This window comes from Elephas maximus, chromosome 2 (genome assembly GCF_024166365.1).
Source record: "Elephas maximus indicus isolate mEleMax1 chromosome 2, mEleMax1 primary haplotype, whole genome shotgun sequence".
NCBI classification, from domain to species: domain Eukaryota; kingdom Metazoa; phylum Chordata; class Mammalia; order Proboscidea; family Elephantidae; genus Elephas; species Elephas maximus.
Window position 1 is genome coordinate 213815202 of NC_064820.1, and position 118953 is coordinate 213934154.

Consider the following 118953-nt stretch of genomic DNA (forward strand, 5'->3'; position numbering starts at 1 on the left):
TCACCTGTTTTCTTTCCTGGTCCCCATCCAGAACAGCTGCTCTTTCTCCGTCCCTGCAGGGTGCCTAGGTATTTCCCCACCGAGGTTCTGGGCCCTTCCAGGGACAGTACTGTACATTCAATACTTGTGAATTAGAAGGGTCCTGGCTTCACCACAAGCTCGTTTTCCAGAGGAAGACACTCCTGTTACACGTCTTTTTTCATTTTCTGTTTTTTTCTTCATTAAGGACAACGTATCAAGAAAGCCCATGGAGGACACAGCCACTCTGAGGAAACTTCCTACTAAGTGGGCTCAAAATAATGTTTTCTCAGAAACAGATTCTACAGCAAAGCCCATCTTCCCCTGGCCAGTTCTGCAACATTTTCATTCAGCAACCTCAGGGAGGGCAGCTGCCCTGCAGCCCATCCACGGGGCCTCTGAGATGGTTCAGCAAATACTTGTCACTCATCTTGAAAGGAACCTCCAGGGTGACTTCATCAACTGTCAACTGTATCAGAAAATGCTCATAGTGTCAGAAGGTGCAGAAAGGAAGAAAGACAAATGCTGCCAAGAGTCACAAATGAGAGTAGCTGCTGATGCTTCTCCAGCTTATTTCACAGGACTATTGAGGGTCCCAAGGACACACGCTGGAAGGGAGGCCTTGTTTCCGAAACCCTTCTTTTCATGTGGCAATGGGTGAAGGATGACAAGCTGCTACTGACAAAAGCCCCGCCAAAAGGAGCTGTTGGTGTCATATTTACTAAGCACATTTGTGACGGTCTAAAGTTCCTATTTCCAGAAACAGGTTCTCAAAGAGCAAGGACGTTTTCAAAATAAACGGCTCTATTATGAACTGGTTTCGAAAACCTGGGGGTGGGACACCCTTTTCTCTGCACCGTTTCCTCAAAAGTGAAATGTGGAGGGCCAGGAGGGGAGCTGAACTTCCACAGTCCTGCCAGCACCGACACCCTGACAGTGGGCACGGCTAGGAGGCAGCTTCCAGAAGCACAGCCATGGCTCCCACGCCTCTCTCTTCAATGGCTAATCTTCATTCTGTGCTTAAATCAACTGCCATTTTGCTCCAGTCTAGCATAGACAGGCAGAAAGTAAAGGCTTACTGTTTTCTTTTTTAAAGAAACTCAATCTTTTCTTTGTGAGAAAGTCTTATACTGCTGCCACAACATGCTCTTGGTGAGAACATGCTGGCATTAATTCCTGGGGCCCCAGTGTGCTACAGAAGCTTAGTCTGATAGACTTTGAGGTAGAAAAAACACAGGCAATACTTAGACCTGTGACACTGACAAGCGTCACAGCGCCTGGCCTTCGTGACTCCACTCTGGCATCTAATCCTCCCAGAGGATGTTTCGAGAATGGCTGTACTGCTGGACAAGGTACAGAGAACAAAGCCAAGCCAAGAAACAGATGTCCAGCTCATGTTCCAGCTCAGTGACCTACTGCCCTACAGACCTCCCTTCTGGCATTTCAACCCCCCTCTCCTACCTCAAATTACTACGCGTCACTTAAGGCACAACAGAAATTAATAAATAAATAAACAACAAAATTACTATGCATCATGAACTTTCAGGGTCTTTGACAGACAGTCAAGACAGGAAATATTACATCCTAAGAGATAATGGTCTACTGTAACCCCCAAAAGCTGCAGAAAACTTAGCAAGCCAATGCGTATTTCTACATCCACAGCGTGTTAATTTCATTTTTTAGTTATAAAACTGCCAAAACACCGAGTTAGAAAGCACACATGCACACACAACAAAGTTTTATTCCTTCTTTTGTTCCAGAAAATAAATATGATCACATTATTTCATACACCTGCCTATAAAAAACATTTCTAAAAATGTCATTTATTGGATTCAACAGTACAGTCTTTCTGACTTTTCAATTGCAGGTACCATACAGTAGACCACTCTATTTTATTAATATTAAGCACTTGAGCTCAAGCAACTTTGGAAAAAGGCTGTTTGTGAGCTTAAGCTAAGTGTTATCTTTTAAATAGCTAAACAAAAACAACTAGCTCTTAAGAGGAGAATAAAGTTTTTCTTTTATAAAAATTGCCCCAAAAAAACTCACAAACACCCAAACCCACATAAAAAGTTAAGTCTATCTTCATTAGAATTAACAAGAAGAAAGGGTATTGGGGGGAAAACAAAATGGCTCCTGTGAAATATGCAAAGCCAAGCATAATCCATTGCAGTCCATGGTCTGGTTTGTGCGGTTCCAGTTTGGCCCTTGGGGGTTATAAAAAAAAGAGAAGCCGTTCAGTCATCCAGGCCTATATTTCTGAAAAGGTAGGACATGGATTCTCCGTTGTGAATCCGACGGATGGCTTCTGAAAGGATCATGCTGATATCCACAGTCTTAATTTTGGGGCACTGGAGTTTCTGGATTTCATGTGGAATTGTGTTGGTAACCACCACCTATGGATGAAGAGAAAGAAAACAAAGAATATCAAAAAGACCGCACTTCTTTATGTGATCTGATGTACTACTTGATGGGAGGATACTGGGTCTACTGTACCTTCAACAGTGTTTTCAAGTCAGTGTGAATGCTGCCTGCACTTGTTAGATAAGATCTGATAATTTCATACCCACTAGGATGGCCATGGTAAAAAAGAGAGATAATAACAAGTGTTGATGAGAACATGGAGAAACCAGAATGCTCAGACACTGCTGGTGAAAATGTAAGATGGTGTAACCATGTTGGAAAAGAGCCTAGTTAGTTCCTTAAATGGTTAAACACAGAGTTACCCCCTGACCTAGCATTCTATTCCTAGGTATATACCTGAGACAAATGAAAAAAATATGTCCACACAAATCCTTGTACAAGAAGGCTCATAGCAGCATGATTTGTAACAGCCAGTGGGTTGAGACAACCTAGATATCCTCCAATTGATGAATGAACAAAATGTGGTTTATCCATACAGAGTATTATTCAGGCATAAAAAGAAATGAAACACTGATACATGCTACAACACAGATGAATCTCAAAAATATTATGCCACGTCCTCAACTTTATATGGAATGGCAAGAGGCCCCGATACCTAAAGCAATGTTGAAAGAACAAAGTAGGAGGACTCACATTTCCTGATTTCTAAAACATACTTACACAGCTACAGTAATCAAAACAGGCTGATACTGACATAACAACAGATGGACACACAGACCAACAGAACAGAATTGAGTCCAGAAATAAACCCACACATTTATGGTCAAGTGAGTTTTAAAAGGGTGCTAAGTCCATTTCATGGGCAGAGTCTCTTTAATAAACGGTGCTAGGGAAAATGGATTTTCACATGCAGAAAAATGACACAGGATATATGCCTCACACCATACACAAAAAACAAATTCAAAGTGGATTAAGGACCTAAATGTGAAAACTAAAGCCATAAAATCCTTAGAAGGCAGGAGCAACACTGTCAGGCCTAGCTTTTAACAGTGGATTATCTCATATAATAACAAAAGCACAAACAGCAAAAGACAAATGGGATCTCATAAAAATTAAAAACTTTTGGTCACCAAAACACTTTCCAAAAAAAAAAAAAAAAACAAAACACCCACTTGATTGCTCCTACTGGCTGGGTAGTATTCTGTTGTATGTATATACCACATTTTGTTTATCCATTCATCTGTTGATGGGCATTTAGGTTGTTTCCACCTTTTGGTTATTTTGATTAGTGCTGCAGTGAGCACTGGCATACAAGTCTCTTTTTGAGTCTGCTTTCAAGTGTTTTGGCTATCCACCTAGGAGTGGAATTGCTGGGTCATATGGTAGTTCTGTTTTTGGTTTTTTGAGAAACCACCAGTTTTCCACAGTGGTTGTACCATTTTGCATTCCCACCAGCAATGTGTAAGGGTTCCAGTTTTTCCACATCTTCCCCAACATTTGTTATTTTGTTTTTTTCAGTCTTTGCCATCCTACGCATTGCCATCAAGTCAATTCTGACTCACGGCAGCCCTAGAAGACAAAGTAGAACTGCCCCATAGAGTTTCCAAGGGGAGCCGATGTTTTTGGTTAGCATCCGTAGCACTTAACCACTACGCCACCCAGGTTTCCTTGCCATCCCACTGGGAGTAAGATGATACTGCATTGTGGTTTAATCTGTGTCTCTCTGATGGCTAATGGCTGTTTTGGTTTAATAGCTAATGATGCTGAGCATCTTTTCATGTGTTTGGTGGCCATTCTTATGCCCTCTTTGGTGAAATGTCTGTTTAGGTTCTTTGCCCATTTTATGATTGGGTTGTCTTTTTGTGCTTAAGTTATCAAAGTTTTATATTTATTTTGGTTATTAGAGTCTTATCGGACTTGTTGTTAGGTGCCTTCGAGTCTGTTCTGATTCATAGCGACCCTGTGTACAACAGAACAAAACATTGCCTGGTCCTGCACCATTTTCACAATCATTGTTATGCCTGAGCCGGGTGTTGCAGCCACTGTGTCAATCCATCTCATTGTGGGTCTTCCTCTTTTTCGCTAACCCTCTACTTTACAAAGCATAATGTCCTTTTCCAGGGATTGATCCCTTCTGATAACATGTCCAAAATATGTGAGACGGAGTCTCACCATCCTTGCTTCTAAGGAGCATTCTGGCTGTACTTCTTCCAAGACAGATTTTAGTTCTTCTGGCAGTATGTGGTATATTCAACATTCTTTGCCAGCATCATAACTCAGAGGCGTCAATTCTTCTTCGGTCTTTCTTACTTATTCTCCAGCTTTCACATGCACATGAGTCAACTGAAAACACCATGGGTTGGGTCAGGCACAGTATGGTTTCCGAAGGAAGATATATTCCCAGTTGCTAGCTTGTCATTTCAGTTTTTTTGTAAAGTCTTTTGATGTACAAAAGTTTTCAGTTTTTATGAGGTCCCATTTATTTATTCTGTCTTTTACTGTTTGTGCTTTTGTTATTATATTAGGTAACCCACTGTTAAAAGCTAGGCCTGACAGCTTTACCCCGCTTTTTCTTCTAAGAATTTTATGGTTTTAGTTTTCACATTTAGGTCCTTAATCCACTTTGAATTTGTTTTTGTGTATGGTGTGAGGCATGGTTCCTGTGTCATTTTTCTGCATGTGGAAACTGAATTTTCCCACCACCATTTATTGAAGAGATTCTTCTTCCTCTATCCAATGGACTTAGCACCCTTGCCAAAAATCAGTTGACCACACATGTGTGGGTTTATTTCTGGACTCTCAATTTTATTCCATTGGTCTATGTGTCTATTGTTATAACAGTATCAGGCTGTTCTGATTATTGTAGCTGTATATATGTTTTAAAATCAGCTAAGTGTGAGTCTGAGAAATGAAGTCTTGATACATGTTACGATATGGATGAAGGTGGAAGACATTATGCTGAGTGAAGTAAGTCAATCACAAAAGGACAAATATTGTATGACCTCACTTACATAAAAAGATAAAAAAAAGGCAACTCCACAGAGAACAAAGTTTTTCAGTTTATTAGGTTACCTGGGATAGGAAGGATGGGGGAAAGGGAGGGTTAACGGTGATGAAAATATCACATTAACTAAGGGTAAGGTTGCACAGCCGATTATTCTAATTGCTGTCAGTAAGTTGTACACATGTAAAAAGTTGAACTGGCAAGTTGTACAATAGAAATATATACAACAACGACACACACAAAAAGAGTAACTGCTGAGGCTGCTTACGTACAACCAAACACCATCTGGGATTTGGTTTCTTGGTTTGGAGGTTTAGGATCATGGTTTCATGGGATATCCCAGTTAACTAGCCTAATACCATGTTTAGTGCTTCTGTTCTACCTCCTAGTTCACTGCATGGTGCCTTGGTTCTTAAAAGCTTGCAAACAGTCATTCAAGACACAGCAATTGGTCTCTTTTCACCAGGAACAACAGAGGAAGGACAGTCAGAAATAGCAGGAGGATATGGAATGTGTGGTTAACTGCCTCTATGAACAACTGCCTCCTTTGTGATGAGACCAGAAGAACTGGATGGTGCCGGTTACTGAACATTTTGATCCAAGATTCTATGGAAGAATCCCGATCAAATACAGAAAAATGCAGAACAGAATTTCAAATTCTCATGGACTCCAGACTTCCTGGAGCCATGAAGGCTGGATAAATACCTGAAACTACTGCCCTGAGATGATTCTTAAATCTTAAACCAAAAATATCCCCTGAAGTCTTTTTAAAACCAAACAAAAATTTAGCTTAACTAGTAGAAAAATGTCTGCCTTGAGCACTATGCTCTTTCAAGAACTGTCTCTATGGAATCAAATTGACAACAGCAGCTCAAAACATTAGATAGGAACCTTAGGGGACAGTGAAGCTATGGTAATGGAGGAGGAACAACTTGGAAAAGGAGCGTGAACATGGTTGTACAACTTGAAGAACGTAATCAATGTCACTAAATGGTACACGCAGAAACTGTGGAATCGGTGTATGTTTTGCTGTGTATATTCTCAACAACAAAGTAAATAACATTAAAAAAATTACACTAAGTCAAAGTCACAAAAGAGCACATATTGTATGATTCCATTTATATGAAATATAGAAAATAGGCAAATCTCTAGAGACAGAAAGTAGATTAGTGGTTGCCAAGGGCTGGGCAGATTGAAGAGAAATGGGGAATGACTGCTATGTAAGCAGTGCCCCCTGGAGTGCACAACTGGTGGTCCTGGTGTGGGCCAGTTTTTCTCACTATATTAAGCACTGCCATTGGGGAATGAATTTTCCAAATTTATTTTAACCACTTTTTTTTTTCCTTCTAATAACAGTTTTATTGAGGCATCACTCACATGCCATACAATTCATCCACTTGAAGTACACAATTCAGTGGTTTTTAACACATTCTCCGAGTTGTGCAACCATGTCCCTAATCAATCTCAGAACGCTTTCTTCACTCCAAAAAGGAAACCTCATACCAGTCACACCCCATTCTCCACTTCCCCAAGCTCCTGGCAACCACTGATCTACTTTCTGCCTCCAGAGATTTGCCTATTCCGGACATTTCATTTAACCACTTTTAATAAAGATAAAACCCTTCGATTTCGTGAATTCTTCATTTGTCAGCCCAAGCTCTACATAGTGGCATCCTGCTTTGACAGATGAGGAGATTAGCATCTCTCCCCCTCCTCCCTCCTCATTTGTTGGTTCTGCCGTTACTTCTACATTGGTTATAATTTTATAATCTGTTATATAACTATGCTTTGGTCTTTTTTTTTTTTTTTTGGTCTATATGTTTATACGAAAATCTTAGCTTCCTAAAACACAGTGACTATACTAATAATCATGGCTTAGCCATTCGCTACTCACCCAAGTAACCATTATGAATACGATAAACCCCTTATAAGAGTACAAAGGTATCCACACCGACTGCCTCTACACTGAAGAGCCTCTGGCTGCTACACTCAGTTTCTATTATGTCTGTTTCTTCTGCTGTTTGTGCCTCTGCTCCAAGCCCCACTTTGCTCGATGAGGACATGCTGCTAGCTGTCACTTCTACCTCCTCCCAGTCTGCTCTTCCTCATCTGTCCTCACAAAGCAGACAGTATGCCCATAAGAACTCTGTCTGGTGATGGGTGGACTGGCTGAGGCGGGACCCTCTTGTGCCTGAGGTTTTCCCACTTCATTTGATATGTGAATTCTGAGACCCTGATCTTGCCTCCTTCAGAGTTTCTAACTTCATCTTGCTTCCTAGTCATGTTTGGTCTAGGTGAGTAAGGAGGCCATCCAACTCTGTCCTTGTTTGTGCTCAAGTGTCTTTAGCCCATCAAAAATGATAAACTAAGGGCCAGAACCACGGAGATCTAACCTAGTGTTAAAAAATAAACATGTGGGACTTGGAAAAGCAAAAGGAATTGGACTAATTTAAGATCCAGTACCCCATGGGGTCTTAAAAGCTTGCACGTGGCCATCTAAGACACAACTATTGGTCTCTAATTGTCAGGAGCAGAAGAGAAGGAAGGAAACCAAAGGCTCAAAGAAGAAACTAGTCTACATGAACCATGGCCTCATCTACTCTGATACCAGAAGAACTAGATGGTGCTCAGCTACCACTACTGACCATTATAATCAGGGCCACAATAGACGCACCCTGATAGAACGGGAGAAAATTGTAAAACAGAACATCAAACTCCAAAAAAAAAAAACAAAAAACACAGGTGTACTAGACTGGTTGAGATGGAGGAATCCCCAAGACCACTGCCCCGAGATACTCTTGAAATCTTGAACCAAAACTAACCCAAGGTCATCTTGTAGCTAAATGACAAATTGGCTAAAAAAATAATGATTATCATCCATAAGTACTCCTTTAAAAAAAATCACCTATATAAGACCAAAATGATCAACAATTACTTTAAAACAAAAATAATAATGTAAGGGGACAGGGAAACTAATGGAAACAGAACAAACAGAACAAAAACGAGAATGTTCATGCACTGTAAAGAATGTAACCAATGTCACTGAACAACTTGTGTAGTAATTGCTGAATGAGAACCTAAACAACTTCTATCTAAACCTTTGCTGAAAACACAATACTGTTTAAAAAAAAAAAAAGATTGAATACCCAGGAATATACAGGGGACCAGTTATACCAGTTGCTTGCTGTTGAGTCAACTCCAAGTCATGGCAACCCCATGTATGTCAGAGCGAACTGTGCTATACTAGGGTTTTCAACAGTTAACTTTCTGGAAGTAGACTGCCAGGTCTTTCTTCCAAGGTGCCTCTGGATAGACTTGAACCACCAGCCAAACTTCTGGTTAGCAACTGAGTGCTTAACCGTTTGACAGCCACCTCTATTTCTTTTTTTCTTTTTAAGTAATATTTTATTGTGTTTTTGGTTAAGGTTTACACAGCAGCTTAGGTTTCCATTCAACAAATTCTACATAAACAGTTCAGTGACATTGATTACACTCTCCACAATGCGTGAACATTCTCAATATTTCCATTCTGGCTGTTCCGTTTCCCTTCATCTAGTTTTCCTGCCCCCTTATATTCTTATCTTTATTTTAAAGAAATGGTTGATTGTTTTGGTCTCACACAGATGATTTTTTAAAGTAGCACAGTACCCACAGGTGATAGTCATTATTTTGTGAGCCAGTCTGTTATTTAGCTATAAGGTGACCTCAGGGGTGAGTTTCAGTTCAAGGTTTAAAGAGTATTGCCAAAAAATCAATAGGATTCCTCTATACTAACCAAGAGAGCTCCAAAAACGAAATCAGGAAAATAATACCATTTACAATAGCCCCCAAAAGATAAACCTTGGGAATAAACCTAACTAGGGATATAAAAGACTTATTCAAAGAAAACTATAAAACACTACTGCAAGAAATCAAAACAGACCTGCATAAATGGAAAAACATACCATGCTCATGAATAGGAAGACTTAACATTGTGAAAATGATAATACTACCCAAAGTGATTTACAGACAGAATGCAATCCTGATCCAAATTCCAGTAACATTCCTTAATGAGATGGAGAAATTAATCATCAACTTTATATGGAAAGAAAAGAGGCCTAGGATAAGTAATGCATTCCTGAAAAAAAACAAAGTAGGAGGCCTCACACTCCCCTATCTCAGAATCTGTTATACAGCCATGGTAGTCAAAACAGCCTGCTACTGGTACAGCGATAGGTACATAGGGGAAACTAATTTGCTCTGTAAACTTTTACCTAAAAATAAATGAAAAAAACCCAAATCCGTTGCCATCGAGTCAGTTCCAACTCATAGGTACCCTGTACGTAGAACTACTCCATAGGGTTTCCAAGAAGCAGCTGTGGGCATTCGATCTGCCGACCTTTTGGTCAGCAGCTGTAGCTCTTAACCACTGCACCATCGGGGCTCCTAAACAATAATGCTCAAAAAATAAAGAGTACTGCAGGGCAATATAGTCTCGGGGAGTCCTCCACTCTCAACTGGTACAGTAAGTCTCGTTTTGTTTTTTGGGTTTTTTTTTTCCTTAGGAATTTGAGGTTCTGTTCCACGTTTTTCTCCCATTCAATCAGGGTCCATCTATGGTGGCCCTGGTCAGAACGGTCAGTAGTGGTACCCAGCACCACCTAGTTCTTCTGGTCTCAGAACAGAGCCACCATTATTTCTTAAGAAAAAAAAAAAATTTTTTTTAAGAGATACTAAAAATGTAATTAATTCCATAAAAATCCCATGACACCCAGCTGGTGTCTGAAACAAGCTGGCTAGACAAAGCAGGGCAAGTTAAAGCTGCATTTGCTTTAAACTGCCTCTCTGGCCTGGCCTCAATTCTGCCACAACAGGGAACTGGAGGCAACACCATCCCCATCACCTTCCTCTCCACAGACACCACAGGCATCTGCAGGATCGAAAGAGCTGGGCTCGGTCATGAGCAAACTGAGATTTGAACCAAATGCTCACCTTAGTAACTATCTGATCTCAAGATGCTCCTTAATCTTTCTGAGCTACCATTTGCTCATTTCTACAAAAGGGGTGATAGCCTCAACCTTCTGGGGCTTGGAGATAAACGTTGTGACAACGTATGCAAAGCGTGTGGAAGAGTGCCCAGCATGGAGCAAGGGTTCATCTATGACAGTTACCATGATCATTAACTGTGGCCATGGGCAAAAGAACAAGGCTTAGACTCCAGCATTACTGGCACAAATCAGAAAATAACAAATGGTGGGGAGACTGGGACTCTTATGCACTGCTGGTGGGAATGCAAAATGGTATAACCATTCTGGAAAATGATATGGCACCTCCTCAGAAAAGCTAGAAATAGAAATACCATATGATCCAGCAATCCCACTCCTAGGAGCATATCCTAAAGATATAAGGGCCATCACACGAATAGACATATGCACACCCATGTTCACTGCGGCATTGTTTATAATAGCAAAAAGACGGAAACAACGTAGGTGCCCATCAACAGATGAATAGATGAACTATGGTACATACACACAACAGAGTACTATGCAATGAAAGAACAATGAATCTGCAAAGCATCTCACAACATGGATGAATCTGGAGGGTATCACGCTGAGTGAAATAAGTTAATCACAAAAGGACAAATATTGTATGAGACCACTACTACAAAAACTCAGGAAAAGGTTTACACACAAAAAGAGACAATCTTTGATGGTTACCAGGGAGGGGATAGAAAAACGCTAAAGAGACAATAGATAAGTGGTAACTCTGGTGAAGAGTAAGACAGTACACAATACTTTGGAAGCCAGCACAACTTTTTCCAGGCAAGGTCGTGGAAGCTCCAGAGACATATCAAACTCCCTGAGAGACTGAATTACTGGGCTGAGAGCTGTGAGGAACCATTGTCTCAGGGAACATCCAGCTCAACTGACATAACACAGTTTACAAAGAAAATGTTCTACATTCTACTTTGGTGAGTGGTGTCTGGGGTCTTCAAAGCTTGTAAACGGCCCTCTAAGATACCCCACTGTTTTCACCACATCGGGAGCAAGGGAGAATGAAGAAAACCAAAGACACAAGGGAAAGGTTAGGTCAAAGGACTAATGGACCACATCTACCACAGCCGCCACCAAACTGAGTCCAGCACTACATGGTGCCCAGCTATTACCACTGAGTGCTCTGACAGTGATCACAATAGAGGGTCCTGGACAGAAGTGGAGAAAAATGTAGAACAAAATTCTAACTCACAAAAAAAGACCAGACTTACTGGCCTGACTGGAGAAATCCTGAGAGTATGGCCCCCAGACATCCTTTTAGCTCAGTAATGAAGTCACTCCTGAGGTTCACCCTTCAGCCAAAGATTAGACAGGCCCATAAAACAAAATGAAACTAAAGGGACACATGAGCCCGGGGGCAAGGACTATAAGGCAGGAAAGGACAAGAAAGCTGATAATAGGGAACCTGAGATCAAGAAAGGAGAGTAATGACATGTTGTGGGGTTGGTAACCAATGTCACAAAACAATATGTGTACTGTTTAACGAGAAACTAGTTTGTTCTGTAAACCTCCATCTAAAGTACAATATTTCTTTAAAAAATTCAAAACAAAAAAAACAAGGCTTAGGTTCAATGACACGCAAACATAACCCACATTTCGAAGCCAATTTGTAACTCCCCAGGTGCCCGCTCTCCTCCCTGCCCTCTCAAAGTACGGATCAGACCTCTGGAGCACCAGGGCAGCACGTGCCACTCAAAGGCTGGTACCTCATCGATGGCGGATTCTTCAATTAGCCGTGGAGCATCTGAAGATAACAGGCCATGGGTCGCCATCACGAAGATCTTATACGCCCCTCTTTCCTTCAGGGTCTCCGCTGCAGCCAAAAAGCTGTCAACGTCATCGATGATGTCATCCTGTCAAGTTACAGACTGAGCAAAAGGCATGGGAATACTTCTGCCAAGATGGGTGCAGACCACCAGGGAAAAGAAAGGGTCTGACTAATGACACTGTGACAAACTTGCTGTGTAAAAGGGTCTGTTTAGCCTGGACAGATGGTACGTTCACATGTTCCTGTCACTGTGCTATTTTCTGTGAATCTGATTACTCTAAAATAAAGTCTTTTTTAAAAATACAGTTTTAATAGAAAGGAAAAAGAAGTGTTACTGAATCCATAGCATCTTTTTGTTACCACATGTTTTGTTAGTTAAGGAATAAACTAAGTGGTACAGCTGTTATCCTACAGGGTGATATGGCATATTTCCTGACTTGAAAGAAGTTGAAGCACAAACACCGGGTGCTGGAAGGCTGGCCAACTGGTGTGCCCACTTGGAAACAATTTGGTACTACCATGTGTACCTTCAGACTCAATTCTACTGCTAGGTCCCTAGAACCTCTTAGTATATGCACCAAAAAGTAGATACGAGAAGGTGCAAAGCAGTATTATTTGGAAAGAGCAAAAGATTACGCTCAGTGCCTGCAGAATTGATAAATAAGCTGTGTAACAGTCATACCACGGAACAGCAGACAGAAGTAACAGGAAAAACTTGCAACTATGTGCCATATCGCATATAATCTCAACAACAATGTGGGATAAAAAAGACACAAAGGGCATAAATACTTCATTTCTATAAACAACAAAACAAAACATAGTGTTTAAGGATACACGTATGCGAGGTATAAAGGCAAGTAAGAGCAGGAATGAACAACGCTCAGGTTAGTGACAGCCTGGGGGCTGAGGGGAGAACAAAGACAAACAGAAAGCCTAGATGAGGCAATGTTCTGATTCTTAAGTTGGGTGGTGGGTATCCAGGTGTCCATTATACTATTATTCTTTAAACTATACAGGCATTAAATATACTCTTTTCATGCACTGGTTCTGTAAAGTGTGAAAGGATGTGCATTTTATACAGTTATCATCAATTTTATATCTGCTTTTAATACCAAAAAAAAACTTCCCATGTTATTACTAATAACATTAACGGCATGATATTTTCTACCCTTTTTTTTTTTAAACTAATGATATTTTTCAAGCTTTGGGCTAAAGTAAACACTTAGCACAATGCATCAACTTAACTGAGAGTCAGCTGGCCATACAGTATCCACAGGCCTCTTTATGTGCACACAGGTAACCAACAAATCAACAGGATATTAATAGCAAATACTAAAAGCAGTAATGATAATAGGTTAACATACCACAATGATGGCGATCCTTCCTCCGACATCCCCAACAACTGTGATTGGAGGCTTTTCTTTAGGAATCAGCACTGGTCAGAAAAAAACAAACACAAGGTTTCTACACTAAAAAGTAAAGCAAACCCTTTAAAAAGTCAATGTCATTGAAGAAAGAAAAAGTGGAAAGAGTGTTCTAGATCAAGGCTTCTCAACCTTAGCACAGCTGGTATTTTAGGCCAGATCAATAGTTCTTTGTTTTGGGGCTGTCCTGTGCATTGTAGGATGTTCAGCATCATCTCTACCCACTAGATGCCAACAGCACCCCCTACAGTTGTGACAATCAAAAATGTCTCCAGATACTGCAGAATGTCCACAGGAGGCAAAATACTGACCCCCAACTGAGAACCACTGTTCTAGATTAAAAAGGAGCCCTGGCGGTACAGTGGTTAAGCATTTGTCTGCTAGCTTGAGCCCAGCAGCCACTCTGAGGGAGAAAGATGTGGCAGTCTGCTTCCGTAAAGACTTTCAGCCTTGGAAATACTATAGGGCAGTTCTACTCTGTCTTATAGGGTCACTATGAATCAGAAATGACTCAGCAGCAGTGGGTTTGGTTTTTTTGGTTTGTTTGTTTGGTTCTAGATAAAAAGAAACTAAAGACACATAGCAATCAAATGTGAACCTAGGTAGGATCCTGGCAGGGAAGCGGGGACAAAAAAGGTAAAACAAAACAAGATAAACACCAGAATTGAACTAATTTTTACATTTTCAACACTCCTGTCCCCTGGCACTTGTTCCCAACGCTGGTGAAAGAGTATGTTATCGGTACAGCCCTTTAGGAAATCAAGGTGACAACATGAAGAGCCTTACAGATAGTCATACTTTTTGCCCCATTAATCTCACTTCTAGAAAACTTATAAAGAAAAAAACCAAAGTACAGAAAAAGTCTTCTACTCAAATACATTTGTTACCCCATTTCTGTTATATTGGCAAAGGGCAGAAGACAACATAAATACCCCAAGTCGGGCGACGGCTGGGCAGTTTGAGCCACATCCAGAGATGGGATGTTAGACTGCCAAAAAATTCTGCAACAGAATTTTTTTAATGACTTGGGAAAAGATATGTAATGTAGTTGGGAGACACACTAAGATTCACATTACGTATTTAGCAGTGACCACGGCTCTGACAAAATAAGATGGAAGGAATGGAAGGACGCCCAGCAAAACACACATGTGGTGCGTCCTTAAGTCATGATACGTCATTTTCCTGTTAGGCGTTACTTATGTTTTAAATAACTGTGTAATGTGTTTCTATTCTGGAAAAGTTCAGTTTTCCTTTTTAGTTGGCGATTTTTTTCTTCTATAAGAAACCAGAGGCTACAAAATAGTTTTAAAATCTAAAATCAAAATCTCTATATTTAAAATGTTGTAGGAATGCTTTCTTTTCCCTTCATATACCTATTTGTTATTAACTGAAACAAGTATTATACACAGGGTGCCAAACCATCGAAGGTGCAAAAAAGGTTCAATGTTTAGGATCTGTGAAATTAAATCTATAGTATACTGCAAAAAACATCCTCTAGTGATCACTACAGGAGTCTTCCTTGCAATCTATCCCAACACCATACAGGGAGGGCTAGACTTCTGAAAACACCCTTCACTAATTTTTCCCAACTTGAAGTCGCTGACAATTGCATTCATAACCCGGGTACATGTACTGGTAATTTAAAATTCTACCCAGTCGGCTCCTGGCAGAGTGTATTACACACCTTATCCCCATCTCTTCCTTCTAAGAACCTCCAGATCCTTCTGGCCATACTATGGACCACCACGTTACCAATGACCACCTCCTTAGCCACGGCTACCCCAACTATAAGACCTCCTCTGAATTTCTCCTCTATTTCTAAGCGAGCCAACTCCTAGGCAAAGCCAAGAACCCAAACAAAGACAGTATTTTTCTTAATTGAAATGATGTTACTAATGCTTGAAAGAAGTTTCTGAAAAACAAAAATTCATGCATAATTCTTCCACCCCACCATAACTATTTTCACTCTTCATATTCCCTCCTGGTCCTTGCACAGACAAAGACAGGTATACAATTTTGTATCTCATGCCTTATTCATATACATTCCATAGGTGTTCTCATTTCCAGACAGTTAAAATTATTTTAAAGGGCTGCATAATTAACTGTACTGATATAACATTTTACCAATCCTTACCCTCTGGTAAAACATACAGACTTTTCCGAAAATTTTCATTAGAAACAACACTACAGTAACTGTGCATAAAAAGCTTTTTGCTTATGTTCAGCTGTCCTTTAGAATGTATTACTGAATGAATGAATGAGTGAGTGAGTGGGTGAGTGAAAGAGTGAGAGAAAGACAACCGATGGTCTCCGGAGTGCCGTCACTGGGTCACAACCGTCTGGGCATGTCATCACTCCTGCCATGACTGAACACACTGCTGCCGGCAGGCTGCACCACTCCCAGGCCATCCAAGCAGCACTCACTACACCAGCTAGGAAAGGTGCCATCAGTTCGGGCCAGTTAGAAAACACAACAAGAGGAGTTCACACTTGAGAAGAAAAATAAAACGAAGCCAGCCATAGACCCAATGAGGAGAGCAGCGCAGATAATGTGAAACCCAGTGGTGCACTCACGGGGGATCTCCAGGCTGGGGTGGATGGCAGCAGCGTTCCTGACCATGGGCGGGGAGTGCCTCCCATCTACCAGGTCGGACTCAGCATCCTGCGCTTCCCCGTGAATCACAGCGATCCCCAGGCGCAGGCGCTCCGCAAAAGACTGTGCCCTAGGGAAAATATCACACACAAGTTCCAAATCACTTAGCACTTGTTTCCTGCTAATCCTGGCAGAAGGAAACAGTAAGAGGGCACAAGCAAAACAGTTTCCCAAAGGAAGAGTGGAAAGGGAGACTCTGTGAACACAGGACTAGGTGTGGAGACCCCGCCCCAGACACAACCCCCAGCCACACATGCCCTGGTCTGTGGTCAACCAGCTGAGTGAGCTTGGATATGTCAGGTAGCCTCCCCTCAACCTCACTTTCTCGCCTGTAATTGCTAATTCTACCTACTAACAGAATAATGAGGAGAGCCAACCACATGAAGCAAAGCACATTAAATGGCCATCAAAGTATTAAACATCAATTTTTTAACAGCTTTGTTGAGGTGTAACAGATATACAATGCACTATACATTTAAAGTGTACAATTTTCTAAGTTTTGACTATGCATACACTGCAAAACCACGAGCACAGGCCTGTGCCCCTTGTGATCCCTCCCTCCAGCACCAGGCAATCACTGATCTGCTTCCTATCACTTTAGCTTCACCTCTTCTAGAATTTCACAGAAATGGACTCATACAGCATATGGTCCTTTTGTCTAGCTTCCTTCACTCAGTACAGTGTTTCTGAGATTGAGCCATATTATAATGCGCATTAATAGTTCATGCCTTTCCATTGCTGAGGAATATTCCATTTACTGATCTATCATAGTTTGTTTATCTGTTCACTTGATGAACTTGTGGATTGTTTACAGTTTCTGGCTATTACAAATAAAGCTGCTATGAACATTCATGTATTAAGTCTTTGTGTGAACACATGCCTTCCTGTCTCTAGGAATGGAATGGCTGGATCACATGGTAGGTGTATATTTAACTTTTTAAGAAACTGTCAAAAACTATTTTCTAAAGTGGTTGTACCATTCTACATTCCCAGCAGCCGTGTATAAGAGTTTCAGTTCCTCCACATCTTCACACCACTTGGTATGTTTCCTTCCTTATTAGTGAGTTTTGGGATTTTTAAAAATATATATATTCTGAATACAAGTTCTTTATCAGATACACACTTTACGAATATTCTCTCCCAATCTGTGCCTTTTCTTTTTATTCTCTTGTGTCTTCTGAAGAACAATTTTTAACTTTAAGTCTAATTCATCAATTTTTTTCTCTTATGGATTGTGCTTTTGGTGTTGTATTTAAGAAGTCTTTGCCTGCCCCAAGTGTTTAGAGCTACATATTTCTCCCCAAATATTGTTCTCTCAGCATACCACAAATGTTTGCTAACTCACAAAAATTTTCTCTGACACCCAGCTGTGCACTCCCTACCTCAGCACAGTTGAGTTTCTGTGTGTGACAATTACACTACAGGTTAAAACACACGCTAAAGCCGAACTGCTATTTAATTTACAAAGAAAGGCAAAATGCATCTGCTGGGTATTTTCAGAATGAGGAAAAAAAAAAAACCAAAACTGCAAGTAAACAACTAAATCCACAATGACTGCAAATGGAAACATTCTGTCTTTGAAGCAAGCCTGTGGCTCAGTACAAGCAAAGCCCAGCCGCCCACCTGCCAGAACACTGCAGCAGAGCCCGCTCCCCTCTCCGTTCCCCAGCCATAGTCACTGACAATTTTACGGCCTGTGTCTACCCATGGAGCTGAAGGAGCCTCAAAGGTCTCCTGAGCCAGCACATCTCAAACATCCCTTCAAAGCACCCTCCAAGGAAGCAGAAGGTGAGGACCCCCTCCCGCCCTGGGCCTTGTGCTTGGTCTGAAGCTGACTGCACACTGGTCACAGGTGAACACTGTGCAACTCTCATGTTCTCCCTTAAAATTTTATGCAAAATTTGTACTCACTTCCATAATATATCCATGTTTGTTTTAATAGTAAAGTGTGTTATTTACTAATTAGTAAACATCTTCTAAAAAAAAGAAACGAAAAATCTTCCCAATAAAACCAAGACTCCAGAAAGATTTCTCATGTTGATCCCATGGCTTCAGCCCGCAGGGGTATGTGGACCCTAGTCCAGGGAGTCTGGGTCTAAGCTCAATTCCCTAAGCTCAAAGATAGGTCACTAGGTCTAGAAAAGTGAACCAACTGTCATCACACCAACTCCAGCTCATGGTGATCCCACGTGTGTCAGAGCAGAACTGTCATGGCGTCTTCAATGACTGATTTTTCAGAAGTAGATTCCAAGGCCTTTCTTCTAAGGCACCTCTGGGGGAACTCAAACCTCCAAACTTTTGGTTAGCAGCCAAGCACATTAACCATCTGTACCACCCAGGGGCTAGAAAAGTGAAAGTCCCACGTAAAGTTAAAATTACCGTGGTGGCTATTTGCACATAGATGTTTCTATCACAGAGAGTTGGTAATTATTGAAGCTGAGATATGAACTCCTAAGAGTCCATTTTATTATTCTCTACTTTTGGGTTGGTTTGAAAATTTCCGTTAAACATGTTTTCACAGTAACAAAATGCTTCATAAATAATAACTGAGAGATCCAGTGGCCCACATCAGTTCCATCTGAAGTCTCCCAGGCTCAGCCATCCCAAACTGCTCCATCACCCCCAGTGCCCCAGCTCCGTCCTCCTCTGGAAGATACCAGACTCATGACAGACTGGAATCCCCCTTCCCACATTGCACGTTTTCAGTAACTACTTCTCAAAGTTGTCTTCTGCTCGCCATACCCAATGCCACTGCCTTGCTTTAAGCCCCGTGACCTCCACCTGGACTATTCTGACAGTCTCACCTCTAATCTCAAACCTCTCCATCTGTCCTCCAAACTGACAAGAGAGTGAGCAAGTTCAGATCCAATCGTGTCTCTTCCATGCTTGAAACGGCCTCCCGTATGGGATAAAACACAGTCCTGCAGCCTGGCAACAAAGGCCCCAGTGATGGGCCCCTGCCCACACCTACAACCCATCCCTAGCCTCTGTGAAGCACAAAGCCCCGCTGAGCTGCGCTGGCCCTTGGCTCCATGTCTTCTCTCTGGTGTCCCTGTGGGAATGCCTACTCACCTTTTAGAACCCAGCTCAGCATCTACTCCTCCGTGAAGCCTTCCTTACCAGCTCCTCTCCTCACCGGTTAGTCCTTCTCTCTTCACTGCTTATACACATTTCAGGCAGGGTCTCCTCACTGCTTGTACACCCCTCAGCAGGGTCTCACTGTTTATACATGCCTCAACAGGGCCTCCTCACTGTGTATACATGCCTCAGCAGGGCCTCCCCACTGCCTACACAGGCCTCAGGCATGGTCTTTTTACTGCTTTTACACACCTCAGCAGGGCCTCCTCACTGATTGTACGTGCCTCAACAGGGCCTCCTCGCTGCTTGTACAGGCCTCAGGCAGGGTCTCCTCATTGCTTGTACATGCCTTAGCAGGGCCTCTTCACTTCTTGTACATACCTCAGCAGGGTCTCCTCACTGCTTGTACACACCTCAACAGACCCTCCTCACTGTTTATACACGCCTCAGCAGGGCCTCCTCACTGCTTGTACAGGTCTCACCAGGGCTTCCTCACTGCCTGTACAGGCCTCAGGCAGGGCCTCCTCACTGCCTGTACACGTCTCAGGCAGGGCCTCCTCACTGCCTGTACACGTCTCAGGCAGGGCCTCCTCACTGCCTGTACACGCCTCAGGCAGGGCTTCCTCACTGCCTGTACACGCCTCAGGCAGGGCATCCTCACTGCTTGTACACAGCTCAGGCAGGGCGTCCTCACTGTTTGTACATGCCTCGGGCAGGGACCTGGACACTCTGCACATGTCTTGCCCCAGACTAGCTTCTGAGGCTGAAACTGAGTCTTACCCTTTCATCTATCTTCAGCACCTAACACAGAGCAAATGTTAAAGTGCTTAAGATCCAATGTGCTCTCACAATTCTTTGTTTCTGAATACCAAAAATCTCAAACAAGTTCCTAACTGACAGGTCACAAGAAGAGCTAAAAACAAGGGCTCTGGTCATCAACTACAGAGTAAACTGAGTCCTATCTGCACTATCTGTACTAAACATAGCCAAGGCATTTTATTGACATATTAAGGGCAGGACACTCAGAACACTAAAGATTACAGCCCTGGACACCCTAAGGGGCAGTTCTACTCTGTCCCGTAGGGTCACGGTAAGTCAGGACCAACTCGATGGCAACAGGTCAGGGTCAGAGAAAGAAGTGCCGGTGGATGGCTGGTGTCAGAACTCAGCTGGGCAGCTGAAAGTGGGTATCTGTTATATCCTCCTGGTTGGGAAGAAAATAGTGGGATTCTGAGATTTTCCCACGACACAGCTGGCATGTGAAGACCGATTTATTCTCCTCCTCACAACTTCCTAAGAGGTCTGTATGGCATAATCTGATACAAAAAGGTGTATCTCTCTGTGTGTGTACCTGTATTTAGGGAAAAGAAGAAAAATCATACCCAGAATATTTGAACGAAAATTGCTAAATATCCCAAGATTTAAGATGTAGTATTGCCATACTTTAAATTCATCCTTAAAAAAAATTCAAAACCATTTTTTAAAAATTCTTAGAGAAAGAATTTTCAGGCAAATCAAATCCAACAACAGAGTCTTCACTAGCTTCTGTCCCATTCTAACTTAACTGATTAAAAAAAAGTTTTTTTTTTTTTTTTTAGATACAGACTAATTCCTCCTTCAAATTTGTGATTGGCTTTGCAACAAGATTTTTATCAAAAGAAATGACGTCTTTTCTACCTTTTAAGGAAGTCTTTTCCATCTGTAATACATATAGGTTTGCCAATTCCTAGAATAAGGCCATTTCAGAACCTGTACAAAAACACTTTCAAGATAAATAAAATCAGTACCTACACAGGTGTTAATTTCTGGATACTTAATATTAACTTAATCATGTAACTTGAATTTCCACCTTATTCCAAAAAAAATTAAGATCGCTCCTGTATGTTACATCATTTTATATATTACTAGTCACCAAGGGATTCCAAATCAATTCAATCTTGCTCCTGATTGTACAATGATAAGGGTTAATTTACATCATGAGTCAAAAGGAACAAGATACAGGATCTCAACTACTACTGCCTAAGCACAACTGAAAACTACGTCTTTTGACTCCCAGTTTAGCAATCTTTCTGCACCCCAGGCTGTCTTTTAAATTAACTACAAGAGTTTTCTAAGGTTAGCTGACAAATGAAAAACTCTGAGGAAGCTAGAAATGGTCAGATCAAAACTGACATATCACTAAGCCAGAAAGTGCCATCTCATGCTCTACCCAGAGATGAACATGCAAATCAGAAAATCAGAATAAAAGAAAATCACCAACAGATAGTAGGAAGAGGCAAATAGCCACAGAATTCTTGCTCACCATATCTTAAAAGCTAAGACCAAAATCTCGAGTTTTAACTTTGTAATTAAATTTTTTACCTCATCTCTATAAAATGAAGCCTCTTATAGGAATCATCAGCATCCATGTCCACCCTAAAACACCCATGGTCTACTTGGAGGGGTCCCTGGGTGGTGTAAATGGTTAATGTGCTCAGCTGCAAACTGAAAGGCTGGTGGTTTGAGTCCATCTAGAAGCACCTCAGAAGAAAGGGCTGGCAATCTACTTTTGAAAAATCAGCCACTGAAAATCTATGGAACACAGTTCTACTCTAACATATATGAAGTTGACTCCGTGGCAATGGATTTTTTTTTTTTTTTAGCCTATACGGACTCAACTACAGACACTGTGAAAAAAGAAGCTGAACCCTTCATTCCGATCTATCTAACTCACCTACTAGGCAAATAGCATACTCTGACAGTTTGCAATCACATCTGCCTGGGTCACCACTGCATCCCCAATGGCTGGCACATATCTGCCACGAAGCAGCACTCAAATACTTATTGACTGAAGAATGAGTCAACGGGCAAAGGCAACACCCAGACCCCATAATCACTGGTGTGGAAAACATTCTACAAAGTAATTAGTTGTACCACTGTCTTCGAGTAAACAACATATATAGCTAAATCACACTGGACAAGTTTCTTCATCTCCTTGGGTCTGTTTCTTTAAGAGAAAGCAAATGCTGACCTCTTAGGTTGAGAAGATCAACTATGAAAATGAAGGGAAACCTCTGACACTAAATATTAGCTTCCTAAGGGCATCTTCCTCGGCCTCATCATGCCTAGGACGACAGGTCTTCCTCAATAAATAACTGAACGAATGAATGAAAAACATCACTGTAGACTAACAAATGCCAAAGAAACTGAGCAAAAGACTACCACAATGATAAAAACTATCAATCATCCATCCATCTCGTGAACACGTGGTATTAGATGTAAACCAAGACTCTAGAAGTTACCAGAAGTCTATCCAGATGGGAAAGTCAAAAGAAAATTCACCCTATTCTTCTGGTATTTAGTGGGGAAAAGTTATCCAAATACATTGCTGCCACTTATGCTTCAGGTATGATGGAGCAAAAGTTCTTATACATAAAACAAACAGAAGAAGGCTCTGAAAGGTAGAGTGTGAAGAACAGGAAAAAAAAATGAATAGAGACATAGGACATATGGGACATCCACAAGCATATCAACATACACATCATAGTAGTTCCAGAAGGAAAAAAGAGAAGGAAGCAGAAAAATATTTGAAGAAATAATGGTTTAAACCATCTCAAATTTGATGAAGACATAAAATCTAAACATCCAAGAAGCTCAATGAACTCCAAACATTATAAACTCAAAAGAGATCTACACTGATCATAAAAAGACCAGACTTAATGGTCTGACTGAGACTAGAAGGACCCCGGCGGTCATAGTCCCCAAACCTTCTGTTGGCCCAGGACAGGAACCATTCCCGAAGCCAACTCGTCAGACATGAATTGGACTGGACAATGGGTTGGAGAGGGATGTTGGTGAGGAGTGAGCTTCTTGGATCAGGTGGACACTTGAGACTATGTTGGCGTCTCCTGCCTGGAGGGGAGATGAGAGGGTAGAGGGGATTAGAAGCTGACGAAATGGACACGAAAAGAGAGAGTGGAGGGAGGGAGCGGGCTGTCTCATTACGGGGAGAGTAACTGGGAGAGTGTAGCAAGGTGTATATGGGTTTTTGTGTGAGAGACTGACTTGATTTGTAAACTTTCACTTAAAGCACAATAAAAATTATAAAATTTAAAAAAAGATATCTACACTGAGATACTTTGTAATCAAACTGTTGGAAGGTAAGGACAAAGAGAAAATCTTGAAAGCAGTAAGAGAAAAGTGATCTGTCATGCACAAGGGATCTTCAATAAGATCAAGTGTGTAGGGAACACAGCTTCTGTTAAGGGTGGTGGAAAAATCTGAGAATGGTTAACAGTGATGGTTGAACAATACAATGAACATATTTAACACATCACTGAACTTTACAGGTGAAGACTATTGAAATGGGAGACTTTTTTTTTTTTAACATTTTACTGTGTTTTTGGTGAAAGTTTCACAGGAAACTAGGTTATCATTTATTTTTTTATAAATATTATTTAGTGACATTGGTTACATTTTTTACAATGTATCAGCATTATTGTTATTTCCATTTTGGTTGTTCTGTTTCCATTAATCTAGCTTTCCCATCCTCCCCGGCCTTCTCATCTTTGGTCTAGGGTAAATGTTAACTATTTAGTTTCATCTAGATGATTATTTTGAGGAGCACAGTACTCATGGGTGATATTATTTATTTTATAAGCCAATCTGTCACTTGGCTGAAAGGTGACCTCTGGGAGTAGTTTGAGTTCCCAGTTTAAAAAGTATTTTGGGGTGATAGTCCTGGGGGTTCACCTAGTCTCCACCAGTCTAGTAAGTCTGGCCTTTTTTATGGAATTTGAGTTTTGTTCTACATTTTTCTCCCATTCAATCCAGGACCATCTATTGAGTTCCTGGTGAGAATGGTCAGTAGTGATAGCCAGACATCATCTAGTTCTTCTGGTCTCAAAGTAGGTGATGTTGCTGTTCATTGGGACTATTGGTTCTGTAGACTAGTTTCTTCTTTGAGCCTTTGGTTTCCTTCTTTCTCTCTAGCTCCAAACGAGTAGAGACCAACAGCTATATCTTAGACAATTGTTCTCAAGCTTTTAAGACCCCAGACACTACTCACCAAAGTAGCACATAGAACACTATCTTCATGGACTATATCTTATGCCAATTGACTGAGTTGCCCCATGAGACTATGGTCTCATGCCCTCAAATCCAGTCGATCAATCCCATGAGGTGTTTGGTTGTATCTAGAAAGTATCCATAACCATGAAATGGCAAATGTTTTGTAACCTGTATATTTACCACAATAAAAAAGAGACCAGGGTGGGGGGGATTAAGTGTGATTTCTTATCAGAAACCATGGAGGTCGGAGGACAATGGGACAATATAGTCAAAGTACTGGAAAAAAAAAAAAAAGAAATGACAACCAAGAATTCTATACCCAGCAAAACTATCATTCAAAAAATTAAGGAGAAATTAAGATATTTCCAGGTAAATAAAAACTGAGAATTTTTCACTAACAGATCAGCCCTACGAGAAATACCAAAAGGAGTCCTTTAGGCAGAAATGAAAGATACTAGACAGTAACTCAAATCCACAAGAGATAAAGAGCAATAGTAAGACAACTACTCAAGTAAATATGAAATCCCATATTACTGTGCTTCAGTTTATAACTCTTTTTGTTTCCTGTATGATTTACAAGAAAAATGCATAAAATAACAATTATAATCTATGTTAACAGGCATGCAATGTGTAAAGATGTAACCTGTGATAGTAAGAACATAAAAAGGAGGGACGAGCTGGATAGGATCAGAGTTAATGTATGCTACTGCAGCTAAATTAGTGTCAGCTCAAATTCCAAAAACCCATTGCCATCAAGTCGATTCTGACTCATAGAGACCCTATACACAGTTTCCAAGGCTGTAACTTTTCACAGAAGTAGACTGCCACATCTTTCTCCTGAGGGGCAGATGGTGGGTTTGTGTTGCCTACATTTTGGGTTAACAGCTAAACACTAAACCACTGTGCCACCAGGGTTCCTAATCAATTCAAATTTGGTTTAAATTTAGGATGTTAACTGTAATCCCCATGGTAATCACTAAGAAAATAACTACAAAATATACAGAAAGGAAAATGAAGAGGAAGCACTAGGAAAAAATCAAACACAAAAAAAGAAGGCAGTACTGTAGAAACTGAGGAACAAAAAAAGATATAAGACATACAGAAATAAATAACAAGACGGAAAAAGTTATCAATAATCACATTAAATGTAAATGATTAAAATTCATCAATAAGAGACTGGCAGACTGGATTAAAAGAAAGATATGATCCAAGTATATGCTGCTTACAAGACACTCACAAGACCCTAAGACAAAAAAAAAAAAAGTGAAGGGATAGAAAAAGATATTCCATGCAAATAGTAACCAAAAAAAGACCTAGCATCTATATTAATGTCAGACAAAATAGATTTTAAGTTAAAAATTATCAAAGCAGACAAGCAAGGATATTACATGGTGATAAAAGGTTCAATGTCTCAAGAAAAAAAAAAATTATAAACACACATGCACCAAAACAACAGAGTTCCAAAATAATATGAAGCAAACATTGATAGAGTTGAAGAGAAAAATAATAATTCTCTAATAATAGGTGTTGACTTCAACACCTCACTTTCAAATAGATAGAACATTTTGACAGAAAACCAATAAAGAAAAAGAAGACTTAAACAATGTTATAAAACTAGACCTAAGACCTAACACAACTGTTGATAGGATGGTCTGCCACCACCTCAGTGTCTCCCAACCAAGCTGCCTAGGCAGAGGCCTTGGGACCGGAACATTCTCTGATAAGAGAGACTGGGAATTGGGTATCTCTCTCTCAGTTACTTCTCCATATCAGGGAAGCCTCCCTCCCTATTCTAGGTACACAGCAACTTTCTCTGTCCTCCACAGGCACTGCATGGTACCTGGCCAATCCAACTTCTAAGTCTATTCACAGTGGGGACGAAATGGGGTTTCTCTCACTTGGAGCACAAGAGGGGTGCAAGCATAACACCTGCCCTGCACGGGCCACGGGAGGCGACTTGCTGGCCATGGGAGACCGGCGCCCACAACTAAAGCTGAGCTTGTTCTGTCTCTTCTCTATGTGAGTGAATCATTGTTCCATGCATTGCTGGTGTGTGACTTGTGTCTTCTGTTGGTGATCCTGAACACTGGCATAACAAGAACACTGCAGATGACACGTTTTTTTCAAGCGCACATGGAACGGTCTCTAGGACAGACCATATGTTAGGTCATAAAACAACTATCAAAAAATTTTAGGATTGGAATCATACAAAATATCTTCTCTGACCACAATCAAATGAAATTGGAAATCAGTAACAGTAGGAAAACTGGCCACCACTTGTCTGTCAGTTTGTCATACTGTGGTGGCTTGTGAGTTGCTCTGATGCTAGAACTATGCCACTGGTATTTCAAATACCAGCAAGGTCACCCATGGTGGACAGGTTTCAGCAGAACTTTCAGACTAAGACAGACTAGGAAAAAAAATATGGTGATGTACTTTCAAAAAAAAAATTAGCTAGTGAAAAACCTATGGGTAGTAGTGGAACACTGTTTGATATACTACTGGAAAATGCGCCCCTCACAACCTTTCTTGCCAAAAGTGAAGAGGACCTGAAACACTGATGAAGATCAAAGACTACAGCTGTCAGGTATGGATTATAATTCAATATGAAAAAACAAAAATCCTCACAACTGGGCCAGTGAGCAACATCATAATAAATGGAAAAAATGAAGTTGTCAAAGATTTCATTCTACTTGGATCCATGATCAACACCCATGGAAGCAGCAGTCAAGAAATCAAATGATGCACTTCAGTGGGCAAATCAGCAACAAAAGACCTCTTTAAATAAAGTGTTAAAACACAAAGATGTCACTTTAAAGACTAAGGTGCGCCTGACCCAAGCCATGGTATTTTCAATCACCTCATATGCATGTGAAAGCTGGACAATGAATATGGAAGACTGAAGAAGAGTTGATGCATTCGAATTATGGTGTTGGCAAAGAATATTGAATATACCATGGACTGCCAGGACAATGTACAAATCTGTCTTGGAAGAAGTACAGTCAGAATGCTCCTTAGAAGTGAGGACGGTGAGACTTCATCTCACTTTGGACATGTTATCAGGTGACAGCAGTCCCTGGAGAAGGACACCCTCAATGAGACAGACTGACACAGTGGCTACAACAATAAGCTCAAACACAGCAACGACTGCGAGGATAGCACAGGACCTGACCATGTTTCATCCTGTTGTACAAAGGGTCGCTCGCTATGAGTTGGAACTGACTTGATGGCACCTAACAACAACAGGAAAACTGGAAAATTCAAATACGTGGAAATTAAACAACACACTCTTAAACAAGCAACGAATCAAAGAAGAAATCACAAGGGAAATTAGAAAACACACTAAGACAAATGAAAAGGAAAACGCAACATATGAAAACTTATGGGATGCAGCAAAAGCAGTGCTCAAAGGTAAACGTATAGCTGTAAACTATCTTCGGACCTTAACTAGAAAAGAGCAAATGCAGTCCAAAGATAGAAGGAAGGAAATAATAAAGCTTAGAGAAGAGATAAACAAAATAGAGAACAGGAAAACAACAGAGAAAATCAATGATACCAAAAATTGGTTCTTTGAAAACATCACCAAAATTGATTGACATGTCTTTAGCTAGAATTACCAAGACAAAAAGAGAGAAGACATAAATAACCAATCAGAAATGAAAATGGGGATGTGACTACCGACCTAAAAAAAAAAGGATAACCAAACTCGTTACCATCAAGTCAACTGCAACTCATAGCAACCCCACGTGTTATAGCAGAATTGCTCTACAGGGTTTCTATGGCTGTAATCTTTACAGAAGTAGATCGCTACCCTTTTCTTCTGTGGTGCCCTGGCTGGGTTCAAATTACCAACCTTTACGCTAGTAGTCGAGCACAAACCATTTGTGTCACCCACGGACTTTCTACCAACCTTACAGAAATTAAAATGATTATAAGAGAATACTACGAACAATTACCCACAAACTACATAATCTAGATGAAATGGCCACAACAGACAGATCCTGACAGGTGGGAGAAAAACGTGGAACAGAACTCAAATTCTACTCCTAGGTAAAAAAAAGTAGAAACACACAAATTACCAAAACTGACTCAAGAGGAAACAGAAAATCCAAACAGATCTAAAATAAGTAAAGAAATTGAATCAGCAATCAAAAATCTCCCAACAAAGAAGTCAAGGACCAAATGGTGTCATTGGCAAATTCTGCCAAATACTTAAAATTCAATACTACTCCTACTCAAACTTTTCTTTAAAAAAAAAAAAAAAGAAGAAGAAGAGGAGGGAGCACTTTTTAACATATTTCGTGAGGCCAGCATTACCCTGGTGCCAAAGCCAGACAAAGATACTACAAGAGAAGAAAACTACAGGCCAGTATCTCCTATATAAACATAAAAATCCTTGCAATAAAATAAACTAAAAATCCTTGTAATAAAATGCTTGCAAAATGAATCCAACAGCACATAAAAAGGATTATACACCATGATCAACTGTCATTTATCCCAGAAAAGCAACAGTAGTTCAACGTAAGAAAATCAATGTAATACATCCTATTAATAGACAACAGGAAAAAAAAACACCAAGAACGTCTCAACAGACTCAAAAAAGCACGTGACAAAACTCAACACCTTTTCATGATAAAAACACTTAGCAAACTAGGAGTAGAAATAAACTTTCTCAACATGATAAAGAGCATTAACCAAAAACCCACAGCTAACATCGTATTCAATGGTGAAAGACTGAAAGCTTCACTCCAACATCAGGAACAAGACAAGGACACTCACTTTCTTCTCTGTTATTTGACACTGGAACAGAACTTCTAGCCAAAGCAATTAGCCAAGAAAAGTACATAAAAGGCATACAAACTGGAAAGAAAGAAGTAAAACTATTTCTATTCACATATGACATGATCCTATATACAACTAGAGGAAAAAAAAAAAAAACAAAAACACAGAATCCACAAGAACGCAACTAGAGCTAGTGGCAGGTACAAGATCAACACACAAAAATCAGTTGTGTTACATCGGCAATGAAGGATCTGAGAAGGGAATTAAAACATAAAAAAAAAATTCCATTTACAATAACATCTAAAAGAATAAAATATCTAGGAATAAATCTAACCAGGCAGCTGAAAGACTTACAGACTGAACTAAAAACACCGCTGAAAAAAAGTAAAGAAGATTTAAATACAAGGAAAGACATCCCATGTTCACGAATTAGAATATTTAATATTGTTGTGATACAATGCAAAACAATCTACAGCTTGAACACAATCCCTATCAAAATTCCAACAGCCGTCTTGGAAGAAGTGGAAAAGCTGATCCTCAAATTCATACAGAACTGCAAGGAGCCCAGAACAGCTAAAACAACTGTAACGGTTTGGTGGTAGCATAAAGATAGATGTATAGACCAATGGAATAGAATTGCGGGTTCAGCAATAAGCCTATAAGTACATGAAAAGATGCTCAAGGTCATTAGTCATCAAGGAAATGCAAATCAAATCCTCAAGTTAGATACCTCTTCATACCCACTAGGGCGGCTATTATCAGAAAAACAGAAACTAACAAGGGTAGGGGAGAATGTGGAGAAACTGGAACCCTCATCCACTGCTTATCCAAATGTAAAACTGGTGTCGCTGCTTCAATTTGACAGTTCTTTAAAAAGTTAAGCACAGGATTACGGTATGACCCAGCGATTCCACTCCTAGAAACATACTAAGGCTAACAGCCTACATGAGCCACCACCGCCTCACCTACCTGGAGACCAGCGGAACTAGACGTGCCTGGCTACTGCTACCAACGATTCTGATCAGGGTGCCACAACAGATAGACCCCGACAGCAGAACGGGAGAAAAACACAGAGCAGAACCCAAGTTCTTAAAAGTTCTCTCCCTGAGATTACTGCCCTGAGATACTCTTTAAACCTTGAACTGCAACTATCCTGAAGTCACCTTTTAATGAAATAACAGATTGGTACACAAAATAAAGGTTATTACTGTGAGTACAGTGCTTCATTAAAACACCATCTATATGAGCAACTAATGTCACATAACAATGTATGTATAAATTTTTGTATGAGAAATTAACTTGAGCTGTAAACTTTCACCTCAAGTACAATAAAAAAAAAAAAAAAAAAAAGGTCAGCAGATCAAATGCCTCCCTCAGAAGAAAAGCCTGGCAACCTCCTTCAGAAAATCAGCTATTGTGGGGGGGAAAAAAAAAACACCATCTATATGAGATCAAAAAGTTAACAATTAAGCTAAAGCAAAGATGAGAAAATAAGAGGACAAGGAAACTGTAGTACTAGAAACAGAACAATAAAAACGGAATTAAAGAAAATGCTGACACATTATGAAAAACTTAACTATAGTGAAACCTGTGAAAGCCAGAACTCTACAGGACTGCCTTGTTTTTCCAGGTCTTGCAAGTTTTCCACCTTTGACACGGTGCAGTCTTACCACTTTTCTATCACTAGGTTTACTGGAAAATATTTGTGTTTTCCTTCTCTGACAGGTTCCTGTCTTACACAGGTTCCAGCTTCTGCAGGTTTTACCGTAATGTCAATGAACAATTTGTGCAGAAACTGTCAGATGCGAACCTAAATTACTGTGTAAACTTTCACCAAAAACACAATAAAACATTATACACAAAAAAAAAAACCTGATACACGCTATGACACGGATGAACCTTAAAAACATTATGCTGAATGAAGTAAGTCAGACACAAAAGAGCAAATACTGTATGACTCCACTTACATGAACTATCTAGAATAGATAAATGACCAAAGACCAAAGTTTATTCATGGTTAGCGGGGGCGCTGGGGCGCGGGGGGTCGGGGGGGCCGGGGGCGGCCGGGGGGGGGCCGGGGGCCGGGGGCCGGGGGCTGGGGCTGGGAGTGGAGGGGGAATACTGCTTAAGGGGCACTTAGTTTCCCATAAGGGTGATGAGAAAATCTGGAAGTGGAGAGTGGCAACTGCTGTACAACATGGTGACTGTAATTAATGTCACTGAATTATACACATAAAAATGGTTGTAATGGCAAATGTTTTGTTATACATATTTTACCACAATAAAATTAAAAAAAAAAAAAAAAAAAAGATCTAACTCCTACATCACTTTACTTCCAACAACAGGAAAATTTAAACACTCTATCCCTTTGCCTGAAGGACTGAGAAACAAACCTTTCAAAAACTGCTGGTGAGAATGAAAGTACTACAGCCTTTCCAGAAAGAGATCAGGCAGTATCTATTAAAATTAAAAACATTTCTACTCTTTGATCCAGCAATCACACTGTGGGTAACGTATCCCACAGAAATAAAGACACATCAAGAGACATACATACACGTAGCGTTGTTTACAGTGCAAAACCTGGCACAGAACAGATGCCCATCAGGGGAGAAACGGCTGAATAATTCACACAACCCCACTGTACACTCCTCTGTAGCCATTAAAAATTCACAAACTAGGGTCATACCAACTGAAATGGGGGTCGGGGGGCTGCTACAAGGTACTACTGGGTGAGAAAAGCAAGACTCAGAAAACTATTTATAGTATGCTATTTTTGTAAAATAATGGCCAAACACCCTACATGTGTGTATACAAATATATATTTGTATATGGCTGCATAAGCATGCAGTAAATAGGGCAGACCCAGATAAATAAGTCATCATTGAAGAAGAACAAAGTAGGACTCGCACTACCTGACCTTGGAACCTACTCTACACCTATGGTAGTCAAAACAGCTAGGTACTGGTACAATGACAGACACACTGACCAATGGGAACAGAACTAAGAATGCAGATGTAAATCCATCCACCTACTGTCACCTGATTTTTGACAAAGCTCCAAAGTCCATTAAATGCGGAAAAGGCAGTTTTTTTAGATAGTGCTGGCAAAACTGGATGTCCATCTGCAAAAAAAATGAAACAGGACCCATACCTCACACCATACATAAAAACGAATTCAAAATGAATTAAAGACCTAAATATAAACCCCAAAACTATAAGAATCATGGAAGGAAAAATAGGGTCAATGCCAGGAGTCCTAAATATGATATAAAATAGGATACAAACCCTTACTAACAATACACAAAAACACCAGAAGATAAACTAGATAACTGAGATCTTCTAAAGACTAAACGCTTATGCTCAGAAAAAAGACTTCACCAAAAGAGTAAAAAGAGAACCTACAGACTGGGAAAAAAATTTTGGCTGTGAGATATCTCACAAAGGTCTAATCTCTAAAATCTACAGGAAAATCTAACACCTGTACAACTAAAAGACAATAATCCAATTAAAAAATGGGCAAAGGATATGAAAAGATAATTTACCAAAGAAGACATTCAGGTTGCTAACAGACACATGAGGAAACGACCGCAATTGCTAGCCATCAGAGAAATACAAATCAAAACTACAGTGAGATACCGTCTCTCCCCAATGTTACTGACAGGAAGCAAGAAAAGAGAAAATTACAGATGTTGTAGAGGCCACAGGGAGATTGGGAGTCTTATGCACTGTTGGTGGGAATGCAAAATGGTACAACCATTCTAGAAAATGATATGGTACTTCCTTAAAAAGCCAGAAACAGAAATACCATATGATCTAGCAATCCCACTCCTAGGAATATATCCTAGAGAAATAAGAGCCGTCACATGAATAATATGCACACCCATGTTCACTGCAGCATTGTTCACAATAGCAAACAGATGGTAACAACCTAAGTGCCCATCAACAGAAGAATGGATAAACTACGGTATATACGCACAATGGAATACCACGCAACGATGAAGAGTAATAACGACTCTCCGAAACATCTCACAACATGGAAGAATCTGGAGGTCATCATGCTGAGTGAAATAAGTCAATCACAAAAGGACAAATACTGTATGAAACCACTCTTATAAAAACTCATGAAAACGTTTACACACAGAAAGAAACAATCTTTGATGGTTACAAGGGAGGGGAGTAGATGAAGTCAATAGTCTTTTACCTGTTATCAAAAAACCCTTGGTTTCCACCCCATCTGGAGCAAGGGAGAATGAAGAAAACCAAAGACACAAGGGAAAGATTAGTCCAAAGGACTAATGGACCATAATTACCACAGCCTCCACCAGACTGAGCCCAGCACAACTAGATAGTACAGCTACCACCACCAACTGCTCTGATAGGGATCACAATAAAGGGTCCTGGACAGAGTGGGAGAAAAATGCAGAACAAAACTCAAACTCACACAAAAAAAGACCAGACTTATTGGTCTGACAGAGACTGGAGAAACCTTAAGAGTATGACCCCCAGATTCCCTTTTAACGCAGTACTGAAGTCACTCCTGAAGTTGACCCTTCAGCCAAGATTAGACAGGTCCATAAAACAAAATGAGACTAAATGGGCACATCAGCCCACAGGCAAGGACAGAAAGGCAGGAGGGGACAGAAAACTGAATGAACGAGAATGGGGAACCCAAGGTCAAGAAGATGAGACTGCTGACACACCGCGGGGTTGGCAATCAAAGTCACAAAACAATAGTGTATTAACTGTTTAACGAGAAACTAATTTGCTCTGTAAACTTTCACCTAAAACACAATGAGAAAAAAAAAAGGAAAGTAAGAAAACAAGGCAGAGATCATAACAGGTCATTAACACGTATGACAGAAACAGGGAAGGAAGGGAGAACATGAGCAGAGAGACAGAGGCAGAAACAAAAAATGCTGCACTAAAAGGAATGTATATCACATATACATATGTATAAATTACTCAAGTATGCAGAAATTAATACTCCACTAAATTAAAATTAGTTCAGCCTTTGAACAAAGTTTTGAAAAGCTGTTTGAAATGTTCAATATTCCAAAATGAGCCAAGGTCTACTAAAGCAAGATCAAACTGACCGTGTGGAACCCCAGATGCTGAGCTTCTGGAGGCGCGTGGCCAGCTGGGCCACACTGTGAGGCTTACTCAGGGAATGCACATTGGGGCTTTTATCACAAATGTCAACCTATTTTATTTAGTAAACTAACTTCTTTTTAGTGTACAATGTAAAGCTAGTTTTTTGTAGTGATTTTGAAATCAATGGCTTACTGTGCTCTGTTCTCAGCCTGTGGGCCCAATATAGGGGTGCCATTTGTTTTTCTTCATTATACAGGACTCAGCGGTGATCCAGTCAGCAAAGGGCTTCACTCATTTTCATTTTTAAAGGGACTTTTTAGGAAAAAGCCTTTATTCTTACATTTGATTTTGTTCTTTCCCGCTCCAGTATAATGGCTTCTCCACAAAACATTGGAATATGAAATCCTCTCAGCCAAAATGCAATTTAAAGTATTATATTACTGACTAACCAGTTACACCAGGATACACACAACTAGCTCTACAGACTCTCTCAAGGCTGCCCAATACAGGCCTTAGGGTGCTTTGGTTTTGTTTCACACATAAAAATGTTTAACACATGCAAAAAAGCATCCTCTTAGCTAAATACTATTCTGTTAATAAATTACTGAGATCTCTGAACAAGAGGCAGTAAACAAGTACAAAGTATATTCACTGGTATTTTAAATGCCAGATTTGAAGACCAACAATAAGGGTCCCCAACCTAAGAGTGAGGAAAGCACTAAACCAGTATTTCCTTACCTGGGATTCCCCAGGCCTACATGGTTTTGAGCAAGAAAAATGGCCAGCAATCATAGGCTGGAATTGAAAAAGAAAAGAAGAAAAAGCAGAAAATAAATCATTACTTAATATACGGAGTTGGTGGAACAAGTCTTTTAAAATATGCAGTCCATGAAAGAAAACTAAAAGGATACCGAGGAAACATCTAGAAGGCCTGGTACTCAGCCAGGGATCCGATTCTTGGATGCAGACCCAAGGAGAGGTCATGAGCTCCTACCTACCTCTTGGCTGAGGCTGGAGACTTGGCCACAATCACTGCATTCCTGTAATCCGGGATCTGTAGCAAACAAGAGGTCAGAGGTTACTGCCACGGCGCTAAGAGGCTCTTCCCACCAATGCCTGGCATGCAATAAAAACGAATACCTCAACAGACTAAAAAATGTCATCCAGTTACTTGCATGTTTTCCAAAATGTCCTCAGGAAGAGAAAAAGTTCAAAGTATATTTCTCTTTTGGAAAATGTAGAAACTTGTACCTAAGAAAAAATATTACTAAGGTGTGAGCCTCACAGACTTCTTTTAAGAAAAAAGTCGGCCTAATTGGTGATTAGCTTATATCTATATACCAGTACATACTGACAATGTGGCATAAAGAAGTTTCTAGAAGTCAACAGGAAGTCTCAAAAATCCCAATTACATATAATTTTCAGAGAGCCGGGATGATATCCACCCAACAACCAGAAACCAAGTTCACTGCCAAATTCCAAATTAATACGGTCCAAACAAATGACTATTTAACGCATCTCAGTCACAACATGAAGAAATCTACTTGTTAAAGGACAATAAGTCCAGAGCTTATTTCATAAAGATATTAAAAGCCCTTAACAAAACAACTAAAATATCAGCTAGCTTTGGAGTCTTTTATTGTTGAAACTTTGATATAATCTGTGCTGGTTATGACTGTAATCAAAGATATATACAGTACTGACTTCTGACTTCTGAGAGCTTAGGAGAGAGAACTAATTTGTAGCTGAGCAGTGGGTGGTTGTTTTCAATTCCTTCTTGTCAATATTTTGAAATTATGTTCTTGAAATTTAACCATTTCATTAAAATCATACTGTTTCATTCAAATAAATTCCCACTGCTTTTTCTTCTTAAAAGTACGCCAGATTGACTTTGTCACATAGAGTCACTAGGAGTCGGAAGTGACTCGACGGCACACAATAACAACAATATTCAGGGAATAAGGTAGCAAAATATATTTTCATTTGCACACTTTCATTATTTTTGCTGGAAGTCTTTCTAAACTGGTTTACATACTTTGAAAAATCAATACACCTGAAGAGAAGCACCAAACCCAGCAAGAGAAGAAACAACATCCAAGGAAACAAGAGTCAGTAAGACAAATAAAAGGAGACTTTAAAAGACAGAACTCTTTAATAGAAACAAGCCTATCACATCTTAGGGGTTAAAACAGGACATCATGTACATAAAGAACATGTTGTTACAAAAAAGAGTGAAGAAGGAATCTAAGAGGTGGTACCTACTGTGGTCCAAATAAGAAACTCAAGGCTGGTGGGATATCAGAATGGACACAACTTAAGAACAAATCTGGGAGATCAAGTCAAAGATTCTTCCCAGAATGCAACATATAAGAATTCAAAACTCGAAATTTTTTTTTAATTTAAAAAGTTAAATAATAGAGAGACTAAATCCAAAATATCTAAAATCTAACAGTTCCCAAAGAAAAGAATGAAAGGAACAGAAGGGGAAAATGACAGAAAAAAATTTCCCAGAGAATGAAGAGGACCCCGTGAGAATATAGTTGAACAGAAAAAGGATCCACCCAGACATATCAGGCGAAGTTCCAGAACCACAAGCAAGAAGATAAAGCTCTATTTTAGGTTAGCAAAATTTTGCTCCCCCAAAAAAGCAAAAAAAAAAAAAAAAACACATGAAAAGATGTTCAATTTCACTAGAAATCAGGAAATTGAAAATTCAAATGATGTACTATTGTTTTATCCATTAAATTGGCAAAAAAAAATTAATGTTGATAATAATATTAAGTATTAGTAAGGACATGGGGGTAGACGTACTACCACGTGTACTGCTAGTGGCAGCATAAATTAATACAATCCCTTCAGAAAGCAATTTCGCATTATCTATTAAAATATTTTCAGTTTTTTTTATTAAAATATTAAAAATGCAGATACTCTTCATCAAGCAATTCTACTTCCTAGCCTGTATCTCAGAAAAAGGCTCGCACAAGTTCTTAGAAAGGCAAGTACAAAGATTTTCAACATGGCATACTTCAACAGAAATTACAACCTAATGTCCAATCAAGACAGAAATCACCGAGGAGCCATACATCTGATAAGGGTTTAATAATATCCAGATTATATAAAGAACTCCTGCAAAATTAACAACAAAAAGACAATTCAATCAAAAAATACGCAAAGGACCTGAAGAGACTTTCACCAAAAAAAAAAAAACACAAATGGTCAACAAGCCCACAAAAAGATGCTTGATGTGTCACTGGTCATTAGGGAGATGCAGTCAAAGTCACAGTGATGTGTCACTTCATCCTCACTAAGATGGCTACGCTTTAAAAAGAAAAAGAAGGAACACAGGTGTTGTCAATGATGTGAAGAAACTGGAATCCTCATCCACTGTGGGGGGACTGTAAAATGGTGCAGCCACTGTGGAAAACAGTTCGAGATTTCTCAAAAAGTTACACATAGAATCAGCATATGATTCAGGAATTCTACTCCTAGGATGTATCCAAAAGAATTGAAAGCAGGACTTCAAACCAATTCGTTCCTGCTCAAATCCCTGCTGCGAATCTGTATTTCTAACAAGTTCCCTGCTGAGAATTTGCATTTCTAACAAGTTTCCAGGAAGTTACACATAAAAATCACCAGGGGATCTTATTAAAATGTACATTCTGACTCAGCATATCTGGTGGCAGAAATGCAAATTCTTGGCAGGGGTTCAAACCCGACTGAACCGGATAGTGGTGATAGTTGCATAACATATGGACGTATTACTATCACTGAAGTGTACACGTAAAAAAGGCTGAAGTGGTAGATGTTTTTTATATACATATTTTTCTAACCACAATAAAAAAAAATTAAATATGTCTGCTTATCAAGACTCCCAAAAGAAAGCTAAAAGACAAGTTGCAGATACCGGAGAAATTAATACCAACAAATTTGAATAAAGAATTTTAAAAAGAATGCCTACAAACCAGTAAGAAACACAAAAACAAAACCACTGAAGACTAGACAAAAGGCATAAACCACCTATTCACAGAAGAGTTAACACACATGAAGAGATGTTCAACTTCACTAGTCATCAGAGATACATTCATCAAGACCACAATGAAAAACCCTTTTATAGCCATTTAGCCGGCAGGAATGTAAAAAATCTGACAACAAAAGTCTGAGGCATATATGGACCCACAGGTCACAGGTTTCTGATATACTGCTGGTAAGAATGTAAATTGGTGTACATGTATGGGAAAAATAAAACCATACAACTTAGCACGTCCAGTCAAGTAAATAACCAAGATATACTTGTGTATGTACCACAGGAGACACAGGCCAGAGTGTCCACGGAAGCACGATTACACAGAAATAACCCATGTGGGGAAGGATGAAAACTGTGACATGTCTCAGCACTCAGTGGATGAACTGTGATGTACAACAGTACAGACGAATCTTAGTAATGTCACAGCAAGTGAAAAATAGGTTACACACAGTCTGATTCTTTTTTATAAAGTTAAAAATAAAAATTATACGTACGTATATATGTAATTCTGAATACCATATACAGATGAGATCAAACTACATGAAAAGAAACAGGGAAAGATGACAACTTTCAGGATGCTGGTTCTGTCAGGTGGGGAGAGGCGGGGGGGTGGGAGAGAAAGGACCACGTGATAGATGGAAGTCACGATGAGGTTTCTGGCTTTCTTGTTGTTGGCTCATGGTGCTAACTACTATAAATGGGTAAATACAGAGACAGGGTGGCTAGATGGATAGATAAAAGAAAGTCAGGACCACACAGGACCAATAACGAGAAGGAGTATTTGTCATAAGCGAAGGATCATGACTAATCCAATTCTAGGCACCTGAGGTCCAAAATAAGAAAAAGCAATTTTAAAAACTTAGCATAATAATAAATTGCAGATTAAGAATTTAAAAATACACTGAATTACGATTATAAAGTACAACAGTACTTCGAGCAGAAAACATCAAGTTTTAAGCCTTTAGGGACAGTCCAAGGAAACAGAAAGGCACCTTTCAACTTTAGACAGGTTGTTAAAATAAAAAAGTTTTGAGCTACCTCACCTCTTCTTGAATGTACTGTAACAAGAAGGGAGATGCTCTTAAATTATCAACAGGAATATTGAAGAACCCCTGAATTTCCTTCTGGTGTAAATCCATAGTAATGAGATGAGTCAGACCTTTGAAAATAAAGTAGACACAAGTATATAGTTTAATAACCACTGTACTGGATGAAGTTTAAAAAAAAGTGCAGTACCACATAAAATAAAATACTAAACACAATAAATTACTATGAAAGGATTACTCTTTCGTCAAAAAAATTCAGCACCCTTTTTTCTCAGATTTTTTAGTACTATGACAAAATGCATGATTTTCATATCAATTTAAAATCTTGAAGTATCAAAGACAACGGTAATGAAGAAACGCCTCTGATAATTCTGGTAGACCTGATCGCATCTTCTTAATAAGCCACGGCAAGGCCCACTCCTAAGATATTAAGACAAACTGACGGCACAGGGTTTTTTTTTTTTAGGACACTGGCCTAGAAAGTGGAAAAAATGCAAAGCCTCACCCCCACTGCCTCTTTAGAGGACATTTGAAATGATCACCAGAAAAGTTCAATACGAAAAATTTTAAAAGGCAAAACCTGTCCAAAAGAGCAGGAAAGTGAGCCTGGTGGCCCAGGAGCAAGTCAAAAAGACATAGGCAAAGCCTTTCCAAAAGCCTTGGCGAGCCACCTTACTCCCTTAAGCCAGTTACCTGCCACAGTTTGCAATGTGGGCGTACTTTCTCGGTTGCCACGGTTTGGGCTTTTCAAACTTTGTTTTTGCTTTCTCTGGCATACTGCATTAAGAAAATTTATTCTACAGTGTCTGTGTTAAAATGCAATGATACAGGGCCTTTTTATTCTTTTAGCCTTCTTTGCTCTGTCCAACTATTGATATATGCCTTCTTTAATCACACAAATGCACAAAAATACACCCATGCACACACAAGCACGCATGCTAACAACTAAGAAGGCTATTCAGAAACAAGGGGAAAATGCATAACACAAAATAACACACATGGTTTACGAAATACGCCTATTTGTCCTGGGTAAAAAAAAAAAAAAATTTTTTTTTTTTTTAACCTGAGGGAAAGCTAAAATAAAAAGTTGCTGTGTTAGCGTGGTAGGGTTCATGATGACGTCTTCTCCTTTCAAAATGACTTTAACATGATCATAACTAATCACTTAAATATAAGTTTTTTAAATAAAAAATTTAAGAGAGAAATAAGACATTCTCATTTTCTTTGTGTTTTGGGGAACTGGGGACAGGAGAGATTTCTCTGCACTGTTTCCTCATTACATGCTGTGTTTAAAAGCTGCATCAGTATTTTTACTCTGCTCAGCATTTTAATTAAGACAATGCTTTAACGTTTCTAAAATAAAACTCCCAGGCCCCCAAATACTTTTCAAATATCTGCCACTCCTACCAGCTTTGCACATCATCGAAGCCAACAACTTGGAGACAATGGAGCCTCTCTTTCTCATCTTGCACTGCTTGCTGTAAGGGAAGTAGGGAATCACGCCGGTGATGCTTTTGGCACAAGAGGTCTTACAGGCATACACCATGATCAGGAGCTCCATGATGGTGGTATTCACATCCCTGGAACCCAAGACACAGAAAAACCCATCAATGAATATAAGTCAATTGGTAAAATTTCACTGCTACAATGAAGTGTCAGCCATGTGCTACACCTGCCTCTACTAAGACTTAAGCCTCAAGGGACCAAGAAGAAACCAATAAATTCCTCTCTTCTCAGGCCTCCACCAACTCCTCCCCACCTTCCCTCTCAGCTGGTGACTCTACGTCCTAAAAGTGACCAGTCAGACATCTTCCACAGGCTCCCTGTGCATTGCACCCTACAACTCTGCCCACCCTCACTTATCACTCAGAGATAAACAGTGTACTAGTGCCCACTCCTCCTGACTCCTGGAAAACACTGCTCCAGCAAGTCTCCCTCCCTTGCCTCCATCACTCCAGTGGGTCACACCCACCAGCCTATAAACATTGTTAGTTCTTGAATTATAAAACAAGTCATGACCACACGGTCTACCCTGTTCCTTTGAAGCCTTTGTATCACTATGCAAGAGAGTTGTCCACACTCCAGTTCATCTGCTCTCACTCTCTCCCAAACACATTCCAACGAAACCGTTGCCCCCACTACTCCACCAACGCTGTTATCAAGGTCATCAATGCCCTCCACGTGGCTAAATCCAACGGTCAATTCTCAGTCCTCCTTTAGCAGCATTTGACACATCTGATTTCCCATCCTTCATACGCTCTATTCCCTTCAAGGCCTCCACTCTGTTCTCCTCCTGCCTTACCTGGTGCTCCTTCCGTTTGTTTTACTGGTTCTCTCCTCCCCGACCTCCTAATGTTGGAATGCCCCAAAACTCTTTCAGTTGTCTTCTTCTCCTTCTATCTCCCTTCACCCAATTTCAGAGCTTTACATCTATGCTGGCAATTCTCAAATTGCTATCTCCAGCCCAAGCTTCTCTTCTGCACTCCAGTCTGACAAATTCAACTTCTACTGGACATGTCTAATAAAAAACCAAACCCAGTGCCATGGAGTCGATTCCAACTCATAGCGACCCTATAGGACAGAGTAGAACTGCGCTGTACAGTTTCCAAGGAGCGCCTGGCAGATTCGAACTGCCGACCCTTTGGTTAGCAGCCGTGGCACTTAACCACTATGCCACCAGGGTTTCCTGAATGTCTAATAGACATTTCAAAATTTAACATACCCAAAAATAACCTCTTGCTCTTTCCCCCACCAAAACCCCACTTCACCATAAGACCTTTGTTATCACAGTTGATAGCAACACCATTCTTCTAGTTTACTCTGAAAAAAAATCTTAGAGCCATCCTTGCCTCCTCTCTCATCTAGGAAGTTTGCACGTCTCACCACTACACAAGGACCACCTTGGTCTGAAGCACTCTCACTTTTCAGCTAGATGGCTGTCACAGCCTCCTAACACAGCTCTTCTTGCTCCTCCAGGAGTTCCTCTCCTGCCTGTTCTCCACACAGCACCCAGCTTGACCTTCTTAAAGGGGAAGTCAGAACGTGTGCTCTCTGCTCAAAACCCTGAACCAGTCTTCCACTTTGCCCACAACAAATCCAAAGGCCTTACAGTGGCTCACAAGGTCCTTCACAATCTGGCCCCCCATCTACACTGCTCTCACCTCCTAGAAGTGCCTGCTTGTTTACACAGCTGAGAGGCCTAATAGTATGGCTGAGACCAACTGAGAAAGTTGTCCTACTTGAAAGCTGTCCCGCACTGAAGTAGGCAGAGCTCGAGAGAGCCTTCCAAACCTTGAATATGTGCTTCCTGATCCTGAGTTGTTCCTGGTACTTCCAAGTTGATCCTAATCCCGAACTGTAGCCTGTTACTTCCCTAGTGAACCACAGAGCTGTGAGTATGGTCTGTGAGTTCTGTGTGGACACTGCAACAAATTATTAAGCTCAGCAGAGAAGTAGAGTGTGCCATGCAGGGGAATAGCTGGTGTCAGAAATGGTGGAAAAGTTGGAGAGTCGAGGTATGTCTGACAGACCACCTCACAGGAACCAGCTTCGTGCTGATCCCGATTCTTATCCCTCATGAATCTAGACAAGTTCTGATGATAGGTTACAAAGATGTACCTGACAACAGCAAGTCTCAATGCTAACTGATTCGTGGCATTTCCTAACAAAGACCATGATGTTTGGGTTCTCTGCCACCTGGACAAGTCTGAGAAGCCCTGCACTGATACAAACCTACAGCACTAAAAAAAAAATGAGGAATAATACAAACAGAGGTTTAAGTAGAAGAAACTACGAGGATCCTAGGTAGTTTCAACAGATGAGTTAAATGCTGACAAAGACAAAAGGCAGAGGCAAAATGACATGAATGTTAAAAAGCAGAAATGAAAGGAGTTGAAAAAGGATTACAAAAGATATCCTCTTAAGTCCCAAATTCTAAGTCCAATGCCTAATCATCACCTTGGGCAAAACATGCAATCTCTGTGCATTTATCCTAATGGAATAACATTTTTTTAAATTGTGCTTTAAGTGAAAATTGACAAATTAAGTCACTCTCTCATACAGAAACTTATATACACCTTGCTGTGTACGCCTATCTGCTCTCTCCCAAATGACACAGCACACTCCTCCTCTCTACCCTGTTATCACCCGTGTCCCTTCAACCAGCTCCTGTCCCCCTCTGCCTTCTCACCTCCAGACAGGTGCTGCCCACACAGTCTCATGCGTCTACTTGAGCCAAGAAGCTCACTCCTCACCAGTATCATATTCTGTATTATAGTCCAGTCTAATCCCTGTCTGAAGGGTTGGCTTTGGGAATGGTTCCTGTCTTAGGGTAAAACAAGGTCCTGAGGCCATCACCTCCAGGGTCCCTCTTATCTCAGTCAGACCATTAAGTCTGGTCTTTTTATGAGAATTTGAGGTCTGCATCCCAGTGTTCTGCTCCATCAGGGATTCTCTGTTGTGTTCCCTATTAGGGCAGTCATTCATGGTAGCCAGGCATCATCTAGCTCTTTTGGTCTCAGAATGATGTAGTCTCTGGTTTATGTGGCACTATCTGTCTCTTGGGCTCATACAGACCTTGTGTCTTTGGTGTTCTTCATTCTCCATCGCTCCAGTGGGTTGAGAACAAATGATGCATCTTAGGTGGCCACTTGCTAGCTTATAAGACCCCTGACACCACTCACTAAAGTGGGATGCAGAATCTTTTAATACATTTTGTTATGCCAGTTGACCTAGATGTCCCCTGAAACCATTGTCCCCAGATCCCGCCCCTGCCAGCCTGGCCTTCAAAGCCTTCGGTTTATTTAGGAAACTTTCTTGCTTTTGGTTTAGTCTAGTTGTGCTGACCTCTCCTGTATTGTGTGTTGTCTTCCCCTTCACCTAAAATAGTTCTTGTCTACTATTTATTGTTAGTGAATACCCCTCTCCCAACCTCCCCACCCTCATAACCATCAAAGAATATCTTCTTCAGTGTTTAAACTTTTCCTTGAGTTTTGAAAATAGTAGTCTCATACAGTTATTTGTCCTTCTGCAACTAATTTCACTCAGCCTAACAACTTCCAGATTCCTTCATATTATAAGATCTTTCACAGATTCATCATTGTTCTTAATCGTTGCCTAGTATCCTATTACATGAAATACCATAATTTATCCATTCATCTGTTGATGGGCACCTTGGTTGTTCCATTTTTTTGCTACTGTAAACAGTGCCGCAATGACATGAGTGTGCATATATCTGTTCATGTGAAGGCTCTTATTTCTCTAGGATATATTCCAAAGAGTGGGATTGCTGGATCTTATGGTAGTTCTACTTCTACATTGTTAAGGAAGCGCCAAATCCATTTCCAAAGTGGCTGTACCATTCTACATTCCTACCAGCAGTGTATAAATGTTTCAGCCTCTCCACAACCTCTCCAACATTTATTATTTTAGATTAATTTATTAATTTTTTTTTTTTTTGATTAATGCCAGCCTTGTTGGAGTGAGATGGTATCTCACTGTAGTTTTGATTCGCATTTCTCTAATGGCTAATGATCATAAGCATTTCCTCATACATCTGTTAGCCGCCTGAATGTCTTCTTTGGTGAAGTGCCTGTTCATATACTTTACCCATTTTTTGATACAGCTGTCTTTTTGTTCTTGAGTTTTTGCAGTATCATGTAGATTTTAAAGATCAGATGCTGACTGGATTTGCCATAGTCAAAAACTTTTTCCTGTCTGTAGGTAGTCTCATTACTCTTTTGGCGAAGTTGCTGGATGAGCATAAACATTTGATTTTTAGGAGCTCCCAGTTACCTAGTTTCTCTTCCGGTGTTTGTGAATTTGTAATAACATTCTGTATACTGTTTATGCCATGTACTAGGGCTCCTAGGGTTGTCCCTATTTTTTCTTCCATGATCTTTATTGTGTTAGATTTTATATTTAGGTCTTTGATCCATTTTGAGTTTGTTTTTGTGCATAGTGTGAGGTATGGGTCTTGTTTCATTTTTGTGCAGATGGATATCCAGTTATGCCAGCACCACCTGTTAAAGAGACCGTCTTTGCCCCATTTAACAGACTTTGGGCTTTTGTCAAATATCAGCTGCTCATATATAGATGAATTTATGTCTGGATTCTCAATTCTGTTCCAATGGTCTATGTAACTGTTGTTGTACTAGTACCAGACTGTTTTGACTACTGTGGTGAGTTCTAAAATCAGGCAGTGTGAAGTCTCCCACTTTGTTCCTCCTTTTCAGTAATGCTTTATTTATCCGGGGCCTTTTCCCTCTCCATATGAAGTTAGTGATTTGTTTCTCCACCTCATTAAAAAATGCCATTGGAATTCGGATCGGGATTGCGTTGTATCTATAGGTCGCTCTGGGTAGAACAGACATTTTCACAATGTTGAGTCTTCCTATCTGCGAGCAAGATATGTTTTTCCACTTACGTAGGTCTCTTTTGGTTTCTTACAGTAGGGTCTTGTGGTTTTCTTTGTATAGGTCTTTTACATCTCTGGTTAGATTTACTCCTAAGTATTTTATCTTTTGGGGGGCTACCGTAAATGGTACTGATTTGGTGATTTCCCCTTAGACGTTCTCTTTGTTAGTGCAGAGGAATCCAACTGATTTTTGTATATCTTGTATCCTAATAAATTGCTGAACTCTTCTATTAGTTTCAGTAGTTTTCTTGAGGGTTCTTTAGGGTTTTCTGTGCATAAAATCATGTTATCAACAAACATATACTTTTACTTTCTCCTTGTCAATTTGGATGCCCTTTATTTCATTTTCTAGCCTAACTGCTCTGGCTAGGACCTCCAGCACAATGCTGAATAAGAGCGGTGATAAAGGGCATCCCTGTCTGGTTCCCGTTCTCAAGGGGAATACTTTCAGACTCTCCCCATTTAGGATGATGTTGGCTGCTGGGTTTGTATAAATGTCCTTTATTATGTTGAGGAACTTCCCTTCTATTCCAATTTTGCTGAGAGTTTATATCAGGAATGGGTGTTAGACTTTGTCAAATGTCATTCTGCATCAATTGATCAGATCATGTGGTTCTTGTCTTTTATTTTTGTGATGGATTACATTGTTTTTCTAATGTTGAACCATTCCTGCATAGCTGGTATGAATCCCACTTGGTCATGGTGAATTATTTTTTTGATATGTTGCTGAATTCTGTCAGCTAGAATTTTGTTGAGGATTTTTGCATCTAAGTTCATGAGGGATATTGGTCTGTAATTTTTTGTGGTGTCTACCTAGTTTTGGTATCAAGGATATGCTGGCTTCACAGAATGAGTTTGGGAGTATTCCACCATTTTCCATGCTCTGAGATACCTTTAGTAGTAGTGGTATTAACTCTTCTCTGAAAGTCTGGTAGAACTCTCCAGTGAAGCCATCAGGGCCAGGTCTTTTTTTTGTTGGTGTTGAGAGTTTTTAATTACCTTTTCAATCCCCTCCTTTGTTATGGGTTTATTTAGTTGTTCTGTTTGTGTTACTTAGGGTAGGTATTCTGTTTCTAGAAATTTGTCCATTTCTTCGAGGTTTTCAAATTTGTTAGAGTATAATTTTTCATAGTAATCTGATATGATTCTTTTAATTTCAGTTGGGTCTGTTGTGATATCGACTGTCTCATTTCTTATTCAGGTTATTTGCTTCCGCTCGTATTTTTCTTTTGTCAGTTTGGCCAATGTTTTATCAATTTTGTTAATTTTTTCAAAGAATAAGCTTTTGATCTTGTTAACTCTTTCAATTATTTTTCTATTCTATTTCATTTAATTCTGTCCTAATTTTTATTATTTGCTTTCCTGTGGTGCCTGAGGGTTTCTTTTGTTGCTCTCTATTTAAGTTGTAGGATTAATGTTTTGATTTTGGCTCTTTATTCCTTTTGTATGTGTGCATTTATTGCTATAAATTGACCTCTGAGCACTGCTTTTGCTGTGTCCCAAAGATTCTGATAGTCTTTACTCCGTCCTTAATTTCTTCTATAACCCAGTACTTTTTGAGCAAAGTCTTGTTCAGTTTCCAAGTGTTTGGTTTCTTTTCCCTGCTTTTTCTGTTACTGATTTCTACTTTTATGGTCTTATGGTCAGAGAAGATGCTTTGTGAAATTTCAATGTTTTGGATTCTGATAAGGCTTGCTTTATGATCTAACATGTGGTCTATTCTAGAGAATGTTCAATGTGCACTAGAAAACAAAGTGTACTTGGCTGCTGTTGGGTGGAATGTTCTGTATACGTCTATGAAGTCAAGTTCGTTGATTATGGCATTTAGATCTTCTGTGTCTTTACTGAGCTTCCTTCTGGGTGTTCTGTCCTTCACTGAAAGTGGTGTGTTCGAGTTTCTTACTATTACTGTAGAGCTGTGTAACCTGCTTTTCAATGCTGTTACTGTTTGTTTTATGTATCTTGGAGCACTATCTTTGGGTGCATAAATATTTAATATGGTTATATCCTCCTGGTATATTGACCCTTTAATCATCATATAGTGTCCTTCCTTAACCTTTGTGGTGGATTTAACTTTAAAGTCTTTTGTCAGAAATTAATAGTGCCACTCCTGCTCTTTTTTGATTGTTGTTTGTTTGGTATTTTTTTTCCATCTTTTCAGTTTCAGTTTGTGTCTTTAAATCTAAGGTGTGTCTCTTGTAGGCAGCAAACAGACAGATCATAGGTTTTTTTAAATCCATTCTGCCACTCTCTTTCTCTTTATTGGTGCATTTAGTACATTTAATTCAGCATAATTATGGGTAGCTATGAGTTTAGTGCTGCCATTTTGATGTCTGCTTTTGTGTGTTGTTGACAGTTTCTTTCTTCCACTTAACTTTTTTTTTGCAGGGTAGTTTTTCTTTATATATGTCTTTTCTTCTTTTTAATTGTTGTTGATTTTGTTTTTGCTGAGCCTTTATGTTTTTCTTGTATTTTATTTTGATGTGTAGGGCTGTTAGTCTCCTTTGTGGTTATCTTAATATTTACCCCATCTTTGTAAGTTTAAGCCAAAATTTTCTCTCTCCATATCGCCTTGGGAAACCCTGGTGGCGTAGTGGTTAAGAGCTATGGCTACTAACCAAAAAGTGGGCAGTTCAAATCCACTGGGTGCTCCCTGGAAATCCTATGCCCTATAGGGTTGCTATGAGCTGGAATTAACTCCATGGCAACAGGTTCTATGACCTTGACTTCCTCTCCATATGAAAGATCTATGACTACATTTTTAATACCTCTTTTTTTATTTAATATTGCCATCTTTTATATAATGACATCATTGTTTCCCTATTCTGAGTATTTTTTTATCTTGATTTATTTTTGTGATTTCCCTGTCTGGGTTGTTATCTGGTTGCTCTGTCCTGTGTTCTAGTCTTGGGTTGGTATCTGATGTTACTGATTTTTCTAACCAGAGAACTTCCTTTAGTATTTCTTGTAGTTTTAGTTTGGTTTTTTCAAATTCTCTAAACTTCTGTTTATCTGGAAATGTCCTAATTTCACCTTCACATTTAAGAGACAGTTTTGCTGGATATATGATTCTTGACTGGTAAGTTTTTTTTCAATGCTTTATTTATATCATCCCATTGCCTTCTTGTTTGAATGGTTTCTGCCCAGTAGTCGAAGTTTATTCTTATTGACTTTCCTTTGTAGGCAACTTTTTGTTTATCCCTAGCCACTCTTAAAATTCTCTCTTTATCTTTGGTTTTGGCAAATTTAATTATAATATGTCTCGGTGACTTTCTTTCAGGTTCTACCTTATGTGGCCTTCAATGAGCATCTTGGATAGATACGTTCTCATCTTTCACGACATCAGGGAAGTTTTCTGCCAACAAATCTTCAACAATTCTCTCTGTATTTTCTGCTCTCCCTCTCCCTGTTCTGGTACTCCAATCACTCACAGGTTATTTCTCGTGATAGAGCCCCACATGATTCTTAGGGTTTCTTCATTTTTTTAATTCTTTTATCTGAGTTTTCTTCGACTATATTGGTGTCAAGTGTTTTATCTTCAATCTCACTGATTCTGACTTCCATTTCCTCAATTCTGCTCCTTTGACTTTCTATTCAGTTGTCTAATTCTGAAATTTTATTGTTTATCTTCTGAATTTCTGATTGCTGTCTCTCTATGGATTCATTGTAGCCTACTACATTTTTCATTATGCTGTTGACTAATCTCCTCGACTGCTTTACCTGTGTGTTCATTGGCTTGTTCTGCATTTTGCCCGAACTCCTTCCAGATCTCTTGAAGAGTTCTGTGTATTATTCTTTTGTATTCTACCTCTGGTAATTCCAGGAATACCTCTTTATCCTTGATTTTTTTGTTTTGGGAGCTTGTTGAAACGATCATGGTCTGCTTCTTTATGTGATTTGATATTGACTGCTGTCTTTGAGCCACCTATAAGTTATTGTATTAATTTGTTTGCTTACTGTGCCCTAGCTTTTTGCTTGTTTTGATATGCCCATATAGGCTGCTGAGTGAGCTAGCTTGATTATTTGCACCTTTGAAGCTCTAACATCCTGTCACTAGATGGCCAGAGCTGTTACAAGGTATATGAGCCTAGGCGTCCATTCACTTTTCTTGTATGGATTCAGCTGAGGTGCCCAGGTAGCTGGTCACCAAGTGTGGTGCATGCTCTGCCCTAATCTTAGGGGGCGGGGTGATTGGTGTAGGCACAGGTATCTGGCTGCAGCAGGGGGTCACACTGCGATCAAGGCAAGGGGGTGACAACCATCCCCCAAGTGTCTGTGAGGAAACTGCATCCCTGTTCCCTAAGGCGCACAGGTGGGTGGATTCTGCAACTAGACCATGGGCACCCAATGCTTTTGGCTATAAGGACTGGGAGGTACCACTTATCCTTGGACCCCTGTCGCGAGTGGCTAGGTGACGCGGGCAGAGCCACCAGTCCTCAGGCCCGATGTGGGTAGGTGAGGACCCTGCTTAAGAGGCAGAGTGGTGTCAAACGTCAAAAACCCACCTCTCCACCACACAGCAGAAACAGTTGAAGGCAACCTCAGGCAACAAGGGCTTGAGCTCCTGAGATGGGCCCAAAGAGGACCATGCATGGGTGAAAGGGATTCAAAGCCCATGGACCATTTGTGCCTGGACAGGAGCCGCTTCTGCCCTGAGTTCTCAGCTTAGAGGAGCCAGCAGATTATTTTTTCCCCCATTTTTTAATTTGTTCCTTCTCCAAGGCAGGGAGAATGGCTAAGGAGGTGCAGCAGGACCTATCTCAAAACCAAACCCACTGCCATCAAGTTGATTCCGACTCATAGTGACCCTATAGGACAGAGTAGAACTGTCCCATAGAGTTTCCAAGGAGCGCCTAGTGGATTTGAACTGCCAAGGTTTTGGTTAGCAGCTGTAGCTCTTAACCACTATGTCAGGCCCAGGGAAATCGACAGCCACTGAAGCTGGCTTGGGGGCTGGGAGTGCAGTAAATCAGACACAAGTATTTATCTTTTATCAAGAGCACTATCCTTCACTGATTTTGGAAGCGTGAGGAGACTGTGCAGCTCGCTGTCTCTCCCTGAGGAAACCCCATCCCAAATGCTGCCACCAGCCCCACCACAGTTGCACCAGGGGATCGGTTCCCGCCAAGTCAGGTTCAGCAACTCCTCGCCGCTTCTGAACTGCCTCTCCCTCCTCCTGCTGCTCAGTCTGATTCCCTAACTTTTCCTTTGATGTCCAGGGCTCCTAGCTTGTCATATATATATAATCAATTCACTTTTTTTTGGGGGGGGTGGTCTTTGTTGTAAGAGGGACCACTGGAACCATCTGGCTACCCTGCGATCTTGGCCCTGCCTCCCTAATGGAATCACATTTGTCTGTGCAGAAACCCAGAAGCCAGAGGAACATAACATGTTCTGTGGCCCACACCTTCTGTACAAGACAATGGAAGGGTGAAGGGTAAGGTATGGGCACAGGTGACTTCTCTACTAGCACTCTGGCCCTGTGGCAGGCCTAGGAAAGGAGAGAGTGGCAGGCAGGGGTGGCAAGCAATCTCCTAGTATAGTCAGGTAGTTGGAGACTACATCCTGCTGAGTCAAAGGACAGGACAGAGATGCTCAAAATTCAGACAAAATTTCCCTGAAGTATGATTCTTCTTCCCTTTCTTTGTTATGTATATATGTTATGTATACATAAACACAAATTCAGCATGCAGCAATTTTCCCAAAATTCCTAAGCTAAAAAATTATTCATTATAAAAACAGACTGATTTCTAAACATCATTAAAAATTGGCTCTGCGTGAAGAACTTTCATGTACAAAGGCATTTGGGAGCACTTGTGCACAAACACACAATGGAAGAATGGGATCCAGGTGGTCACACTTCCTTTCAGAATGGTGCCTGATTGAAGAGTGGCACAGAGCACTTCACTGCACATTATCTTCTAGAGCCAGGTTACATACTGATGACTTAAACCATTTCCAGAACACAGGCACACCAAATGTCACACCAGACAGGAGTACATACTCCTTCAGCACATTTTTTTATTATCTTTTCTCGGCTTGTTTAATACACAAAATAATGAGTGGTGGTCATTTTTAAACTATCTACAGTAAGAGCTTTGAGAGCCTCAAGTAAGCAAACCATTTCTTTCTTGTTTTTTTAAGAGCTTCCCTGCAAGTTTCACAAACTTCTGGCTATTAATTACTAAAAAATTTTTAATGGGTTCTATAATAATCAGGGCTGGGGCCCTGATGGCATGGTAGTTAAGTGCTTGGCTGTTACCCAAAAGGTTGGCAGTTCGAATCTACCAGCCACTCCTTGGAAACCCTACGGGGCAGTTCTACTCTGTCCTATAGGGCAGTTCTACTCTGTCCCATAGGATCTTCATGGGTCAGAATCGACTCGACGGCAATGGGTTTTATCATAATCAAGAGCCTACACTCCAACAGTTGGTTACATCTATTCACCTGAAACACCAAAAGAACACAGCAAAGTCACAGTTACGTCACAGAAATTAGCAGAGTAGGATATACCAATTTTAAAACTCCCCAAATTCTTGCTGCCTAGCCAACTCTTACTGTTCTGAACACTTGCCCAACAGAGACCTGAAAGTTGCAGCACTCCTGCTGTGCAGTACTCACTTTGAAACGGTTTGGATGATGAAAACGTCTTTTCCCCTCACAGACTCTTGAATCTGTACTCTTGTTTCTGGCATGAAAATGAAAAAAGGAAGGAAGGATGGGGAAGGTATATAGTTTAATTTTTGAAAATACACAAAAAATCTGCATTATTCCTTAAAGTTATAAAATATGGAAACCAGAACTGTTACGTAAGTTGAAAGGCTTTATACACTAAAAGGATAAATATATTGCCATTAATCATACTTTTCAAATGTGTTTAGTCAAAAGATATCCTTAAGAGGAAATTATATTTCTGATTTAAAACTAGTAAATCTACCCTTCTCACTCCTTGTATATAAGCAGTGAATGCTGTAATATATACCACTCTAAGCACTTTTTTAAGCACTGTCTTCATAAAAAATCATATACTCATTTATCATATGCTCAGATTCAGAAGAGGACATGGAACAAGGAATATCATTGCTGATATTAGATGCATCTTGGCTGAAAACAGAAAATACCAGAAAGATGTTTACCTGTGTTTTATTGACTATGCAAAAGCATATGACTGTGGATCAAATTATGGATAACACTGTGAAGAATGGGAATTACAGAACACTTAATTGTGCTCATGCAGAACCTGTACATAGACAAAGAGGCAGCTTTTCAAACAGAACGAGGGGTACTGCATGGTTTCAAAAGTGTGTGTCAGGGTTGTATTCTCTCACCAGAGTTATTCAGTCTGTATGCTGAGCAAGTAATTCAAGAAGCTGGACTATATGAAGAAGAGCATGGCATCAGGAGGAAGACTCACTAAGAACTGCAATATGCAGATGACACAACCTTGCTTACTGAAAGCTAAGAGGGCTCGAAGCACTTACTGACAAAGATCAAAGACTACAGCCTTCAGTATGGATTAATTTCAACATAAAACAGAAATTCTCATAACTGGATCAATAAGCAACATCATGATAAAGAGAAAATATTGAAGTTGTCAAGGATTTCATTTTACTTGGATCCATAATCAATGCCCAGGAAGCAGCAGTCAAGGAATCAAACAGCATACTACACTGGACAAATCTGCTGCAAAGGCCTCTTTAAAGTGTTAAAAAGCAAACATGTCATGAGGACTAAGGTGCGCCTGAGTTAAGCCATGGTATTTTTGAATTGCCTCATATGCATGCAAAAGCTGGACAATGAATAGAGAAGATCAAAGAAGAACTGATGCCTCTGAATTATGGTGTTGGCAAAGAATACTGAATAGACAATGGACTGCCAGAAAAACGAACAAGTCTGTCTTTGAAGAAATATAGCCAGAGTGCTCCTTGAAAGTAAGGATGGTGAGACTTCGTCTTATATACTTTGGACATCTTATCAGGAGGGACCAGGACATTGTCACAGTCATCTAGTGCTGCTATAACAGAAATACCACAAGTGGATGGCTTTAACAAACAGAAATTTATTCTCTCACAGTCAAGCAGGCTAAAAGTCCAAATTCAGGGCACCAGCTCTAGGGGAAGGCTTTCTTCTCTCTGTCAACGGAGGGTCCTTGTCATCAATCTTCCCATGGTCTAGAAGCTTCTCTGCACAGGAACCTCACATCCAAAGGATGCGCTCTGCTCCTGGCACTGTTTTCTTGGTGGTATGAGGTCCCCTGTCTTTCTGCTCGCTTCTCTCTTTTATATCTCAAAAGAGACTGACTTAAGACACTATCTAATCTTGTAGATCTCATCAACATAACTGCCACTAATCCATGTCATTACATACTGATATGATTTACAACACATAAGGAAATCACATCAGATAACAAAATGGTAGATAATCATACAATACTGGGAATCACAACCTAGCCAAATTGACAGATATTCTGGGGGGACACAATTTAATCCGTGACAGACATCGAGCTTGGTAAAGTAGAGAGTCAGCGATAAAGAGGAAGACTGTCAATGAGATGGACTGACACAGTGACCGCAACAGTGGACTCAAACATAGCAATGATTGTGAGGATGTTGCAGGACCAAGCAGTGTTTTGTTTTGTTGTACATAGGATCATTTTAAGTTGGAAGTGACTCAATGGCACGTAACAAAAAAAACACTCATTCGATCAACCAGCAGTTACTGAGACCGTAGCATAAAATGTTACATGTTATGAGAGCAAAGATAAGTAAAATCCAATATCCCTTCTCTCAAAACATTTGTGATCAGCCAGAAGGAAACAGACAAATTCAGAACAGAACATTCTACAAGGAACCTTTTTGAAAAGTCGATGTCATGGGAAGATAAAAGAAAAGATGCTAGGACTTTTCTAGATTAGAAGACACTAAAGAGATATAACAAACCCATTAGCTGAACAATGAGTCCTGGCTGGAGCAAAAAAAAGAAGCTATAAAAGACCCTTTAGAACTAGGGACATGTGAATATAGACTAAATATTAGATGGTTAGAGAATCAGTTAATTTTTTTAATATGATAATGGTATTTAAATATGAGAAAGTCCTTATTTTTAGGAGATGTGTGTTCAAGGGTTAAGTGCCTTAATGTCTGCAACTTACTTTCAAATGGTCCCACGTATACATATTCATAAGACAAAATGTTAGCTGTTAAAGCTAGGTGATAGGTATACACATGGGTTTCCCTGAACTGTTCTTTCAACTTTTTTATATGTTTGAACATTTTCGCAATGTTGGAAAAAATCTAATGAGTGTTTACAAAGGAATATGGAGAGCTGGAAAGCAAATGAGCTTTAGCATCAGAGAGACTGTATTCCAATACTGACTCTGCTACCTCTGGGGCCTTCTTACCTAACATCATCCCTGAACTCAGTTTTTTTCAGAAGCTGGTAACAGTAACAAATCAACAAATGTTAGTTCCCACCTTCCTTCCCAAGAGATACCAAGTATTGTCTCTCCCTCATTCACACACCTGGAAGGTGGACCAAGCTCCTCCTGAGTCTTACACTGCTAGTTCTCTCCTTTCCCCCCTTCCAGACTCCAGACAAAGGGCCTCATCCAATCCCCTTTAGAGGCAGAATCTTCTCCAAACTCTCTCTGCATGTTCTCTTCAAATATTAAAATATTTTTTCCCTACTGGAGCCACATCGGGAATCTTGGGAGATAGGGAAGAGGAGAGTCAATAACAGAAAAATAAATAGGGGGAAGAGCAAAGTTGTGTCTTTTTATCAGAGCCTCTTGTAGCCTTTCTAATATTTAAGTACTTGACAAAGTCCTACAGTGGAAAAGGAAAGGGAACTAGTTACTTATTGAGCACCTACTATGTGCCAAGAACTGGGTTAGGCACACAAATTATCCCATCTAATCCTCAAAAAAGCCCTCATTATTAGAAAGGTTAAATAACTTGGCATGGGTAAGGCTGTATGACCCTCAAGCCCATACAGGCAGGGCATCACTATTGCTAGGGGAATTTCAAATATCCACCATTTACAGGGAAATTACAAAGACTAAATAACACACATTTCTTTAAATTTGGGATTATTATGTAACGACATAAATCAATTAGCAAAGAATATTTTCTAACGAGATTTCACGAGTCTAACTCATGCATCTTGGGTGGTGGCAAAGAATAACAACCAACTACAACTGTGTCCAAACAGGATTCACTCATCCTAAGACAGCACAGATTCAACCAACAATTCATCTGACGTTTTCATTCCGCTGACCGACTGGTTTGCGTATTCATGCAGTTTTTGTTGGGTGAGGTCTAAGACCTGGAGCCCAAGCCCTGAGATGTGACTTGCCCCAGGATTATATGATTCACAGGTATTAACCCACTGCTGTCGAGTTGATTCTGACTTAGAGGTACCCTACAGGACAGAGTAGAACCACCCCATACGGTTTCTAAAGGCTGTAATCTTCACTGAAGAAGACTGCCACATCTTTCTCCCAGGGAGCAGCTGGTAGGTTCGAACTGCTGATCTTTCAGTTAGCAGCCAGATCCTTAACCACTGCGCCACCAGGGTATCAGTGGGAGCTAAAACACCACTTTCCCCCACTTTGCCTGACTTCCTGGTGACAGAACTAAGTGGACAACTGAGTTGAGTCATGTACTCGAACAGTGCACATAGGCCCCATTTTAACAGTGGAGGATAAAGGATGGAGCCAATATGCCATATTCCACCAAAACACCCACATTACACATGTCCAAGATAGCTCACCTCTGTTAGGTTCCTGGTAAACCTGCACTTTGCCCATCTCCACCCCCAGCCGCCTAGAGAAGAAAAAGGGGGGAAAAGCTGAAAAGGTAATAGAATAGACCTAATATCTTTACTATTTAAGGATGATTCAAAAATTGATTAAAAAATCAAGGAATTCTTACAGTTAGATAAAATGTCAACATTAAATTTATGTCACTTCATTACTTAACCCACTCACCCCTACCCAGGTCTACCCAACAAGGCCCACGTGGTCTAGCTTTGCCTACCTCAGTGACCATCTACCCTGTGCTCTCTGCACTCAACCCACTCTCTGTTCCTGAAACACACCAACTGCTCCAAACCACGGGGCCTTTGAACCTGCTATTCCCTTTGCCTGGGCAGCTCTGCACCCAGAATTTCATTGGTCGCTCATTCACGTTTCTCAATTCAAACATCACCCCCTCGATTTCAAAGGCTAAAGCCTTTGTCTGCTCCATCACTTCTTTCATACTATCCTCTTCATAGCCTTTATCCACCGTCTGAAATTATCTTGTTTACTTTGTTTACTTACTTCTGGCCTGGCTTCCCTACTAAAATATAAATTCCATAAGGAGGAAGGATCTTGACTGGCTTACTGACTACTGATCCCCAACAACTAGATTAAGGCCTAGTACATAGCAGGGGTTCGATAAATAATAAATATCTAAAATTATACTTAACAATAAGCTATAAACTGTTTCCATTCAGTATATACTTCATTATTCTTTTCGCTCTAATAATTCTCTGCAAATGTAACACCTAACACAATCCCTGGCACACAATGAATAAATATTTGCTAAGTGAACATGTAAGAAGTGGTTACACTTAACAAAAAGGTTAGCCCTCAATATATACAGCTGATACACAGACTGACCAGAAGGTATGTTTTCAAGTTTAACCATCAGTGCTAATCCGATCAGCAAATTTAAAGCATCACATGAAGGACGTAGATTTTAACGGTAAGATTGTAACTCACTCAGCAATTTTCTTTGAAAGCTCCATACATGATGAATTTGAATTCGCTGAAAACAACACCAGGCCTCCTTTGGTTATGTTCATCTTGGTTTCTAATTCAGATGATGCCACACAAAACATCAAAGCCCTCTTGGTTTTCCAATTCTCAGAGCCTAGAAGGATACAAAATATATTAAGAACGGCCATTTAACGTGGAAGATTACTGAAATTTTTTTTTACCAAATGACTTGAGCTGAAAGAAATTAGTTTTCACCATAATTGTATCTTTTCTGTTATATATAGAAAGTTCACTTGCACTTTAGAGTTCTAAATTTATGGAAATATGGTATTTCATGATTTAAAGTTTTCATGACCACTTGATAAATGATACACTTACAAGAAAGGCGGAGCTGAAGAGCTCAGTGAAGCCGATGGCTAGACTTAATATTTTACTGTCTGCTGCTTAAAGTCAATTACGGACAACCTCCTTTTATTCTCTGACAACAAAATTCCTCCTGGATTAACACACAAAAAATGGCAGAGCCATTAGCAAGACATGGACTGACTGATCCTTAAACAAAGAATAAATGACCCATCTATACCCAGCTTTACCTGTAATACCTGTTTACCAGCTGCCCCTCAGATGCCCGGGTCATGTCTAAAACTGACCTTGTCATCTTCATTTTCCTCAACTGGAACACAAGGCTGACTAAAGAAGCCACTCTCTGGGCTTAGCGCCTCTATCGCACAGTGAGAGTGCTGGACTAGGTGCAGCAGCAGCTATCTAGCGGGCGGCGGGGACAGGGCACCTCCCCAGCAAGCCCACTGAATTTCCTCACTCCTGCGCTTTCCTGGCATGGCTCTGGGGAAATTGGTGATCACAAAAGGGCTGAAACCTAGCCAACTTTCCTGTTACTATTAATTTTAGCTATGGAAGTAACACACAAAAACATTCTCCTTGTAAAAAATCAAAACATTACAGTTCAGGCTAAAATCACCACCCCCAAACACAGGCTCCTCCCCACCTCCCAGTAAACAACTGTTCATATAAGTTTGGCACGGACCCTGTCAAGCCTCTTCTATATTCACATACATATGACCCCCATAGAAAATACATATAAAAAAGGTATGTTTCTAACATAAAAAGGTAACATCATACATATCTATAATTTCCTTCTCCACGAAACAATATATGTTAGAAAATACAGACCTATTTCGTTTTATTTAACAGAGTATGTTTCCCATAGATGGCCTCTTAAGGGGCGTTTCAGCTCTGACAATCCAAGGTCTCACAATGGGAAATATAGGGACTAAAACAGAATTTATCTTGCGCCAACACATTACAAACAGAAACCAAAGCCCTGTGAGACCAAGGGCGGGTCACTGGTGTCCACCAGGGTGTGCCTCTTCAGCAAAAAAAAAAAAAAAAAAAAGTCAAAATCAGCAGGGGACTGAAAACTCCACCCCGCAGGTCAAACCAGGTCCCGTTTTTGTAAATAAAGTTTTACTGGACCACAATCATGCTCATGTGTTTACTGATTACCCAGGGATAAAACAGCAGCATTGTGTAGTTGCAACAGAGACCAGGTGGCCCAGAAATCCTAAAACACTTGCTCTCTGGTCTTTTCTGAAAAAGCTTGCCGAGCCCCGCTTTAGAGCACAGTGTGGGATCTGCCAAGCAAGTGAGAACAGGGCAGAGCAGTCAATACAAACTAAAGAAATAACATATTTAATCATCAATACTTACAGCTGGAAGGGCTTTTTGATGTCTCTCAACCAATATATGCCTCTGCTTAGGAACAGAGGCTATTAGTTTGGGAACAAAAACAACAACAAATCTCACTCCCCTGTCATAAACACAGACTTTGGAGTCAGGCTCATGCTTACATCCTAGCTCCTACTTTACCTCAGCTTGCTGCGAGTCCTTGCCTAAGTTACTTAACCTCCCTTAGCCTGCGTTCCTTCATTCACAGAACTGTTAAGACTGACTGAATAAGGTTACTGTAAAGTTAAATAATTTCTGTAAAGCACTTGCCACATTGCCCAGCATGCATTACCAGTCAACCTCTAATACTTTGGTTATTTACCCAACAAGTACAGTAATATTAATGAGGTTGTCATCTTTTCATATCCCTCAACCTTGAAATAAGAAGCTCCTTAAAGGACTTTTTTTTTGGAGGGGGGGAGGGACTTTTGGGACACTTAGAATAAAGTACCTTAGGGGTAGGAGATCTTAGAGGCAATTTGGTCCTGCTGTTCATAGTCCTGTTTGAAGCCCATCTCCAGCATCCCTGCCAAGGAACCACTCCCAGGGACTGGTGCCCACAATCCTCTGAGGGCCCATCCGTTCCAAATTCTTCCTTAGGACATGCTGAGATTTCTCTCCCTGCAGCCTCCATCCACTGGTCCTTTTCCTTCCCTTGAAGATTTGTGGGAAAAGAGCCAACTCCTCTCATACAGGACAGCCCTCTCATCCTACCTCAAGAGTCCCTTGCCTCTGTGTAATCTCTTCTCCAAATTTTCTGGAGTGTTTCCTTGTCTGTCATAGTTTAAATTCCAGTCATCACCCTGACCATCCTCTCCCAAGTTCCAGTTCTTCAAATATTAGGCTGCTATAATGGAACCCTAACCTAAGACCACCCTTAAAATGGCAGTAGGCGGGCTAGAGAAGGACAGTCCATTTGTCTGCAGAGACTAAGGAAATGGTTATCAATATAATCCTGTTCTGTGAGTAACTGGATTCCCAAGCTAGTCAAACATCAGGGTGTTCTAGCTGTTTTTAGTTCTCGCCTACCTGATGAAAATTCAGGTTGTGCTTTTTACCAATTGCTAAGCTTCAAGAAAAGTGAATTTTAAAGGCTATTCTCGAGATAACACTTCCAGTTTTTCCCCCAAACTTCAGTTGCTTGCACATTTATAATGTGTTAAGAATTATTTATAATATAGACAATAACACACTCTTTACAAGGAATCTCAGCATCTTGTAAAAACCAAATCACACTCGTCTTCGAATGAGATTTGTGAATCTGTTACATGTGATGAATGGAGCCCACAGCAAGAGAGATCACTTGCTGGTGGTTATTTCAAAACCATTCACCTCTATTTCAGATGAGGAAGGCTCAGCATTAAAATATGTCCGTTAGTTTCCCTCTAAAAGCATCCACTGTTTCAGTTCAACACTTATCTAAAGATGCTGAGTGAAAGACTTGGGTTTGCCTTTGGTGGTTTTACTAGCTACAAGGCTGTGGGTCAGTCACTTGGCCTCTCTGGGCTTCAAACTGTCCCTTCTGGACACAAAGAGTCTCAGCACAGCAGAGACGCTTTTACTATTATATTTTTAGCTGTACCCCAGTGCCTAGAGAGCACCTGGCACAATCTTGTTGAATAAAGCCTGACCTCAATAACTGCAATGATTTAATAACTGGAACTGAAAGTAGCCTATAAACTAAAAGGCATCACAAAGTATAAAGGACCGTTATTTTTATTATAGATGTACCTCACTCAAAGAAAATTTGCTTTCTGTATGTCAATACTGAGGAGAATTTGAAGGACAAAATCTAATTGAAATTAATCTTCCACTCCTCTGTGATCCCACACACCTGGCTCCTTCTGGCATTAGAACCCTTCCTTATAAGTAACATTTACTGACCATTTTAGAACACACCAGGCAACGTGCTGAGTGTTCTGAACTCTTATGACAACCCAATGATGTGAGAATTAAATCCCTTTTAATGGGGAGAGTGAGGTTTAGAGATAAAGAAACTTCCCCCAGGATGCAAGACCTGTAAGTGGCAGAGACCTTTATTTTGCCCTCAGTCTGATTTGTAGTAGTTAGTTACATTCAATGGAGGCACCACAGCCTGTCTCAACACCACACAAAAATGACTTGAGACCCAGGCTGAATCCCACAGAATGAGTGTGGACCTCAAATAACGTATGCACAAGTATCCTTATTTCAAAAAACGTCCATTGTAAACATGCCATACTTGGAAAGGCATTTCTATCAATGTGTCACAAAAGAGATGCATAAATTCAACTCAGTATTTCCACTTCTGGGAATTTATCCCAAGGAAAGAAGGAAAAAGCTATATGCCCAGTGATGCTCACAGCAAAAAAAAAAACCCAAAACCAAACCCATCGCTGTCAAGTCGAAAGTGTATTAAAAAAAGGAATACTGGACACATGAAAAGGTTCCGTAATGGGGTAATTAAGTAAAACTCCGAACACAGATGGAACACATAAGACCACATCTTCAGCACTGTGCAAGAGTGCCTGAAAGGAACTACGTCTCCTCCAATCACAACTGGGTAGTAATGGTACAGACCAGAGAGGAAATAAATTCAGACCCGAGGCTCAACAATGTGGGTGAATTATTGTTGTCTGTGCATTTAAATTTGTTAAACGGTAGAACTCACACTTCCTAGCGCCCCGAATTCCCATTTCGGCATTTTCATATTGCTCGCAAAGGCTAAGCACAAATTGCACCCGTATTAACGTAAGAAAAAAATTGTTATTATTCACGTAATGCATCGGGGCAAAACATTTTAACGCAGAATACGACCTAAAAATGACATTATGCTCCTCTCTCCACCTCTGCTAGGCCAAGTTCCGAATAGTATAAAAACACCCTTTTAGGCTAACAGAAATGGTCACGACTAGCCAGGCCAAATGAGTGCAAAACGGGGACTCTTGTCAGATTCTGGATCCGTGAGGGCTGGTTTGAGGCTAGTTGTCTGAGCTGCCCAACCACGGGTCCTATAACTGAGGCTTGACTCCACAACGCGTCTCGGGACGGGCGCACCCCGTGGCCCCTCCGGGCCCGCCAACCACGCCGGCGGAGGAGAGATGAGGGAGGGGCGGCTGCCGAAGCTGGCCGCGGCCTCGGTGCAAGACGCCCCCCTCCCGTCGCCGGGACCCCGGACCGCCCGCCGCCGGAGCCCTGGCTCCCGCCCGCCTACCTGGCCCCGACCCCAGCCCCGGCCCCGCCGCAGCCTCCCCGGGCGAAGGTAGAAAGCGCTGAGTCCCCAGGCGGCGTTTCTAAGAGCAAAATGGCGACTCCACGCACGAGCCGCGTCCGCAGCGACAGCGAGGCCTGTGGGCGGGGCCTGGGCGGGGCCAGTCGCTGGGCTTGAGAAGGCACCTGGCTCGGGGCCGTGGGCGTGACCCGGGCGTGACCCTGGAGAAGAAGGGGCTGGGTCTTCCGGGCAAGGGTGAGGGGTGGGGCCAGGCCGGCATGAAGGGCGGGGCAGGCGGGACCAGCGCTTTTGGGACCCCCTAGTGGTTGACGGCGCTGGGTTTTATAATATTAGTGGTTGACGACACTGGGTTTAGTGGTTAGGTTTTTTGAGTGGTTAGTAGTTGAGCATTGGCTGCCAAGCAGAAGGTCAGCAGTTGGAATCCATCAGCTGCTCCTTGGAAACCCTATGGGGCAGTTCTACTCTGACCTGTAGGCTCGCTATGAGTCAGAATAGACTTCACCGTTACTGGTTATAGGGTTGCTGGGAGCCCTGATGGTGCCATGTTTAAGAGCTCAGGCTGCTATCTAAAATGTTGGCAGCTCGAATCCACCAGCTGCTCCTTGGAAACCCTATGAGGTAGTTCTCTATATGATAGGTCACTGTGAGTTGGAATCAACTTGACAGCAATGGGTTTAGTTTGTTTTTTTTTATTGTTAGGAAATCTCAAGGATTGAACTGTGTCCCCCAAAAATGTGTGTTAACTTGGTTTGCCCATGATTCCTAGTATTGTGTGGTTGTCCACCATTTTGATGACTAAGGCAGAATTTGGTACCAAGAGTGTGGCACTTCTGGGCACTTATTGGCAGAGCTAGGCTTGCCAACACACGGAGTGAGAGAGCTGAGTGCCTGTGTGCAGGAAGCTTCCTGGCAGAGTGGGATGCCTCCAGGCACTTATCAGTGGAGCTACTGAGCTTTGGAACACTTGCCCCAGCAAGATAGATGGGGGCATGAGGCTGAGATGCCATGAAACACAGGAAACCCAGCTGCCTCAGTCTCAAAAGGTATGGCCATGATCTCTAGGGTTTCAAAGGGTGGAGTTGTCATGCAGATGGTCTAGGAGAATGGTCACCTACAGCCAAGGGAGCAGAGTTGCCATCCCAGTGGACCTCGAAGGTAGAGCTGAAGCCCAGGGCTGAGGGGCCCCCACTCAGAATCCGTACAGGGTGGCCAAAACCTAGAGTCTGGAGGGCAGGGCTATTGTGTAAATGATCTCAGAAAAAAAAAAAAAAAAATTTTTTTTTTTTTTTTTGATCTCAGAGAACAGGATTATTTTCAAGCCTTGCGGGGTAATGTAATGTGTTCTGCTGACTTGCTTGGTGCCTGTTATGCCTTCTTTCCCTACAATTTCTCCCATTGTAAAGGAAATATCTACCTTGTGGTTGTTGAACAATAGCACTTTAGAAGCAAATAACTTGTATTCTAGATTTCACAAATAAAGAGGAGTATTTGGACTTTGGATTGGAGTTGATTTAAGACTTTTGCTATGATATAATGAGGTGAATATGTTTTACATGTGGCAAGGACAGGAACTTTTGGGGGCCACATGGTGGAGTGTAATGGATTGCATTGTATTCCCCCAAAATATGTGTCAACTTGGTTAGGCCATGATTCCCAGTATTGGTGGTTGTCCTTCATTCTGTGATTTTCCTATGTGTTATAAATCATAATCTCTGCTTGTAGTTAAAGAGGATGAGGGTGGGATGTAACAAACTTGTTCAGGTCACATCCCTGATCCAATGTAAAAGGAGTTTCCCAAGGGTGTGGCCTACACCACTTTATATTATCTTACAAGATATAAAAGGAAAGGGAAGAAAGCAGAGAGTTGGGAACCTCATAGCACCAAGAAAGCAGTGCCGGGAGCAGAGGTTCTTGCAATGAGATGCTCCCAGACGGAGGGAAGACTGATGTGTCACAAAGACCTTCCTCCAGAGCTGACAGAGAGAGAAAGCCTTCCCTGGAGCCAGCGCCCTGAATTTGGACTTCTAGCTTACTGGACCGTGAGAGCATAAACTTCTCTTTGTTAAAGACATCCACTTGTGGTATTTCTGTTACAGCAGCACTAGATGACTAAGACAGGAGCCCTGGTGGTACAGTGGTTAAGGCACTCCGCTGCTAACCGAAATGTTGGCAGTGGAACCCACTAGCTGCTCCATGGAAGAAAGGTGTAGCAGTCTACTTCCATAAAGATTTATAGCCTTGGAAACCTTATGCGGCAGTTCTGCTATGTCCTACAGGGTCACTATGAGTCAGAATCAAGTAGATGGCTGGCAGTGGGTTTGATTTTTGGTTTGGTTGTTGGTGATGATGGTTGCCCAATTGACTTATGGCAACTCCATGTGTGCAAAGTAGAACTGTTCTGTAGGGCTGTGACCTTTCCGAAGCAGATCACCAGGCCTGTCTTCCAAGGCGCCTCTGGATGAGTTCCAACTTCAAGCCTTTCTGTAAGTAGTCCAGTGCTTAACCATTTGAGCCACACAGGGCCCCTGAGATGCTGCTAGCCTGGGTTAGCTTGAGGGGGTGTGAAAAGGAGAGGCAGGACACAGGGAGTGTGAGTGTGGACAGAGTATGAGCTTTGGAACTACAGATGTCTGGGATCTGGGCTTTACTTCACCCCTCTGAGCCAGTTTCCCAGGGCCTTGAATCAGTTCAAACAGTTCAATCATGGCAACAAAACAAAACTGGAACAGACCCAAATTTTTTTCAATTTGAGTGATCCAGGGTGATAACCAGAAAGGGAGACTCAGAAGAGGTATAGTAAGCACTTTCAGGAGCCTGATGCATGAGACTGGATTATTGGCAGACTGTGGAGAACAACACACATTCAAAGCTGCGTGGCCAGCAACCATTTTTGAGTGGGGCACGACTGTGTCTGACTCTGCTCAAAATCCTATGGGCAAGAGATTTGGTTGCTATGCAACATGTACGCTGCCCTTCTTTTCTAAGAGGAAGATAAGGTTTCTAACAGGACCTTGACCTGTAATTTTTTCCATTCCATTTATCATTCCAGTTCACCCAAATTTTAAAAATTCAAATCTGTTCCAGTTTTGCTTCCTCGGCCATGACTAAACCATAAGAACCAGTTCAAAACACTGCAGTATCCTCATCTGAAAAATGGAGATGATAGTAACACCCAGCTCATAGGGTTGTTGTGAGGTTTAAGTGAGATGCAGTGTTCTTTGCACAGTTTCCAGCAAATATTAAATGCTCAACTATTATGATGATGGTTTGTTCCTCTTTATTCTTCCATTATAAAGGAATGGGTACTTTTGATATCCATTGTCTGAAACTATATAATTTTAGGATGTTTACTGTTTATCATATTTATAATGTTAAACAAAAAAGTCAGTCTTTATTCTGTAAAACCCAAAGAGAGTTTTATTGAGGAATGGAACAGCTATAACTAGGTAAAAGTGAGTAAAAATCCAAAGTTCAGCTGGAAGTGGGGCCAAGATGGCGGAGTAGTCAGACGCTTCTGGTGAGCCCTCTTACAAAAAAGACCTGAAAAATCAAGTGAAAAGATTACATTTATGACAAGCTAGAAGCCTTGAACATCAAAGGCAAAGTAAGAAAATGGACTGAGTGGCGGGGGAGAGAGAGAGACAGTTCAAAAGCGGAGAGGAGTTGCTGGACCTGAAGCACCGGGAACCCTCTGGCACTATTCCCGGGAACAGCTGTGGTGGGCTGGTGGAAGCATTCGGCTGCAGTTTCCTCAGGGAGAACCATCTGGCTGCACAACCTACTCACACCTCCAGAACCAGAGAAGAACGGGGCTCTCGGCAAAAGATAAGTACTTGTGTATATTTTACCACACCCCCCCACCCGGAGCCCGACTTCAGTGACTGTCAATTACCCTGGGCCTCAGATAGGTCCTCTTGTGCACCATGAGCCATTCTCCTAGCCTTGGAAAAGGAATAAATTCACAATTGGGGATAAGATAATCTGCCAGCTCCAATAACCAGGGGAGCTCAGGACAGAAGCAGCTCCTGTGGAGGCATAAATGTTCCATGGACTTTGAATATCTTTCCCCACTTCAAGGACATGTGTGGGCCTATTTCAGGAGAATAGGCCCTTGTTGGCAGAATGCAGCTGTTTCAGCTCTGCAGTAGAGAGGTGGGTATTTGATGTTTGACACCACTTTGCCTATTAAACAGGGTCCTCACCTACCCACATCAGGGGCCTAAGGACTGGTGGCTCCACTCAGGTCACCCAGCCACCCTCAACAGGGGTCCAAAGATAACTGCTACGTGCCAGTCCTTAACAACCAAAAGCATTGGGTGCCCACGGTCAATCTGCAGAAGCCACCCACCTGTGCACTCTAGGGAACAGGCATGCACTTTCCTCCGAGACACTCAGGGGATGGTTGTCAGCCCCCTGCCTTATTCAGAGTGTGACCCCCTGCTGAAACCAGATACCTATACCTACACCAATCACCCTGCCCCCCTAAGACTGTAGGACAGAGCCTGTACCAAACACTTGATGACCAACTCCCTGGACACCTGAGCTGAATCCATACAAGAAAAGTGAATGAACTCGGAGGCTCATATACGTGGTAACAGCTCTAGCCATCTGGTGACAGGACGTTAGAGCTTCAGAGGTGAAAATAATCAAGCAGCTCACTCAAGCAACCTATTTGGGCATATCAAAACAAAACAAAGCAAGAAGCTAGGATACAGTAAGCAAACATAAAATGAACTAATACAATAACTTATAGATGCCTCAGATACAAGAGTCAATATCAAATCACATTAAAAAGATTATCATCACTTCAACAAGCTCTCAAAACAATCAAGGGATCTTCTGGATGAAGTTGCCTTTCTGTAATTACCAGATGCAGAATACAAATGATTAATATACAGAACTCTTCAAGACATCAGGAAGAAGATCAGGCAATATAAAGAACAAGCCAAAGAACACACAGATAAAGTAGTTGAAGAAATTAAAAAGATTATTCAACTTGTTCTTGTTAGGTGTTGTCAAGTCAGTTCTGACTCATAGCGATCCTGTGCACAACAGAATGAAACATTGCCCGGTCCTGTGCCATCCTTACAATCGCTGTTAGGCTTGAGCCCATTGTTGCAGCCACTGTGTCAATCCCCCTCGATGAGGGTCTTCCTCTTTTCCACTGACCCAGTACTTTGCCAAGCATGACGTCCTTCTCCAGGGACTGATCCCTCCTGACAACATGTCCAAAGTATGTAAGACGCAGTCTCGCCGTCCTTGCTGCTAAGGAGCATTCTCGTTGTACTTCTAAGACAGATTTATTCATTCTTCTGGCAGTCCATGGTATATTCAATACTCTTCACCAACACCACAATTCAAAGGCATCAATTCTTCTTCAGTCTTCCTTATTCATTGTCCAGCTTTCACATGCATATGCTGCGATTGAAAATACCATGGCTTGGGTCAGGCACACCTTAGTCTTCAAGGTGACATCTTTGCTCTTCAACACTTTGAAGAGGTCCTTTGCAGCAGATTTACCCAATGCAATGCGTCTTTTGATTTCTTGACTGCTGCTTCTATGGGTGTTGATTGTGGATCCAAGTGAAATGAAATCCTTGACAACTTCAATCTTTTCTCTGTTTATCATGATGTGGCTCATTGGTCCAGTTGTGAGGATTTTTATTTTCTTTATGTTGAGGTGCAATCCATACTGAAGCTGTGGTCTTTGACCTTCATTAGTAAGTGCTTCAAGTCCTCTTCACATTCAGCAAGCAAAGTTGTGTCATTTGCATAATGCAGGTTGTTAATGGGTCTTCCTCCAATCCTGATGCCCCATTCTTCTCCATATAGTCCAGCTTCTCATATTATTTGTTCAACGTACAGATTAAATAGGTATGGTGAAAGAATACAACCCTGATGCACACCTTTCCTGACTTTAAACCAATCAGTATCCCCTTGTTCTGTCTGAACAACTGCCTCTTGATCTATGTCAAGGTTCCTCTAGAGCACAATTAAATGCTCTGGAATTCCTATTCTTCCTAAAGTTATCCATAATTTGTTATGGTCCACACAGTCGAATGCCTTTGCATAGTCAATAAAACACAGGTAAAAATCCTTCTGGTATTCTCTGCTTTCAGCCAGGATCCGTCTGACATCAACATTGATATCCCTGGTTCCACGTCCTCTTCTGAAACCGGCCTCAATTTCTGGCAGTTCCCTGTCGATATACTGCTGCAGCTGTTTTGAATGATCTTCAGCAAAATTTTGCTTGCGTGTGATATTTATGATATTGTTCTATAATTTCCACATTTGGTTGGATCACCTTTCTTGGGAATAGGCATAAATATGGATCTCTTCCAGTCAGTTGGCCAGGAAGCTGTCTTCCATACTTCCTGGCATAAACGAGTGAGCACCTCCAGCACTGCATCTGTTTGTTGAAACATCTCAACTGATATTCCATCAATTCCTGGAGCCTTGTTTTTTGCCAATGCCTTCAGAGCAGCTTGGACTTCTTCCTTCAATACCATCAGTTCCTGATCATATGCCACCTCTTGAAATGGTTGAACATGACTAATTCTTTTTGGTGTAATGACTCTATGTATTCCTTCCATCTTCTTTTGATGCTTCCTGTGTCATTTAGTATTTTCCCCATAGAATCCTTCACCATTGCAACTCGAGGCTTGACTTATTTCTTCAGTTCTTTCAGCTTGAGAAACACCGAGCGTGTTCTTCCCTTTTGGTTTTCCATTTCCAGCTCTCTGCACATGTCATTATAATACTTTACTTTGTCTTCTGGAGAGGCCCTTTGAAATCTTCTGTTCAGTTCTTTTACTTCATCAATTCTTCCATTTGCTTAGCTGCTCAACGTTCAAGGGCAAGTTTCAGCGTCTCCTCTGACACCCATCTTGGTCTTCCCTTTCTTTCCTGTCTTTTCAATGACCTCTTGCTTTCTTTATGTATGATGTCCTTGATGTCATTCCACAACTCGTCCGGTCTTCGGTCACCACTGTTCACTGCATCAAATCTATTCTTCAGATAAAACTGAAGAAAATCAGAGCAAGGCCATGAGAGCCAAAATATGACCCTGAGTATGTCCCACCTGAGTTTAGAAACCATCTGAAGAATAGATTTGATGCATTGAGCACTGGTTATTAAAGTACATAATGAAAAATTTATAAGTTGCAGGAATCCATTGAGAGACAGCAATCAAAAATTCAGAAGATTAACAATAAAATTACAGAGTTAGACAACTCAATAGAAAGACAGAGGAGCAGAATTGAGGAAGTGGAGGGCAGAATTTGTGATATTGAAAATAAAGCACTTGCCGCCAATATACTTCAAGAAAAATCAGATAAAGGAATTTAAAAAAATGAAGAAACGCTAAGAATCATGTGGGACACTATCAAGGGAAATAACCTATGAGTGATTGGAGTACCAGAACAGGGAGGGATAACAGAAAATACAGTGAGAATTGTTGAAGATTTGTTGGCAGAAAACTTCCCTGATAATGTGAAAGATGAGAAGATACCTATCCAAGATGCTCATCGAACACCACGTAAGGTAGATGTGAAAAGAAAGTCACCAAGACATATTATAATCCAACTTGCCAAAACCGAAGATAAAGAGAGACTTTTAAGAACAGCTAGGGATAAACAAAAAGTCACCTACAAAGGAGAGCCAATAAGAATAAGCTCAGACCACTCAGCAGAAGCCACGCAGGCAAGAAGGCAATGGGGTGACTTATATAAAGCATTGAAGGAGAAAAATTGCCAGCCAAGAATGATATATCTAGAAAAACTGTATCTCAAATATGAAGGCAAAATTAGGGCATTTTCAGATAAACAGAATTTTAGGGAATTTGTAAAAAGCAAACCCAAACTACAAGAAATACTAAAGGGAGTTCACTGGCAAGAAAATCAATAATATCAGATATTAACCCAAGACTAAAACACAGGACAAAGCAACCAGATGTCAACCCAGCTAGGGAAATCACAAAAATAAATCAAGATTAAAAAAAAAAAAATGTTCAAAACAGGGAAAACATTAAAATGTTCAAAACAGGAAAACATTCAAACAATAAAGAGAGACTAAGAAATGTAGTCATAGATCTTTCATATGGAGAGGAAGACAAGGTGATATAAAGAAAGAAAAGTTAGATTTAAACTTAGAAAAATAGCAGTAAATACTAAGGTAACCACAAAGTAGACTGACAATCCTACTCATCAAAATAAAATACAAGAAAAAAGTAGAGACTCAGCAGGAACAAAATCAACTACAACGAATAAGAAAAAAAGACAATATATTAAGATAAATTACACAGCACAAAAAATTAAGTGGAAAAAAGAAACTGTCAACAACACAAAAAAACACATCAAAATGACGGCACTAAACTCATACCTATCCATAATTATGCCAAAGGTAAATGGAATAAATGCACAGATAAAGAGACAGAGAGTGGCAGAATGGATTAAAAAAACACGATCCGTCTGTGTGCTTCCTACAAGAGGCACACCTTAGACTTAGAGACACAAACAAACTAAAACTCAAAGGATGGAAAAAAATATATCAAGCAAACAACAGTAAAAAAAAGAGCAGGACTGACAATATTAATTTCTGACAAAATAGACTTTAAAGATAAATCCACCACAAAGGTTAAGGAAGGACACTATACAATGATTAAAGGGACAATATACCAGGAGGATATAACCATACTAAATATTTATGCACCCAATAACAGGGCTGCAAGACACATAAAACAAACTGAAACAGCATTGAAAAGTCAGATAGACAGCTCCACAATTATAGTAGGAGACTTCAACACACCACTTTCAGTGAAGGACAGGACATCCAGAAAGAAGCTCAATAAAGACACGGAAGATCTAAATGCCACAATCAACCAACTTGACCTCATAGACATATACAGAACACTCCACCCAACAGCAGCCAAGTATACTTCCTTTTCTAGTGCACATGGAACATTCTCTACAATAGACCACATATTAGGTCATAAAGCAAGCCTTAGCAAAATCCAAAACATCCAAGTATTACAAAGCATCTTTTCTGACCATAAGGCCATAAAAGTAGAAATCAATAACAGAAAAAGCAGGGAAAAGAAATCAAACACTTGGAAACTGAACAATACCCTGCTCAAAAACGACTACTTTATAGAATACATCTTAGAACAAGGAAATTCAAAGAATCCAATGAGAATGAAAACACTTCCTTTCAGAACCTTTGGGACACAGCGAAAGCAGTCCTCAGAGGTCAATTTATATCAATAAACACATACCAAAAGAAGAAATGGCCAAAATCAAAGAATTATCCCTACAACTTGAACAAAGAGAAAGAGAGCAACAAAAGAAACCCTCAGATACAAGAAGAAAGCAAATAATAAAAGTTAGAGCAGAATTAAATGAAATAGAGAACAGAAAAACAATTGAAAGAGTTAACAAGACCAAAAGCTGGTTCTTTGGAAAATTAACAAAATTGTGAAACCATTGGCCAAACCAACTAAAGAAAAACAGGACAGGAAGCAAATAACAGGGATAAGAAATGAAATAGGCGATATTACAACAGACCCAACTGAAATTAAAAGAATCGTATCAGATTACTACAAAAAAAATTGTTCTCTAACAAATTTGAAAACCTAGAAGAAATGAATTTCTAGAAACACACTACCTACCTAAATTAACACAAACAAAGGTGGGACAACTAAAGAAACCCATAGCAAAAGAAGAGATTGAAAAGGTAATTAAAAGAACCTCCCCCCCCCCAAAAAAAAGCCCTGGCCAGATGGCTTCATTGCAGAGTTCTACCAAACTTGCAGAAAACAGTTAACACCACTACTACTAAAGGTATTTCAGAGCATAGAAAAGGACGGGATACTCCCAAACTCATTCTATGAAGCCAGCATATCCCTGGAACCAAAACCAGGTAAAGACACCAAAAAAAAAAAAAAAGAAACTTAGAGACCTATATCACTCATGAACTTAGATGCAAAAATCCTCAACAAAATTCTAGCCAATAGAATTCAACAACATATCAAAAAAAAAAAAAAAAATGATTCACCATGACCAAGTGGGATTCGTACCAGGTATGCAAGGATGGTTCAACATTAGAAAAACAATTAATGTAATCCATCATAAAACTGTTTTTTTTATCATATAAACGAAACAAAAGACAAGAACCACATGATTTTATAAATTCATGCAGAAAAGGCATTTGACAAAGTTCAACACACATTCATGATAAAAACTTTCAGCAAGATAAGAATAGAAGGAAAATTCATCAACATAGTAAAGGGCATTTATACAAAGCCAAAAGCCAACATCATCCTAAATGGAGAGAGCCTGAAAGCATTCCCCTTGAGATCCAGAACCAGACAATGATGCCCTTTATGACCACTCTTATTCAACATCGTGCTGGAGGTCCTAGCCAGAGCAATTAGGCTAGATAAAGAAATAAAGGGCATCCAGATTGGTAAGGAGGAAGTAAAAGTATCTCTATTTGCAGATGACATGCTCTTATACACAGAAGAATCCTTAAGAAAACTACTGAAACTAACAGAAGAGTTCAGCAGAGTATCAGGATACAAGATAAATATACAAAAATGAGTTGGATTCCTCTACACCAATAAAAAGAACATCGAAGAGGAAATCACCAAATCAATGCCATTTACAGTAGCCCCCAAGAAGATAAAATACTTAGGAATAAATTTTACCAGAGACATAAAAGACCTATACAAAGAAAACTACAAGACACTACTACAAGAAACCAAAAGAGACCTACATAAATGGAAAAACATACCTTGCTCATGGATAGGAAGACTTAACATTGTAAAAATGTCTGTTCTACCAAAAGCCATGTATAGATTCAACCCAATCCCAATCCAAATTCCAAAGACATTTTTTTAACAAGATGGAGAAACAAATCACCAACTTCGCATGGAAGGGAAAGAAGCCTTGGATAAATAAAGCATTACTGAAAAAGAAGAACAAAGTGGGAGGCCTCACTCTACCTGATTTTAGAGCCTATTTTACCACCACAGTAGTCAAAACAGCCTGGTACTGGTACAACAACAGATACATAGACCAATGGAACAGAATTGAGAATCCAGACCTAAATCCATCCACATATGAGCAGCTGATATTTGACAAAGGCCCAAAGTCAGTTAAATGGGGAAAAGACAGTATCTTTAACAAATGGTGCTGGCATAACTGGATATTCCTCTGCGAAAAAAAATGAAACAAGACCCATACCTCACACCATGCACAAAAACCAACTTAAAATGGATCAAAGACCTAAATATAAAATCTGAAATGATAAAGATGATGGAAGAAAAACTAGGGACAACTCTAGGAGCCCTAATACATGGCATAAACAGTATACAAAACATTACTAACAATGCAGAAGAGAAACTAGATAACTGGGAGCTTCTAAAAATCAAACACCTATCCTCATCCAAAGACTTCATCAAAAGGGTAAAAAGATTACCTAGAGACTGGGAAAAAGTTTTTAGCTATGACATTTCTGATCAGCATCTGATCTCTAAGGTCTACATGATATTGCAAAAACTCAACTACAAAAAGACAAAAAACCCAATTAAAAAATGAGCAAAGGATATGAACAGGCACTTCACTAAAGAAGACATTCAGGTAACTGACAGATACATGAGGAAATGTTCCCAATCATTAGCTGTTAGAGAAATGCAAATCAAAACTACAATGAGATTTCATCTCACTCCAACAAGGCTGGCATTAATCCAAAAAACACAAAATAATAAATGTTGCAGAGGTTGTGGAGAGACTGGAACACTTATACACTGCTGGTGGGAATGTTAAATGTGGTTGCACTTTGGAAATTGATTTGGCGCTTTCTTTAAAGGCTAGAAATAGAACTACCACACGATCTAGCAATCCCACTCCTTGGGCTATATCCTAGAGAAATAAGAGCCTTTACATGAACAGATATATGCACATATATGTTCATTGCAGCATTGTTTACAATAGCAAAAAGATGGAAGCAACCAAGGTACCCATCAATGAATGAATGGATAAATAAATTATGGTATATTCACACAATGGAATACTACACTCGATAAAGAACAATGATGAATCCGTGAAACATCTCATAACATGGAGGAATCTGGAAGGCATTATGCTGAGTGAAATCAGTCAGTTGCAAAAGGACAAATATTGTATGAGACCACTAATATAAGAACTCGAAAAATAGTCTAAACAGAGAAGAAAATATTCTTCGATGGTTACGAGAGCGGGGAGGGAGAGACAAAGGGGTTTTCACTAATTAGTAGATAAGAACTATTTTAGGTGAAGAGAAAGACAACACACAACACAGGACAGGTCAGCACAACTGGACTAAACCAAAAGCAAAGAACTTTCCTGAATAAACTGAACATTTCGAAGGCCAGCCCAGCAGGGGCGGGGGTTTGGAGACCATGGTTTCAGAGGACATCTAAGTCAATTGGCGTAATAAAATCTATTAAGAAAACATTCTGCATCCCACTTTGGAGAGTGGCGTCTCAGGTCTTAAACGCTAGCAAGCAGCTATCTAAGATGCATCAATTGGTCTCAACCCACCTGGACCAAAGAAGAATGAAGAGCACCCAAGACACGAGGTAATTATGAGTCCAAGACACAGAAAGGGCCACATAAACCAGAGACTACATCAGCCTCAGACCAGAAGAACTAGATGGTATCCGGCTACAACCGATGACTGCCCTGACAGGGAACACGACAGAGAACCCCTGAGGGATCAGGAGATCAGTGGGGTGCAGACCTCAAATTCTTGTAAAAAGACCAGACTTAATGGTCCGACTGAGACTAGAAGGACCCCAGAGGTCATGGTTCCCAGACTTTCTATTAGCCCAAGACAGGAACCATTCCCAAAGCCAACTCTTCAGACAGGGATTGGACTGGACTATGGGATATAAAATGATACTGGTGAAGAGTGAGCTCCTTGGATCAAGTAGACACATGAGACTATATGGACAGCTCCTGTCTGGCAAAGAGATGAGAGGGCAGAGGGGGACAGAAGCTGGCCTAATGGACATGAAAATAGAGAGCAGAGGGAAGGAGTGTGCTGTCTCATTACAGGAAGAGCAACTAGGAGTATATAGCAAGGTGTATAAAAGTTTTTGTATGAAAGACTGACTTGGTTTGTAAACTTTCACTTAAAGCACAATAAAAATTAAAAAAAAAAAAAGTTCACTAAAGAACTGATCCTGACAAGCACTTACAAAGGCAAAAATTGCAAGTATGAGGAACTTTACAGCATAAAATATGATTGGTTGATATTTAACATCAGTTGAGACATAACCATGGAAAAGTGCAAGGTTGTAAAAACATTTTTAAAGGAGAACCAAGAGACATTTTCTGAGAATTGACTAACCATTAAAGTCACATTCTTCTTGGAACGTCTGTGCAAGCAGAGTGAGGGCAAACAAAACCACATTATTTAGCATAACCTAAAAAAAAATTTTTTTTCTTTTAATGTTAGTCTACACAATGCCTTGTAAAAATTTCCGTCTTATTTAAATCACACATTAAAACAGAAGTGAATCTTAAGACAAAATGGAGTCAGGCCTACACTTCAGACAGAAGACTCTACCATGGCATGTGCCTGTGTTTTAGAATGTACCTACACATCCCCCCACCCCCTTCTGATCAAGAATTCCCACGGGAATTCCCTTAATCACACTGTAGAACGTTGTTCTGTATTGGCTGTTTGCTGGACTGAGATGGCTGCTTATGGTTGATAAGCTTTAAGACCACAGGTGCTACTTGTTAGATAGCCAGGCAGCATCAGGTAATCTTCACCATGCTATTGCTGGGAACACTGCTTCAGTGATCATGTCGGTAGAGGGTGTGTTGGGGTGAGGCTGAATTATGCAGGAACGACTTGACAATGGTATGTTATAATCTCTTCAAAATATATTTTTCATCACATAGCAAGAGGTTTTGCAGTTTGTATACATAGTTTGGAAAGACATAATGCAATTAATCGAACCAAAAACAATTATGGAAATGAGGAGTAGAGTTAGGCCAATTTTTATGCTGTTTCCTAAAACTATTTTTGAAAGGAATTTAAGGATTTTCTTGGGCTGCTATTCTATCTTAACAGCTGTATGTTGGGAGATGTAAGATGAGCTGTCATTGGGATTGATGGTGAAATTAGGCATTAAGCTATAATTTGTAACGGGAATAGCTAGTAGGTCAGAGTTTTCATGACTGGAGCTAGGAAAGCGGTGACAAATCCAGCAGTCTGTTAAGCTTCTGGCATTAGCTACAGCCTAGACTAACCTAATAACAGCAGTCTCTTTCTAAGCATTAACGAAGACAGGTGTGAATAAAATAATATTTAAGAAAAGTTTCATACTGAAACTTTCCATATTTGACAAAGGCCCAAAGTCTGTTAAATGGGGAAAAGACAGTCTTTTTAACAAATGGTGCTGGCATAACTGGATATCCATCTGTAAAAAAATGAAACAAGGCCCATACCTCACACCATGCACAAAAAGTAACACAAAATGGATCAAAGACCTAAATATAAAATCCAAAACGATAAAGATCATGGAAGAAAAAATAGGGACAATGCTAGGTGCCCTAACACGTGGCGTAAACAGAATACAAACCATAACTCACAATATACAAACCCAAGAAGAGAAACTAGATAACTGGGAGCTCCTAAAAACCAAACACTTATGCTCATCCAAAGACTTCACCAAAACAGTAAAAAGACAACCCACAGACTGGGAAACAAATTTTGGCTATGACATATCTGATAAGGATCTAATCTCTATTAACTACAAGATACTGCAACACCTCAACGACAAAAAGACCAATAACGCAGTTAAAAAATGGGCAAAGGTTATGAACAGACACTTCACCAAAGAAGACATTCAGGTAACTAACAGATACATGAGGAAATGCTCATGATCATTACCCATTAGAGAAATGTAAATCAAAACTATAATGAGATACCATCTTACCCCAACAAGGCTAGCACTAATCCAAAAAAGACAAAATAATAAATATTGGAGAGGTCGTGGAGAGACTGGAACACTTATGAACTGCTGGTGGGAATGCAAAATGGTAGACAACCACTTTGGAAATCAATTTTGCATTTCCTTAAAAAGCTAAAAATAGAAGTACCATATGGTCCAGCAATCCTACTCCTTGTGATGTATCCTAGAGAAATAAGAACCATCACACGAATGGATATATATGCACACCCATGGTCACTGCAGCACTGTTCACAGTAGCAAAAAGATAGAAACAACCTAGGTGCCCAACGGACAAATGGATAAACAAATTATGGTACATACATGCAATGGAATACTATGCAACAATAAAGAACAATGATGAATCCCCGAAACATCTCACAATATGGATGAACCTGGAAGGCATTATGCTGAGTGAAATTAGTCACAAAAGGACAAATAGTGTACAAGACCACCATTATAAGAACTCAAGAAAAGTTTTAAACACAGAAGAAAACATTCTTTGATGGTTATGAGGGTGGAGAGGAAGGGAGAGGGAAATTCACTAACTAGATAGTACACACGAATCATCTTGGGTCAAGGGAAAGACAACACATGATACAGGGAAGTCTGCACAACTGGACTAAACCAAAATCTAAGAAGTTTCCTGAACATAACCAAACACTTCGAGGGACAGAGTGGCAGGGGCTAGGGCCTGGGGATCATGGTTTCAGGGGACATCTACGTCAATTGGCATAACAAAGTTTATTAAGAAAATGTTCTGCATCCCACTTTGGTAGTGGCATCTGGGGGTCTTAAAAGCCTGTGAGCAGCCATCTAAGATGTATCAATTGGTGTCAACCCACTTGGAGTAAAGGAGAATGAAGAACACTAAAGACACAAGGAAAACATTAGCCCAAGTGACAAAAAGGCCCATAAACCTGAGACTCTATCAACCTGAGACCAGAAAAACTAGATGGTGCCTGGCTACCACCAGTGCCAGCCCTGACAGGAAACACAACAGAGTCCCTGACAGAGCAGGAGAAAGTGTGGTGCAGAACTCAAATTCTTGTAAAAAGACCGGACTTAAGGGTCTGACCGAGACTGGAGAACACCCGAAGCCATGGCCCCCAGACACTCTCTTAACCGAGAACTAAAGCCATTCCTGAAACCTGCTCTTCAGACAAAGGTTAGACTGGACTATAAAATATAAAATAATACTCATGAGCAGTGTGCTTCTTGGTTCAAGCAGATACATGAGAACAAATGGGGGGCTCCTGTCCAGAAGCAGAATGAGAAGGCAAGAAGGAACAGAAGCTGGTTGGGGGGACACAGGAAACTCAGGGTAGAAAGGGGGAGTGTACATTCACACTGTGGGGATTGCGAATAGGGTCACATAACAATAAGTGTATAAATTTTTGTATAAGAAATTAACCTGAGCTGTAAACTTTCACCTAAAGCTCAATAAAAAAATAAAATAAAACCATTGGCATTGAGGATGCTAGATTCAAAAGAAATTATGTTAGTAACTCAAAACTAATAACACTATGACATAATATTATGCACTTGTTGCTTAATATTAGGCAAACATCACTGACATATAAATGTTAACCCAAAGAAAATTTGACACTTCTTTTGATTTGTCAGCATGTTCCACGTAACTCAAAACATATTGAATAAACTTTTTTTTCTTTTTTTTTTTTTTTTAGCATTTTTCCCTTTATAAAATGGAACAAATCTTTTGTGGCTTTCCATGAAGTTTTAAAGTTGTCAGGAGTTTATCAGAGGTGACTGAGGAACAATAGTTGAGTTATTTAACTGAAGATCTTAAAAGTAAAAACCTTAGCATTTTCTAAAGTTATGCAGCTTGGTTGCTGACTCAGGAGTTTATTCTGTGGAACCCTTGCCTTCAAGGCAGATTGCACAAAGGATAAAATTAACTTTTCAACTAAATGCCAAAAAACCAAACCAAAGCCGTTGCCATCAAGTCGATTCCGACTCACGGTAGCACTATAGGGCAGAGCAGAACTGCTGCATAGGGCTTCCAAGGAGCAGTGGGTGGATTCAAACTGCTGACCTTTTGGTTAGCAGGCAGGCATTTAACCACTGTGTCACCAGGGCGCCTTCAACCCAGTAATCAAAGAAAATTTTGTTATCTCAACAGCAAGAAAACTAATTCTTTGTTTTAAAAACTATTTGACATGAAAGCTCTTTAAAATTCTCATAAATTAACCCATCAAATTTTTAGCCACAGCAAATAAGAACTTTGACTATATTAAATTTCCTTTTAATAAACCTTTTGAATTTCTGGTTCTTGTTACATATTTCTTACAATACAACCCTTTAAGTAGCAAAAATGAACACAGTTATTATTAGACCCATAAATATGTATCTTTTCTATGTGGCACAAAATTTAAGAGCCTATAAACGTCAATTATAATAAATATCCATTAACTCAATTTAGTATGAGTAAGTTACCTAGAGGTTGTGTCATCTGCATAATGCAGGTTGTTAATGAGTCTTCCTCCAATCCTGATGCCCCATTCTTCATACAGTCCAGCTTCTCAGATTATTTGCTCAGCATACAGAAAAAAAGATTGAATAGGTATGGTGAAATGATACAACCCTGATGCACACCTTTTCTGACTTTAAACCATTCAGTATCCCCTTGTTCTGTCTGAACAACTGCCTCTTGATCTATGTACAGGTTTCACAAGCACAATTAAGTGTTCCAGAATTCCCATTTTTCCCAATGTTATCCATAATTTGTTATGATCCACACAGTCGAATGCCTTTGCATAGTCAATAAAACACAGGCAAACATCCTTCTGGTATTCTCTGCTTTCAGCCAGGATCCATCTGACATCAGCAATGATATCTCTGGTTCCATGTCCTCTACTGAATCCTGCAGCTGCTTTTGAATGATCTTCAGCAAAATTTTGCTTGCGTGTGATATTAATGATACTGTTCGATAATTTCTGCATTTGGTTGGATCACCTTTCTTGGGAATAGGCATAAATATGGATCTCTTCCAGTCCGTTGGCGAGGTAGCTGTCTTCAAAATTTCTTGGCATAGACGAGCGAGTACTTCCAGCATTGCATCCATTTGTTGAAACATCTCAATTGATATTCCATCACTTCCTGGAGATGTTTTTCGCCAATGCTTTCAGTGCAGCTTGTACTTCCTCCCTCAGCACCATAGGTTCCTAATCATATACTACCTCTTGAAATGGTTGAACATTGCCTAATTCTTTTTGGCATAATGACTCTGTGCATTCCTTCCATCTTCTTTTCATGCTTCCTATGTCATCTAATATTTTCCCCATAGAATCCTTCACTATTGCAACTGAAGGCCTGAATTTTTTCTTCAGTTCTTTCAGCTTGAAAGATGCAGTCTGTTCTTCCCTTTTGGTTTTCTATCTCCAGTTCCTTGCACATGTCACTATAATACTCTACTTTGTCTACTTGAGCCACCCTTTGAAATCTTCTGTTTAGTTCTTTTACTTCATCATTTCTTCCTTTTGCTTTAGTTGCTTGAAGTTCGAGAGCAAGTTTCAGAGTCTCCTTTGACATCCATCTTGGTCTTTTCTTTTTTTCCTGTCTTTTCAATGACCTCTTCCTTTCTTCATGTGTGATGTCCTTGATGTCATTCCACAACTTGTCTGATCTTCAGTGATTAGTGTTCAACACATCATATCTACTCTTGAGACGGTCTTTAAATTCAGGTGGGATATACTCAGGTTCATATTTTGGCTCTCGTGGACTTGCTCTGATTTTCTTCAGTTTCAATTTGAATTTACATATGAGTAATTGATGGTCTGTTCCACAGTCAGCCCCTGTCCTTGTTCTGACTGATGGTATCGAGACTTTCCATCATTTCCACAGATGTAGTCAATTTTGATTCCTGTATATTCTATCTGGCAAGGTCGATGCACATAAAAAAAATTATTATTTTTTTTAATTTTTCATGCACATAAAAAAAAGAAAGAAAAAAATGCACATAGTCACTGTTAATGTTGGTGAAAAAAAGTATTTGCAATGAAGAAGTCATTGGTCTTGCAAAATTCTGTCATTCAATCTCCAGCATTGTTTGTATCACCAAGGCCATATTTTCCAAATACCCATCCTTCTTCGTTTCCAACTTTTGCATTCCAATCACCAGTAATTATCAATGCATCCTGATTGCATGTTCAATAAATTTCAGACTAGGTGCAGATGACATAACCTTGCTGCTGAAAGTGAAGAGGACTTGAAGCACTTACTGATGAAGGTCAAAGACCACAGCCTTCGGTTTGAATTACACCTCAATGTACAGAAAACAAAAATCCTCACAACTGGACCAATAAGCCACATCATGATAAAGAGAGAAAAGATTGAAGTTGTCAAGGATTTCATTTTACTTGGATCCACAATCAACACCCATGGAAGCAGCAGTCAAGAAATCAAAAGACGTATTGCATTGGGCAAATCTGCTGCAAAGGACCTCTTTCAAGTTGAAAAGCAAAGATGTCACCTTGAAGACTAAGGGGCACCTGACCCAAGCCATGGTATTTTCAATCATATCATATGCATGTAAAAGCTGGACAATGAATAAGGAAGACTGAAAGAGAATTTACACCTCTGAATTGTGGTGTTGGGGAAGAATATTGAATATACCATGGACTGCCAAAAGAACGAACAAATCTGTCTTGGAAGAAGTACAACCAGAATGCTCCTTAGAAGGAGGGATGGTGAGACTGCTTCTTACATACTTTGGACATGTTGTCAGGGGGGATCAGTCCCTGAAGGAGGACATCATTCTTGGTAAAGTACAGGGTCAGCAGAAAAGAGGAAAATGCTCAATGAGATGGACTGATGCAGTGGCTGCAACAATGGGCTCAAGCATAGGAATGATTGTGAGGATGATGCAGGATCAGGCAGTGTTCTGTTCTCTGGTACATAGGGTTGACATGAGTGGGAACTCACTCAATGGCACCTAACAACAACAACAACAGCGAGTTACCTAGAAATCATAGAAATCACTGTTGAAGTATACTTTGCCTAAATAGTCTACATTTCCATTCAAACTGTAACCATTTCTTATATTTTCTCAATCTAGCCTTGGATTTCTCCACTTTATTAAGACAGCATTTTTCTTATTTTAGACCTCATTAATGTCCACATTATTGACCTAATATTTTTTTGTTTTAAAAAGATTTTACCTGCTTGGGAGGGGTTTTTTGTTTTGTTTTATTTTAAACCTCTGGAGTATTTTGTGTCTCAGAGGCTTATTATTAAGAAAGAAATATCTAATCTAAATTCATTTACACATGTTTAAGTTGGCCCAGATAATTTAAAAGACAAGACATAGCTAAATTTTATTCCCTCTAATTTTCATTATTCCCTTGGTAAGCAGTTTAACATCATTCCTTCTCATTAATAAAAGTTACTCCCTTTCTTTAAATAAAACACATTTCATATAATATGCACCTTAAGTCACTTAGAAAGATTTTGCTTTTAAGATTTTGCTTTCAAGGTTAACATTAACATAAAATCTTTATCGGAACAAATTTATTTCCATTAATTCCTGGGAATATGAGAACTATTTAAGTTATATAAGTGCTTATTTATCATTACATCAATCAGAGTAAGTTCTCTGAAGGGATATTATGATCTAATTCAATAATGCCATCTGGAGGTAGGAAATTTTTATAACCCTATCTTTCCCATGTTTTATGGGATCTTTTAAAGAAGAAATTTAGAATAATTTGCCATTTTTGGTGCTCCTTTCAAACAGACTATATCGAGTTTTCTCAGTGCAGCTGCTGAAACCCCAACTCATAAGACAGGTGCTAGAAGCAGTTTTCTTGGGGAAAAAAAAAAAAATGAGACTTAAAAGATCCTTGGACAAGGAGGGGGCAAGATGGCAGAATAGCCAGATACCTCCTATTATCCCTCTTACAACAAAGACCAAAAAAAACAAGTGAAATGATTATATTTATGACAAGCTAGGAGCCCTGAACATCAAAGGCAAAGTTAGAAAACGGACTGAGTGGCAGGGGGAGGGAGAAGCAGAGAGGATGTACCAGACTTGAATTCCCCGGATCCCTCAGGCACCATTCCCAGGAGCGGCTGCAGTGGGCTGGTGGTTCAGCCACAGTTTCCTCAGGGAGAAGCAGTCAGCTGCATAGCCTACTCACACCTCCAGAACCAGAGAATAATGGCGCTCTTGGCAAAAGCTAAGTACTTGCATATATTTTACTGAACCCCCAGCCCCCAAGCTGGCTTTGGTGGCTACTGATTTCCCCGGGCCTGAGATAAGCCATGTTGAGCTCCCAGAGCCATCCTCCCAGCCTTGGAGAAGGAATAAATTCATAATTGGGGGAAAATATAATTTGTCAACTCCACTAACCAGGGGAGCGCAGGATAGAAGCAGCTCCTGTCCAGGCATAAATCGTCCCTAGACTTTGAATACCTTTCCCCTCTGCATGGACCTGTGTGGGCCAATTTCAGGAGAATAGGCCCTTGTTGGCAGACTCCAACCATTTCAGCTGTGTGGTGAAGAGGTGGGTGTTTGATATTCGACACCACTTTGCCTATTAAATAGGGTCCTCACCTACCCGCATCAGGGGCCTAAAGACTGGTGGCCCCACTAAGGTCACCCAGCCACCCGTGAAAGGGGTCCAGGGATAACTGGTACCTCCCAGTCCTTACAACGAAAAGCATTAGGTGCCCATGGTCCGTCTGCAGACCCCACCCACCTGTATGCTCTAGGGAACAGGGATGTGCTTTCCTCACAGACATTTGGGGGATGGTTCTTAGCCCACTGCCTTGTTCAGAGCATGACCAGCTGCTGCAACGAGATACCGGTACCTACACCAATCACCCCTGCCCCTCTAAGACTGTAGGATGGAGCCTGTAGCACACACTTGATGACCAGCTACCTGGACACCTGAGCTGAATTCATACAAGAAAAGCGAGTGGACTCACAGACTGATATACCTGATAACAGCTCTAGCCATCAGGTGACAGGATATCAGAGCTTCAAATGTGAAAATAATCAAGCTAGCTCACTCAAGCAACCCATTTGGGCATATCAAAACAAAACAAAGCAAGAAGCTAGGATACAGTAAGCAAACATAAACTAATACAATAACTTATAGATGCCTCGGATAAAACAGTCAATATCAAATCACATAAACAAGCAGATTATGATTGCTTCAACAAGCTCTCAAAACAAAAAAATCAATGGATCTTCTGGATAAAGGTGCCTTCCTGGAATTATCAGATGCAGAATTCAAAAGACTAATATGCAGAACTCTTCAAGACATCAGGAACGAAATTAGGAAGCAGATCAGGCAACACACAGAACAAGCCAAGGAACACACAGATAAAGTAATTGAAGAAATTTAAAAAGTTATTCAAGAACATAGGAAAAATTTAATAAGCTGCAAGAATCCATAGAAAGACAGCAATCAGAAATTCAAAAGATTAACAATCAAATTACAGAATTAGACAACTCAATACAAAGTCAGAGGAGCAGAATCGAGCAAGCAGAAGGCAGAATTAGTGACCTTGAAGATACACAGTGATGTTGTTATGTAAAAGAAGACAACATTAAAACAATAAAGAAGGACAAAGAAATGTACTCATAGACCTTTCATATGGAGAGGAAGACAAGGTGATATAAAGAAAAAAAGTTAGGTTTAAACTTAGAAAAATAGGGGTAAATATTAAGGTAACCACAAAGGAGACAAACTATCCTACTCATCAAAATAAAATATAAGAAATACAGACTCAGCAGAAATCAAATCATCTACAAAGAATATAACAGGAAAAGACTATCTAAAGATAAACTACTCGGCAAAAAAATTAAGTAGGAAAAAGAAACTCTTAACAACACACAAAAAAAAGACATCAAAATGACAGCACTAAACTCATACCTATCCATAATTACACTAAATGTAAATGGACTGAATGCACCAATAAAGAGACAGAGAGTGGCAGAATGGATTAAAAAAACAAGATCTGTCTATATGCTGCCTACAAGAGACTCACCTTAGACTTAGAGACACAAACAAAATAAAACTCAGAAGATGGAAAAAAATATATCAGGCAAACAACAGTAAAAAAAAAAAAAAAAAAAGAGCAGGACTGGCAGTAATTATTTCCAACAAAATAGATTTTAAAGTTAAATCCACCACAAAGGACAAGGAAGGACACTATATAATTAAAGGGACAATATACCAAAGGAGGATGTAACCATACTAAATATTTATGCACCCAATAACAGGGCTGCAAGACACATAAAACAAACTGAAACAGCATTGAAAAGTCAGATAGACAGCTCCACAATTATAGTAGGAGACTTCAACACACCACTTTCAGTGAAGGATAGGATATCCAGAAAGAAGCTCAGTAAAGACACGGAAGATCTAAATGCCACAATCAACCAACTTGACCTCATAGACATATACAGAACACTCCACCCAACAGCAGCCAAGTATACTTCCTTTTCTAGTGCACATGGAACATTCTCTACAATAGACCACATATTAGGTCATAAAGCAAGCCTTAGCAGAATCCAAAACATCAAAGTATTACAAAGCATCTTGTCTGACCATAAGGCCATAAAAGTAGAAATCATAACAGAAAAAGCAGGGAAAAGAAATCAAACACTTGGAAACTGTACAATACCCTGCTCAGAAAAGACTGGGCCATAGAAGACATTAAGGATGGAATAAAGAAATTCATAGAATCCAATGAGAATGAAAACACTTCCTATTGGCGCCTTTGGGACACAGGGAAAGCAGCGCTTAGAGGTCAATTTATACCAATAAACGCACGCATACAAAAAGAAGAAATAGCCAAAATCAAAGAATTATCCCTACAACTGGAACGAATAGAAAGAGAGTAACAAAATAAATGCTCAGGCACAAGAAGAAAGCAAATAATAAACATTAGAGCAGAATTAAATGAAATAGAGAACACAAAAACAATTGAGATAACAAGACCAAAAGCTTGTCTTTTGAAAAAATTAACAAAATTGATAAACCATTGGCCAAACTGACAAAAGAAAAACAGGGGAGGAAGCAAATAATACCTGAATAAGAAATGAGATGGGTGATATTACAACCAACCCAAGTGAAATTGAAAGAATCATATCAGATTACTCTAACAAATTTGAAAACCTAAAAGAAATGGATGAATTCCTACAAACACACCACCTACCTAAACTAACATAAACAGAGGTAGAACAACTAAAGAAACCCATAATAAAAGACGAGAGTCAAAAGGTAATCAAAAAACTCCCAATAAGCAGGAGAACAGTGAGATGCAGACCCAAAATTCTCGTAAAAAGACCAGACTTAATGGTCTGACTAAGACTAGAAGAGTCCCAGAGGTCATGGTCCCCAAACCTTCTGTTGGCCCAGGACAGGAACCATTCCCAAAGCCAACTCATCAGACATGGATTGGACTGGACAATGGGTTGGAGAGAGATGCTGATGAAGAGTGAGCTACTCGCATCAGGTGGACGCTTGAGACTGCGTTGGCATCGCCTCTCTGGAGGAGAGGTGGGAGGGTAGAGGGGGTTAGAAATTGGCAAAACGGTCATGAAAGGAGAGACTGGAAGGAGGGAGCGGGCTGACTCATTAGAGGGAGAGTAAGTGGAAGTATGTAGTAAGGTGTATATAAGTTTATATGTGAGAGACTGACTTGATTTGTAAACTTTCACTTAAAAAAAAATTTTTTTTTTAAAGCACAATAAAAAAAAAAAAAAACTCCCAACAACAACAACAACAAAAAAGCCCTGGCCTGGACGGCTTCACTGCAGAGTTCTACCAAACATTCAGAGAAGAGTTAACGCCACTACTACTAAAGATATTTCAGAGCATAGAAAAGGATGGAATACTCCCAAACTCGTTCCATGAAGCCAGCATATCTCTGATACCAAAACCAGGTAAAGACTCCATAAAAAAGAAAATTACACACCTGTATCCCTCATGAACTTAGATGCAAAAATCCCCAACAAAATTCTACCCAATAGAATTCAACAACATATCAAAAAAAAAAAAAATTCACCATGACCAAGTGGGATTCATATCGGGTATGCTTTTTTTTTTTTTTTTATGCAGGGATGGTTCAACATTAGAAAAACAATTAATGTAATCCATCATATAAAGAAAACAAAAAGAAAAAACCACACGATATTATCAATTCATGCAGAAAAGGCATTTGACAAAGTTCAACACCCATTCATGATAAAAACTTTCAGCAAGATAAGAATAGAAGGAAAATTCATCAACATAGTAAAGGGCATTTATACAAAGCCAAAAGCCAACATCATCCTAAATGGAGAGAGTCTGAAAGCATTCCACCTTGAGATTGGGAACCAGACAAGAATGCCCTTTATCATCACTCTTATTCAACATTCTGCTGGAGGTCCTAGCCAGAGCAATTAGGCTAGATAAAGAAATAAAGGGAATCCAGATTGGTAAGGAAAAAGTAAAAGTATGTCTATTTGTAAATGATATGATCTTATACACAGAATACTCTAAAGAATCCTCAAGAAAACTACTGAAAGTAATAGAAGAGTTCCGTAATTTATCAGGATACAAGATAAACATACAAAAATCAGTTGGATTCCTCTACACCAATAAAAAGAACATCGAAGAGGAAATCACCAAATCAATGCCATTTACAGTAGCCCCCAAGGAGATAAAATACTTAGGAATAAATCTTACCAGAGACATAAAAGACTTATACAAAGAAAACTACAAGACACTACTGCAAGAAACCAAAAGAGACCTATATGAGTGGAAAAACATACCTTGCTCATGGATAGGAAGACTTAACACTGTAAAAATGTCTGTTCTACCAAAAGCCATCTATAGATACGATGCAATTCCGATCCAAATTCCAACGATGTTTGTTTAATGAGATGGAGAAACAAATCACCAACTTCATATGGAAAGGAAAGAGACCCCAGATAAAAGAAGAACAAAGTGGGAGGCCTCATTCTACCTGATTTAAGAACCTATTATACCACCACAGTAGTCAAAACAGCCTGGTACTGGTACAAGAACAGATACATAGACCAATGGAACAGAATTGAGAATTCAAACATAAATCCATCCACATATAAGCCCCTAATATTTGACAAAGGCCCAAAGTCAGTTAAATGGGGAAAAGACAGTCTCTTTAACAAATGGTGCTGGCATAACTGAGTATCATCTGCAAAAAAATGAGACAAGACCCATACCCCATGCCATGCACAAAAATGAACTCAAAATGGATCAAAGACGTAAATTTAAAACCTAAAATGATAAAGATCATGGAAGAAAAAATAGGGACAAATCTAGGAGCCCTAATACATGGCATAAACAGTATACAAAACATTACTAACAATGCAGAAGAGAAACTAGATAATTGGGAGCTCCTAAAAATCAAACACCTATGCTCATCCAAAGACTTCACCAAAAGAATGAAAAGATTAACTAGAGACTGGGAAAAGTTTTTTTTGTTACGACATTTCTGATCAGCATCTGATCTCTAAACTCTACATGATACTGCAAAAACTCAACTACAAAAAGACAAATAACCCAATTAAAAAGCGGGCAAAGGATATGAACAGACGCTTCACTAAGGAAGATATTCAGGTAGCTAACAGATACATGACGTATATGATCATTAGCCATTAGAGAAATGCAAATCAAAAGTACAATGAGATTTCATCTTGCTCCAACAAGGCTGGCATTAATCCAAAAAACACAAAATAATAAATGTTGGAGAGATTGTAGAGACTGGAACACTTATACACTGCTGGTAGGAATGTAAAATGGTACAACCACTTTGGAAATCGATTTGGCGCTTCTTTAAAAAACTAGAAGTAGAATTACCATATGATCCAGCAATCCCACTCCTTGAAATATATACTGGAGAAATAAGAGCGTTTACACCAACAGCTATATTCACTCCCATGTTCATTGCAGCACTATTTACAATAGCAAAAGGATGGAAGCAACCAAGGTGCCCATCAATGGATGAATGGATAAATAAATTATGGTATATTCACACAATGGAATACTACACATCAATAAAGAACAATGATGAATCCACGAAACATCTCATAACATGGAGGAATCTGGAAGGTGTTATGCTGAGTGAAATTAGTTGCAAAAGGACAAATACTGTATAAGACCATTATTATAATAGCTGGAGAAATAGTTTGAACAGAGAAGAACATATTCTTTGATGGTTTCGAGAGGGGGGAGGGAGGGAGGGAGGGAGGTTGAGGGGTTTTCACCAGTTAGATAGTGGATAAGAATTATTTTAGGTGAAGGGAAAGACAACACAATACAGGTGAGGTCAGCACAACTGGACTAAACCAAAAGCAAAGAAGTTTCCTGAATAAACTGAATGCTCTGAAGGCCAGCCAAGCAGGGGTGGGCGTCTGGGGACCATGGTTTCAGGGGACATCTAAGTCAATTGGCATAATAAAGTCTATTAAGAAAACATTCTGCATCCCACTTTGGAGAATGGCTTCTGGGGTCTTAAACGCTAGCAAGCAGCCATCTAAGATGCATCAGTGGATCTTAACCCACGTGAAGCAAAGGAGAATGACGAACACCAAAGACACAAGGTAATTATGAGCCCAAGAGACAGAAAGGACCACAGAAACCAGAAGAACTAGATGGTGCCTGGCTACAACCGATGACTGCCCTGACAGGAAACACAACAGAAAACCCCTGAGGAATCAGGAGATCAGTGGGATGCAGACCTCAAATTCTCGTAAACAGACCAGACTTAATGGTCTGACTGAGACTAGAAGGACCCCAGAGGTCATGGTCCCCAGACCTTCTGTTAGCCCAAGACAGGAAACATTCCCAAAGCCAATTCTTCGGACAGGGATTGGACTGGACTATGGAATAGAAAAATGATCCTAATGAAGAGTGAGCTTCTTAGATCAAGTAGACACATGAGACTATGTTGGCGTCTCCTGTCTGGAGGGGAGATGAAAGGGCAGAGGGGGTCAGAAGCTGGCCAAATGGAGATGAAAATAGAGAGTAGAGGGAAGGAGTGTGCTTTCTTGTTAGGGGGAGAGTAGTTAGGAGTATATAGCAAGATGTATATAAATTTTTTTATGAGAGACTGACTCAATTTGTAAACTTTCACTTAAAGCACAATAAAAATTAAAAATAAAAAAAGTTGCGTTGCCAGTCACAGCTTCCTGAAACAAGACAGGAACTCATGCACAAAATGAGACTAAAGGTAAGCCCTCAGAACAAAATGAAATAGAGAAACTACATAAACTCACTGGTATATGAGGCCAACTCAAAAACCAAGCTTATACAATACCACACAACACAAGCAACTCAGTTTCTTAAAATGTATAGAGCAATTCTTTGGTAAGATTGACTTAGAAAGCTATACTAATTATTTATCAGAGTCTCGAAGGAATTTTTTTCAGACACTTTGACTAAAACTGAGCATTTAACAAAAGTTTTCAAAAAAAAAAAAAAAGACAATGCAAAAGGGAACTCATTTTCCCAAACTGATCACTGAAATTCTAAATTACTTCAAGTATATCCAGCTTATAGTATTTTTAAAACATGAACCTCAAACCAGCATCCCAGTAGGGGTGGAAATCCAGGCTCATTTATCAAGGTTTATTCTCTTAGGTTGATACTTTGATTTCTTTCTCTCGTTTTTTTTTTTAACCTAATTTATTCTGCCGGGCAGAGATCTAGTTTCTTACTTTGGTCAATTTAGAAACTGTATTCAGCAGGAAAGCAATCTTGATATCGTGATGTCTTTTGGAGGCATCTTGGTACCTATGAAAATAGGCATCCTACTGAGGTCAGCATCCTATGTTTGGAGGCGATCCCAGATGTCCTGCCACGAAGCTTTCTCTCACAGGGCTTTACCCATTATTATCCATTGCTTCTTGTGCCATTGGCCTATTCACATAGTCAGCCCACAAGCTACCACCCAATTGTACATACAGTTAAGAGCCAGGGTTCATGGATGATGACCATCCATGTGACCCTTAATTCGGCCCACTGACTACTTTTCCCTGAGCCGGTTACGGTATCGGTGGAGGCTTGCACCACCACCACCATCCACAGTGGTGGCATACCTTGGCTACAGTCATTTGTCTACCAGGAGTCTGCAGCAGTAGGCCTTCTTTTCTCTTGGAGGAGAGGGGAAGCAGCTCTGGTGGTACACTAGCCTGTGCTGGGGGGGTCATCTTGATATGCCACCAGACAAAATACAGCCTGTAACTCTTGGAACAATGGACCGAGAGAAAGCTCACTGTGCTGTTGCAGTTATGCATGCCATTTGGTCAGAGCAGCTGTCTGGGAGACAGCTGAAGATGGCTTGGAAAACAGCCCACTGACTCACTCATTTATGGGCAGAACTGTACTAACGGTGGCACTTTCTGCCCCTGTTAATGGCTCTAGCTGGCAGGGAGCATCATAGGCCACTAAAAATTGCTTCTTCATAGGACGGTATAGATTTTCTCCCCCCACCCACAGTTGAGATCAAAAACCTAGGGAGACTTTACAAAACAGCCTGGTACTGGTACAACAACAGGCACATAGACCAATGGAACAGAATTGAGAACCCAGATATAAATCCATCCATATATGAGCAGTGGCCCAGTGTCAGTTAATTGGGGAAAAGATAGTCTTTTTAACAAATGGTGCTGGCATAACTGGATATCCATTTGCAAAAAAATGAAACGGGACCCATACCTCACACCATGCACAAAAACTAACTCCAAGTGGATCAAAGACCTAAACATAAAGACTAAAACGATAAAGATCATGGAAGAAAAAATAGGGACAACCTTAGGAGCCCTAATACAAGGCATAAACAGAATATAAAACATTACCAAAAATGACGAAGAGAGACCAGATAACTGGGAGCTCCTAAAAATCAAACACCTATGCTCATCTAAAGACTTCACCAAAAGAGTAAAAAGACCACCTACGGATTGGGAAAGAATTTTCAGCTATGACATCTCCGACCAGCGCCTGATCTCTAAAATCTACATGATTCTGTCAAAACTCAACCACAAAAAGACAAACAACCCAATCAAGAAGTGGGCAAAGGATATGAACACGCACTTCACTAAAGAAGATATTCAGGCAGCTAACAGATACATGAGAAAATGCTCTCGATCATTAGCCATTAGAGAAATGCAAATTAAAACTACGATGAGATTCCATCTCACTCCAACTAGGCTGGCATTAATCCAAAAAACACAAAAAAATAAATGTTGGAGAGGCTGCGGAGAGATTGGAACTCTTATACACTGCTGGTGGGAATGTCAAATGGTACAACCACTTTGGAAATCTATCTGCCATTTTCTTAAAAAGTTAGAAATAGAACTACCATACAACCCAGAAATCCCACTCCTCAGAATATTCCCTAGAGAAATAAGAACCTTCACAGAAACAGATATATGCACTCCCATGTTTATTGCAGCTCTGTTTACAATAGCAAAAAGCTGGAAGCAACCAAGGTGTCCATCAATGGATGAATGGTTAAATAAATTGTGGTATATTCACACAATGGAATACTAAGCATCGATAAAGAACAGTGATGAGTCTGTGAAACATTTCATAACATGGAGGAACCTAGAAAGCATTATGCTGAATGAAATTAGTCAGAGGCAAAAGGACAAATATTGTATAAGACCATTATTATAAGATCTTGAGAAATAGTATAAACTGAGAAGAACACATACTTTTGTGGTTACATGGGGGGGAGGGAGGGAGGGTGGGAGAGGGTCATTTACTGATTAGTTAATAGATAAGAACTACTTTAGGTGAAGGGAAGGACAATACTCAATACACGGAAGGTCAGCTCAACTGGACTGGACCAAAAGCAAAGAAGTTTCTGGGACAAACTGAATGCTTCAAAGGTCAGCGGAGCAAGGGCAGGGGTTTGGGGACTATGGCTTAAGGGGACTTCTACGTCAATTGGCAAAATAATACTATTATGAAAATATTCTGCATCCCACTTTGACATGTGGCATCTGGGGTCTTAAAGGCTAACAAGCGGCCATCTAAGATGCATCAGTTGGTCTCAACCCACCTGGATCAAAGGAGAATGAAGAACACCAAGGTCACATGATAACTATAAGCCCAAGAAACAGAAAGGGCCACATGAACCAGAGACTTACATCATCCTGAGACCAGAAGAACTAGATGGTGCCCGGCCACAACCGATGACTGCCCTGACAGGGAGCACAACAGAGAACCCCTGAGGGAGCAGGAAAGGAGTGGGATGCAGACCCCAAATTCTCATAAAAAGACCATACTTAATGGTCTGACTGAGACTAGAGGAATCCCGGCGGTCATGGTCCCCAAACCTTCTGTTGGCCCAGGACAGGAACCATTCCTGAAGACAACTCATCAGACATGGAAGGGACTGGACAATGTGTTGGAGAGAGATGCTGATGAAGAGTGAGCTACTTGTATCAGGTGGACACTTGAGACTATGTTGGCATCTCCTGTCTGGAGGGGAGATAGGAGGGTAGAGAGGGTTAGAAACTGGCAAGATTGCCACGAAAGAAGAGACTGGAAGGGCTAACTCATTAGGGGGAGAGTAAGTGGGAGTATGGAGTAAGGTTATATGTGACAGACTGACTTGATTTGTAAACGTTCACTTAAAGCTCAATAAAAATTATTGGGGAAAAAAAAAAATCCTAGGGAGACTTTAATTCCATCCTGATCTTGCTACAAGTCCCAGACAAAGCTATCCTCAGTGCTGCTCACGTCTAACCAGAGGGTAATCTTCCCTCGTATTGTGCCCAGTGCTTTCACTTGTGCGACCAATACCCTTCCTTTCTCAAAAGCTTGCTGCTGTTCATTACTCCAATCCCAAGAGGCACCCTTTTTTACCACTTGATAGAGTGGTCTCAAGCACTGGGCCAAGTGGGGAATAAATACTCTCCAATAACCAAAAAGACCCATGAAGGCTTGCACTTCCTTTGGCATTCTAGGGATGAGGTAAGCTTGTATCTTACTCACTATGACTTCCGACAACACACGAGTCTTACCTGACCAGATGACCCCAAGGAATTTTACTGATGTTCCCAACCCCTGCAACTTGGGATTCATGGCCCATTTTCTCCCATGTAGGTAGATGATTACGGTGTCTAAACAATCCTGTAACAGAGAATATATCCAGCAGTTAACAAGGTGTTATCAATGTAATGTGTTTCAGAGAAAAACTTGAACACTGTTTCAAGTTAAAAGAGGTTTATTAAGGGTTTAAAATAATTCCAATTGGAGAACTACGTAGTGCATTGAAAATGGAACCAGGTCATCCTGGGGCAGATTTGTTACACAAGTATTCTTATGGGGTAAAAAGAGGAACCAAACTATAGAGAGGGCAATTACAGGAAAATCAGTTAATATTGTAATAATCACACTCTGACTGTTTACTGATTATTGATACTATCTATATGTCTTGGTCATCTAGTGCCACTATAACAGAAATACCACAAGTGGATGACTTTAACAAAGAGAAGTTTATTTTCTCACAGTAAAGTAGGCTTAAAGTCCAAATTCAGGGCATCAGCTTCCGGGAAAGACTTTCTCTGTTGACCTTCTCATCAATGTTTCCCTGGACTAGGAGATTCTCTGTGCAGGCACCCTGGGTCCAAAGGACGTGCTCTGCTCCCAACACTGCTTTCTTGGTGGTATGAGGTCCCCAACTCTCTGCTTGCTTCTGTTTCCTTTTATCTCTCGTAAGGCCACACCCCAGGGAAACTCCCTGGATCAGGGATGTGATGTTAGTAAGGGTGTTACAGTCCCAACCTAATCCTCTTTAACATAAAATTACAATCACAAAATGGAGGACAGCCAAATTGATAAACACATTTTGGGGGGACATAATTCAATCCACGACATTACAGTTAATGATTACCAACAGTTTCACAGGATGCTTACATCATGATCACAAGATGCTTACATGTATTTTCTTTGTCTATCTTGCAAAAATATCTTGTTGGCAACAGCACCCAGACAGCACCCTTCCTGAGTATGTGTATTTTGAGGAGTGCAGATGGTCACTTCATTAAGACCCCTGGGGCATATGATTTCACATCCTGGTTTTGACCGCTGAGGAAAAACATGTTTTTCTCAAAAAACATAGCTGTTAGTCTAGAATTCAGATTAAAATTAGATGGTGTGGCCAGCATATTAAGCCTCTGTCCCACTGACTGCACTGAAAGTTGTCTTTTCCTGAGACATTTCCCCCCTTTTGATCAAAGATCTCAGAGATCATCTTTTGATCACTGATAAATTGACTAGTCTCTTTTGTATGGACTTGCTTCCTACTATTGTTTACTTCAGCGACTTTTTGAATTATCAAGCATTTAAGACCTCAGGTGCCACACCGCAATTATGATGAACCACCACTGAATGCTTTCCTTTTACCTTGACATAGTGGAGTTCTCTTCAGGCCAGGCTGGCTTCCTGGTCACTTATATAGGAGTAACTTGTCTTCTGCAAGGTTTCCCTATTTTCATCATGATTTAGAGGGAGACACTCTGGTGGGCCTCAAATGGAGGAGGGAAAGAGGTGACAGTGTCTAGTACAATGGATCGGTGGCACGAAAGGCTGACTGTCATGGATTATGTCCCCCCAAAAACGTGTGCATCAACTTGGTTAGGCCGTGATTCCCAGTATTCTGTTGTTGTCCTCCATTTTGTGATTGTAACTTTATGTTGAGAGGATTAGAGTGGGATTGTAACACCACCCTTACTCAGGTCACCTCCCTGAGCCAAAGTACAGGTAGTTTCCTTGGGGTGTGGCCTGTACCACCTTTTACCTCTCAAGAGAGAAAAGGAAAGGGAAGCAAGCAGAGAGTTGGGGACCTCATACCACCAAGAAAGAAGCACCAGGAGCACAGCACATCCTTTGGAACTGGGGTTCTTGTGGCTGAGAAGCTCTTCAACCAGGGGAAGATTGAGGACAAGAACCTTCTTCCAGAGCTGACAGAGAGAGAAAGACTTCCCCTGGAGCTGACACCTTGAATTTGGATTTTAGCCTACTTTACTGTGAGGAAATAAATTTCTCTTTGTTAAAGCCATCCACTTGTGGTATTTCTGTTATGGCAGCACTAGATGACTAAGACAGAATTTGGTACCAGGAGTGGGGTGCTGTTCTAACAGATACCTAAAATGTGGAAGCAGCTTTGAAACTGTGAATGGGTAGAGTTGCGACAGTGGCAGAGGACCAGTGCACCAGAGAACTCGCAGGGACAGAGAAGCAGCAACAGCAGAGAACCAGCAGCACCAGAACCAGGAGACCAGTTCAAGACGGAACTAGAGCCAACCCAAGGAGCAAGAGAGCTGAGTGCCTGTGCACAGGAGGCTCCCTGGAGGAATGGGGTGCCCCCAGGCACTTTTGGGTACAGCTATTGAGCTTTGGAACACTTGCCCCAATAGGGTGGATGCGGGCATGAGGCCCAAGGAAACGAGAGGCCAAGAAACCAGAAGCTGAAGAGACAAGGAGCATAAGAAGCTGAGCTGCCTCAGTCTCAAAAGGCATGGCCATGACCTCAGGGGTTTCAAAGGGTGGAGTCATGACCTCTGGTGTTTCTAAGGGTAGAGTTGCCACTCAGATGGACTAAGAGAATTGTGCACCTAAAGCCAAGGAAGCAGAGTTGCTGTGCCAGTGGGCCTGGAAGGCAGAGCTGAAGCCCAGGGCCAAGGAGCCTCCACTCAGAATCTGGAGAGTGGGGCTAATACCTCGGAGAACGGAAGATTATTTTCTAAGCGTTGAGGGCTAATGTAATGTGTTCTGCTAACTTGCTTGGTGCCTGTTATGCCTTCTTCCTCTCCAATTTCTCCCATTTGTAATGAAAATGTCTAGCTTGTGCCTGTTCTGCCATTGTACCTTTGGAAACAGATAATGTATTCTAGATTGCACAGATGAAGAGGAATTTTTGGATTTTGGACTTGGAGTTAAGACTTTTGCTATGCTATGATCGGATGAATATGTTTTGCGTGGTGCAAGAATGTGATTTTGTGGAGACCAAAGGGTGGAATGTCATGGAATAAATTATGTCCCCCAAAGAATATGTGTATCAACTTGGTTAGGCCATGATTCCCAGTATTCTTTGGTTGTTCTCCATTTTGTGGTTGAAATCTCATGTTGAGAGGATTAGGGTGGGATTGTAATGCCACCCTTACTCAGGTCACCTCCCTGAGCCAATGTAAAGGGAGTTTCCCTGGGGTGTGGCCTGTACCACCTTTTATCTCTCAAGAGATAAAAGGAAAGGGAAGCGAGCAGAGAGTTGGGGACCTCATACCACCAAGAAAGAAGTACCAGGAGCAGAGCGCATCATTTGGACCCAGGGTCCCTGTGCCTGAGAAGCTCCTCGACCACAGGAAGATTGAGGACAAGTACTTTCTTCCAGAGTCGACAGACAGAGAAAGCCTTGCCCTGGAGCTGATGCCCTGAATTTGGACTTGTAGCCTACTTTACTGTGAAGAAATAAATTTCTCTTTGTTAAAGCCATCCACCTGTGGTATTTTTGTTACGGCAGCACTAGATGACTAAGGCACTGACTAATTCTTTCAGTCCCTCAAGTGGGGATTCATCAAGGTCACTGGATGGACCTGGATGGTTTCTATATACGTTATCTTTTTCTTGGGCATCATGTTAGTTCTCGAGGCCAAAGCACAAGTGGTAAATTTTATGTAAGATTTAACAGTGTCTATTATAATGACAATGATCATTAAAATCATAATTCTAGCAAACAAAATTCTCTGTAAAAGTGATGTTTATAAAAAGAGGTCTGGGTTTACGAGGGAAAAATTAAAATGTCAAAACATGAGATTTTGCTAAAATTGCGATTTGATAATGCTGAAAGAGTATTAAACCTCAAGCATTTTAACAGCTCGTATCTGAAACATTTAATTCATCTAGAAATTTTAAGCAATAGGTACAACTGTAATTATGAAACACAAGACAAATAAGGCAGTTGATCTGTTCAGTTAACAATAAACAAATACTCTAGGCAGCACTGACTTCTATCATTTACATCAGAAAAACATTATGTCAAAACACGGAATAACTTGAAGTTTATGGAGTAAAGCAACTGAAAACCAATATAGTGAATAAAACAAATAGAAAAGCAAAGAAATTCATAAAAGTACACTTCATCTATGAGTTTGATTCAAATTTTTTTTAGTTTACTTAGTCCTGTGTAGATAATTTTGGTTCCATGCTATTCTGGATCACTCAGTCTGTGAACGCCTCAGCTTCTACATACCAAAACCAAACACAATGCCATCAAGACGAGTTCTGAAAATTGTGACTCAGCCTAGTTACAATCCTTTTCATGAGTTCAATAGAGTTTATCTTTTTGTTGAGGTATTTTGGTCAAATATTTTCAGCAATTCAGCAAAGTAAAAACTTATCTGCAGATGACAAAACTTAATATGGTCATGATTAACTGATAATAATAATAATTCTTAAAAGTGAAAGGCCTGATAGAAATTAAATTAAAAGGTTATGCAAAGCCAAATAAAGTCAGTTTTAAAAACTTTAGACAAAAAATCTTTAAATATAATGATGAAACTTATTTTCAAAAGAGCTTCAGATATAATATATAATAATCTTGAGACATAATACTGTGTAGTCAGGATATAACAAGAATATACCAAGATTATCAAGTCTCTAAATATCTGAATAGTAGTTAAAAAAAAAAAAAGTCATGGGTAAATGACGTGAATCCCCCAGTCAAACCACCAACTTTGATGATGCTAGATTGAAAAAAAATAAAGTTGCAACTAAGTTAGCAATTAAAATAATAAAATTATGATGCAATATAATCTGTTTGCAATCTAGTATTAGGTATATATTACTAACATATAACATCTAACTTAGAGAAAATTGGGTATTTTTCTCAATTTGACAATGTGTTTCATATAATTCATAACATTTTAAATAAATCCTTTGGGCTTTTTATGAAGTTTCAAAGTTGTCAGAAGTTTATCACAGATTATTGAGAAGCAATGCTTAAATTATTATTATTTTTATTATTGAACTTTAGATGAAGGTTTACAAAACAAACTAGTTTCTCATCAAACAGTTAGTATACACATTGTTGTATGACATTGGGTAACAACCCCACGACACGTCAACACTTTCCCTTCTCAACCCTGGGTTCCCTATTACCAGTTTTCCTGTTCCCTCTACTTTTTAGCCCCCGCCTCAGGGATGGTACACCCCCTCAGTCTTGTTTTGTTCCATGGGGCTATTCAATCTTTGGCTGAAGGGTGAACGTCAGGAGTGGCCTCATTGCTGAGCTGAAGGGGTGTCCAGGGTCCACATGCTCAGGATTTCTCCAGTCTCTGTCAGGCCAGCAAGTCTGGTCTTTCTTTTTGAGTTAGAATTTTGTTCTACATTTTTCTCCAGCTCTGTCCCGGACCCTCTATTGTGATCCCTGTCAGAGCTGTCAGTGGTGGTAGCCGGGCACCATCTACTTGTACTGGACTTAGTCTGGTGGAGGCCGTGGTACATATGGTCTGTTAGTCCTTTGGACTAATCTTTCCCTGGTATCTTTAGTTTTCTTCATTATTCCTCGCTCCCGAAGAGGTGAGACCAGCAGAGTATCCTAAATGGCCACTCACAGGCTTTTCAGACCCCAGACGCTACTCACCAAAGTAGAATGTAGAACATTTTCTTTACAAACTCTGTTACACCAGTTGAGCTAGATGTTCCCTGAGACCATGGTACCCACAGCCCTCAGCACAGCAATTTGGTCCCTCAGGGAGTTTGTGTGTGTCTTTGTGTCTATGGAGCTGCCATGGCCCTGCCTTGTACAGGCTGTATTGGCTTCCCCAGTATTGTGTACTGTCTTACCCTTCACCACAGTTACTGCTTATCTATTGTCTATTAAGTGTTTTTCCATCCCCATCCCTCCCCACCCTCATAACCATCAAAGATTGTTTCTTTTTGTATGTAAACCTTTTCATGAGTTTTTACAGTAGTGGTCTCATGCAATATTTGTCCTTTTGTGACTGACTTATTTCACTCAGCATAATGCCCTCCAGATTCATCCATGTTGTGAGATGCTTCACAGATTCATCGTTGTTCTTTATCATTGTGTAATACTCCATTGTGTGTATGTATCACAGTTTGTTTATCCATTCATCTGTTCATGGGCATCTAGGTTGTTTCCATCTTTTTGCTATTATGAACAATGCTGCAATGAACATGGGTGTACATATACCTATTCATGTAACGACTCTTATGCCTCTAAAATATACTCCTAGGAGTGGGATTGCTGGATCATATGGTATTTCTATTTCTAGCTTTCTAAGGAAGCGCCATATCATTTTCCAAAATGGTTGTATCGTTTTGCATTCCCACCAGTAGTGCATCAGAATTCCTATCTCCCCGCACCCTCTCTAACATTTGTTATTTTCTGTTTTATTGATTTGTGCCAGTACTGCTGGGGGGTGAGATGGTATCTCATTGTGGTTTTGATTTGCATTTCTCTGATGGCTAGAGATTGCGACCATTTCCTTATGTGTCTGTTGGCCGCTTGCATGTCTTCTTTGGTGAAGTGTCTGTTCATATCCTTTGCCCATTTTTTAATTGGATTATTTGTCTTTTTGTTGTAGAGGTATTGAATTGTAGATTTTAGAGATTAGACCTCTGTCTAATTTTTAATAGCCAAAAATTTTTCCCAGTTTATAGGTTCTCTTTTTACTCTTTTGGTGAAGCCTTTTGATGAGCATAGTGTTTAATTTTTACAAGATCTCAGTTATCTAGCTTATCTTCTGGAGTTCATGTGTTGTTGGTTGTGATTTGCATCCTGTTAATGCCGTGTATTAGGGCCTCTAGCATTGATCCTATTTTTTCTTCTATGAACTTCATAGTTTTTAGCTTTATATTTAGGTCTTTGATCCATTTTGAGTTAGTTTGTGTATATGGTGTGAGGTATGGGTCCTATTTCATTTTTTTGCAGATTGACATTCAGTTTTGCCAGCATCATTTGTTAAAAAGACTGTCTTTTCCCCATTTGATGGACTTTGGGCCCACAATACTTAAATTATTTAACACAAAGATTTTAAAAGCAAAAGCCTCAGTCCCCTCAAAACTATGAGACTTTATTTAACCTAGAAAGCTTAATTTAATGAAGTTGAACTCCTGTCTTTGAGGCAGATTGTATAAAGAATAAAATTAACACCTTAACTTAATAACTAAGGAAGATTTTGTTATTTTAATCATGAGAAATTCAATTCTTTGTTTTATATGCTGTTTGACACTGACAGCTCTTAAAATTTTTATGAATTAACCTGCTAAAATGTTAGCTGTATTAAGAATTTTAGCCATTTTAAATAAATTTCTTTTTAAAAATTTTCTTCTAGCTGTTCATTGCTAGAAAAGTAAAAGTTAAACTTTTTTTAATTAGCAGAGTGAATTTATCATCAAACCAACTAGAAACACCATAACTTACATTCAACAATACTATCTAGAGGTAGAAAATTATTAGCTTCTCTTCTGCATGTTTTATAGAATCTGGTAAAGTGAGGTTTTGTAAAGGGATAGTTCTGGAATAACTTAAAGACCTGGTTGTACCAGACAATTTATCTTCTTCTGTGCACTTCTAAATAGGAAACCCTGGTGATATAGTGGCTAAGTGCTACGGCTGCTAACCAAACAGTTGGCAGTTCGAATCCGCCAGGCGCTCCTTGGAAACTCTACGGGGCAGTTCTACTCTGTCCTATAGAGTTGCTATGAGTTGGAATCGACTCAATGGCCGTGGGTTTGGTTTGGTTTGCGCACTTTTAAACGGACGATTCTGTAGCTACTGTTGGTCCAATGCCTGGCCTTTAAGGCAAGATAAAACTTAGATATAAGACCAGAATCATATAAATTGATACAATTGTTTGTTGAGAACCAAGAAGTACATTTTAAATTTCATGAAATTAATCAAGACAAATTTGGAACACAAAAAACTGCAGACATTCATTGATAAACATTTACCAATAAGCAACAAGGTGGGCTGGGTGTTGGAAAAAAAGGAGAACAAAGGTCACCATACAGAAAACAACTTTCTATTCCTCTTAAATGTTATAAAATTTTCTTTAAATCATACATGGCAATTTAATTTAAATTATTTATTCCTTCCTTTTTTATGGTAGGTTAAAGAACTTGGGCCACCTATGAAACTATTTTGAGAAACCATGAATGTTTGGAGGGTAAATGGAGCTGTTTCTAATTAATAACTTTCCTTTTTGTAGTTTTAATGTTATTAATGGAAAGATCTCTGTTAACTCTCTAGAGCTGTTTATGCTGTTACTGGCCTTCTGTGGGTGGTATTTTGTTCTTGTTCTCTTTTTTTTTTTTTTTTTAATTCAAAACATTTTTTTCTAAGATGACCTGGTTTTTTAAAATGAACACAAACAGTAGATTTGCAGCCTAAAAGATTGTTGGGTTGTATGTGAAGTTGGAGTTGTAAAGCCACAAGCTTATCCAGTTGTATTTGTGAAACTTTTTGTTTAAATTGTTCCTTTTGTTTGCTTTTTTAATTTATAACAATATTTTTTTTCTAATATCTAGGTTCTGATTTAGGAGATAACTTTGGAGACATTATTCCCTGTCCTAGAATGTGACCCAGCTGGAGCTGGACTCACACGGACCCACAAAGACTCACAAGGACACATCAACTGGGCCCTGAGGTATAAAGACGATAGCTAGAACAACCTTGGAAAACATCTTTTAGGGAATCTTTCACATAAACAAATCATAAAACAGCACAAAAGACCCACAGACTTTCCTGTCTTACCTTTTTTTGACTAGTTTTTAGTGAATAGTAAGATTTGTCAGATCAATGAAGACCCTCCTGACTGTTCTTATTGAAACCTGTACCAATGATTATTAAGAAAGACAGCTCAAAATGTAGAATCACAGTGACTTAACAGTTTTTAGCCAATCTGTGAAAAGGTGAAGCTTTCAATGATTTTACCCATTTGTGATGTTAATATACAGTGATGATTCTGCAACATTCCTTGGATTCTGGCAGACATAGCTCTAGCAGCATGCTGGTGTGTGTTCCCACATTTGCGTTTTTGAATACATGCTGAATAAAGCTTTCTGTTTGCTTTACTGAACTTCGTGATGTTTCTCCCTACAACAGTTCCTTGTAATAGTTTTAAGTACCAGGAAGAAAACGTTTAGGTGGAAACTCATTTTCTCAAAGTGATTACTAAAGTTTTTAATTATTTCCAGACACAACCAGCAACATTTAGAATAGTTATTAACTAAGTATACTCAAAAACAACATAGAACAATAACCCTAAATACCTTAGCCTTGAAAAGTTAGTTTTTAGTCATCTAGTTTTAAAGGCTTAGAGGTTCAGAATCAAGTTTACAGAAAGACGATTTGTCTCTGAAGGGCCAAAAGAGGAAATTCTACCAATAAGAGCAGAAAGAGGAAGTGGCTCTGAGGAGCAAAAAGAGGAACTATATATTTTTTTAATACTTGGGAAGGCAGGAGGAGCACTTGTAGAGTTCTAGCAAGTTTAAACAAATATTATCTTAATTTTTTCTTTTTTTTTTAACTGTGCTTTCAGTGAAAGTTTACAATTCCAGTCAGTTTCTCATACAAAAACTTATACACACATTGTTATGAGACTCTAGTTGCTCTCCCTACAATGTGACAGCACGCTCCTTCTCTCCACGCTGTAGTTCCCGCATCCATTCAACCAGCTCCTGTCCCCGTCTGCCTTCTCATCTCACCTCCAGACAGGAGCTGCCCACATAGTCTCATGTGTCTACTTGAGCCAAGAAGCACACTCCTCACCAGTACCCTTTTGTGTCTTATAGTCCAGTCTAATCTTTGTCTGAAGAGTTGGCTTTGGGAATGGTTTTAGTTTTGGGCTAACAGAGAGTCCGATGTCTATGACATCTGAGGTCCCTCCAGTCTCAGTCAGACCATCAAGTCTGGTCTTTTTACTAGAATTTGAGGTCTGCATACGACTTTTCTCCTGCTCCATCAGGGATCCTCTGTTGTGTTCTCTGTCAGGGCAGTCATTGGTGGTAGCCAGGCACCATTTAGTTCTTTCAGTCTCAGGCTGATGGAGTGTCTAGTTTTTGTGAACCTTTCTGTCTCTTGGGCTCACATTTTCCTTGTGTCTTTGGTGTTCATTCTCCTTTGCTCCAGGTGGCTTGAGACCAATTGATGCATCTTAGATGGCTGCTGGCTGGCTTTTAAGACTCCAGACGCCACTCACCAAAGTGGATGCAGAAGGTTTTCTTAATACACTTTGTTATGCTAGTTGACCTAGATGCCCCCTGAAACCATGGTCCTCAGACACCCATCCCAGCTACTGTATCCTTCCAACGGTTTGGTTGTATTCAGGAAACTTCTTAGCTTTTGGTTTAGTCCAGTTGTGCTGACTTTCCCTGTATCGTGTGTTGTCTTTCCCTTCACCTAAAATAATTCTTGTCTACTATCTAACTACTGAATACCCATCTCCCTTCCTCCCCACCCTCAAACCAGAAAGCGTTTAAACATTTTCTTGAGTTCTTATAAAAGTGGTCTTATACAATATTTGTCCATTTGCAACTAATTTCACTCAGCATAATGCCTTCCAGATTCCTCCATGATATGAGATGTTTCACAGATTCATCATTGTTCTTTATTGTCGTGAAGTATTCCATTGTGTGAATATACCATAATTTTTATCCATTCGTCCGTCGATGGGCACCTTGGTTGCTTCCATCTTTTTGTTATTGTAAACAATGCTGCAATGAACAGGGGTGTGCATATACCTATTCGTGTGAGGGCTCTTATTTCTCTAGGATGTATTCCAAGGAGTGGCATTGCTGGATCCTATGCTAGTTCTATTTCTAGCTTTTTAAGGAAGCACCTAATGCATTTCCAAAGTGGTTGTACCATTTTTCATTCCCACCAGCAGTGTATAAGTGTTCCAGTCTCTCCACAGCCCCTCCAACATTTATTATTTTGTGTGTTTTTTTTTTTTTTATTAATGCCAGCCTTGTGGGGTGAACAGGTAACAGGTTTGTGGGGTGAGATGATATCTCACTGTAGCTTTGATTTGCATTTCTCTAATGGCCAATGATCATGAGCATTTCCTCAGGTATCTGTTAGCAGCCTGAATGTCTTCTTTGGTGAAATGTCAGTTCATATCCTTTGCCAATTTCTTAATCGGGTTATTTGCCTTTTTGTTGTTGAGGTTTTGCAGTACCTTGTAGATTTTAGAGATAAGACATTGATCGGATTTGTCACAGCCAAAATTTTTTCCCAGTCTGTAGGTTGTCATTTTACTCTTTTGGCGAAGTCTTTGGATGAGCATAAATGTTTGATTTTTAGGAGCTTGCAGTTATCTAGTTTCTCTTCTACTGTTTGTGTATTGTTAGTAATGTTTTATATACTGTTTATGCCATGTACTAGGGCTCCCAGCATTGTCCCTATTTTTTTCTTCCATGATCTTTATCATTTTAGATTTTATATTTAGGTCTTTAATCCATTTTGAGTTCGTTTTTGTGCATGGAGTGAGGTATGGGTCTTGTTTCATTTTTTTGCAGATGGATATCTAGTTATGCCAGCACCATTTGTTAAGGAGACTGTCTTTTCCCCATTTAACTGGCTTTGGGCCTTTGTCAAATATTAGGGGCTCATATATGGATGGATTTATGTTTGAATTTTCAATTCTGTTCCTTTGGTCTATGTATCTGTTGTCGTACCAGTACCAGCTGTTTTGACTACTATGGCCGTATAATAGGTTCTAAAATCAGGTAGAGGGAGGCCTCCTTATTTGTTCTTCTTCAGTAATGCTTTACTTAACCAAGGCCTCTTCCCTTTCCATATGAACTTGGTGATTTGTTTCTCTATCTCATTAAAAAATGCCATTGGAATTTTGATCAGGACTGCATTGTATCCGTAGATTACTTTGGGTAGAACAGACATTTTCACAATGTCAGGTCTTCCTATCCATGAACAAGGCATGTTTTTCTGCTTATGTAGGTCCCTTTTGGTTTCTTGTAGTAGCGTCTTGTTGTTTTCTTTGTATAGGTCTTTTACAGCTCCGGTTATATTTATTCCTATGTATTTTATCTTCTTGGGGGCTACTGTAAATGGTATTGATTTGGTGATTTCCTCTTCGACGTTCTCTTTGTTGGTGTAGAGGAATCCAACTGATTTTTGTATGTTTATCTTGTATCCTGATAAATTATGCAACTCTTCTCTTAGTTCCACTAGTGTTCTTGTGGATTCTTTAGGGTTTTCTGTGTATAAGATCATATCATCTGCAAATAGACATACTTTTACTTCTTCCTTACCAATTTGGATGCCCTTTATTTCTTTTTCTAGCCTAATTACCCTGACTAGGACCTCCAGCACAATGTTGAATAAGAGTGGTGATAAAGGGCATCCTTGTCGGGTTCCTGTTCTCAAGGAGAATGTTTTCAGACTCTCTCCATTTAGATGATATTGGCTGTTGGCTTTGTATTAATGCCTTTTGTTATGTTCAGGAATTCCCCTTCTATTCCTATTTTTCTGAGAGTTTTTATCATGAATGGATGTCGAACTTTGTCAAATGCCTTTTCTGCATCAATTGATAAGATCATGTGATTCTTGTCTTCTGTTTTATTCATGTGATGGATTACATTGATTGTTTTCCTAATGTTAAACCACCCCTGCATACCTGGTATGAATCCCACTTGGTCATGGTGAATTATTTTTTTTGATATATTGTTGAATTCTATTGGCTAGAATTTTGTTAAGGATTTTTGTGTATAAGTTTATGAGGGATATTGGCCTGTAATTTTCTTTTTTTGTGGTGTCTTTACCTGATTTTGGTATCAGGGGTATTCTGGCTTCATAGAATGAGTTTGGGAGTATTCCATCCTTTGCTACGCTCTGAAATACCTTTAGTAGTAGTGGTGTTAACTCTTCTCTGATAGTTAGGCAGAATTCTCTAATGAAGCCATCAGGGCCAGGGCTTTTTTTTTTTTGGTGGGAGTTTTTAAATTACCTTTTCAATCACTTCTATTGTTATAGGTTTATTTAGCTGTTCTACCTCTGTTTCTGTTAGTTTAGGCAGGTAATGTGTTCCCAGAATTTTGTACATTTCCTCTAGATTTTCAAATTTGTTAGAGTACAATTTTTCATAGTATTGTTATGATTTTATTTATTTATTTTCTTTTTTATTGTACTTTAGATGAAGGTTTACAGAACAAATTAGTTTCTCATTAGGCAAAGAATTATATATCCAGCAAAACTCTCTCTCAAATATGAAGGCAAAATTAGGACATTTCCAGATAGACAGAAATTTAGGGAATTTGCAAAAACCAAGACTACAAGCAATAATAAAGGGAGTTCTCTGGTTAGAAAATCAATAACATGAGAAAACAACCCAAGACTAGAACACAGAACAAAGCAACCAGATATCAACCCACACAGGGAAATCACACACACACAAAAAAACAAAGCTAAAATGCTCAGAACAAGGAAATAAAGACATTACTATGTAAAAGATGACAACATTAAACAAAAAAAGAGGGCCTAAAAAATAACGTAGTCATAGATCTTTCATATGGAGAGGAAGTCAAGGTGAAACAAAGAAGTAAAATTTTGGCTTAAACTTAGAAAAAGAGGGGCAAATATTAAGGTAACCACAAAGGAACCTAACAATCCTGCACATCAAAATAACAAACAAGAAAAGCATAAAGACTCAGCAAATAAAAAAGCAACAACAATGGAAAAGAGGAAAAGACAAAATATAAAGAAAAATTACTCAGCACAGAAAATTAAGTGGAACAAAGAAACTGTCAACAACAGACACATAAGAAAAGACATCAAAATGACAGCACTAAACTCATACGTATATATAATTACACTGAATGTAAATGGACTAAATGCACCAATAAAGAGACAGAGAGTGGCAGAATGGACGAAAAAACATGATCCGTCTATACGTCGACTACAAGAGACACATCTTAGACATAGAGACACAAATAAACTAGAACTCAAAGAAAGGAAAAAGTATATCAAGCAAACAACAATCGAAAAAGAGCAGGAGTGGTAATATTAACTTCTGACAAAATAGCCTTTAAGATTAAATCTACCACAAAGGATAAGGAAGGGACACTATATAATGATTAAAGAGTCAATATTCCAGGAGGATATAAGCATAACAAATATTTACACACCCAATGACAGGGCTGCAAGATACATAAAACAAACTCTAACAGCACTGAAAAGAGAGATAGCGCCACAATAATAGTAGGAAACTTCAATACACCACTTTCAGTGAAGGACAGAACATCTGGAAAGAAAATGCCGCAATCAACCAACTTGAACTGATGGACATATACAGAACACTGCACCCAACAGCAGCCAAGTATACTTTCTTTTCCAACACACCATGGAACACTCTCCAGAGTGGAACACATATTAGGTCATAAAGCAAGCCTTAACAGAATCCAAAGCATTGAAATATTACAAAGCATCTTTTCTGATGATAAAGCCATAAAAGTAGACATCAATAATAGAAAAAGCAAGGAAAAAGAAATCAAACATATGGAAACTGAACAACACCTTGCTCAAAAACTACTGGGTTATAGAAGAAATTACAGATGGAATAAAGAAATTGATAGACTCAAATGAGAATGAAAACATTTCCTACCAGAATCTTTGGGACACAACAAAAACAGTGTTCAGAGGTCAATTTATAGCAATAAATGCACACATTCAAAAAGAATAAAGAAATTGATAGACTCAAATGAGAATGAAAACATCTCCTACCAGAACCTTTGGGACACAACAAAAGCAGTGTTCAGAGGTCAATTTATAGCAATAAATGCACACATCCAAAAAGAAGAAAGGGCCGAAATCAAAGAATTATCTGCAATGCAAACAGAAAGAAAGCAGCCAAAGAAACCCTCAGGCCCCAGAAGAAAGCATATAACAAAAATTAGAACAGAATTAAATGAAATAAAAAAGAAAATTAAAAAAAGAAAAAATGAAATAGAGAACAGAAAAACAGTTGAAAGAGTTAACAAGACCAAAAGCTGGTTCTCTGAAAAGATCAACAAAATCAATAAACCACTGGCCAAACAGACAAAAGAAAAACAGGAGAGGAAGCATATAACCTGAATAAGAAATGAGATGGGCAATATTACAACAGACCCAACTGAAATTAAAAGAATCGTAACAGAAAATCCCAGCCAACATTTCACCACAGACAGAAGCACCACACCATCCCTCCAAGGCAAAGACCCAAAAAACTAAGCAAAACAGAGACAAAGGTCAGTCCTGGTACCCAAGGTGTCAAAGGAAGAGATAAAGAACTCAGCCAAGCACCGAATGGAATAAGAATCTGACAGAGAACAGAGACCGAGAAGAGGTACATGTGGAGGTCCCCTATTAGCTAACACAGCACGGATTTGCCATCTTGGACTCCTGTCAGAGATCAGCAGGAAGGGAACACAGGAAAGCAGTTCCACAGAGCTCTCAGCAGGAGACAGAACACCTGGTAACAAGCGATGCAGACTTCCCCACTCCCCACCCTTTCTATGCTGCTCTACCTCTGTGCTTCCTGGCTGGCAGTGGTGTCTCAGCCAGCCAGGAAGTATAGCATCCATGCCACTTGGATTCGCCCCACCCACATCAGATATCTGCAGACAGGGAGTATGGGAAAGCAGCTTCACGAAGTTCCCAGCAGGAGACAGAGCACCTGGTAACCAGCGATATATACTTTCCTGTCCCCACCCTTATTCCCCCCATCCTCGGCCTCCTCTGCTTCGCACCGGCCACAGCCTGTTAGCTAGAAGGCAACTGCTCCGACCCCAGGGTGCTTGGATTCATGCCACCCACACTCAGTGCCATTTGTTGCTGGCATTGCTTTCTTCTGTTTCTTTTGGTTTCTTCCATGCCTCCCACCACCTCCCCCCATCCTTCTCTTGAACACTTGGCTCTGTGTGCCAACTTTGCTTCCTTTTGAAAGGCTCTTGTTTTGTTTTTCTTTGTTCATTTGTTCGTTTTCTTTTTCTGTTCATGGCTTGGGAGCCCCTTCTAGCCGGGCTGCACTTCATGGCTTAGGAAAAAAAAAAAAAAAATTTTTTTTTTTTGGCTTAGGAGCCACTCCCAAATCTGCTCAAACACGAAGATGAGATCCCTAGGGGGTTTTCCTTTTACTTTCTTTCTCTCTCTCTCTCTCTTTTTTCCTTTCTGTCTTTCTTCATTTCTCAATTCTCGTCACTCTATACTTGCCTTCTTTTCCTCTCTCCTGAATACCTGGCTCTCTGTGACATCAATATCCTCTCTAGCCAGACTATATTGCACAGCCTGGGATCCCTCCCCAGTTTTTGCAGCCACACTGGTGGTAGCCCTGGGAGCTTTTTTTTTTTCCAAATTTTTATCTAGTTATTCTCCCCCAATTTTTTCCTTTTTGTTTTTCTCCACTTATTGGTTTCTCATCTCTCCACTTTTTTTTTTTTGACCCCTGTTTCTCTCTCCTGTCTTTCCTCTTTTGCATACCCGTATTCGCTCCACATATCACAACCTCCCCGCTCCATCCTGCCTAACTTCACCATGCACTGAATATCACACCCCCGAGCAGCACAGGCACAGCCTACTGGAACCTGCCCAGCACTGATTCCCGGCCCGCCCTGTCAGCACTAGTGTGTGCCACAAACTACCCATCCCAGCCACTCCCCTTCAGCTAGACCTCCTTGCTGCACCATAGTTGAGTGACTGGACCTACCCATTGGACAAGGAGGTGAAAAGTATTGTGATCACAGATAGGTAAACAGCAAAGAACGCACAGCCCACCTGCTCAGACGTAACCAAATAAAAAAAGCAGGATGAAACAAACAGAGCTACAATCAATAAATGAAGAAAATAACTACTGAATGTCTCGAAGACAGCAGACAATAGCAAAGCATATTAAAAAAACAGGACAGGGTGGTTCCAGTATGCGTCCAAAATAAAACACCAGATGAATTCCCAGTAGAAGAAAAGGCACCAGAACTACCTGATACAGAAGTCAAATCTCTAATCTTCAGGGCCATCAAAGAGTCAAAGCAAAAAGAAGACAAAAATGAGGAAAAAATAGACAAATTCATGGAACACACAGACAAAAAAAAGGAAGAATTCAGGGAAATAATACAGGAATAAAAAGCCAAACTAAATTACAACTAGTGTCTTAGTCATCTAGTGCTGCCACAACAGAAATACCACAAGTGGATGGCTTTAATAAAGAGAAATTTATTCTCTCACACTCTAGTAGGTTGGAAACTCTGCTGGCATAGTGGTTAGGAGCTACGGCTGCTAACCAAAACGTCAGCAGTTCAAATCCACCAGGCGCTCCTTGGAAACCCTAGGGGGCAGTTCTACTCTGTCCTATAGGGCCACTATGAGTTGGAATCCACTTGATGGCAATGGGTTTAGTTTTGGTTTCTAGTAGGTTACAAGTCCAAATTCAGGGCATCAGCTCCGAGGGAAGACTTTCTTTCTCTGTTAGCTCTGGAAGAAGGTCCTTGTCCTCAATCTTCCCCTGGTCAAGGAGTCTCTCAGGTGCAGGGACCCCATGTTCAAAGGACGCCCTCTGCTCCTGGTGCTGCTTTCTTGGTGGTATGAGGTCCCCAACTGTCTGTTAGCTTCCCTTTCCTTTTATCTCTTGAGAGATAAAAAGTGGTGCTGGCGGAGACGGGGCCAAGATGGCGGACTAGGTGGACGCTACCGCGGATCCCTCTTGCAACAAAGACTCAGAAAAACAAGTGAATCGATCACATACATAAAAATCTACGAACCCTGAACAACAAACACAGATTTAGAGATGGAGAACGAACAAATACGGAGAGGCAGCGATTGTTTTCAGAGCCTGGAGCCAGCGTACCAGTCAGCGGATTTTCTGGAAAAACTAGTTTCCCAGTGATGGCTCGGAGACAGCAGTCCATATCAAACCACAAAAAGAAGCAGACCATGACAGCTTCTCCAACCCCCCAAACAAAAGAATCAAAATCTTTCCCAAATGAAGATACAATCCTGGAATTATCAGATACAGAATATAAAAAACTAATTTACAGAATGCTTCAAGACATCAGAAACAAAATAAGGCAAACTGCAGAAAAAGCCAAGGAACACGCCGATAAAACTGTTGAAGAACTCAAAAAGATTATTCAAGAACATAGTGGAAAAATTAATAAGTTGCAAGAATCCATAGAGAGACAGCATGTAGAAATCCAAAAGATTAACAATAAAATTACAGAATTAGACAACGCAACAGGAAGTCAGAGGAGCAGACTTGAGCAATTAGAATGCAGACTGGGACATCTGGAGGACCAGGGAATCAACACCAACATAGCTGAAAAAAAATCAGATAAAAGAATTAAAAAAAATGAAGAAACCCTAAGAATCATGTGGGACTCTATCAAGAAGGATAACTTGCGGGTGATTGGAATCCCAGAACAGGGAGGGGGGACAGAAAACACAGAGAAAATAGTTGAAGAACTCCTGACACAAAACTTCCCTGACATCATGAAAGACCAAAGGATATCTATCCAAGATGCTCATCGAACCCCATTTAAGATTGATCCAAAAAGAAAAACACCAAGACATATTATCATCAAACTCGCCAAAACCAAAGATAAACAGAAAATTTTAAAAGCAGCCAGGGAGAAAAGAAAGGTTTCCTTCAAGGGAGAATCAATAAGAATAAGTTCAGACTACTCAGCAGAAACCATGCAGGCAAGAAGGGAATGGGACGACATATACAGAGCACTGAAGGAGAAAAACTGCCAGCCAAGGATCATATATCCAGCAAAACTCTCTCTGAAATATGAAGGCGAAATTAAGATATTTACAGATAAACACAAGTTTAGAGAATTTGCAAAAACCAAACCAAAGCTACAAGAAATACTAAAGGATATTGTTTGGTCAGAAAACCAATAATATCAGATACCAGCTTAATACAAGGTCACAAAACAGAATGTCCTGATATCAACTCAAATAGGGAAATCACAAAAACAAACAAATTAAGATTAAATAAATAAATAACAATACACATAACAGGGAATCATGGAAGTCAATAGGTAAAAGATCACAATAATCAAAAACAGGGACTAAATACAGGAGGCATTGAACTGCCAGATGGAGAGTGATACGAGGCGATATAGAACGATACAAGTTAGGTTTTTACTTAGAAAAATAGGGGTAAATACTAAGGTAACCACAAAAAGGTATAACAACTCCATAACTCAAGAAAAACGTTAACGACTCAACTAACATAAAGTCAAACACTATGAAAATGAGGATCTCACAATTTACTAAGAAAAACGTCTCAGCGCAAAAAAGTATGTGGAAAAATGAAATTGCCAACAACACACATGAAAAGGCATCAAAATGACAACACTAAAAACTTATTTATCTATAATTACGCTGAATGTAAATGGACTAAATGCACCAATAAAGAGACAAAGAGTCACGGACTGGATAAAGAAACACGATCCATCTATATGCTGCCTACAAGAGACACACCTTAGACTTAGAGACACAAACAAACTAAAACTCAAAGGATGGAAAAAAATATATCAAGCAAACAATAAGCAAAAAGGAAGAGGAGTAGCAATATTAATTTCTGACAAAATAGACTTTAGACTTAAATCCACCACAAAGGATAAAGAAGGACACTATATAATGATAAAAGGGACAATTGATCAGGAAGACATAACCATATTAAATATTTATGCACCCAATGACAGGGCTGCAAGATACATAAATCAAACTTTAACAGAATTGAAAAGTGAGATAGATACCTCCACAATTATAGTAGGAGACTTCAACACACCACTTTCGGAGGACAGGACATCCAGTAAGAAGCTCAATAGAGACACGGAAGACCTACTTACAACAATAAACCAACTTGACTTCATTGACTTATACAGAACTCTCCACCCAACTGCTGCAAAGTATACTTTTTTTTCTAGTGCACATGGAACATTCTCTAGAATAGACCACATATTAGGTCATAAAACAAACCTTTGCAGAGTCCAAAACATCGAAATATTACAAAGCATCTTCTCAGACCACAAGGCAATAAAACCAGAAATCAATAACAGAAAAACTAGGGAAAAGAAATCAAATACTTGGAAACTGAACAATACCCTCCTGAAAAAAGACTGGGTTATGGAAGACATCAAGGAGGGAATAACGAAATTCATAGAATGCAACGAGAATGAAAATACTTCCTATCAAAACCTCTGGGACACAGCAAAAGCAGTGCTCAGAGGCCAATTTATATCAATAAATACACACATACAAAAAGAAGAAAGAGCCAAAAGCAGAGAACTGTCCCTACAACTTGAACAAATAGAAAGTGAGCAACAAAAGAACCCATCAGGCACCAGAAGAAAACAAATAATAAAAATGAGAGCTGAACTAAATGAATTAGAGAACAGAAAAACAATTGAAAGAATTAACAAAGCCAAAAGCTGGTTCTTTGAAAAAATTAACAAAATTGATAAACCATTGGCTAGACTGACTAAAGAAATACAGGAAAGGAAACAAATAACCCGAATAAGAAACGAGAAGGACCACATCACGACAGAACCAAATGAAATCAAAAGAATCATTTCAGATTACTACAAAAAATTGTACTCTAACAAATTTGAAAACCTAGAAGAAATGGATGAATTCTTGGAAAAACACTACCTACCTAAACTAACGCATTCAGAAGTAGAACAACTAAATAGACCCATAACAAAAAAAGAGATTGAAGCGGTAATCAAAAAACTTCCAACAAAAAAAAAGCCCTGGCCCGGACGGCTTCACTGCAGAGTTCTACCAAACTTTCAGAGAAGAGTTAACACCACTACTACTGAAGGTATCTCAAAGCATAGAAAAGGACGGAATACTACCCAACTCATTCTATGAAGCCACCATCTCCCTGATACCAAAACCAGGTAAAGACATTACAAAAAAAAGAAAATTACAGACCTATATCCCTCATGAACATAGATGCAAAAATCCTCAACAAAATTCTAGCCAATAGAATCCAACAACACATCAAAAAAATAATTCACCCTGATCAAGTGGAATTTATACCAGGTATGCAAGGCTGGTTTAATATCAGAAAAACCATTAATGTAATCCATCACATAAATAAAACAAAAGATAAAAACCACATGATCTTATCAATTGATGCAGAAAAGGCATTTGACAAAGTCCAACACCGATTTATGATAAAAACTCTTACCAAAATAGGAATTGAAGGAAAATTCCTCGACATAATAAAGGGCATCTATGCAAAGCCAACGACCAATATCACTCTAAATGGAGAGAACCTGAAAGCATTTCCCTTGAGAACGGGAACCAGACAAGGATGCCCTTTATCACCGCTCTTATTCAACATCGTACTTGAAGTCCTAGCCAGGGCAATTAGGCTAGACAAAGAAATAAAGGGTATCCGGATTGGCAAGGAGGAAGTAAAGTTATCACTATTTGCAGATGACATGATCTTATACACAGAAAACCCTAAGGAATCCTCCAGAAAACTACTGAAACTAATAGAAGAGTTTGGCAGAGTCTCAGGTTATAAAATAAACATACAGAAATCAGTTGGATTCCTCTACATCAACAAAAAGAACACCGAAGAGGAAATAACCAAATCAATACCATTCACGGTAGCCCCCAAGAAGATAAAATACTTAGGAATAAATCTTACCAAGGATGTAAAAGACCTATACAAAGAAAACTACAAAGCTCTACTACAAGAAATTCAAAAGGACATACTTAAGTGGAAAAACATACCTTGCTCATGGATAGGAAGACTTAACATAGTAAAAATGTCTATTCTACCAAAAGCTATCTATACATATAACGCACTTCTGATCCAAATTCCAATGTCATATTTTAAGGGGAGAGAGAAACAAATCACCAATTTCATATGGAAGGGAAAGAAGCCCTGGATAAGCAAAGCATTACTGAAAAAGAAGAAGAAAGTGGGAGGCCTCACTCTACCTGATTTCAGAAGCTATTATACAGCCACAGTAGTCAAAACAGCCTGGTACTGGTACAACAACAGGCACATAGACCAATGGAACAGAATTGAGAACCCAGATATAAATCCATCCACGTATGAGCAGCTGATATTTGACAAAGGACCAGTGTCAGTTAATTGGGGAAAAGATAGTCTTTTTAACAAATGGTGCTGGCATAACTGGATATCCATTTGCAAAAGAATGAAACAGGACCCATACCTCACACCATGCACAAAAACTAACTCCAAGTGGATCAAAGACCTAAACATAAAGACTAAAACGATAAAGATCATGGAAGAAAAAATAGGGACAACCCTAGGAGCCCTAATACAAGGCATAAACAGAATACAAAACATTACCAAAAATGATGAAGAGAAACCCGATAACTGGGAGCTCCTAAAAATCGAACACCTCTGCTCATCTAAAGACTTCACCAAAAGAGTAAAAAGACCACCTACAGACTCGGAAAGAATTTTCAGCTATGACATCTCCGACCAGCGCCTGATCTCTAAAATCTACATGATTCTGTCAAAACTCAACCACAAAAAGACAAACAACCCAATCAAGAAGTGGGCAAAGGATATGAACACACATTTCACTGAAGAAGATATTCAGGCAGCCAACAGACACATGAGAAAATGCTCTCGATCATTAGCCATTAGAGAAATGCAAATTAAAACTACGATGAGATTCCATCTCACACCAACAAGGCTGGCATTAATCCAAAAAACACAAAATAATAAATGTTGGAGAGGCTGCGGAGAGATTGGAACTCTTATTCACTGCTGGTGGGAATGTCAAATGGTACAACCACTTTGGAAATCTATCTGGCGTTATCTTAAACAGTTAGAAATAGAACTACCACACAACCCAGAAATCCCACTCCTCGGAATATACCCTAGAGATACAAGAGCCTTCACACAAACAGATATATGCACACCCATGTTTACTGCAGCTCTGTTTACAATAGCAAAAAGCTGGAAGCAACCAAGGTGTCCATCAACGGATGAATGGGTAAATAAATTGTGGTATAGGCACACAATGGAATACTACGCATCGATAAAGAACAGTGACGAATCTGTGAAACATTTCATAACATGGAGGAATCTGGAAGGCATTATGCTGAGCGAAATTAGTCAGAGGCAAAAGGACAAATATTGTATAAGACCACTATTATAAGATCTTGAGAAATAGTAAAAACTGAGAAGAACACATACTTTTGTGGTTACAAAGGGGGGAGGGAGGGAGGGAGAGAGAGGGTTTTTTATTGATTAATCAGTAGATAAGAACTGCTTTGGGTGAAGGGAAAGACAACACTCAATACATGGAAGGTCAGCTCAATTGGACTGGACCAAAAGCAAAGAAGTTTCCAGGATAGAATGAATGCTTCAAAGGTCAGCGGAGCAGGGGCGGGGGTCTGGGGAACATGGTTTGAGGGGACTTCTATGTCAATTGGCAAAATAATTCTATTATGAAAACATTCTGCATCCCACTTTGAAATGTGGCATCTGGGGTCTTAAAGGCTAACAAGTGGCCATCTAAGATGCATCAATTGGTCTCAACCCACCTGGAGCAAAGGAAAATGAAGAACACCAAGGTCACACGACAACTAAGCGCCCAAGAGACAGAAAGGGCCACATGAACCAGAGACCTACATCACCCTGAGACCAGAAGAACTAGTTGGTGCCCGGCCACAGTCGATGACTGCCCTGACAGGGAGCACAACAGAGAACTCCTGAGGGAACAGGAGATCAGTGGGATGCAGACCCCAGATTCTCATAAAAAGACCATACTTAATGGTCCGACTGAGACTAGAGGAATCCCGGCAGCCATGCTCCCCAGACCTTCTGTCGGCACAGGACAGGAACCATCCCCGAAGACAACTCATCAGACATGAAAGGGACTGGTCAGCGGGTGGGAGAGAGATGTTGATGAAGAGTGAGCTAATTATATCAGGTGGACACTTGAGAGTGTGTTGGCAGCTCTTGTCTGGAGGGGGGATGGGAGGATAGAGAGAGAGGGAAGCTGGCAAAATTGTCACGAAAGGAGAGACTGAAAGGGCTGACTCAACGGGGAAGAGCAGGTGGGAGTACGGAGTAAGATGTATGTAAACTTATATGTGACAGACTGATTGGATTTGTAAACGTTCACTTGAAGCTTAATAAAAGTTAACTAAAAAAAAAAAGTGGTGCTGGCCACGTCCCAGGGAAACTCCTTTTACATTGGATCAGGAAGGTGACCTGAGTAAGGGTGGTGTTACAATCCCACCTTAATCATTTTAACCACAGGCAAAGATTATATTTATAACACATATGAAAATTATGAAATGGAGTACAACCACACATGGCCTAACCAAGCTGATACATTTTGAAGGGTACATAATTCAATCCATGACAACTAGAAATCACACAAACACAACAATTAGAAACCCAAAAGATGAACAACAGGATTTCAGAAATGGACAGTGTCACAGAA

General features: G+C 39.9%; 1 protein-coding gene across 5 annotated transcripts; it reads right to left on the reverse strand.

Moving 5' to 3' along the window:
* Window positions 1-1739: 1739 nt before the first annotated feature.
* PRPSAP2 (phosphoribosyl pyrophosphate synthetase associated protein 2) lies at window positions 1740-62579 on the reverse strand. Of its 5 annotated transcripts, none has more exons than XM_049874708.1 (12): window positions 62449-62579; window positions 57888-58005; window positions 57513-57663; window positions 56519-56571; window positions 52370-52436; window positions 40741-40913; window positions 39331-39446; window positions 35262-35317; window positions 16186-16334; window positions 13552-13622; window positions 12126-12272; window positions 1740-2414 (listed from the first exon to the last, which is right to left on the reverse strand). In XM_049874708.1, exons 3-12 carry the CDS (start codon window positions 57629-57631, stop codon window positions 2256-2258), a joined length of 1110 nt encoding a protein of 369 aa, XP_049730665.1. In that variant the 5' UTR covers window positions 57632-57663; window positions 57888-58005; window positions 62449-62579; the 3' UTR covers window positions 1740-2255. The 5 variants fall into 5 exon arrangements, with proteins under 5 accessions (XP_049730665.1, XP_049730664.1, XP_049730666.1 ...); XM_049874707.1 differs by lacking the exon at window positions 62449-62579 and adding an exon at window positions 58103-62420; XM_049874709.1 differs by lacking the exon at window positions 57888-58005.
* Window positions 62580-118953: the final 56374 nt, after the last annotated feature.

Bases quoted from the DNA above. Each gene is read 5' to 3' on its own strand.
- PRPSAP2 (XM_049874709.1), bottom strand. From the start codon at position 57,631: ATGTTTTGTGTGGCATCATCTGAATTAGAAACCAAGATGAACATAACC. The intron at 12,273-13,551 runs GTATGTTAACCT...GTAACTTGACAG, and splicing joins GAAGGATCGCCATCATTGTG to GATGACATCATCGATGACGT. The intron at 2,415-12,125 runs GTACCAGCCTTT...CTTCATCCATAG, and splicing joins AAGAATCCGCCATCGATGAG to GTGGTGGTTACCAACACAAT.